General features: G+C 36.9%; 2 protein-coding genes across 4 annotated transcripts; one reads left to right on the top strand and one right to left on the bottom strand.

Annotated features, from left to right (window-relative positions):
• Positions 1-29284: 29284 nt before the first annotated feature.
• On the bottom strand, positions 29285-94678 carry LOC149835234 (uncharacterized). Of its 3 annotated transcripts, none has more exons than XM_090011765.1 (10): positions 94445-94678; positions 84856-85152; positions 73750-73834; positions 31119-31193; positions 30969-31005; positions 30520-30603; positions 30355-30415; positions 30140-30246; positions 29850-29915; positions 29285-29664 (listed from the first exon to the last, which is right to left on the bottom strand). In XM_090011765.1, exons 2-10 carry the CDS (start codon positions 84857-84859, stop codon positions 29569-29571), a joined length of 615 nt encoding a protein of 204 aa, XP_089867891.1. In that variant the 5' UTR covers positions 84860-85152; positions 94445-94678; the 3' UTR covers positions 29285-29568. The 3 variants fall into 3 exon arrangements, with proteins under 3 accessions (XP_089867891.1, XP_089867892.1, XP_089867890.1); XM_090011766.1 differs by having other exon boundaries at positions 84880-85152; XM_090011764.1 differs by lacking the exon at positions 84856-85152.
• A 13620-nt stretch (positions 94679-108298) lies between these two features.
• On the top strand, positions 108299-108799 carry LOC149835233 (uncharacterized). Its single transcript, XM_090009544.1, has one exon. The coding sequence runs from the start codon at positions 108299-108301 to the stop codon at positions 108797-108799; it is 501 nt and encodes a 166-aa protein (XP_089865670.1).
• The last annotated feature ends 18420 nt before the right edge of the window (positions 108800-127219 follow it).

The raw sequence follows: 127219 nt of genomic DNA, 5'->3' as shown, positions 1-127219 counted from the left end.
CACCGACATACTGCTAAACAGGCCGGGTATGGTTTCGGTTTTCGATCCTCGATGAGCGACTGGATATGGATACGATTGACGTAAGTACTAGACAACACGGGCTTGGATCTGATCCAATCGTATCCAGTTCCGTTCAGAGAGCACGCACGACCTCCTCAGTGCACCCCTCCTCTCTCCTTTCCACCATCCAAATGGGCTGGATCGGTAGAATCCTAACGGACCAGATTCAATCGATACTTACTAGGATATCATCTTCTAGGCACTGAAGAGATTGACTATCAAAACAAGAAAGCAAGGTGTCCACCAAACCAATAATAGGCACATAGTTTTAGAATAAAAAAGCACATTCAAATTGTAACAAGGTTCAAGCATGTCATGTACACTTTTAAACCAAAATTCATACAAGATCAACAAATCAAACATATGCATTGAATAGAATAAAAAACAAAAAAAAATGTTATTATTCTACAAAAGACTAAGGCATATAAAAATACTCTTCTTAGAAAAAAATTGCCTCCACATATGGTGCAAAAAGGTTTGGCGTTCTTTCCACAGGATACAGTAACCTCGACGATCTGAATCGATGCACTCCGATGATAGATCATCCTTCGAAGACAACCTCAACAAACGGCTGATGCAGAACTTTCCTTTCAGGGAAACACCCACAAGAAAAACAAAATGAGAGAGAAAGTAGGAAGAAAGAAAACAAAAATGTGAGAGTCACTTGCGTCTTCATTTGTGTAACCTCAGCCCTCTAACCACATTTTATAACCCCTGAATGGTTATAAAATGTGGAAGAGACCCGTTATAAATTATGAAGTAATGTAACCCGATAACGGAACGATCCATTATTCATTTCTCTTATCCCATTATTCAATCCAAATAAAAACAATAATGCTGGACAAAAATAACATTGAACTTACAATAGATATGGCCCTAAAGAGCCATTTACCCGAACCCAAACCCAAACACAAACTCGAACTCAAACTCAAACTCAAACCCAAACCCGGACCCGGCTCGGCACGGCACGGTGGGCGAGCGGGCGCACATGTGTGTAGTAGTTATCCCATCCTCTTGTTCTTTGAAATAAGTGTTAGAATCTTCATGTAGGTTATAAAGCCCACAACCTTTTTGAGATTCTTTAATATGAGACTATTTCACATCATCAAAGTCTAAAAGCACTCCATAAATGAGTAGTCCTCAATTGTTTTCTTTATTTGAATTACCTCATCATCTCTTCCTACATCAAACATTCTTCTACAAATTCAAAGAATGAAAATAGGAGGAAACAAAGATGCAAAAGGGAGTACTCTGCAGCAGGACATATCATTTTTTCAGTAATGGTACCTTTCGGTTTAAACCACTACCTTAGTTTACTAACTTTATCCCCACAAAAATGAAGTGAACTAAAGTCTTTAACTTGAACCATTTGTGTAGGAGTGTCCATTAGCAACAACACGATAAAGGTTTTAGTTGTAATCTTTAGAGGCGGTGCGTTAATATTCATGCGCCCAAATTTTGTTTAATGAGTGACTTCAGGGATAACCCAATTCCTTAAACTGCGGCCACACGGTCATACTCACATAGTTAAACTTCTCCAGAGATGCACTGCTAACATCTCGCTTGGAAGGCTTTGAACTCATTCAGTGTTTTAACTCTTCATTTACTTGCAGCTACAGCACCTTTCCAAAGTAATCAAGGGAAAAGACACAGATACATAGTATCATATTAAGAAGTTGCTATCCAGTTCACCCTACATCTTGTTATTACCTCATTGAACCTACTTTGTGAGATCTCCACTCAGATAGGTTAGGTTGCCACTATAGATAAACTACTAATGGGTTTCAGTCTCATCCCCTCTTTAGATTTTAGGACTAATGACTTATCTAGTCTTTTCGTTAATGGATCAGTTGTGTTCTTTTATTATCTAACATAGTCCACAACAACCACTAACTGAGACACCGGTCTTCTTACAGATTTTATTCAAACTTGGATGTGTCTTCTCTATTTTTTATTATATTTTATTATTTTGATCTTTATAATTGTGGCCATATTATCACAATACACATATATTACAGGAATTGGTTTGCTCATTAAAGGAAGTTCATCTAGAAGTCCTTTTAACCATTCAGCTTTCATTCTTGTGATATCTAAAGTATAGAGCTCAGTCTCAAAAGTAGACCATGACAAGATGGTCTATTTTACTGATCTCCAGGCGACTGTGCCGCCACCCAAGATAAATATATAACCTATTATGCCATAACTCTCAGAGTTTATGACAATCCAGCTCACATCATTATATCCCTCAAGAACGACAGATAATCTCTTGTAATGCAAACTCAAAGAAATAGTTTTTTTCAGGCACCTAAGTACTCGGTTCAATGTCTTCCAATGAGTGTGATTTGGACAACTTGTGTATCTACTTAATTTTGTCACCAAGAATGAAATATTCGGTCTCGTGCAATTTGCAAGATACATCAAACTTTCAATAATCTGAGAATACCTTAATTGAGACACATGAACACAAGTCGTATTCTTATAAAGAGGAGTAAAAGGATCATACAAAGTTGCTACAGATTTTCCTTGGTGATAGCCAAATTTCTCGAGTATTTTCTCAACAAAGTGAGATTGAAAAATAGCTATTCCATCAGTTGAACGAATCAACTTTAAGCCTAAGATCACATTAGCAATTCTTATATCCTTCATATCAAATTTACTATTAAGAAACGACTTTGTCTCCTTCACAATTCTCATATTGGAACCAAACAATAGAATATCATTCACATACAGGCATAAAATGATACATGCATCACTTTTAACTTTGCAATAAACACATTTATCAGATTCATTGACAACAAAGCCAAGTGATAAAATAACTTTATCAAACTTCTCATGCTATTGTTTAGTGATTTGTTTTAGTCCATATAATAACTTAACAAGTCTACAAACTTTATTTTCATTACCAAGAGCTACAAAACCCTCAGGTTGATCTATATAGATCTTTTCTTCAAGATCGCCATGTAAAAAGGTAGTCATCAAGTCCATTTGATGGACCCAGAGCTTATAAATGGAGGCTAGTGCAATAAGCACCCTAATTGTGGTCATTCGAGTAACCAGAGAATATGTGTCAAAATAATCTATTCTTTCATTTTGTTTGAACCCCTTGGCAACTAGTCTAGCCTTGTACTTATCAATGGATCCATCTAGTTTTAACTTATTCTTAAAGATCCATTTGCACCCAATAGTAGAGCTACCATGAGGGAGCTCAACCAATTCCCAACTGTCATTAAAGACAATGGAGTCCATTTTACTCTTTATGGTTTCTTTCCAATGCCTTGCTTCAGGTGAAGCTATTGCATCTCGGAAAGTGAGAGAATCATTCTTGATAAGATAAGTGATATAATCACTTCCCAAATCGTTGGAAATATGTGGTCTCTTGCTTCTTCTTGGTTCAACCACTTCCTCAGACTCAATTGGTTCAGAGTGGGAACAAGATGGCTCTGTTACGACAATGAAGTCGTACACGATACTTAAAGTACAAGGTTTTGATGATGAACAAGTGAATCAACTGCATTTCAGCTAAGGCAATGAAGAAAGATGACAAGAATTGAAGAATTCAATGAAGAATCTTTGAAGACTAGTGTGCAAATGTTAAATTCATTAAAAGTCTTAGATTCTTGTAAGAGCTTTACTTAGAGTGCATATTTCGGATGCATTTCACCTAAAAAGTCTTTAGAAAAACTTTTCTAAAAGAACCCTTCATGAAAATATTTTTAGAAAACTCTATTTAATTTTTCGTGTTTATTAGTCGATCAATAGACTCACCAGTTGACTAATCCTTTCGCGCCAAATTTTTTAAGCAAAATACCATTTTTGTCAAATTAGTCGACTGAAGGTTTTATCAGTCGACCGAACAAAATGTTTGTCTTCTGGAAATTTAGCAGTAGTGGACTAATGATTTTATTAGTCGACCGGACATAACATGTATTTTCAGAAAAATTTAGCAGCAGTTGACTGAAAGGTTTTTCAGTCTACTGATGATATTATCAGTCGACTAACTTTTTCTCTAGTCGACTAAGTTTCAAAACTTTAGATTTTCAAACAGCTTGATAAACACATTAGTCGACCGACGATAACTGTCAGTCTACTAGTAGTTAATTATCAGTCGACTAACTACTGTTCTAGTCGAGTAATTTTTCCATTTTCCCTGTAACTTTTAAAAGGGGTGTCTTTTCATTTTTCAAATGTTTTGATTGTTCAAAATGAACTGTTTTGACACCCTTTCATACCCTCAATGTATGAAATCTTTCAAGTATAAATATAAGTGCATTCTACATTCAAAAACATCGAATTGAATGCAATCAAATCGAATTACATTGAATTACTCTTTGTTTTTCACTCATATTCTTTTTCTCACTCACTTGATATTTTTCACTTCAGTTTTTCACTCAAATTCCTTTGAGAGACAGTGAATTTATGAGTTGAGTATTTCAACAACCTTAAAAGTCAATTGCATCTCATTAGCATTCATAAGAAGGACCCATAAGTTGTTACTTGTTTCATTTTTCTGTAAAAGGAAGGACTCCTTGGTTTAAAAAGAGTTGTTTGCTTTCAGTAGGTGTGTTACTGAAAGTGGGACCGGATTTGGTCTGTATGATCTTGTAGTTACACAAGGTTGATAGTGGAAATCTCAAGCGGGTTTTGCTTGGGGACTGGATGTAGGTTAGGAAAGACCGAACCAGGATAAATTTTTGTGTTCTTTGTGTGATTGCTTTGTGAATTTCAAAATCCGTCAAAATTCTAAAAAAACTATTTAAAAGCACTATCCCCCCCCCCTCTAGTGCTCGTTGCCTCGATCCTACTGCACTTTCATTTGGTATCTGAGCAGGTTACCTATATTTTGATTTTACCATAATCTAGCATGACAACAACATCATCTCAGCACAAAGAAGGATGTTCTTTTGTTCGTCATTCTCTCTTCGACGAAACAAACTATGGATACTGGAAAGTGAGAATGACAATATTCTTACAATTCATGAATCTCAAAATTTGGAGGGTTGTTTCAGAAAAATACCAAATTCCATGAACTGATTTAAGTCGATTGACCGATGAAGAAAAGAAGACTGCTTCACTTAATGCCAAAGCTATGGATGCATTGTATTGTATCGTTGACAAGGTAGAGTTCAATCGCATCTCTTAATGCTCTACAACAAATGAAATCTGACATACTCTTCTCGTGACTCACGAAGGTACGTCAAAGGTAAATGAATCTAAAATTGCTTCTTTAGTTCATAAATTTGAATTATTTAAAATGAACCAAAATGAATCTATATCGGACATGGTAACTAGAATGATCGATATTACTAACACTCTAAAATCCATTGGAAAAGAATATTCACAAGTGGATTTAGTCATAAATTTTTTAAGGTGTTTAACTCCTGAATTGGAGAGAAAACCACAGCTATTGAGGAAGCAAATGATTTAAACACTCTCACTCTTGAAGATTTGATTGGTAACCTAATGACATATGAAGTCCAAGTTCAAGACAGGCAAGAAGAAGAACCCAAGAAGAAATCTCTCGCTTTTAAGTCTACTTCTGACTCTGAAAATTCAAAAGAAGATGAAGATGAAGATATTGCCCTCATCACAAGGCAATTCAAAAGATTCATCAAAAAGAGAAGATTTCAAAGAAAGGTAAAGAAAGTGGATTCCTCCAATCCAAATGAAGTCAAGTGCTTTAACTGCAAAAAGGCATGACACATCAAGAAAGATTATCCTCTTCTCAAGACCAAGGATCAATTCAAGAAGAAAAAAATATTTCAAGTATGTTGGGATGATAGTGACTCATCTTCCAATGAAGAATCAAATGAAGAAGTGGCCAACATGTGTTTTGTAGCTCGAGAAGACTCGGTAAGTCAATTTGAGTATGATGATTTATTAGAAGCATTTAATAATTTATATGCTAAATGTAAGAGTCTAAGTTCTAAAACCAAAGAGTTAAAAACTGAAAATTCAACTCTTGGCTCTCAAAACAAATTGTTACTTCAAGAGATAGAAGATCTTAAGAAGGAAAATTGTTATCAAGCATTTGAGATAAAAGAAATTAGAATTAGAACCAATCTCTTACAAAAAGAAATAACTAGTCTAAAAGAAAAATCAAATGATCTTTTTTCTATAGTGACCAAATTCACAAATAGACAAGAGAATCTAGAAAGACTTCTTGGTTCTCAAAGATGCTCGGTTAATAAAACCGGATTAGGATATAGCTTCTTTGATACTCAAAATAGACCAAACTATGTGGTGAAGAATCAAAGACAGTATTCCTAACAATTTGTTCAAAGAACTAAATTTTCTAGTTATAATAGAAATGCATCTAATCATGAAACTTATAATGCTTATAAGCCTAGACATGATTTCTCTAAAAATGCTAAATCTTTTTATAGAAAGAATATTTATTATCAAAGGAAACCAAAATCCAAATGGATATGGGTTCCTAAGATTAACTCTCATGGACCCAAAAATAGAAAGGGGTCAAATGCTTTGTCTTCTAATTTTGTTGTAGGTACACAAAATAAGGAGCAAATGGATCTTGGACAATGATTGTTCCAAATATATGAGTGGAAGGCCGGAGTTATTTTCCACCCTCCAAAGTAAGGATGGAGGAACCATCACCTTTGGTGACAATAACAAGGGAAAAGTAATCAGTATCGGTAACATTGGTAATCCAAAATTTCCCTTGATAGAAAATATTCTTTTAGTAGATGGTTTAATGCATAATTTATTATCCATTAGTCAATTATGTGACAACGGTTTTTTTGTTTCTTTTGAACATGATTTATGCTTAATTTCTTATTTTCAATCTAAAAAGATCATTTTTAAAGGTAAACGAAGGAACAATGTGTATGAACTTTATCTAGATGAGTTACCCACTTTTAATGAAAAATGTCTTATTGTTTCAAATGAAATTCAATGGTTATGACACAAGAGACTTGGACATGTTAACTTTAAAATTATTTCCAATTTATCCAAGAATGATCTCGTTAGAGGCCTACCTAGAATACCATATAAGAAGGATCACTTATGTGATGCTTGTCAAATGGGTAAACAAATCAAGAGTTCTTTTAAAGCAAAAGATATAATTTCAACAAAACGTCCTCTTGAACTTTTACATTTAGATCTATTTGGACCATCTAGAATTCAAAGTTTGAATGGTAGCAAGTATGCTTTTGTTACAGTAGATGATTATTCTTGATTTACATGGGTGATTTTTCTAAAAAGCAAAAATAATGTTTTTTCTGAATTTTCCAAACTTTGTAAAAGAATTACAAATGAAAAATCTACATCTATTATTAAAATTTGTAGTGATCATGGTGGTGAATTTGAAAATGAATCTTTTCTAAAGTATTGTGATTTACATGGTATATCTCACAACTTTGCTTTTCCTAGAGCGGCTCCATAAAATGAAGTTGTTGAAAGAAAGAATAGAACTTTGCAAGAATATGCTAGAACCATGCTTCAAGATAAAGATTTACCAAAATACTTTTGGGCTGAAGCAATAAATACAACATGTTATGTTTTAAACCATGTTTTTATTCGACCAATCTTACATAAAACATTGAATTATATTATAATCGTATACCAAAGATCTCATATTTCAAATTTTTTGGTAGTAAATGCTTCTTGTTAAATACCAAAGATAATCTTGATATGTTTGATTCAAAATCAAATGAATTAATATTTCTTGGATATTCTTCTAGAAGTAAAGCTTATCGTATTTTTAATAAAAGAACATCTTGCATTGAAGAATCTTTACATGTTGCATTTGATGAGAATTGTGAGCAGGTTATACCTCTAAGCGAAGGAGAAGAAGTCATACTTCAAAAATAACCTTTGATAGAGAGTACTTATCAAGAAAATGTTTCTCTTCAACCGGTTTGGAAAGAAGTTCCCAATCATCCACATGAACAAGTTATTGGAGAAATAAAGAGTGATGTCCAAACTAGAAGACAATTGCAATATATTGCAAATATTGCTTTCATATCTAAAATAGAACCAAAGAATATCAATGAGGCTTGTGATGATGAATTTTGACTTTTGGACATGTATGAAGAACTTAACCAATTTACTAAGAATGATGTATGAGATCTAGTTGATAGACTAAAGGATCATCCAGTAATTGGAACAAGATGGGTCTTCCGAAATAAGTTGGACGAAAATGGCGAAGTCATTCGAAACAAAGCAAGACTAGTAGCACAAGACTATAATAAAAAAGAAGGCATAGATTTTGATGAAACCTATGCACCAGTGGCTCGATTGGAGTCAATTCAAATGATGTTTGTTTTTGCTAGTTCCATGAAATTTAAGTTATATCAAATTGATGTTAAGAGTGCATTCTTAAATGGACACATCAATGAAGAAGTTTATGTAGAGCAACCTCCAAGCTTTGAAAATGAGAAATATCCAGAAAAAATCTACAAGTTAAAAAGAGCTTTGTACGGACTTAAACAAGCACCAATAGCGTGATATGAAAGACTGTGAAATTTTCTAGAACAATCTGGTTTTTCCATTGGTCAGGTAGACTCCACTTTATTTATTAAAAATCTTAATTCAGATATTTTTATTGTGCAAATTTATGTTGATGACATAATATTTGGTTCTACTAATGACTCTCTTTATAAAGAATTTGCTAAAGCTATGCAGAAAGAGTTTAAAATGAGCTTGATGGGCGAATTAAACTACTTCCTTGGACTTCAAATAAAGCAAACTGAAGAAGGAATCTTCATCAACCAGGCTAAGTATACAAAAGAACTTCTCAAGAGGTTTGGGATGAGCTCATCGAAATCAAGATGAAATCCTATGAGTACAACTACTTCTCTTGATAAAGATGAAAATGGTAAAAACGTAGATACTAAGTTCTACAGAGGTATGATCGGATCTCTATTATACTTAACTGCTAGTCGACCTGATATAATGTTTAGTGTTTGTATGTGTGCTAGATTTTAAGCTAATCTAAAGGAATCTCATTTAACTGCAGTAAAACAAATTCTTCGTTACTTGAAAGATACTTCAGATTTTGGTTTGTTTTACCCAAAATAATCTTCCTTTGATTTAGTTTCATATAGTGATGTAGATTTTGCAGAAAGTAAATCTGATCGCAAGAGTACTAGCGAAACTTGTCATTTCTTAGTCTCTTTGTTTAGTAAAAAGCAAAATTCAGTGTCACTCTCAACAACTGAAGCAGAATATATAACGGCTAGTTTAGCGTGTTCACAAGTACTATGGGTGAAACAGACCTTAAAAGATTTTGGTTTGAATTACTCCACAACAACTATTTATTGTGATAACACTAGTGCTATAAATCTTTTGAAAAATCCTGTTCAACACTCAAGAACTAAGCATATTGAAGTTAGACATCATTTCTTAAGAGATCATGTGTTAAAAGGAGATATTTCGTTAAATTTTATATCCACTAATAAACAACATGCTGATATCTTCACTAAACCACTTTAAAATGAAGTTTTTATGAGAATTAGGAGAGAACTAGGCATTTGCTCATTTTTAGATTTATAAAATGCTATTTTTTTGAACAAAATCTCAAAATCGCACCTTATTAGTCGACCAATAAACTTCTAGTCGACTGATGATATAAAAATTTTTTACTGAAGGAATCACACCTTATTAGTTGACCGATAAAATTCTAGTCGACTGATGTTTTTTTTAAAATTTCAACTGAAGGCACCCGATACCCCTTGGATTTTTTTTGTTTTTTAACACCCATTTTTTTAATGCACCGTTTCATTTTTTTTATGCTCGTATATTTTCTCCCTTTTTATAAAAGAAATCCTCTCTCTCCTCTCTCTTCCAAAAATCCCTCGGAGTGCCAGACGAACTCCTCCTCGCCGGAATCCTCTTGTCGTGACAGGGTGCCTCTTCAGCCAACGCCGATTGTGGCAGCCTCTTCTCACCTGCCATCATCCACAACGTCATCTTCTGTTTTTGTAGCAGACGAACTCCTCCTCGCCTCTTCACTCTTGCCTAAAAAAAAACAATGGAAACTCGACATCCCTTTCGGTGGGTTGTTACTGCCGATTGTTTTGGCCACTATCAACGACCTTGATCGTAGAAGGCACATTGTATGCATCACACAAAGTGTTTATGTTGCATTGGTTCTCTGCCATGACGCCGGACAATATCTTCCTCCCGCCGGACGTCATTTTTAAAGCATTTGGAAGCCAACATCAGCAACATCTCCACTTGTTCCTCTCAACGACTGTGTTGATCAACCACTCTCTGCAACTGCGATTCTTCTTTGACAAGTGAATTTGTTTCGTTCCTTATCAGTCATGCCTCGTCAGAAGACTGCATCCGCACAAGGTTCTCCTCCAACTACACCACAAGCACGTCATGGATTTTCTCTCAGACTACTCAGAAATCCTCTTTTATATGATATTTTTGGATCGATTTATGCACTTCCTATTTTACCAGTCCGAAATGTCCTATTTCATCTATTTTCTCGTTACAAAATCAGAGAATTATTCTCAGGCATTTCCCACCTTTTTGATGCTGGTGCAGACCCCCTTCATTATTCTTTACTGATCCAGTTGTTTTATACAAATTTACAAATTGATCATGAAACTGGATTTCTTTCCTCTCTTGTTCGCGATGTTGAAATTGAGTTTGATTCTAAATTGCATGGACAAATCCTAGGTATTCCACCTTCAGAAACTCTTTTCAATACTATTGAACTTTGATACTTTATGGGTTGTAATATTTTGAACTTGAAATTGCATTTTTCTTATGCTATATCTGCACTTACTCTTTTTGCTTATGACAAAACAACAACAACAACAACTACGCCTTCATCCCAAAACAATTGGGGTCGGCGATATGAACCAACAAAGAAAATCATTCTGGGTCTTCCACATGAATCCTTCTCCTCCATTCATTTCTATCCAATGCCATGTCCTCGGTGAGGTTCAAAGCATTCATATCCTTTCCCATCACCTCCATCCATGTCTTCCTAGGCCTACCTCGACCTCTTTTAACTAATATATTTTCCCATTTCTCCATCCTTCTAACTGGAGCATCATTAGGCCTTCGTCGAATATGTCCAAACCACCGTAAACGATTCTCTCTCATCTTATTTTCAATGGGTGCAACGCCTACCTTCTTACGTATCTCCTGGTTCTGAATCTTATATTTTATTGTATTTCCACACATCCATCTCAGCATACGCATCTCAGCTACACTCATTTTTTGAATATGATGTCTCTTGGTAGCCCAACATTCCATACCATATAGTAAAGTGGGTCTAATAGTCGTCCTATAAAACTTTCGCTTCAACCGCAATGGCATTCTACGATCGGACAACACTCCAGTTGCACTCTTCCATTTCATCCACCCAACCTTTATCCTATGATTTACATCTCCATCAATTTCTCCATACTTTTGAATGATAGATCCCAAATATTTGAAAGAATCATTCACCGGTATTTCTTGCTCACCAAGCTTCACTACACTCCCATCTCTATTTTGTTGCTTACTAAATCGACATTCCATGTATTTTGTCTTACTCTTACTCAACTTAAAACCTCTTGCTTCCAATGTCTGTCTCCATAATTCTAACTTAGCATTAACCCCAGCTCTAGACTCATCAATCAAAACAATATCATCAGCAAACAACATACACCACGACACATTTTCTTGAATTGATCTCGTACGCTCATCCATCACTATAGCAAATAGGAAAGGGCTTAAAGCAGATCCTTGATGTAACCCAACCGTTATAGGAAAATTGGTTGTCACCCCTCCACAAGTGCGGACATTGGTTACTACTCCTTCATACATATCTTTAATTATACTAATGTACTTGAGAGAAACACCTTTCTTCATCATTGTCCACTAGAGAACGTCCCTAGGTACTCTATCGTAAGCCTTCTCCAAATAAATAAAAACCATATGCAAATCTTTGTTCCTCTCTCTATTTCTCTCAATAAGTTGTCTAAGAAGATGTATAGCTTCCATAGTAGATCTTCCAGGCATAAAACCAAATTGATTCTCCGATATCATGACAACCTTCTTCAACCTAGACTCAATCACCCTCTCCCAAAGTTTCATAGTATGACTTATGAGTTTTATACCACGATAGTTTGTGCAATCTTGTATATCACCCTTATTCTTATATAGAGGCACCAAAGTACTCTTCCTCCACTCATTAGGCATCTTATTTGTCCGCCAAATCTTGTTAAAAAGATTTGTCAACCATTCTAAACCTTTCTCTCCCAAGCATTTCCAAGCCTCGATAGGTATACCATCTGGGCCAACTGCCCTTCTTGCTTATGACAAAAGGGGGAGAAAAATATATAACTTGCATGAGACAAAGACACACGCATGAAAATTGGAGAAAAGGACAAACATGGAAATTGCATCATGTGAAAGCACTGAAAATTGCATTCATGAAAAAGTTTTAAAAATGCATGAAGTAATAATGGAAATGCAAACCAATCAATATGTGATTTATGTGCTTTGAATGTACTAAGTTTTAATGTTTTGCAGCATATTGATAGGGGGAGTAAAATCTCCATCTATGCATCTAAATGCTCCATCTTTGATTGGTTTGTCATCATAAAAAAGAGGGAGATTGTGACGACAATGAAACCATACACGATACTTAAAGTATAAGGTTTTGATGATGAATAAGTGAATCAACTGCATTTCAGCTAAGGCAATGAAGAAAAATGACAAGAATTGAAGAATTCAATGAAGAATCTTTGAAGGCTAGTGTGCAAATGTTAAATTCATTAAAAGTCTTAGATTCTTGTAAGAGCCTTACTTAGAGTGCATATTTCGGTTGCATTTCACCTAAAAAGTCTTTAGAAAAACTTTTCTAAAAGAACCCTTCATGAAAATCTTTTTAGAAAACTCTTTATTTAATTTTTCGTGTTTATTAGTCGACCAATAGACTCACCAGTCGACTAATCCTTTCGCGCCAAATTTTCTAAGCAAAATATCATTTTTGTCAAATTAGTCGACCGAAGGTTTTATCAGTCGACCAGACAGAATGTCTGTTTTATGGAAATTTAGCAGTAGTCGACTAATGATTTTATCAGTCGACCAGACAAAACATGTATTTTCAGAAAAATATAGCAGCAGTCGACTGAAAGGTTTTTTAGTCTACTGATGATATTATTAGTCGACTAACTTTTTCTCTAGTCGACTAAGTTTCAAAACCTCAGATTTTCAATCGGCTTGATAAACACATTAGTCGACCGACGATAACTGTCAGTCTACTAATAGTTAATTATCAGTTGACTAACTATTGTTCCAGTCGAGTAATTTTTCCATTTTCCCTGTAACTTTTAAAAGGGGTGTCTTTTCATTTTTCAAATGTTTTGATCATTCAAAATGAACTGTTTTGACACCCTTTCATACCCTCAATGTATGAAATCTTTCAAGTATAAATATGAGTGCATTCTACATTCAAAAACATCGAATTGAATGTAATCAAATCGAATTACATTGAATTACTCTTTGCTTTTCACTCATATTCTTTTTCTCACTCACTTGATATTTTTCACTTCAGTTTTTCACTCAAATTCCTTTGAGAGACAGTGAATTTATGAGTTGAGTATTTCAACAACCTCAAAAGCCAATTGCATCTCATTAGCATTCATAAGAAGGGTCCATAAGTTGTTTGTAAGTTGTTACTTGTTTCATTTTTATGTAAAAGGAAGGACCCCTTGGTTTAAAGGAGTTTTTTGCTTTCAGTAGGTGTGTTACTGAAAGTGGAACCGAATTTGGTCTGTATGATCTTGTAGTTACACAAGGTTGATAGTGAAAATCTCAAGCGGGTTTTGCTTGGGGACTGGATGTAGGTTGGGAAAGACCGAACCAAGATAAATTCTTGTGTTCTTTGTGTGATTGCTTTGTGAATTTCAAAATCTGTCAAAATTCCAAAGAAGCTATTTAAAAGCACTATTCACCCCCCCTCTAGTGCTCGTTGCCTCGATCCTACTGCACTTTTAGGCTCAACCCTGACATATTTCATCCTTTCCACATATTTGGGAGAAACTAAAAGTTGAAGGTACATCTAAAGAAAAAAGATTATGAGGTACACCAACTTTCATGAGAAATACATCCTCAAAGAATGTAGCTTCTCGAAGCTCAATAGTAGAGTTTACATTTATGCCAGATAGCTCAGACTTAATTAGTAAGAACTTATAGGCATAGTTATTCTCTATATAACCCAAAAAAATAACATCTACAACTTTATGACTAAACTTCTTTCTGTTGTGCTCTGGGACAAGTATCTTTGTAAGGGACTCTCACACTTTGAGGTATTTTAAGCTAGATTTCATATTTCTTCAGAGTTCAAATGGGCTATTATCTTTATGATTCTGGGGAACTCTATTCAAAATATGGCAAGTTGTATTCGGAGCATCCCCCACATATAGGTAGGTAATTCGGAACTCCCAAGTAGAGCATTTATCATGTCAGTTAGGGTTGTATTATTTCTTTCTACAATCTCATTATATTGAGGTGAATATGGAGTGGTAAACTCATAAACCATACCAACAAATTTGCAATATTCATCAAGTTTGTTAGGCATATATTCTCCCCCTCTATCAGACCTCAATCTTTTAAGTTTTCTACCAGTTTATGTTTCTGCTTCATTCTTAAAAATAAGAAACTTATCTAAAACTTCATCTTTTGATTTTAGCATATACACATAACAATATTTAGTGCCATTATCTATAAAAGTGATAAAGTACTTTTTATGATTTCTAGTTAACACTCTATTAAACTCACATATATCTGTGTGCACCAAGTTCAATATTTCAGACTCTCTAACAATCGTATGGAATGGTTTCCTACATTGTTTTGCTTGCACACAAATTTTACACTTTTTAGTTTTATCTATAGAATGTTTAAGAATCATCTTTAAGTTCATCATGCATTTTAAAGAATTAAATTTCACATGACCCAATCTATTATACCACAAATCAAATGATTCTATATTGTAAGCAATATTAAATAATAAATCAAAAGAAATATCATTCTCTAATTTATTAATACAAACATGTTCAACATGAAGTTTAAACAAACCACCATCTAAATACCCCTTGCCAATAAATATTACAGAATATAAAATAACAACTTTATTACATTTAAAATTAGATTCATAACCCTCTCTAACTATACATAAACCACTCAAAATATTCCTTCTAACTACAGGCACATGGTGCACTCTATCTAGAGATAGAACTCGTCTTAAAGAAAACTTCAGGTCCACACGTTCAATCCCTAACATTTTTGCAGCCGTTGAATTGTCCATAGTCATGGATCTATCTGCAGTAGCCTGGTAGGAGACAAAAATAGACTAATAAGTATAAACGTACATATTAGCCCCAGTGTCAACCATCCACTCAATTGGCTCATAAACAAGATAGATTTGCGGGTTAACAGAAACATACCCAGTAATGGTCCCAATGACCTTAGTCACCATATTGACTTGAGTCATTCCATCTGTGGTCCCATGAGCCTTGGCCTTCTTGGAAGGACATTCCTTAGCCCAGTGCCCAACCTGTCCACACTTTGTTCTTTGCCTTCTTCTGGATTTTGGCCTTAAATTTAAATTGGTTTTTCACTACATGTTTCACTTTTTGTCTCTTGCCTTTAAAAGATTTGGTCATCATATTCACTTTAAGTTGTTCAGTTGGCATCACAACCTGTTTCCGACTTTTATGCTCTTCCTCAATGGCTATGGATACCATAAGATCATCTTGAGAGATCTTTCCTTTACGGTGCTTGAGAGTCATGCCAAAGTCTACTCAAGACTTAGGAAATTTTTCCACGATGGTCATGACTTGAAACTTCTTAGAAAGTTTCATATCAGCCTTAGTCAAACTATATATGAAACAACAACAGAAACTCGTGTGCCTGTTCAGTGACTGACTTGCCCTCAACCATCTGATATTTTAGAAACTTAGCAACCGAGTACTTCTCAAGACCTTGGTCTTCGATATTGTACTTTTTGTCAAGTTGATCCCATAAGGCTTTAGCAGTAGTAGATGAGGAACAATATATATCGAACAAAAGTGTTGGACAAAGCCAACAGAATGCAACCATGACATATACCATCCTTCTCTTTCCACTCTACATCCACATTAATGGCAGCAGAATTAGGATCAATCTCAGAAATCGAAGGGCATTCGGGTGCTAGAACAGATAACAAGTCTATAGTCATGAACTAAATTTTCATGCGTTGTTGCCAGCGCTTGAAATTCTAACCGGAAATTTTTTGAGGCATACCGGACATGTCTACATTTGGTATAAAACCCGATGCAATCGTCATGATTAGAATCTTCTATAAGACTGTTAGCATAAAAAAAACAGTATCATATTGTAAATCAGATTTGCATATAACATGATATAAAAATAAAATATTTGATTCAAATTGTAACAGAGTTTAAGCATGTCATATACGGTTTTAAACCAAAATCCAAACAAGATCAACAGATCAAACATATGCATTTAACAAAATAAAAATAACAAAGAAAGCTTGTTATTATTTTGCAAAAGGCTAAGGCGTATAAAAATACTCCCCTTAGAGAAGATTTGCCCCCATATATGATGCAAAAAGGTCTGGTATCCTCCCCCCAGAATACACTAGACTCGACAATCTGAATCGGTGCACTCCGATGGTAGATTGTCCTTCGAAGACAACCTCAGCGAACGACTGATGCAAAACTTTTCTTTCAGGGAAACACTCACAGAAAAAATGAAATGAGCGAGAGAGAGAGAGCAGGGAGAGAGAAAACAAAAATGCGAGAGTCACTTGCATCTTCGTCTGTGTAACCCTAGCCCTCTAACCATGTTTTATAACCCTAAGCGGTTACAAAACGTGGAAGAGACCCGTTACAAATTATGAAATAACGTGACCCAATAACGAAATGATCTGTTATCCATTTTTCTTATCTCATTATTTAATCCAAATAAAAACAATAATGTGAGACAAAAAAAACATTGAACTTAGAATGGATATGGCCCTAAAGGGCCCGAACTCGAACCCGGCCCAATGCGGCACAATGCGACGCGGTAGGCTCGTGTGTGTGCGTGTGTGTGATGGCCATCCCATCTGCTTGTTCCTAGAACATGTGTTAGAATCTCCATGTAGGTTATAAAGCCCACAACCTTTTTGAGATTCTTCAATATGAGACTATTTCACTTCATCAAAGTTCAAAAGCACTCTGTAAAGAAGTAGTCCCCAATTATTTTCTTTATTTGAATTAACTCCTCATCTTTTCCTACAACACATAGAAACTGAGATATAGTTGATCTAACAAAAAATTAAGAAGTATCGATGGTCCATATCCAACTGATCTTAAATGGATGTGGATTTGCAGCAACCACCATGGGGTCAGATCATATCCAAAGGGTCTTCACCATAGTACTATTCATGCACGGTGGTACTATGTACGTAAAATGTTATGGTTGGTGCAGGGTCCATGTGCCCAACACTAGCTAATGATAGGCTCAACCCGGCCTGTTAAGTGGCTATCCGACCTGTCCAAGAATCGAGGAAGGTCCGTGCCCAAAACTAGTTAAAAATATTCCCGGGTCACATATTGAGCGAGTGAAAATCACTTTGAACCTTTAGTGAGTCCTTGGTTTGGATCTGGATTTAAGTTGAAATATCTAAACTAGGTGATTGTGGATCGTGTCATAGTGATCCAGTCCAAGGATAATAGAAGAACATGGGCTTCACTTCAGTGGCAGAGCCAGAAGTTTTTCGTTGGGTGGGCAGACTTCGGGTCTCGGGGACAATGCTATGGTCTGGAATGACGATCCATTTATTCGGACTAGTGGCGGAGCCAGAAATTTTTTGCCCACCCATCGTCAGAAGAAAATTTGGTTGTGCGTGATAGATCTGACATGCTCTTCTAGAAGCGGCCTCCCTGGCCGGAGAAGGCGATGGCCATCAAGTTGATGGTACCATCTGGTTTCATCATTCTGAGAGTCTTCATGGCATCGGCCTGCCCGTGGTCAGGCTACAACACACTTTCAATCCCTCTTTTCCTCCATTTGGTGAAGCAAGCATAGTGTTTTGCATGACACCCATAACCAGATTTAGGTTCCAGTCATCCATATTGCCATTATTGTGATTAGGACCTCAACGATGCAAGTTGTTTTCATCAAATTGGACCTTGTGTATGTGATCTACATCATCCATTTAGTGAAGATCGACATTTGAATAGACAAAATCCGACTTATGTGCAGGACTTTTTGTTGATTCAAAAATCAATAACCATTAATAAAAACATGTTTTTTTTTAAAACTGTCAAAATAAATTGAAAATTATATTTTTTTGTTGTTAAAGAACACTATCAAAAGATTGATTTCTATTAAATCAACCGTGCTAAACCCATCGATAGGGCCAGATTGATCAAAACAACTTAGTACCAATGAGATCCGAGAGGGAGTTATGACTACAGAGGATGATACAGGGATGAGTGGAGCCGAGTTCCCCATAAACGTAGGTTACATGGTTTCACAAAGAACAAATGACAAAAGAAGAAGCTGGGGAAAAACACACAGATCTTAGTTGAATATTCACAAGAGAAAACTCCAACTCACGAACTAATAACCCGTCTCTTCTGCAGTTTTTACACACTTCAATAAGGTAACAAAAATTAAAGGAAAAGATTAGCACTACCATCGTCAAAAGAAAACACACATGGATGCATATTCTTTCTTTAACATCGTCAGAAGATTTTTTTTTTTTTCGATTTCTAATTCTGGGGTGGGCGACCGCCCACCCATGCCCGCCCCTGGCTCCGCTAGTGCTTCACTTGGTAAATCTATGCACGGTACAAGTGTTGAACCTATTTAGGTTGTAAAAACAATACCTAAGAACTGTCTGCCGCCACCGATATTTTCTAAAATCTTGAGAAAATATTGACCTGTACAAAAGTATAAAAGCATAAAAAATTAAAAAAGTGTATATACAAAACCATTAACAAGCAGGAAAAAAAGTTTTTTCTCATGTTAATGTCACAACAAAATTGAAATATTTTATATGTAGGCATTAAGCAAGGATTTAAATCTTCTTAATCCTCTTGAGATGATTTCAGCATTTGAAAAAAAATCTCATATTTCGCGATATTTTTTAAAACACCACCGACAATTATTACATATCTCCAAAAATATTCCTTGATTTTGCATAGATGGTTACATAACATGATTTGAATATGATCTTTGGATTTATTTTTTCTTCTGATCTTGCATGGATAAACCGCTGATATAGTTTAGTTAGAAAGTGTCATGTTAACAGTAGACTAATCTGTGCCTGCAGTGTAAAACTCCATTGATTACTTCCCCTCCCCATGAAGAGTTTCTCACTGGGCTTGGGCAAAGGGCGTGGTGCACTTGGGTATTGAATTCTCAACCCCCTTCAATTTCAAAGACAGGCTTCGTTTGTTTTTGCCTAATTTACGTATGAAACCCTCCATTTTTGTAGGTAGGTGAAACAAACATGCAAACTCCATTTTCCTGTGAGGCCCACAATCAACAAAGGTTTCCTTTCACATTGACTATGCATTTCATACGTAAATCCATTCTCACCATACACACCCATTAATGAATTTACATATGGATTTTTTGTCACACGTGCCTGTCACCATGGGATGGCTTTCCTATGGAGTTTTTCTTATTGGTGGGAATTAAACAAACGAAGACGACTAACCCTTGCAGCCAGGTGTGGATAGACCTTGTGGGCAATTAGATCTTTAGATTTATTTTAGCTTGTGAACATAATCAATCACTAATTTCATTACTAAGATTTTCTTGCTAAGTTAAAATCTCGCAACAATATGATTTTTTTATTTCATTAAATCTCAATCTCGATATATATATATATATATATATATATATATATATATATATATATATATATATATATATATAGAGAGAGAGAGAGAGAGAGAGAGAGAGAGAGAGAGAGAGAGAGAGAGAGAGAGAGAGAGAGAGACCCAATCAACCGGCGGAGGAGTCCATCTGCCATCATTTCTCCACAATAGAACATAGGGTGAACAGAGTCTTTGCATATCCTAAAAATATGTTCTTTGATGGCCCTACCACAGCTATGCAGAATTTGATGAAGGAAATTGGACACGACACAGATATACGTGGTTCGGCAGTAATGCCTACGTCCACGGCAAGAACACTTTAATCACGTTCCGTTACTGAATCTCTCTCTAGCTTTCATCTTTTTCTTTTGCTCTATTGATGATAAGATCTTTGTTTACAAAGATATCCGATTTGTTTACAGTTGTGGCTAGATTTGGATAGACATGTATTCTATTTCTATTGGCAACAGAATCAGTTCTGTTTATCATTTTGGCAAGGTAATGTTGCCAGATGGACGATCCTCATTCATGCATTTGCTGGCAGGTTGGTAACCTTTAGCCACTGCGTGATTATCATTAGCTTTCTGATTATTGTCTGCTTCCGGATCACGTTCATGCATGGCATGGCTATCAATACCCCCGGTGGCGGCAAACAAAGTCCAAGCTTGGAACGTAAAGTGGTGAACGCACCCTTAGTTAAAGGCTTGGTTAAAATATCAGCAGTCTGATTATGTGAGGAGATGAACCAAGTCTCTAACTGGCCTTGAGCAACCTTTTCTCGGGCAAAATGATAGTCCACAGCGATATGCTTGGTGCGACTATGAAAAACTGGGTTGATTGTCATGTGCAGAGCAGACATATTGTCACAAAATAAGACAGGCGACTGACTGAGAAAAATGCCTAAGTCCCGGAGAACGAATGAGATCCATGTGAGCTCGGCGGTGGTGGAGGAAAGAGCCCAATATTCAGCTTCAGAGCTGGAGCGAGCAATAGTGAGCTGCTTTTTTAGCACCATGAAATGCAGTTGCCACCAAGATAGATACAGAATCCAGTAGTGGATCGTCGGGTGATGGGGGCATCCAGCACAGTCAGAGTCGGAGAGCCCATATAAAGAGAGGGGGTTGTGGGCAAGGAGCCGTATACCATACTGAATTGTGCCCTTAACATACCTGAGGATTCTCTTGACTAATTAGAAATGATACACGGTAGGGGCGTGCAGAAATTGACAAATGTAGTTAACACTGTATGAGAGATCGGGCCGAGTGAACGTGAGATATTGGAGGCTACCTGCCAGACTTTGATAATATTGAACATCATCAAAAAGTGGGTCAGTGTCCAATGCTTGAGGATGAGCAACCATGGGCATGGAAATCGGTTTGCACTCGATCATCCAGACCTTTTCCAAGATCTCGTAAGCATAGCGAGTTTGATTTAACATGAGGCCATCAAGGAATTCTTGAACCTGTATGCCTAAGAAATGATGTAGACGGCCAAGATCTTTCATAGCAAACTCGCGATGCAAGAGGTCCAAGATACATGTAAGTTGTGCAAGGTTGCTTCCAGTGAAAATGATGTCATCGACATACAGAAGTAAGTAGATGCTGCTTTCATGAGTTGACATATAAAAAGGGAGGAGTCAACCGCACTGCAATAGAAACCGAGTCCCAGAAGAAAATTACTAAATCTGTCGAACCAGGTGTGAGAGGATTGTTGGAGCCCATAAAGGGCTTTCTGCAATTTGCATACATGATTTGGTCGTTTAGGGTCTTCAAAGTCAGGGGGTTGATGCATGAATACTGGTTCATCTAGAAAGCCATGTAAAAAGACGTTTTTTATGTCCAATTGTTGAATGAGCCATCCATGATTCAATGTGATGGAAAGAACTATCCGAATAGTGGTCGGCTTGATTACGGGAGAAAAGGTCTCAATAAAGTCGATGCCTGGCATTTGTGTGAACCCTTTAGTAACTAGTCGCGCTTTGAGACGCTCGATTGAGCCATCAGACTTTACTTTAGTTTTAAAGACCCATTTGCAGCCGACAACATTCATGTGAGATTGTTTAGGAACAAGTTCTCAAGTATGAGTATCACGAAGTGCATCCATCTCATCTTGCATCGCCTTGAACCATTGAGGATCTTTAAGAGTCGATCGGACCATCTTTGGTTAAGTAGGGAAGGTGAGTTGGGCCAAAAAATACTTGGGATTAGGCTGAGTAATTCCATCCTTAGCACGAGTGGTCATGCTATGAGTATTTGACCGAGTAGGTGCGTCAGACACTTCTGGATTGACAGTATTAGAATGAATATGGTCGTTGTCTGGCACATTATTTGCATTTTGCCCATCGTGTTCAGACTGAGGCCGCTGAGCATTATATTCATTAGCTTCATGATATGGTTGATTATTGGACTCATAGCTGGGAGAAATGCTACTTAAGAATCTGGCATCTACTTGTTGTTTTGGAGGCAATTGACGCTCCTCTGAGCTGCTGAGATCCAAATTTGTAAGCCAATCACCAAAAATAGCAAGTTCTCCATTTTCATAGGCATTAGAATATAATTGTTTAAATGGAAGTCCTGCCTCATTGGCTAATGTAGACCCATCCTGTAGAAGGGTGTAGACATTGGTACCCCTTATAAGTATCACTATATCCGATGAATATGCACGGTAATGAGCGAGGTTCAAATTTATGCTTATGGTAGTCACGTAAGTGAGGAAAACATTGTACCCTGAAAGTTCTAAGGTAGCTATAATCAGGTAGTCTCAAAAATACTTTTTCACATGGTGTCTTCATACGAAGAGCTGAACTCGGCAATCGATTTAGCAACCATATGACAATGTGAAAAGCTTCTAACCAGAATTTTAGGGGAACACCATCATGAAACATCATGCTCAGTCTGAGTTCAACTATGCTTCTATGTTTTCGCTCCAAGCGTCCGTTCTGTTCTGGAGTTTTAGGACAATACATATTATGAATGATGCCATGATCCTTTAGGTAATTTTGCAATTCTGTTGAAATGAATTCCCTGCAGCCATCCGACTGAAAAATCTGCAAGGGCTTTTGAAAACGATTCCCAACCATCTTGTAAAATTCTTTAAATATAGCAAAGAACTCAGATTTGGCACGTAAGGCATAGATCCATGTGTAGCGTGCCAACAAATGCAATATAATATTTAAAACCTTGCTCAGAGGTGATAGGAGCAGGCCCCCACACGTCACAATGCACCTTTTCAAAAAGTTGGCTGCAAATAGATGAAGAGTTGTTGAAAGGCAAGCGACTAGACTTGACTACAACACAACTAGAGCATAGATGATTGCTCTTTTTATTTGAACAAGAAATCAAATTACGCCTAGAGAGAAGTTTGACTGTTTGCATGTTTGGATGCCCGAGACGCCTATGCCAGGTATCGATGTCAACAATTCTTTGTCGATTCGAAAAATAAACTTGCTTTCCTTCTGTTGGTTGAGTGTCCTACTCCAAAACGTACAAGTCTCCTGCTCTGTGACCCGACCCCTTCAGTCTCCAAGTTTTCCTGTCCTTGATTAGAAAATGATTGGCATAAAACGCAAACATTAAATTTTCATAGCAGCGAGTTGACTCATAGATATTGATTTTTTTTTTATGGAAGAAACAACTAAAACATTGTTTAAAGGAATATTTCCAACTGTTGTAGTTCTGATGTGAGAAATAGGCAGCCTGTTGCCATTGCCGACCATTATTTTATCATGCTCTCTATAAGGAGAAATGTGTTGTAAGTTTCCTGCATTATTTGTAATATGTGAGCTTGCACCTGTGTCAGGGAACCATGAAGAATCCTGATTATCAGATACGTTTAGTGTTTCCAAGGCTTGGGGAATGTCGGAAGCTTGATATGCGTGGTTAAATCGATGGTAGCATTTGACAACAGAGTGATTTGGCTTCGAACAGATTTGATAGACTATCTTTTCCTTCCCATCATTTGAAGATTTGGGATTCTGATTATTGTTTTGATTTCCCGAGTTCTGTCGTGAGCTTTGTTGCCCATATTGGCTAAATCCACGGCCTCGTGAGGAGAAATAAGTATTTCCTCCTCTTCCACGTCTATAACTGTGCCCTTGCTTTTGAGTATAGAAAATGGCATTTTGGTTTGAGCCGATTTGATTCTCTCCGGGATTGAGAGATTTTATGGTTTCATGGCCTTGAAGAAGGATGATCAGATAGGTGGCTTCAGCATCGTTGTGACAAATGATTCATACTCGTGGCCTAATCCATTCAGCAGGGAGAAGACCTTATGCTCATCACTCTGTGGCTTGCCAATGGCTGCAAGCTCGTCATATATTCCTTTGAAGAAAGGAAGATATTCAGCCATGGACATACTACCTTTCCGGAAAGTCTGCATCTTTTGGATAAGAAAGCACTCTCGTTCTTGAGAGTCTAAGGCAAAGTTGTCTTCAAGTGTTTTCCAAACTTGTGCGGATTCAATCCCGACAACAAATCTCAGGCCTTCTTCAGATAAAGTCCCAGTAATCCATCCTCTCAACAACCTGTCCAATTTTCGCCAGGCGACGTACTCGGGATTGTCAATATGGATGTCATTGCCACTGAGAATATATTGAGACGGCGAAGGATACTTTCCATCAATGAATCCCTGCAGGTCTTGGGATTCAATGAGTCCCAACATTTGAGCATGTCATAGCAAATAATTCGTGTGAGATAGTTTTATGGAGACAAAGTTGGCGACGTTCAGAGTGGAAGGATAAGGGAATTTGGAACTTGAAGGTTGGGCAACCATGGAGAAATACCGAATCTAGATGTCGGTTTTAAAGCTCTGATACCATGAACGAAATTGGACACGACACGGATATACGTGGTTCGGCAGTAATGCCTACGTCCACAGCAAGAACACTCTAATCACTAGGGGTGGCAATTTCTGACACGACCCGCCAACCCGCCTCTTAGGCGGGTTCGGGTTGGGCTTAAGCCAACCCGTTTAATAAACGGGTCGACCCGCATAACCCGTTTATTAAACAGGTCGGGTTTGGGTTGGGGGTATGCCAACCTGCCAACCCGGCTGACCCGTTTAATAAACGGGTTAGGCGGGTGGGTCAACCCGCCAACCCGACCCGCCAACCCGTCTGCCCGACCCGTCAACCCGCCAACCCGACCCGTCAACCCGACCCGCCAACCTGCCTACCTGCCAACCCGATCCGTCAACCTGAAAACCCGTTTACCCGACCCAACCCATTTATTAAATGGGTTGGCGGGTCGTGTCGGGTTAAGGTATGCTGACACGCCAACCCGACCCGCCAACCCGACCCGATTGCCACCCCTACTAATCACATTACGTAACCGAATCTCTCTCTTTACAATATATAGAGCTTTCATCTTTTTCTTTTGCTCTATTGAAGATAAGATCTTTGTTTACAAAGATATCCTATTTGTTTACAGTGATGAGTTGTGGAGCCATGGACATTCATTGTTTTTGCCCTTGTAGGAAGGGGTGTCCGGGGGCTCCCCCTGGCGCGGGTAGGGGTTGCAAAACCTGACACGACCCGCCAACCTGCCTCTTAGGCGGGTTCGGGTTGGGCTTAAGCCAACCCGTTTAATAAACGGGTCGACCCGCGTAACCCGTTTATTAAACGGGTCGGGTTCGGGTTGGGGGTATGCCAACCCGCCAACCCGGCTGACCCGTTTAATAAACGGGTTAGGCGGGCGGGTCAACCCGCCAACCCGTCAACCCGTCGACCCGTCAACCCGACCCGTGAACCTGAGAACCCGTTTACCCGACCCAACCCAACCCATTTATTAAATGGGTTGGCGGGTCGTGTCGGGTTCGGGTTGAGGTATGCTAACCTGCCAACTCGTCGGGTCGACCCGCCAACCCGACACGATTGCCACCCCTAGGTCCCGCTGCGCGGTCAGCTGGCGGGGGTACCGGGGGGCTGCCCCTAGCGGGGGGTTATAGGGGGGCAGCGCCCCCCCACCCTCATCCCCCACAGAAGATTTTTTTTTTTTGACTTATGTTTGAGACCCGATTTTCAGTGGATCATACCCGATTTGGTTAGGGTTAGGGTTGTCGCCCTTGCCTTGTTTATATTCTCGCTTTTTTTTTCCCATCTTGTAACTATTGAAAAAGAGTAATAAGATTTCTCTATGGGCGGCCATAGTTTTTTACTCTCTCTCGGATTTGAGGAGAGGTTTTTTCACGTATATTTGTGTTCTTCTTGTATTTTGTTTGATTGTTCTTGTTCTTTGTTTTCTTTTGGTTGTTTCTAGCTTGTGGTTTTCCTGACATACAATTGTGGCTAGATTTGGATAGACATGTATTCTATCTCTATTGGCAACAGAATCAGTTCTGTTTATCATTTTGGCAAGGTCAATGTTGCCAGATGGACGATCCTCATTCATGCATTTGCTGGCAGGTGGGTAACCTTTAGCCACTTCGTGATTATCGTTAGCTTTCTGATTATTGTCTGCATGGCTGTCAATATTTGATGCCTTTGCAGTGGAGAGTTTTCAAATAATACGACATTCCTCAGTTGCCAAAGTTTTCATATGGTGATCTGAAACGACACCACCCAAGCCTTCCACACCTGGGAAGCAACATGGCATGTTATAAGAAGCATTATGTTTTGGGGTTTCAATATGTTGCCGTTAGCCTAACACCTTTTCATAGAGAGTGTTGCCTACGAGCGAAGTGGACTACTAAAGCTGCAACTCTGAGCCTACCACTGGGGACTACGCGAGGGCAGTTTCATAGAGAGTGTTGCCTACGAGCGAAGTGGACTACGAAAGCTGCGACTCTGAGCCTACCACTGTGGACTACGCGAGGGCAGTTTCTTCTTTCTGCGACCTCACTCACAGACGGTCGAGAGTAGGCGGCGTGAGATACCTTGAAAAAAATGCACATATTGGCTAGTGAAACCCAAAGACGTTACAGGCGGTCTTGGGTGAGGAGGCGACCTTCCAAGGCAAGGCGTAAGGTTATAGCGGCTATAGGATGGTGGCCCTTACACCAGACTGATTTCATTAATGGGAGCATCAGGTGTTTGTCACGGGAGTGCTTCCAAGCAACAACAGCATTAAGGGAAGAAAGTTCCCATTAGAAAATTTTCATCATCCCTATTATTAACAATCAATTGGGAGCCTAGGTGAATACCATGGTTTGCCATGGTCTGTTGGATCATGGCAGGATGAATATCCACCACTGTAGACAAATAAGAGGAAAAGATATCGTCCATTGTAATTGGGTGGTTGAAGAACTGTATGAGTCTTCTGGAGATTGGCATTTCTAAAGACTTGATGAAGGATTGTGATCCTATCCATAGATCAAGCCAGAATTTGGTCCGCTGACCATTCCCAATGCGCCATGATAAATCTTTTAGTAGCCGAAGGATACATTGGGTTACACTGCACCATCCATGGGACCTTCTGCATAGAATTTGAGAGAACCAAATGGAAGAGATGCAAATATTTAGATTGCACTAAATTGACCCATGGAGTAGAAGCCACATTTAGAAGGAGCCCTCAAGCAAAATTATGCTATGATAATGTGTCTGCAAACCGATTCCCAGGAAAGAAGATGGAATGTTGGCAAATGCATCTCATGTTGCTAGCAAATTGGGCGTGCACAAGCACGTCGCTATGTAGTGTCACATCATAGTGACAAAAGTTTAAAATGGCAAAAAAATGGCAGTAAAAAACCAGTGACAATTTGATTTTTTTTTTAAATCTTGCATTTTTTTGCAAAATCCCGGCAATAAAAAATAAATTGAAATTCAAAATTATTTTTTAGTAAAGAAATATAAATAAAAAACATTTAAAAATAAAAAACCACATGGTTTTCACGATAAATGGCGGTTAAAAACATAAATATCGTGATATTTATGTTTTGACAAAAAATTGTGATATTTTGAATATACCGTGGGAAATTACCATTTAAAACGTTCAAGTAATTTCTTGCAAGATTAAAATAAATCTTGCGATATTTGTCACTATGATAGAGACAACACTGTCTCATCGGAACTGATTTGAGGATACAAGACTTCACATTATATGCAGCGTTGCTGCAGCGAATTGAATTATGTGCACGCTTTACATATATTTCCAACGCTTGGGCATTGAATTGAATTGCTTTTGAACACAGTGAGAGAGTAATGCTGATTATCTAAGTTATCTTGATGCCCTTTGAACACAATGGGGAGTAGTGCATCATGCCAAGTTATCCGCTTGAACACAATAGTATCAGGAAGCCTCAGGGGAACACCTGCAAAACCGTCAAAGTCCTGTCGACTCCACGAGGTACACTACGGGTCCGCTTGTGCAAAGGCATTCATGCTGTGGTTTAAAAAAAAAAAAAATCATGGACTCGAAACCACCCTAGGGATCAGAGACCTAGTCACGCTGGCTGAGCCTGTCAAGGTGACTGGCACCTTCCTGACAGTGGAAGCTGGTGGCGCACCTTTTGCCCCCGGGGGAGCCACCAGGCTTCTGCTGAGCAAGGGTCATACTTTGCCTTCATTAATGCAAGGGTTTGACACACATGGGAATGGAACCTTGACCACCCATCTAGTGGCAAAGGTCCCCTCCGCTGCACCATACCCCTTGCTGCTTGTGATTTGAATTAGACGTGGGGTATGCACTGGCCTTGTCTGCTACCACGCGAGTAGACCCTGCAGATCTGAATCCTTGAGACTTTCCCCTGACCATTGTGAAGTACACCCAGCTTCAATCTTGTGGCAAGGGACACCCTCTGTGGCGCTAATTCGGTTCTCGTCTGCTTGTTTCATTTGCTTTGATTTTTCTTGTTTTTTGGTAACAAGGAACAGATTTGGAGAATCAGTTGATGAAAAAATAAGCCAGCTTACTGTTGGAGGTGGTGGGAACAACTGTTTATTGTTGCTAGAGTGAGGATTTCAATGAAACTGGACGCAAGTATTCAGAAAAGAGTAGAAAAAAGAAGTCAGTTTCATTTGTTCTTACTATGGTTCCAACGGCCAAGATTTTTTAGTGGTTTTGATTCTTTGTCTGCCTGTATAGACCCGACTTCGAAACGATTCCTGTGCAGCATTTATGACTACTTGCTAGACCGTTAAGAACTTATGAGTTCACTGAGGCCTAAGCGGGGTCATGTGCCAAGCTGAAGGCCCAGGTTCGAATCCCTCTGTGACATGGGGCTTAAGAGATAATCTGGTAGGGGTCTGCCTAGCCCCAGCTTGCCTTTCAAAAAAGAAAAGAAAATGCTAGTTTCTTCTTCCACCTTTTGCTCTATGCAGATGTCCACAAGTGACGCCTACTCCCCTCAGCCTACTTACGATGGTAATGTAAGCGAGGGAAATGTGAGGAGTTTATGATTGTGGGTATAACAAATTTGTCAATAAAAACCTCTGGTGTAAGGCATTTCCTTCCGTATTTGTCAAGTTTTATTATTATTTTTCTAAACTAAAAAAACATGTATACATGACCAAGTAAATGGAATATCAAATAAAGAGCCTCGTCTTTTGTCAAATATGTGAAAAAAAAGAGAAGGCTTGGGATGCATCTCCACTGGTCTCTGTAAATTCCTGTTACTCGGTTACTGCACCAATAGATGATCACGAATCCATTTTTGCAAGAAAACTCTTGCTACCTTCAATGTTTGATCATTCACGTTTGAAAAAAAAATGCTAGACTGATCGAAGTCCCTAGCATGACTTTGCTTTCATCCATTCTACATAATTGTCCAGAAGCAGGGGCCACCCAAAATCTGGATTGTAATTATCAATGGTGGGAAAATTTATCTGTCGCAGGAGAAACAAATGCAGGCCACAAGTGAGAGGTGTTACAAGTCAAGAGTAACCTATCCAAGACAGAAACTACTAATATACTACATTCATGTAGAGTCCCAAATAAGGGCAAGAATCACAATTGCTCAAGAAAATGAAAATTAGCATTACTAGTAGCTCACTGGTTATCAAAAAATCACCTCATCACAAAATCGAAGAAAGGACCACCACTGATCCATGCTTATGACCTTGTATTCCGTTTGGTACTGCAACACCCACAGAAAGAATATGTGAAAAATGAGAACTAGAACAGTACTAAACGCAAAATTAGAATAGATTCAGTTCCAAACAGTCAGAAAGAGAATATCTGCATAAGCAAACATGAAAAAGAAATAAAAACTGAAGCACAGAGGCCTTCACCAAGGACCTCCAGGGCCATGTAGTAGACCAGAAACTGAGTGGAGCCATAAATTTTTTTAAGAATACATACCCTTAAATACTTGATAATGGAATCAACCTGGGGCATGTATCGTGAACCTAGAACAAGATCGAGGAGTATACAAATACTCTCGATATCTATGTGCTTCTGCCTTTCCTCTGTCAGGAAGAGACCACCAAAACACAAATGTGAAATGTGAAAGCGTTAGGATGTAGAAAATACTCCATTTTGACAAAAGGTCATTGACTGAAGATATACTATCATACCTGTTAGGCAGTACCGAAATGCGAAAGCATAAAAGTCTTTGAAATTCTCAGGCTTTGACACCTTAACGAACATACAAGAAAGATAGACAAACCAAGATCAGCACCTTCTACTTAAGTATGAAGAGCTCATGAACCTGTACATGTTCCAAAAGCATTTAAGGTTACTTCTTTCTCCAATTCTGGGAATGCCTTCTTCAATTTTCCAATAGTATCAGCTTTTAAAGCTCTAAGACCTCGTCGCCACTCTTCCTGTGTCAAAGGTAGATAGATGTCAAAAACCATGTTAAACTACACAGGAATAATGAATTGCTCTGATTTTTCACATAGAGCTTGTAAATAATTAACAAATGCAACAGAAAAGGTGGAACACCAAGGAAGCAGTGCAGTAATGAGTTTGCAGGTAACAAGCTATGCAGTAGTAGGATATCATGTAATTCATTCTCTGCAATGAAGGGATTATGCAAACTTGGTAGAATTTCAAGTTATTTAAAGACATCAGCATAATTTCAGTGGAATAGGCAGGTATTATAATTCACAACTTACACAGAAAATTAAATCAATTATGCCCAAAACCATTGTCCAAACACAACCTAGAGTAAATAAATGCTACGCACCAGTGTAAAATATCCTTGTTTTGCAGCCTGCATCTTCCTGATATGATCAGTTCATCAGTTGTAGAAAGCAGGTTGGCAAAAAATCTATAGAAGTTGAACGAATCAAACAAGTAACAAGAGCTCAGGAATAAAACCCGAGGAGAATATTACCAGGCAAGCATAAGAATCCTCACATCAGTGTGATCCACTTCCACATCTGAACAAAGACACTCGATTCCTCCGGGGCTGCAAAAAGAAAAAAAAATACAGTAATGTTTCCACTGAAGATTTCACACTCAAAGCTGAGAATACCATTCATATATTCAGAAAAAAGGATCCACACAGGATATTCTACAGATCATATGACATTTGGTGGATAGAGAGTAATGAACGATGGAACTAATTAGAAGTTCAAAAAGGTTCATTGCAATGCATGACGAGATAATTCCCTCTGGGTGTTGAGCACCCAGCTTCACAATGGGCTCGAAGGAGCTCATAGAAGCATCTACAACTGCAGTTGCATGAGTCTTTTGTCTAAGAAAATAGACTCACTACATATAATTATGAGAAGTCACATTATTGACACGTGATCAGATTTGGGTTCTGGATATCGGGTCCTTTGATGTTTGAGTCTATTGTGTATTTTATCATGTACATGTTTCCTTTATTGCCCCTACTTGTTGTGTATATGAGCTGTTTATTATCAGGGGTATATATTGTAATGAAACACTAGTGCAAAGAACAATGTCACAAAGCGACTATAACGAATGCACAAGCACATAAACAAAAAGCGACTAATGGGCAAAATACAATAAGGGCTAGGCACCAAACACACACAATGTGAGAGAGGAGAGAGCTTCAAACATAAAAGATCATATACTGAAATGCTATGAAAAAGCATTGTAGAGAAGAGGGGGCAAAAGTCCCTTTATACACTTTATGGGACCAAAGGGGCTTCCATAGAGTCGTTGGGAGCTCCCCAGTGGTCACATTTGTGACTGTTGGGGAGGATCCCAATGACTCTATGGGTTGGACCCTTTTGCCCCTTCACAAATGAAAAATAACAAAAGAAAGAAAAAAATAAAAAAGGCAAAAAAAAACCCAGTGGACATGTCTACTTACATAATAAGAAAAAGACTAAATTGCCCCTAATGGACATTACAAAAGATGATAGAGAATATATATATTCTAACACAACCCCTAAAACTGACGGTGAAATCACCAATTGCTTAGAAGAAAAACAAATATAGGAGATGGTAAAACTTTGATAAAGAAATCTGCAAGTTGGTATTTGAAAGTGACGTATGGAAGTTCAATGGTGACCCACAGAAACTCATCTCGAACATAATGACAGTCCATCTCAATGTGCTTTTTTCGTTCATAAAATGTATGATTGCTAGCAATGTAGATGGTACTTTTGATGTCGCAGCATAGCTTCGAAGAAATAGAGATGACAACTCCCATATCTTTAAGCAAATATCTTAACTAAAACAGTTCAGTTGTAATGGTAGTCATTGCCCTATACTTGGCTTCTGTAGAAGATAGGAAAACTTCTGTTGTTTCTTACATCTCCAAGAAATTAATAATTCTCCAAGAAAAACACAATAACCTGTGGTAGATATACGATCATTAGGGTTTTCACCCCAAGCCATGTGAATAGTAGTAGGAGCATTCTGCAACTAACTTGCATTGTATATAGCATGAATAATGTCTGTCCTGGTAATAGACAAATATGTTAGAGATCTGATTAATTAACGATAAGGAGTGAAATCTTCTAAACGAGGTTCATCATTGGCTTTCATTTTAGCATTGATTACTTTTGTAGTCTCCACTTTCTTCCAGTCAGTCAAGCCGGACTTAGCAATAATATCTTATGCAAATTTCATTTGAGAAAAAACATATCTCCAAGGAGAATATGCAACTTCAATCCTTAAAAAATATTTTAGAAATCCAAAGTCAGACATATCAAAATTGTTTTTAAGAATATTTTTAATAAACTCAATGCCCCTTTTATCATTCCCAGTGATGATCATATCATTAACATACATAAGTAAGATAGTTACGTGGTCTCTTGCATTCTTAACAAAAAGAGCACCTTCAGTATAACAAGTAAATCCACTATTAAGAACTATGTCACAGGGATTCGGCCAGACAGGTGCCGCACCCGCGCCGGGGGAAACCCCCGAACCCCCCTTATATATATATATATATATAAAACTCCGCCTGTGTATAACAGTTTAGTTATACACTACCGGTCCCAAGCCCGGATAAAGGAGGAGGGTTGCGGTAGGCCTGTGACAGCCAGCATAAAAACTTAGTATTTCGTTGGGGCGTTCCCTACTGAGCGACGCGCTGTACTCTATAGGCCCGGAGGCAGTGATAAATGGGCAAGGGTTGCTAGCTCGTCGCCTGGAAGCGACGCGTCACACCGGCGCCCGGGTGTGGTGTCAAATAGGCAAGGGTTCCCTCACTTTGTTGGACGGGTGGGGGTAAAGAAGTTAGTCCAAGACCAAAAAATTAGGTTAGCCACTTGAAACATAGGGTCTTTAACTGGTAAGTTGGTAGAGTTAGTAGATGTTATGTGTAGGAGAAAAATTGATATTTTATGTCTACAAGAGACCAAATGGGTAGGTGAGAAAGCAAAAGTGATAGAACCTTGGGGATATAAGATTTGGTATACAGGAATAAATAGGAATAGGAATGGAGTAGGGATTGTTATGAGTCGTGAGTTTATAGATAATGTAGTTGAGGTCCGTAGGAAGGGTGATAGGATTTTACTTATTAAATTAGTATTAGGTACGAATATTATTAATATTATTAGTGTTTATGCACCTCAAGTAGGTTTAGATGATTCCATTAAACGTCTATTTTGGGAAGATTTAGATGGAGTAGTACAAGGGATATCTTATGGTGAAAAGCTTTTCATCGGCGGTGACCTTAATGGACATGTAGGCATTAGTAGGGATGGATTTGAGAGTATCCATGGAGGCTATGGTATATGAGAAAGAAACGAAAGTAGAGAAAGAATTTTAGATTTTGGTTTGTCCTATGATATGATCTTAGCAAACACTTGGTTTAGGAAAGGGAGTGTCACCTAGTAACATTTAAAAGTGGGGTTAATACGAGTCAGATAGATTTTTTCCTACTTAGAAAGAGAGATAGGGGTTGTTGCATCGATTTTAAGGTTATATCGGGAGAAAGTATAGCTACGCAACATAGAATCTTAATTTTAGATCTTAGAATTAGACAATGCCACAAAAGGGATAGACATAAGATAGATCCTAGAATTAAGTGGTGGGCACTGAAAGGAGCTAAACAAGGAATGTTTGTAGAGCGGGTAGTTAAGGAAGTTGATTGGTGTCTCGAGGAGGATTCAAAATCTATGTGGAATAAGATAGCGGGTAGCATGAGAAAGGTGGCTAAGGAGGTATTGGGTGAGTCTAAAGGCGGTGCACCGCTAGGTAAGGATACATCGTGGTGGAACGAGGATGTTAAATTAGCTATTAAGGTTAAAAGAGAGTTATAGAAATCTAAGTAAAAGTCGTGATAATGAGAATTTGGAGAAGTATATGATAGCAAAGAAGGAAGCTAAAAAAGTAGTTAGGAACGCGAGGGATAAGGTATAAAGGAGGTTTATGACAAGTTGGATACTAAAGAGGGTGAGAAGGATATTTATAGGATTGCAAAAATGAGAGATAGGAAATCGAGGGATCTGGGTATGGTTAGATGTATTAAAGATGAAACGCAAAGGGTTTTAGTCAAAGATGAGGAGATTAAGGAGAGATGGAAAGATTATTTTGATATGCTATTTAATGAAAGTCATGCTCAGGATCTTGGAGACTTTTCCATTTCTTTTCGTGAGATGAATCGTGACTTCATGAGCAAGATTCAAAAGAAAGAAATTGCAGAGGGTTTGAAGAAAATGAAATCAAGAAGGGCAGTTGGCCCAGATGGTATACCTATCGAGGCTTGGAAATGCTTGGGAGAGAAAGGTTTAGAATGGTTGACAAATTTTTTTAACAAGATTTGGCGGACAAATAAGATGCCTAATGAGTGGAGGAAGAGTACTTTGGTGACTCTATATAAGAATAAGGGTGATATACAAGATTGCACAAACTATCGTGGTATAAAACTCATGAGTCATACTATGAAACTTTGGGAGAAGGTGATTGAGTCTAGGTTGAGGAAGGTTGTCATGATATCGGAGAATCAGTTTGGTTTTATTCCTGGAAGATCAGCTATGGAAGTTATACATCTTCTTAGACAACTTATTGAGAGGAATAGAGAGAGGAACAAAGATTTGCATATGGTTTTTATTGATTTAGAGAATGCATACGATAGAGTACCTAGGGACGTTCTCTGGTGGACAATGATGAAGAAAGGTGTTTCTCTCAAGTACATTAGTATAATTAAAGATATGTATAAAGGAGTAGTAACCAATGTCCGCACTTGTGGAGGGGTGACAACCAATTTTCCTATAACGGTTGGGTTACATCTAGGATCTGCTTTAAGCCCTTTTCTATTTGCTATAGTGATGGATGAGCTTACGAGATCAATTCAAGAAAATGTGCCGTGGTGTATGTTGTTTGCTGATGATATTGTTTTGATTGATGAGTCTAGAGCTGAGGTTAATGCTAAGTTAGAATTATGGAGACAGACATTGGAAGCAAGAGGTTTTAAGTTGAGTAAGAGTAAGACAAAATACATGGAATGTCGATTTCCATGTCGATTTAGTAAGCAACGAAATAGAGATGGGAGTGTAGTGAAGCTTGGTGAGCAAGAAATACCGGTGGATGATTGTTTCAAATATTTGGGATCTATCATTCAAAAGTATGGAGAAATTGATGGAGATGTAAATCATAGGATAAAGGTTGGGTGGATGAAATGGAAGAGTGCAACTGGAGTGTTGTGCGATCGTAGAATGCCATTGCGGTTGAAGGGAAAGATTTATAGGACGACTATTAGGCCCGCTTTACTATATGGTACGGAATGTTGGGCTGCCAAGAGACATCATATTCAAAAAATAAGTGTAGCTGAGATGCGTATGCTTAGATGGATGTGTGGAAATACAATAAAAGATAAGATTCAGAATGAGGAGATACGTAAGAAGGTAGGCGTTGCACCCATTGAAAATAAGATGAGAGAGAATCGTTTACGGTGGTTTGGACATATTCGACGAAGGCCTAATGATGCTCCAGTTAGAAGGATGGAGAAATGGGAAAATATATTAGTTAAAAGAGGTCGGGGTAGGCCTAGGAAGACATGGATGGAGGTGATAGGAAAGGATATGAATGCTTTGAACCTCACCGAGGACATGGCATTTGATAGAAATGAATGGAGGAGAAGGATTCATGTGGAAGACCCAGAATGATTTTCTTTGTTGGTTCATATCGCCGACCCCAATTGTTTTGGGATGAAGGCGTAGTTGTTGTTGTTGTATATATATATATATATATATATATATATATATATATATATATATATATATATATATATATATATTGCCGCACCCCCGCACCCAAGGTTTTTGAAAGTGCTGCGCCCCGGCACCCGCACCCGCACCCGCACCCACACCCATGTAACATAGATTAAGAACAACTTTACTGAAGCAGTTATACCAAGCTTTTGGAGCTTGCTTAAGACCATAAAAAACTTTATTAAGCTTAAGTGTTTTTCCGTTTTTAATTTCAAGACCCAATTGAGGATCCATACAGATTTCTTCACAAAGATCCTCATTTGAAAAAGCATTCTTGACATCTAGTTGGTAGATAGGCCATTGTTTGATTGATGTTAAGGCTATTAGAGTTCTAACTCTCGTCATCGTTGCAACTGGAGCAAATGTTTCTTCATAATCAATTTAATATTCCTGTGTATATCCCTTAGCAACTAACCTAGCTTTATATCTTTCTAATAACCCATCACTTTTAGTCTTTACTTTATAAACCCACCTACAACCAATAACCTTTTCACCTAAAGGGATAATTACAATTTTCCAAGTGTCGGCCTTGTTGAGTGCTTCTAATTCTAGGTGCATAACATCTATCCAATGGGGGTATTGCCTAGCTTCTTTAAAGTTGGAAGGCTTGTGATAGGAACGAATCATCATTAGACAAGATCTATAATTTGAGGAAAATGAGTCATATGATACAATTTTTTATGACGTCTAATGCTCCTAAAGGGTCATCGAGGTAATGATTCATCAACTTGATTATTTTTTGGGAGATTTTGTGAATATGTCAAAAGCATTTTGATGATCATTTCCTTCGTGCCGAGTATATACATGAATATTGTTAGGATTCCCACTAGGAGAATCATCTCTTTGATGAGAATGGTTATCACAAGCATTCTCATTATCACAAACAATCTTACTATCCCAAATTGTATCATTAGATTTTTTAGAGTCATCTTTAGGAAGTAAGTCAAATAAAAAGGAATAATCAATATCTTCCTTGGGGTTTTGATGTTCAAATCAATTTTGATCGTCAAGAAAAGTCATATTTCTTGAAACATAAAGTTTGTTATTTTTTAACATCATAACACCTATATCTTTTTTTATTTTCACTATAACCAATAAAAGCACATTCAAGAGCCTTTGGTGAGAGTTTATCTGGTCCTTGAAAAAGAACAAAAATTTACAACCAAAGATTCTTAATCTTTGGAAATCCGAAGATATTTTAAACATTTTTTCAAAGGGAGACATTTTTTAAAGACGAGGATGGCATCCTATTTGTAAGATATGTTGTGGAAAGAGTGACTTCGGCCCAAAATTTTTTTGGAACATTTTTAGAGATGAGAAGAGTTCTTGTAGTTGCAATAGGATGCCGATGTTTTCTTTCGGCAAGGACATTTTGTTGTACAGTTTTGGGACAAGACCTTTGATGAATAATGCCATTTTGTTTAAGATAATTTTAAAATTCTTTTGACATGTATTCCCCTCTGGAGTCGGATCTAAAGATAACTATATTATGTTGAAACTGATTTTGAAGAAGAATAAAAAATTCTTTGAAAGTAGAAAAAACATTGAATTTGTTTTCGAGAAAGGAGACCCAAGTATATCTAGTGAAAGCATCAACAAAGACAACATAATATGAATGTCTTCTTTTAGACATGATGGGTGCCGGTCCCCATACGTCCGAATGCACTAACTCAAAGGGTCTTTTCGAAATGAAGTTGCTATATGGAAAAGGAAGAGAATGCATTTTTCCTAAGATACAATCATTGCATATAAATTGCTTTTCATTACAAAATTTCTCAAAAAGAGGAAAAAATATACATCTTAGAGATACTAGGATGACTTTTGTGCCAAGTGGCAACATCTTTTGTTTGAAAATGATTGCAAAAAGACTTAGATGATAATGACAAAAAATCCATATAATATAGGTCTCCTCTTCTATGGCCCTGCCCAATCCGCTTCCCGGATTAGAGATCATGCACATAGCAATTTGAAGATGAAAAAGAGACACTACAACCATCAGATATTTGAGAAACCAAAAAAATGTTTAAGTTGTTTTGGAATAATTTAATTTTCAGAACAAAGAATTTTTTGTCATTGCTTGAAGTGGTTTTAAGAGTTTCCATTCCCTTAATATCCAAAGATGTACCATCGGTCGTAGAAACAAAAGATTTGAAAGAATTAGTGCTTGGTTTGGATAAAAGCGATGCATTTGGAGTCATATGAAATGAAGCACCCAAATTAAGAATTCAAGAAAACATACCGAGAGTTGATGAAAGCATGATACTAGAAGTAGAAGGTATGGAAGACTTGTTCATCACAAATTGTTGAAATGCTTCCGTAAGTTGTGCACTAGAGTCCTTGATATCTCCATCTCTTTTTTTATTTTCATTTGAGTTGCTTGAGTTCTCTCCAATAGAAGCCACTTTTCTCTTAGGACAATCGGGTCTAAGATGCCCCGATTCATTACAATGATAACACACAAATTTTCTTCCACCACCATTGTTGTTATAGTTATCTTTTCAAAAGTGAGGCTTATATGTCCTCACATTATTACCCGGTTCAAATACCACATGTACTTCATCAATATCCTTTTTTAGAGCCTAGTGTGTTTCTTCTTGGCATAGATAGGCAAGAATTTCACTAAGGAGAGTTGAAGCCCTATGAAGTAGGAATCATCGTAGTTATTCAAATTCAGGCCTAAGCCTATGAATAAATTGAAAGAATCTCTCTCTCCATTTGTTCTTGCCTTATAGCAATAAGGCTTCCTTCCCATTGGGGTTCAAGGAGAGCAAGTTCATCCCATAGAGGAGATAAAGTGATATAGTAATCTTTAATATTCATATCTCCTTGTTTGGTTGCTCTCACTTTTTCTTGCAAAAAGAAATGTCTAGTAAGATCTCTTTGAGTGTACATACCTTTTATGAATAACCATTCTTTATTTGCCTTCTTGAATTTGGCTAGATTAGCGCAAATTTTGAGCTTCACATTGTTCATGAACCATGTCAATATTTTGGCATGATTACTTTCCTAATCTTCAACTTTGGATTGGTATTCATCAATGGCCTTGGCTTTTTCTTCTTTATTCAAGTTTTTTTCCTCATTTCCTTCCTTTTTGGTGAGCTTTAGTTGAAGTTCTGGAATCGTACCACATACAAATCCCCAAAGTTTCTTTCCTTTGAAGTTGTTTTCCATAGCGGCCACCCACGTTCTATAGTTAGTCCCATTCAATTTGAATGAAAAATCAATCTTTGCATCCTTGTCGGCCATTATGGAAGAGAAGAAGAAAAGATGATAACAAGTGTGCAAAATACAAACACACAAAAAATAAAATAAAAGAGAATCCCAAGAGTGCTTAATCACCTAAGGGCTCTGATACCATGTAATGAAACACTAGTGCAAAGAACAATGTCACAAAATAACTATAACGAATACACAAGCACATAAAAAAGAAGCCGCTAATAAGCAAAATACAATAAGCCACAAAGGGCTAGACATCAAACACACACAATGTGTGTGTGTGAGAGAGAGAGGGCTTGAAATATAAAAAATCATATATTGAAATGCTATGAAAAATCATTGTAGAGAAGAGGGGGCAAAAGCCCCTTTTATACACTTTATGGGACCAAGGGGGGCTCCCATAGCGTCGTTGGGAGCTCCCCAATGGTCACAATTTGTGACGGTTAGGGAAGGTTAAACGACTCTATGGGTTGGACACTCTTGCCCCTTCACAAATGAAAAATAACAAAAGAAAGAAAACAATAAAAAAGGCAAACAATATCCCTAGTGGACATATCTATTTACATAATAAAAAAAGACTAAATTGCCCCTACTAGGCATTACAAAAGATGATAGAAATATATATATGATATACATATATTTTAATATATATGTCATGTAAAATTAAAATTGATTTGTATTTAATATGTAAGTGAATGAAATAAGGGACACACCCACATTAGGAAACATGCTATGTTACAACCCCTATTCCACTCTCTCTTGCTGAATTGAAATCTCACATGGTATCAAAGCAGGGAGACCTAGGGATTGAAAATCATCGATTTGAATGAACATCGAGATCCAAGTGTATCGGCCTCTTCTTCAAGGAATTCTCTAATCTAATCTTTCTTCTAATCTCTCTTCTTTTTCTTCTATTGTTTTTTAATCTTCTTTATGCTCTTCTTTATCTCATTCTCATCGCTGGTTCTTGTTATCTTACAAGTTTAGCTTCCCAATCGTTACTTTATCTTCCATCTTGAAATTGCTTTCTCTAAAATCGTCCCTCATATTTTCAATTCTTTGTTTTGGGTTTCCTCTAAATATTTTCTTAAACCCTGCTTTTCTTTCCTCGTTATTATATTAATCTCCTGTCACACGGATTCAATAGTTTCATGTCTCACAGGTACACATCCAGACAGGTGCCGCACCCGCGCCGGGGGAAACCCCTGAACCCCCCTTATATATATATATATATATATATATATATATATATATATATATATATATATATATAAAAACTCCGCCTGTGTATAACTGTTTAGTTATACACTACCGGTCCCAAGCCCGGATAAAGGAGGAGGGTTGCGGTAGGCCTGTGACAGCCAGCATAAAAACTTAGTCATACCCTATGAATATGAACCAATATGAGAATTTCGTTGGGGCGTTCCCTACTGAGCGACGCGCTGTACTCTATAGGCCCGGAGGCAGTGATAAATGGGCAAGGGTTGCTAGCTCGTCGCCTGGAAGCGACGCGTCACACCGGCGCCCGGGTGTGGTGTCAAATAGGCAAGGGTTCCCTCACTTTGTTGGACGGGTGGGGGTAAAGAAGTTAGTCCAAGACCAAAAAATTAGGTTAGCCACTTGAAACATAGGGTCTTTAACTGGTAAGTTGGTAGAGTTAGTAGATGTTATGTGTAGGAGAAAAATTGATATTTTATGTCTACAAGAGACCAAATGGGTAGGTGAGAAAGCAAAAGTGATAGAACCTTGGGGATATAAGATTTGGTATACAGGAATAAATAGGAATAGGAATGGAGTAGGGATTGTTATGAGTCGTGAGTTTATAGATAATGTAGTTGAGGTCCGTAGGAAGGGTGATAGGATTTTACTTATTAAATTAGTATTAGGTACGAATATTATTAATATTATTAGTGTTTATGCACCTCAAGTAGGTTTAGATGATTCCATTAAACGTCTATTTTGGGAAGATTTAGATGGAGTAGTACAAGGGATATCTTATGGTGAAAAGCTTTTCATCGGCGGTGACCTTAATGGACATGTAGGCATTAGTAGGGATGGATTTGAGAGTATCCATGGAGGCTATGGTATATGAGAAAGAAACGAAAGTAGAGAAAGAATTTTAGATTTTGGTTTGTCCTATGATATGATCTTAGCAAACACTTGGTTTAGGAAAGGGAGTGTCACCTAGTAACATTTAAAAGTGGGGTTAATACGAGTCAGATAGATTTTTTCCTACTTAGAAAGAGAGATAGGGGTTGTTGCATCGATTTTAAGGTTATATCGGGAGAAAGTATAGCTACGCAACATAGAATCTTAATTTTAGATCTTAGAATTAGACAATGCCACAAAAGGGATAGACATAAGATAGATCCTAGAATTAAGTGGTGGGCACTGAAAGGAGCTAAACAAGGAATGTTTGTAGAGCGGGTAGTTAAGGAAGTTGATTGGTGTCTCGAGGAGGATTCAAAATCTATGTGGAATAAGATAGCGGGTAGCATGAGAAAGGTGGCTAAGGAGGTATTGGGTGAGTCTAAAGGCGGTGCACCGCTAGGTAAGGATACATCGTGGTGGAACGAGGATGTTAAATTAGCTATTAAGGTTAAAAGAGAGTTATAGAAATCTAAGTAAAAGTCGTGATAATGAGAATTTGGAGAAGTATATGATAGCAAAGAAGGAAGCTAAAAAAGTAGTTCGGAACGCGAGGGATAAGGTATAAAGGAGGTTTATGACAAGTTGGATACTAAAGAGGGTGAGAAGGATATTTATAGGATTGCAAAAATGAGAGATAGGAAATCGAGGGATCTGGGTATGGTTAGATGTATTAAAGATGAAACGCAAAGGGTTTTAGTCAAAGATGAGGAGATTAAGGAGAGATGGAAAGATTATTTTGATATGCTATTTAATGAAAGTCATGCTCAGGATCTTGGAGACTTTTCCATTTCTTTTCGTGAGATGAATCGTGACTTCATGAGCAAGATTCAAAAGAAAGAAATTGCAGAGGGTTTGAAGAAAATGAAATCAAGAAGGGCAGTTGGCCCAGATGGTATACCTATCGAGGCTTGGAAATGCTTGGGAGAGAAAGGTTTAGAATGGTTGACAAATTTTTTTAACAAGATTTGGCGGACAAATAAGATGCCTAATGAGTGGAGGAAGAGTACTTTGGTGACTCTATATAAGAATAAGGGTGATATACAAGATTGCACAAACTATCGTGGTATAAAACTCATGAGTCATACTATGAAACTTTGGGAGAAGGTGATTGAGTCTAGGTTGAGGAAGGTTGTCATGATATCGGAGAATCAGTTTGGTTTTATTCCTGGAAGATCAGCTATGGAAGTTATACATCTTCTTAGACAACTTATTGAGAGGAATAGAGAGAGAAACAAAGATTTGCATATGGTTTTTATTGATTTAGAGAATGCATACGATAGAGTACCTAGGGACGTTCTCTGGTGGACAATGATGAAGAAAGGTGTTTCTCTCAAGTACATTAGTATAATTAAGGATATGTATGAAGGAGTAGTAACCAATGTCCGCACTTGTGGAGGGGTGACAACCAATTTTCCTATAACGGTTGGGTTACATCTAGGATCGGCTTTAAGCCCTTTTCTATTTGCTATAGTGATGGATGAGCTTACGAGAACAATTCAAGAAAATGTGTTGTGGTGTATGTTGTTTGCTTGTGATGTTTTAATTGATGAGTCTAGAGCTGGGGTTAATGATAAGTTAAAATTATAGAGACAGACATTGGAAGCAAGAGGTTTTAAGTTGAGTAAGAGTAATATAGAATATATGGAATGTCGGTTTAGTAAGCAACGTAGTAGTGATGGGAGTGTAGTGAAGCTTGGTGAGCAAGAAATACCGGTGGATGATTGTTTCAAATATTTGGGATCTATCATTCAAAAGTATGGAGAAATTGATGGAGATGTAAATCATAGGATAAAGGTTGGGTGGATGAAATGAAAAGTGCAACTGGAGTGTTGTGCGATCGTAGAATGCCATTGCGGTTGAAGGGAAAGATTTATAGGACGACTATTAGGCCCGCTTTACTATATGGTACGGAATGTTGGGCTGCCAAGAGACATCATATTCAAAAAATAAGTGTAGCTGAGATGCGTATGCTTAGATGGATGTGTGGAAATACAATAAAAGATAAGATTCAGAATGAGGAGATACGTAAGAAGGTAGGCGTTGCACCCATTGAAAATAAGATGAGAGAGAATCGTTTACGGTGGTTTGGACATATTCGGCGAAGGCCTAATGATGCTCCAGTTAGAAGGATGGAGAAATGGGAAAATATATTAGTTAAAAGAGGGCGGGGTAGGCCTAGGAAGACTTGGACGGAGATGATAGGAAAGGATATGAAGGCTTTGAACCTCACCGAGGACATGGCATTGGATAGAAATGATTGAAGGAGAAGGATTCATGTGGAAGACCCAGAATGATTTTCTTTTTTGGTTCATATCGCCGACCCCAATTGATTTGGGATGAAGGCATAGTTGTTGTTGTTGTTGTTGTACTCTTAACCCCGTTAGAATCACTTCCAGTGATGAGTATGTCATCCACATATAATAATAAGATCACAATTCCTGTATTGGATTTTCTAACAAATAGAGCGGTGTCAGTAAAACAAGAAGAAAAACCATTTTCAATCATTACAGAATTAAACCTATCATACCAAGCCTTGGGGGGCTTGTTTTAAGACTATAAAGTGTTTTTTGAAGACGAAACACTTTTCCCTTGGGAAACTTCATTCCAAGTGGAGCATCCATATAAACTTCTTCATTTAAATCGCCATTTAAAAAGGCATTTTTAACATCCATTTGATAGATGTTCAACTTGTTAATACCATTTTACAAGACATCGGACAGTGACCATACGAGCTACAGGAGCAAAAGTTTCTTCATAGTCAATACCATACTCTTGACTATATCCTTTTACAACTAAACGAACTTTATATCTCTCAAGAGATCCATCACTTTTAGTCTTTACTTTAAAAACCCATCTACACCCTATTGTTTTCTTACCTTTAGGAAGATTTTGAAACTCTCAAGTTTTGGCTTTTCTTAGAGCTTCAAGTTCATTATCCATTGCAGTAATCCATACAGGGCACTTTCGTGCTTCTTCAAAATTTCTAGGTTCTCTATATAAGAATAAATGACACTAAGACAGACTCTATATTTAGGTGAAAAAGAGTCATAGGAAATGAACCTAGAAAGAGCTTTTCTACTTCTTTCGGTTCTACGGGGGATCACTTCACTCTGAGGAGCTCCTGGACTAGCATTATCATATCTTTCAAGAGCATTTCTAAAGATGTTTGGGTCTCTATGACTATAGGTGATAGGATCTCTTGATAATCTTTCATCAATAGGTTGATGAGATGAAGAGAGCAAGGGAATGTTTTCCTCAGTTTCAACATCACTCAAGTCATTTTGATCTGACTCATCAGCACTAGTATCATCGTTTTTATTTAGTAGATCAAATAGAAAAGAATAATCTATATTCTCATCATGAGATTCACAATTTTCGAAGCCACTAAGATTTTCCAAAAAACTCACATTTCTGGAAACGTTCAGTTTATCACTTTTCACATCATAACAACGAAAACCCTTTTGGGTTTCAGAATAACCAAGAAAAGCATAATGAATGGCCTTTGTGGAAAGTTTGTCATTTTTATCAGTAAGAACAAAACATTTACACCCAAAAGACCCTTAACCAGATATAATCAGGTTCCTTTTTGTATAATTTTTCAAAGGGGAAAATTTTGCTTAAATTTTTTGATGGAAGTCTGTTTATGAGATAGACAGAGGCAAGGATTGCCTCAGCCCAGAGATTCTTTGGAATGCTTTGTGAAATGAGCAACGTTCTAGTTGTTTCAATGATATGTCTATACTTTCGTTCGGCTAACCCATTTTGTTGAGGGGTTTTCGGACAAGATTTTTGGTGAAGAATACCAAAACTTTCAAGATAACTTTTGAATTCATTTGAGAGGTATTCTCCTCCAGAGTCCGACCTAAGGATTTTTAGGCTTCCATTGAATTGATTCAAAATCATCGTATGAAAATTTTTAAAACTTGAAAAAACTTCATGTTTATGTTTAAGGAAATAAATCCAACAAAACCTAGTGTAGTCATCCACAAAAATCACACAGTATGAAAATCCTCCCTTAGATATCATAGGAGCCGGACCCCATACATCGGAATGGACAAGTTCAAAGGGTTTTGTCGTAAACATGGATCTTTGAGGAAAAGGCAAACACTTCATCTTCCCAAGAATACATTCATTACACAAAGAATCACTTTTACAAAGATGTTTAATAAAAGGCAAATAGGAGATTTTAACAATATTGTGATGACCCAATCTCTTATGCCATACATGAATATCTTTGTTTTGAACAACATTACAAAATTGACTCTTGGGAACTTGAAGAAAATCAACGTAGTAGAGGTCTCCTCTCCTAGAGCCTTCCCAAATCAATCACCCAGACTGACAATCCTGTATCCAACATTTATTAGAAGAGAATTTTATATCGCAATCATGGTTCGAGAATTGGGAGACGGAAAGAAGATTTAAATTTAGTTTTGGGATAAGACGAATTTTTGGAACAAAGAAATCTTGTTTTTCAAAATCGCCTATTCCTTTGATTTCAAGAGGTGTTCCATCCGCGGTTGAGACAAAGGATGGAAGAGAATTTTTAGAAAAATTCGAAAGAAAGCAAGTACTTGGGGTCATGTGAAAAGATGCCCCGAAATCTAAAAGCAAAGATGTCTTACCGGGGGAGGAAGATGACATAGCGGCTCCGGAAATGCCTCCCTTGAGAAGAGGTTGTAATGCTTCTACGATTTGTTGAAGAGAAAGAGACCCACTTGATGATAAAGGTCGTTCCTCCAATTGGGATGCCATAGCCGTTGCAATTAATTTCTTCCATTTAGGACACATGGGTTTGATATGCCCTGGTTCTTTACAAAAATGGCAATTCAATTTGCTATAGTCACTTTTGCCATACCGATCATTTCCTCTTTAACCTTGATTCTTGAAATGAGGAGGTCTATAGGTCTTCACATTATTCTCCGGTCTTAGACACGGCATTAACCACTTCACAATCTTCTTGAGTAGAAGAGGTAACAAGAATGCTAGGATTATTCTTGCTAATCCCCATACGGGTTTCTTCACCACTTAGTGATTATATCTTTAAGTGAGGGAGATGTGAAGGCGGAGAGAAGAGAAGACCGAACTTGTTCAAATTCGGGTCTAAGACCATTTAGAAAGTTGAAGAACCGGTCTTCCTCAAGTTATTTGTGCCTTAATTCGATAGCTTCTCCACTCTATTTTGGTTCAAGGATGGCAAGCTCGTCCCAAATAAAGGATAATTCGGCAAAGTACTCCCGAATGGTCATCTCATTTTGTTGGAGGGTCAAAGCCCTCTTTTGGAGATAGTACTTGCGTGATAAGTCTCTTAAAGTGTACATTTTCTCAAAGATACAACCAAGCTTCAGAAGCTTTTTTAAACTTGATGATATTGGCGTTTATCTTTGTCTCAACGGATGAAAAAATCCAAGATAAGATCTTGAAGTTCTTCATTTCCCATTCATCATGCTTTTTAGAATATTCTTCAAGAGCCCTTTGTCTTTCTTCCCCTTCAAGGATCTTAATATCCCCTTTTTCAATGATGGTGATTTTGGGTTCCGGTTCCGGTATTGAGCCATGAACGTAACCCTAAAGCCCCTTTCCTTTAATATGGGCTTCCATATTACCGGCTCAAACATGATAGTTTGAGCCATTAAGTTTAAATCCAAGAGAGAAGTGAGAGTCTTTTTCGCCCATTAGAGAGGAAAGAAGACAAGCAATAATACGTATCTCAAATATTTTTCGCGTCTTTCTTGATAAAAGAGACTTCTAAAATATTGCCCGAAGAAGGTGATCCACTTCAAACTTAAAAAATTCGAAGGCACATTTTTTGAGGCACTCAAACGGAGGAGACTTGCAATTCTTCTTCTTCAACGAGGCACTGATACCATTGAAAGTATCTCTAACAAGATACTACAACCAATAGAACAATATTCTTGAAAATAAATATGTGCACATATGCACAACAAGAATGCACAAAAAGCACAAAACACGAACTCACAAATATGCAAATGCACTCATAAGATTCATAAACAACAAAAGGTTGGGCAATAGTCCCAAAACCCTTGAGAGAATACAAGAAATAGTGCCCATATTTAAAGGGCATTTGGGAGGCCTTGGAAGGGGCCCAACCCACTAGTCGTTGGAGCGGTCCAACGACTAGTGGGTTGGGCCCCTCCCAAGGCAAGTACAACACTTTATTAAAAAGAAAAAAGAAATTAAGAAAATGAAAATAAAAGTACAAACATATTCACGAAAAAGAATGTCTAAAATGTCTAAACTACCCCTAAGACTAAAGATAGGAATATATATATTTTATATATATAATAGGTAGATACATATACATATATATAATATATGTATATGTATTACCTTATATATAAAAAATATATATACAAAATTACAAATTGGATTTACATAATTTAACAATATGGTACATCGATTCCTAATGAGTGGAGGAAGAGTACGTTGGTGCCTGTATATAAGAATAAGGGTGATATACAAGATTGCACAAACTATCGTGGTATAAAACTCATAAGTCATACTATGAAACTTTGAGAGAGGGTGATTGAGTCTAGGTTGAGGAAGGTTGTCATGATATCGGAGAATCAATTTGGTTTTATGCCCGGAAGATCAACTATGGAAGCTATACATCTTCTTAGACAACTTATTGAGAGAAATAGAGAGAGGAACAAAGATTTGCATATGGTTTTTATTGATTTGGAGAAGACATACAATAGAGTACCTAGGGACGTTCTCTAGTGGACAATGATGAAGAAAGGTGTTTCTCTCAAGTACATTAGTATAATTAAGGATATGTATGAAGGAGCAGTAACCAATGTCCGCACTTGTGGAGGGGTGACAACCAATTTTCCTATAACGGTTGGGTTACATCAAGGATCTGCTTTAAGCCCTTTCCTATTTGCTATAGTGATGGATGAGCTTACGAGATCAATTCAAGAAAATGTGTCATGGTGTATGTTGTTTGCTGATGATATTGTTTTGATTGATGAGTCTAGAGCTGGGGTTAATGCTAAGTTAGAATTATGGAGACAGACATTGGAAGCAAGAGGTTTTAAGTTGAGTAAGAGTAAGACATAATATATGGAATGTCGGTTTAGTAAGCAACAAAGTAGTGATGGGAGTGTAGTGAAGCTTGGTGAGCAAGAAATATCGGTGGATGATTGTTTCAAATATTTGGGATCTATCAATCAGAAGTATAGAGAAATTGATGGAGATGTAAATCATAGGATAAAGGTTGGGTAGATGAAATGGAAAAGTGCAACTGGAGTGTTGTGCGATCGTAGAATGCCATTGCAGTTGAAGGGAAAGTTTTATAGGACGACTATTAGGCCCACTTTACTATATGGTACAGAATGTTGGGCTGCCAAGAGACATCATATTCAAAAAATGAGTGTAGCTGAGATGCATATGCAACAAAGTAGTGATGAGAGTGTAGTGAAGCTTGGTGAGCAAGAAATACCGGTGGATGATTGTTTCAAATATTTGGGATCTATCATTCAGAAGTATGGAGAAATTGATGGAGATGTAAATCATAGGATAAAGGTTGGTTGGATGAAATGGAAAAGTGCAACTGGAGTGTTGTGCGATCGTAGAATGCCATTGCAGTTGAAGGGAAAGTTTTATAGGACGACTATTAGGCCCACTTTACTATATGGTACGGAATGTTGGGCTGCCAAGAGATATCATATTCAAAAAATGAGTGTAGTTGAGATGCGTATGCTTAGATGGATGTGTGGAAATACAATAAAAGATAAGATTCGGAACGAGGAGATACGTAAGAAGGTAGGCGTTGCACCCATTGAAAATAAGATGAGAGAGAATCGTTTACGGTGGTTTGGACATATTCGACGAAGGTCTAATGATGCTCCAGTTAGAAGGATGGAGAAATGGAAAAATATATTAGTTAAAAGAGGTCGGGGTAGGCCTAGGAAGACTTGGATTGAGATGATAGGAAAGGATATGAATGCTTTGAACCTCACCGAGGACATAGCATTGGATAGAAATGATTGGAGGAGAAGGATTCATGTGGAAGACCCAGAATGATTTTCTTTGTTGGTTCATATCGCCGACCCCAATTGTTTTGGGATGAAGGCGTAGTTGTTGTTGTACATCGATTCAGGTGCAGCAAGTCATGTCACTGGTGATGTGGGTAGGTTCTCTAAAGTGATTCTTTATTTTAGTAGAAGCAATATTATTACTGAAGATGGTGTTAAAATAGGTTATATATATATATATATGTATTTCTAGACTTGTAATTTGTATTTCCTTCAAGGGCATTTTGATCTTTTCACACAGTTTTTTTCTTTTTTTCTTTTAGTTTAAGGCTTTTATCATAAAAGGCATGGGTTCTATGGTCAAAAGACCATAGAGTCATTGGGGAACAGTTTTTTCTTTTCTTATTTTATTTTATTCATTTTAGTTTAAGGCTTTTATCATAAAAGGCTTGGGTTCTATGGTCAAAAGACCACAGAGTCGTTGGGAGCTACACAACAGTCACATTTTGTGACCGTTGGGAGCCACCCAACAACTTTATTGGGAGCTCCCCAATAGAGCCCCATGCCTCCCTTGTTGTATAAATAGGGGTTGAGCCCCTCTCTTGTAATTCATGTTTTGCTTAAGCATTCCTATTCAACAAAGATTATATTTTTTATATTTGTGTTTATATTCTAGACTCTTTTGAAGTATTTGTATGGACTTTTGTGGTTGTATTGTGCCTTAGTGCCTTTGTATTGTCCTTTCTTGGACTTGTATGTGCTTATGCACTTTGTTTTGTAATTTTGCATACTTCATTACAAATGGTACACATCACCCCATAACTCACTCTGGAAGTGTGTCTATTTCTTTGTCTAAGTGAAATTTCATTCAGTTGTCTAATATTTTCTGTGCTCCTAATATGAAAAAGAATATAGTGTTTGTGTCTAAACTTGTTGACGATATCAATTCTTACATTGAATTCACTCTCTCTTTTGTGTATATCAAGGACATTTGAACGAAGAAGATGTTCGCTGAAGGAGAAAGTTATATCTTCAAGGAAGATCCCCTAGTTGCTCGTGCTCGGTCGAAATCAAATTCAAAGAACATCTCGCATTCTTCTACATGTGTTTTCAATTTGTCTAAGTCAAATAAGCCAAATGTTTGACATAGTCGTCTAGGTCATTGTAGTTGTGTCTTTGTTTAGAGATTGATCTCTAGTGATTTGTTACCTAAGTATAGTTTGAGTCAATAAATTGATAATCATATTTGTCTAAGTTGTCAAGTATGCAAGAGTCGTGTTCTTCCTTTCAATTCATATAATAAAAGAGCTTTGAAACCTTTTGAGATTATTCATTATGATGTATGGAGTCCTGCTCCAAGTAGTTCGTATTCTGGTAGTCGATATTATGTTATTTTTGTTTATCATTTTCATTATACTTGGATCTTCTTTATGAAGCACAAATCAGAGGTGTTTGATTTGTTTCGAAAATTTCATGCTTATGTTCAAAATCAATTCTCTTGTAGTATCATTAATTTCCAGTGTGATGGGGGTGGTGAATACTCATCGAAGGAGTTTATTGATTTTCTTCAAAGTAATGGGATCAATCGTAGAGTTCATATACTTTAACAAAATGATGCTGAAAGAAAACATCACCATATTGTTGAGAGTGCTTTGTCCATGATACATACTAGTAATGTTCTCATCAAACTTTGCATAGAGGCATTTTATACAATGGTTCATGTTATAAACAAATTGCCTATCAAAGTTCTCCAAAATAAGTCCCCCTTCTTTGTTTTGTTTGGATATCTCCCAAATTATGATGATTTGTGGTCTTTTGGCTACATATGTTATGTGCATGCGGATAGTTCACAGAAAAATAAATTTCAGAACAAGGCATGTGTTTGCAAATTTGTTGATTATGCTGATAACTATAAAGGTTTCAGTAATGATCTTAAAACAGGAAGGATCAAGATCTCAAGGAACATTGTCTTTGATGAGGTTAGATTTTCATATGATATATGCAGTCTTTTAGTGCAGGACAATAGAACAATTGAAGTATATCAGCCCTGGTTGAGTGCAAACCTGTTTTCATGCACATATAACAATGCAGATAAAGAAGGAGAATCTTTATTATTGCAGCCCGTTCAAGAAGAGGTAATTCAGGAGGTGTCACATGATGGTTTTGGGGAGCAAGATGGCACAAACGATGTTGCATTCAACGCTGGCAGGTTCAAAGAAAGTTGTGTTTACTCAAGAAGCAAAGAAAATGTAGATCATGGGCATACAGAAGTGGGTCAAGACAATCAGCAAACTTCCTTGAGAAGATCAGCTAGGGTGTGGCACCCTATTGAGAGGTGGGTGAGGTATGAAAATTTAAGCTTGGATTTTTAAACATTCTTGACTCAAATTGAGAAGCAGGAAGAGCTCAAAACATTCCATCAAGCAGTGAAATTCAACAGATGGGTTGAGGCAAATTAGGAGATGGAAGCCTTACATAAGTGTCAAATCTGAGTTGTAAAAAGGACACCTGATAAGAACGTGGTTGGATCAAAATGAGTTTATAAAATAAAATATAAACCAAGGCAAGTTGCGAAGGGGGTTTACACAGGAATATGAACATGATTATGAAAAGACATTCAGTCCATTGGTGAAGATGAAGACAAAACATATTATTTTGTCTTTGGTTGTGGATTATGGATGAAAATTAAGTTGGATGTATAGAATACATTTTTACATGAAGATCTGAAGGAGGAGGTGTACATGGAGCAACCACCCGGTAATAATGAGAATAATCTGAGAACACGTGTGCAGATTAAAGAGAGCAATCTATGGTCTAAAGCAAGCTTCACGTTCTTGGTTTGAAAGTTTTTCTTTGGAGATTCAGAGGTATGGTTTTTATCGCTCTCTATTGGATCATTCATTGTTTATTTATAAAGAAGACTCTCTTATCACCCTAGTCCTGATCTATGTGGACAATATAATTATCACTAGTAGCCTTGATGAGCATATAGCCGAAGTGAAAGAGTTGTTGATCAAAAAATTTTAAATGAAAGCTCTCGGTGTGTTGAGATATTTTATTGGTGTAAAAGTACTCAGGAAGCATGACAGTCTTATGCTTACTCAACATAAATACACAGTTGATCTACTCGCCAAAATGAGAATGAAGGATTGCAAACAAGTGTTAACCGTAATAAAGTATGCGGAACTACAAGCTTAAGATGCAAACACATCAACCAAGTCCAAGAATGGACAAATACAAATGCACGATAAGCACACAACCAAGTCCACAAAGGGACAATATAAAAAGCCTCAAAGGGCAAAGCAAATAAGTAAAGAATGAATATTATTGAAGAGGACTTGTGCGAATACAATACAAGAACAAAGGGGGACTTGTTAAAATATATATATTCTTCTTTATGTATTTATATCAAAATACCTGATAGGGGTATTTTGGTAATTTCACTGCACCATTTATTTTTTCTTAAGTTGTTTTTCTTTTTCATTTTCTGTATTCTTTTTCTTTTCTTTTTTTCTTTTTTTTTTTATATAATTGGGACCGTTGGGGGCCCCAACGGTCATTAATATGACCGTTGGGGATCCCCAACGACTATATTGGGAGCCCTAATGGCCCTCTCTTAGTTGCTTTTTCCTCTATAAATTGAGGGGCGAGACCCCTCTTGTATGTGTACTTGTTCTCATTTTTTTACCTCTCAATAATATTTCATTTGCCTTTTTGGCATTCCCTCTTATTGGGTTTGTGTATTGTGCACATTATGTGATTGTAATTCTTGGCTCTTTGTTAAACTCTTTTAAAGAGTTATCTTGTTATTTGTATTTCTGCATTGTTCATTACATGCTATCAGAGCCAATTGGGTTATTTGTGATCTTGAAAGTATTTTTCTAAGTTCTTTCTCATCTCTACCTCTTTTTGCCATCATGGAGCACGACACAAGAGTTGAACTTTTCTTCAAGCTCAACGGGTCAAATTATTTGATGTGGGCATCAACTATGGAGAATCACCTTCGTGGAAAAAAGGTATGGGGCTTCGTGATAGGGACTACTCCTGAACCAACATTAAAGCTCATAAAAAATGAATGTGGCGTCGAGAAGGCCCTTGATGGTCAAGATCGCATTAAAGCAATCAATGGGTATCAAACTAAGATAGAAGATTGAGAAAGTAACCACACCAAAATTTTGGCATGGTTCATGAACAATGATGACATAAAATTTTGTAGCATGGCTAAGTTTAGAAGAGTCAATGAAGCTTGGTTCTTTCTTAAGGGTATGTATACCAAAAAATATTTAGCTAGACAATTTTTTTGTCAAGAAAAAATTCAATTTACTAAATAAGGGGACATGAGTGTTCGAAATTACTTTAGTGCTTTGTCTCTCCTTTGGGATGAACTTGCTTTTCTTGAGCCCAAATGAGTGGCTCCGAAAGATGTTGAATTAAGAAGAGAACAAGTTGAGAAAGAAGACTAGAATTTGAACAAGGGCATCCCTTCTTCATAGAAGTAAGGCCTTACCTATTGAAGATGCCCTTGCCGAAGTGTGCCAAGAGGAAACTCGTCTTGGCATGACTCATAAAAGTGATGAGATTTTTGCCGAGATCCAATGTTAAGCCTTATAGGCCTCCCCACTTTGCCAAAAATAATGGCTTTAGAAAGGGTGTCATTTGCCACTATTATAATGAACCGGGTCATATCAAACCGATTTGTCCTAAGCTCAAAGAAAAAGTGGCCGCGGTTGGTGAAAATGTCCAAAATAAAGAAGATGTGAGCAACAATGGATGAGACATTAAAGACACTCTAAATCAAAATTCGGAGGCACTTCAACATCTTTTTAAGTGTTCCACTACTTCGGATGCCGCTATAGCAACATCTTCATCTCTTCCAGGTATGTGGATTTTGGACTCCGGTGCTTCTTTTCACATGATACCTCAAAAACACACCCTTTCTAATGTTCATGCCATTCCTATAACATTGTATGTTTCAACGGCCGTTGGGACTTCTTCGAAAATTGAAAACATTGGAAGACTTGATTTAAAACATTCTCAAAATTTCTTTGTTCCAAAAGTAAGGGTGGTTCTAAAAATTAATTTAAACTTATTTTTTGTTTTTCAAATCACCGATCAAGGATGCCAAGTCTCTTTCTTACCTAAGGATTGCACCGTGCAAGATCTCCAGTCAGGGAAGCTGATTGGACAAGGCCATAGAAGGGACGATCTGTATTTCATGGATTTTTTTACACTACCATCCAAGTCATTTTGCAATTTTGTAAATGTCAAAAGTATTTCATGGATTTTTTGACACTACCATCCAAGTCATTTTGCAATTTTGTAAATGTCAAAAGTATAGATGTTTGGCACAAGAGACTTGGTCATCCGAATTTTTCAAAGATGTCTCTCTTCTCCTTTTGGGAAACTCTTGTAATGAAAAAGTTATGACTTGTAAAGATTGTATCTTTGGTAAATCAAAAGCCACTCATTTTCTTCAAAGAAGCTGTCTCTACACGACCGTTTGAATTAGTTCATTCCGATGTTTGAGGTTCTTCTCCTATCATGTCTAAGGGAGGTTTTCTCATACTATGTAATCTTTGTGGACGATTTCACTAAATACACATGGATTTTCTTTCTAAGTAGAAAATCCGAAGTGTTTTCCACTTTTAAAGATCTTTATGCAATGATCAAAAATCAATTTCTAAGTAATTTGTCTATTCTAAGATCCGATTCCGGAGGAGAATATATGTCAAATGAATTTCAAACTTATTTATGACAAAACGGAATTTGTCATCAAAGATCTTGTCCTAATACACCACAACAAAATGGTCTTAGGGAAAGAAAACATAGGCACATTATGGAAACAACTAGAATCATTCTAATTTCTAAAAATATTCCAAAATCTTTTTGGGCCGAAGTTGCTTTAACTTCAACATATCTTATTAATAGAACTCCTTCGTCATCTTTAAAAAATGTTTCTCTTTTTGAAAAACTTTATAATGTCTCCGAATTTCAAAAGGTTAAGAATTTTTTGTTGTAAATGTTACGTACTTACTCACAAAAATGATAAGCTTTCTCCAAAGACTATTGAATGCGTTTTCTTAGGATATGGTGAAAAACAAAAGGGATACTGATGCTTTGATATATCAAATAATAAACTTTATATCTCAAAAGATGTTACTTTCCTTGAAGAAGAAGATGGTTTTGCAAATAATAAGCCAAAAGAAAATAATGATTACTCTTTCTTATTTGATTTACTACCCCAACAAGATGAATCAAATTCAATTGAGAATATTGAACCTCTCAATGAAGTTGAAAATCAAAATAATCAAATTTTTGACAATAAAAGAAATGAATCTCATGAAAATATAGATGAGCATATAACAAATAATACTCAAGTTTATACTAGAAGAAGTGAAAATACTCATCCATGTGCTTTTGATAAATTTTCTCAAAATATGTCTTTAAAAGAATCATCTCAAAGAAGGTCAAACCGTATTTCTAAAGCACCAAATAGATTTGTGCCTTATGAGTCTTTTTCACCATATTTTCAAACTTGTCTATTAGTCATTCACTCCTTTTATGAATCATCTCATTACAATGATGCTAAATAATATGTACATTGGAATGAAGCCATGAAACATAAACTTAATGCTCTTAAGAAGGCCCAAACTTGGGAAATTATGGATCCTCCTCAAGGAAAGAAACCCATAGGATGTAGATGTGTTTTGTGATGGATCTTTAAAAAAATATGAAGCTAGATTGGTAGCTAAAGGATATGCACAAGAGTATGGGATAGATTATGATGAGACGTTTGCTCTGGTTGCTTGAATGACAAGTGTTCGAGCTCTTATTGCAATTGCTTCTATCAAAAAATGGCATATTTATCAACTTGATGTTAAAAATGTTTTTTTAAATGGAGATCTTAGTGAAGAGGTTTATATGGATCCTCCTCCTTGTATGAGTTTAAATGAAAAAGTTTTGAAACTTAAAATAGTATTGTATGGTCTTAAACAAGCTCCCAAGGCTTGGTATGACAAGTTTAGTAATGTACTAATTAACTTGGGTTTTGTTTCTTGTTATACTGACACTGCTCTCTTTGTTAAAAAAGAGGTGATTCTATTGTAATTCTGCTCCTTTATGTTGATGATATGATCATCACAAGAAGTGACAAAGAGGGAGTAAATGACATTAAATTTATGTTAAAGAAAATTTTTGATATATTTGACTTGGGTTTTCTGAGATACTTTCTAGGTATTGAGGTGGCCTATTCGCAGCGAGGATATATTCTATCCCAAATGAAGCTAGCAGCAGACATTTGTGCTAAGTCGGAAATTTTTGATAAGAAAGTAGAAACTCCTGAAGTTATAAATGTCAAATTAAGACTTGAAGATGGTGTTCTACTTGATGATCCTACTCCTTATCGACAATTAATTGGATCACTTACTTACTTATCTATTACCCGGTCGGATATTGCTCTTGATATTCATTCTGTAAGCCAGTTTCAGCATGCCCCTGTGATAGTTCATATGGCCGCTGTCATGAGAATTATACGATATATCAAGAATACTATCTCAAAAGGACTTTTCTTATCCTCCTCTAACTCTTTTGATTTGATTACTTATACTGACGCAGATTGGGAAGATAATTCAAATGATTGAATCTCAACTACTAGTTTTTGTATTTTCTTAGAGGACTCGCTTATTTCTTGAAGGTGCAAGAAGCAGCAAAAAGTATCTTTGTCGTCAACTGAAGTTGAATATCGTGCCATGGCAACTACAACCATAGAGATTGTATGGCTTAAAAGTCTTCTTGGTGATATGGGGGTTATCATCTCAACTTCTTCTAGGATGTACTGTGACAACAAGAGTGCGATCTACACTGCAAGCAATCATACTTTTCATGAGCGCACCAAGCATATTAAAATGGATTGTTGCTATGTTCGAGATGAATACCTCAAGAAAACTATTACATTACCATTTGTTACATCAGAACATCAATTGGTTGACTTCTTCACCAAGGCGCTTCTGACTCCTCGCTTCTTGTTTCTTCTTAGCAAACTTTCGGTTTTCCCCGTAAAGTTTGAGGAGGGGTGTTAAATATATATATATATATTCCTATATATATATTCTTTATGTATTTATATCAAAATACCTGATAGGGGTATTTTGGTAATTTCACTGCATCATTTTATTTTTTCTTAGTTTTTTTTTTATTTTTCATTTTCTGTATTCTTTTTTTTCCTTTATGTAATTGGGACCATTGGGGGGGCACCAATATAGTCGTTGGGGCCCCCCAACGACTATATTGGGAGCCCCAATGGCCTCCTCTTAGTTGTTTTTTCCTCCTCTATAAATTGAGGGGCGAGACCCCTCTTGTATGTGTACTTGTTCTCATTTTTTTACCTCTCGATAATATTTCATTTGCCTTTTTGGCATTCCCTCTTAGTGGGTTTGTGTATTGTGCACATTATGTGCTTGTAATTCTTGGCTCTTTGTTAAACTCTTTTAAAGAGTTATCTTGTTATTTGTATTTTTGCATTGTTCATTGCAGGACTCCCCTTATTTATACACAAAAATGAAAGAGGAGGAGACCATTGGGAGCTCTCTCAATGGTCATATTTATGACCGTTGGAGCCCCAACGACTCTATAAGTGAGGCCCCAAATGCAAAAAAACAAAAAAGGAAAAAATACATAAAAAGAAAAACAAAAAATAAATAAGAAAATAGTTGTTTCTAGAAAACAACTGAGTAAATGTGAAAAGACCAAAATTCCCCTATCAGGCAAACTAGAATTGTTTATATATATATATATATATATATATATATATATATATATATATATATATATATATATATATATATATATATATATATATATATATTAACACTCCCCTTCAAACTTATGGAGAAATAACCGAAAGTTTGTTAAGGAAAAAGATAAAGCGAGAAGCAGGAAGAACTTTTTTGAAGAAATCCGTCAGCTGGTACTCTGATGTGACATACGACAATGCAATAGTTCATCTAAGATATTCATTCAGTACATAATGACAATCCATCTCGATATGTTTGATTCGCTCATGAAAGGTATGGTTGCTTGCAATGTAAATTGCACTCTTATTGTGGCAACACATCTTCTAAGGAGTGGAGATGATTATACTCATATCTTTAAGAAGACTTCGAAACTACACAAGCTCCATATTTGTAGTAGCCATTGCACAATATTCAGCTTCAGTTCAGGATAATGATACTTTATGCTGCTTCTTGCATCTCCATGAAATCATAGTCACCTAAAAATATAAAAAAACTGATAGTTGAGACTCTGTCATTGAGATTTCTACCCCAATCAGCATCAGTATAAACATGTAAATCAAATAAAGAAGATGAGCATAAAAACCCCCCTTGGTTATAGTATTCTTGATGTATTTGACAATTCTTAAGACAACACTTATGTGCACAGTGTTAGGAGCATGCTTAAACTGACCGACAGATTAAACTGCATGAGCTATGTCTGGTCGAGTGATGGATAAGTATGTGAGTGATCCAACAAGTTGGCGGTAAGCAGTAGGATCTTCGAGTAGGGTCCCATCTTTTAATCTTAATTTTGCATTAATTACTTCTAGAGTTTCTATCTTCTGATCATCTGAAATACCAAACTTAGTGCAAATGTTAGCAACAAGTTTCATTTGAGAAAGAATGTACCCACTGGAAGAGTACACAACTTCAATTCTTAAGAAGTATCTTAAGAAACCTAAATCAGACATATCAAAGTTTTCTTTTAAAATATTTTTAATATCACTGATTCCTTGATGGTCACTACCAGTGGTAATCATATCATCTACATAAAGTACAAGAATAACAACAATAGAACCTATACTTTTAACAAAAAGAACACTATCATTATAATATGAATGAAAACCCATATGAGTCATTACATTACTAAATTTATCATGCCAAGCTTTTAGAGCTCGTTTTAGACCATATAATGCCTTTTTAAGCTTAAGGATTTTACCCTTTTCAATACAAAATCCTGGTGGAGGATCCATGCAAACCTCTTCATTTAATTCATCATTGAGAAAAGCATTTTTCACATCTAGTTGGTAGATGAGCCATTTTTCAATAGATGCAACGGCTATAAGGGTCCTAACACTAGTCATTCTAGCAATAGGGTAAATGTTTCTTCATAATCAATGTCATACTCTTGAGAATATCATTTGGCTACTAACCTAGCTTTTTATCGTTCGAGAGACCCATCACTCTTTGTTGTAACCTTAAAAACTCATCTACATCCTATAAAATTCTTTTCTAAGAGTAATGAAGTTATTTCCTATGTTTTAGCTTTTTCAATAGCATTAAGCTCTATATTCATAGCTTCAACCCATTGAGGAAGATTTTTGGCCTCATTATAATGTGATGGTTCATGATAGGAATACAATGCAATTAGACATGATCTATATTTTGGTGTTAATGTATCATAAGATACAAACCTATTTGGTGGGTTGGAGATACGATTTGATCTCCTAAGGGAGGTTTCCTCTAATGAAGAATTTTGAGAATATTTTTGTAAAGCATTTTAAAGGTTCCTTTGTTCTCGTCGGGTATAAGTTTGCATAGGTTTATCAATAGCATCATTATTTATCGGTGACTCTTCATGCACATTAGCATCACCATTTTCATTGATATTTAAGGGATTATCCCTTATGTCGTTCAAAGAATCATCACAAGAATTCAATTCTTCTTATAGCAAGAGATCAAATAAAAATTTATAATCAATTTTATTGTTTTCTTTAGTCTTCTCAAAACCATTTTCATTTTCCAAAAAGTTTACATCATTAGAAACAAATAGTTGCTCTTAAAATCAAAACATCTATATCCCTTTTTGTTCTCTCCATAACCCATGAATACACATTCAACGGCTCTTGGAGACAATTTATCTCTTTTGTAAAAAAACACAAAACACTTACAATCAAAGACCCGCAACCGATTGAAGTTAGGTGTTCTTTCAAATAATTTCATAAGGGGAAATGTTTTGTAAGGATGATGAGACTATTCTATTTATCAAATAAGTTGATGTTAGAGCAGCCTCGGCCTAAAAACTTTTTAGAATGTCTTCAGAAATAAGTAGTGTCCTAGTAGTTTATAAAATATGTCTATGTTTTCTTTCGGCTTATTCCATTTTGTTGGAGAGTTCTAGGACATGCTTTTTGGTGACAAATTTCATTTAGTTCCAAATAATTTTGAAATTTATTTGATAAGTACTCACCACCCGAATTGGATCTAAGAATAGATATGTTGCTTTGAAATTGATTTTTGACAATCATATAGAATTTTTTAAAGAAGGAGAAGACATCGGATTTAAAATTAAGAAAATATATCAATACAAATCTAGTGAATTCATCAATAAAGGTAACATAATATGAATATCCTTCTTTTGATATGATGGGAGAAGGTCTCCAAACATCCGAATGCACTAATTCAAAAGGTCAGTTGGAAACAAAAGTTCTATTTGGAAAAACAGTGAATTTCATCTTTCCAAAAATACAATCTTTGCAAACTAAATTTTTTTCATTGCAAAATTTTTCCCAAAAGGGAAGAAGATACATCTTAGAGAAGCTTGGATGCCCAAGTCGTTTATGCCAAGTTTCAATATCTTTATCTTTGACATAATTACAAAAAGGGTTTAGAGGAAGATTTAGATAGTTCATGTAGTAGAGACCTCCCTTTCTATGGCCTTGCCCAATCAACTTCACGATCCGGAGATCCTGCACAGAGTAACCCTTAGATGAGAAGGAGATTTTGCATCCATGATCGGAAATTTATGAAACGGAAAGAAGCTTCAAATTTAGTTGTGGAACAACTCTTACTTTTGACACAAAAAGTTTTTAAAGGAATTTAAAGTTCCAACACTTTTAATTTGCAAAGATGTTTCATCGGCACTTGAAACATAGGAGGTTTTTGAATTAGTGCGTAAGTCAGATAAATCATTCTCAAAAGGTGTCATATGGAAGGAGGCCCCCGAATCAAGGATCCAAAAAGACATACCTGGAGGAGAAGATGAGGCAATTGCGGCACCCGATGTTGATGAAGATTTGAGTAGCATTTGAAGTGCCTCAGATAATTTGGCAAGAGAAAAGGAATCTTTTCCTTTAATCGATTCTTTCTTCATTGGTGTAGTTTTTTTTAACAAAAGCAACTTTGTTCTTCGGGTTTTCGTATAACTTGGAGCAATTAGGCCTTTTATGACCCGGTTCATGGCAATGATGGTAAATAGCCTTCTTGTAACCTGCATTATAGTTATTTTGCCTTCCAAAGTGCGGAGGTTTATATGTTTTGACATGATTGTCGAGCTTGGACACGTCTAACACTTCATCTACTCTTTTTATCATACCAAGGAGAGTCTCATCTTGACATATTTCGGCAACATCTTCCAAATAAAGAGGCTTAGATCTATAAAGGAGAGACAATCTAACTTGTTCATATTCGGGCCTAAGCCCATGTAAAAATTGAAAAAAATGTTTTTTTTCCATTTGCTCTCTTCTTAGTTCAACAACTTCACTAGCAACCCACTTGGGTTCAAGAAGAGAGAATTCATCCCATAAGAGACTAAGAGTGCTAAAATAATGGCAGACACTCATGTCCCCTTGTTTAATGGTACATATTTTTTTTGGAGAAAGAATTGCCTTGTAAGGTCTTTTTGTGTATACATACCTTTTATAAAGAACCATGTCTCATTTGCCTTGCGAAAATTGGCTATGTTGGCACAAATCTTGAGCTCAACAGTGTTCATGAACCATGCGAGGATCTTAGCATGTTTATTTTCCCAATCTTCTATCTTGGATTGATGATCCTAATAGCTTTTATGCGATTATTTCTTTATAGAGCTTTTTCTTGACCTCCTCCCATCTTGGTGAGCTTGAGTTGAGGTTCCGGAATAGAGCCCATCACATATCCCCAAAGCTTCTTGCTTTTGAGGTTATTCTCCATGGTGGATGCCCACATCATATAGTTGGTACTATTTAACTTTAAGGATAGATTAATCTTATGCTCATTCTCCATAGTGACTTAGAGAGAAGGACAAAGAGTATGTAAGAGATCCTCCACTTAAATTGCGGCAAGGACTTGATTCCTGAATTACGATCTTTCAATGGTCACCTTTAAAGAAACCAAGAGCACAACCTTGCTTTGATATCATGTAATAAAGTATGTGAAACTACAAGCTTAAGATGCAAAAGCATCAACCAAGTCCAAGAATGGACAAATACAAATGCATGATAAAGAAACCAAGAGCACAACCTTGCTTTGATATCATGTAATAAAGTATGTGAAACTACAAGCTTAAGATGCAAAAGCATCAACCAAGTCCAAGAATGGACAAATACAAATGCACGATAAGCACATAAGCAAGAAGTCCACGAAGGGACAATATAAAAAGCCTCAAAGGGCAAAGCAAATAAGTAAAGAATGAATATTATTGAAGAGGACTTGTGAGAATACAATACAAGAACAAAGGGGGAATCCCCCAATTTATACACAAAAACTGAAAGAGGGAACCATTAGGAGCTCCCCTCATAGAGTTGTTCGGGAGCTCCCAATGGTCATATTTATGATTGTTGGGGCCCCAATGTCTATGAGTGTCACCCTAAATGCAAAAAAACAAAAAAATAAAAATAAAAGGAAAAAATACATAAAAACAAATAAGAAAATAGTTTTTTCTAGAAAACTATGAGTATATGTGGAAAGACTAAAATGCCCCTATCAGGCAAACTAGAACTTATATATATATATATATATATATATATATATATATATATATTAACATTAACTCCTACCCCAATTCATCAGAGGCTTAGCGCAAAAGATGGGGAAATATATGAAGATCCAATACAATTTAAAAGTATAGTTGATATGCTGCAATATCTCACTTTCAATCGATTTTTGCAGTCAATCAAGTGGCATAGTTCATGCATGAGCCCAAGACCACACATATGGAAGCAGTAAAAAAGATCTTGAGGCATTTAAAGGGGACTATAGGAGATGGTTTACCTTATAAAAAGAGATCAAGTGGAGAAGATGTTTTGACTATTTTGGCCTATTTAGATGAAGATCGGGCAGAAGACCCTGATGAGAGAAGATTAGTTTTAGGATATTGCGTCTTTATTGGTGAAATTTTAGTATCTTGGAGTAGTAAAAAACAAAAGGCAATGGCCAGATCAAGTATTGAAGCTTAATATTGTTCCATGGTAGCGGTAACAACTGAAATTATGTGGATTAGGCATCTCTTGAATGATTTAGGAGAAGTTATTCCCAAATTTGTTATTCTTTGACAATAAATGGGCGATCAAAATATTGCTCAATCCTATTCATCATGGGAAGACAAAACATATAGAGATTGATCAACACTTTATTCAAAGAAAAATTAAAGATCAAGAGTTGAAAGCCAAATTTGTTGGGACAGAAAATCAAGTCGCAGATTTGTTCATCAAAGGAATGACAAGGCAAAGATTTTGGTTTTTGAAGTCCAAGTTGTCCATGGTGAAGGACCATGTACAACTTGAGGGAGGCTATTGAGAGGTGATCGGATTTGGGTTTGGGATATCAGGTCCTTTGATGTTTGAGTCTATTGTGTATTTTATCATGTACACACTCCTTTATTGCCCCTACTTGTTGTGTATAGCAGCTGTTTATTATTATCAGGGGTATATTTTACCCATGACTTAAAAAAAAAACTTTTGTTGGATCAGGGTCGGATCTGGATTCGAGTCGGGTACCCGATACCCCCCCCCCCCCCCACGCCCACGCTCTGTCTTCGTTTCTTTCTCTGACCTCCGTCCATTGCATCTCGCCGGAGTCCCCACCGGCGACCCTACCCTACACACGATCGAGCCTCCCCTCTGTTGTCCCCCTCTCCTCGCGATCTCTCCCTCTATTACCCTTTCCCTTCGCCCCTAGCTCGTCGCAGCCACCTCGACAGCGGTGGCCTCCGCCCGACAGCCTCCAACCGCTGCCTTCCCCCACGTCATACCCGAGCTCCCCGTGCCCTTTTCCTCCTTCCTTTCGCTTTATGGCGGGCAAGGACGTAGCCCTGCCCTATTGGGGGTCTCAACCTCCTTTTCACTTTTTTTATTTTATTTTAAGAATGATTCTCACGCTTTTACTTACGCAGCTTGCACAACGGAGCTCGCCCGCACCCCGCGACCCGAGACGTACATTACTTACGCTCGAAGATGTACACAGCACCATGACCCCCCTGTAATGAAATAAGCGGAAGAAACCAAGAATGCTAAAGCATTCACTATGTCCCACACGGACAAGTGCAACAAGCACAAGAGAGAAAATCCACTAAGGGATATACAAAGGGCCTTATAAAAAGGCTACACACATGAAAAATAATAACACTATTATTGAAGAGGAGCTCTCAAGAGCAATACACCATACATGGGGGGTTCCCCCTATTTATAAGAAAAGGAGACCAAAGGGGCTCCCAATAGAGTCGTTGGGAGCCCCCAACGGTCACATATGTGACCGTTGGGGGCCCCAACGACTCCATTGTGGGGCCCCTTTTCGGTATCCAAAAAATACAAAAATAAAAATAAAAAGAAAAATAAAAAATGGTGAAATAAAAGAAACAAAATAAGTACCCCTATGGGGTACTTTGTGAAATGACCATAATACCCCTATCGGGTATTATGGTATTATTACATATGTTTTAACACCCCCCCTCAAACTTTACGGGGGAATGACCGAAAGTTTGCCAAGGAGGAACAAGAAGCGTGGAGCAGGCAGGGCTTTGGTGAAGAAATCGGCAAGTTGATATTCTGAAGTGACATATGGCAGTGTTACGGTCCCACGAAGATATTCATCACGTACATAATGACAGTCCATTTCAATATGTTTCGTCCTCTCATGGAAAGTGTGGTTGCTGGCAATGTAGATGGCACTTTTGTTATCGCAACAAAGCTTCGAAGCCCCGGTAATTTCGACTCCCATATCTTGAAGAAGACTTCGAAGCCACATCAGCTCCATTGTAGTAGTTGTCATAGCCCTGTATTCTGCTTCAGTAGAAGACAATGGGACTTTCTGTTGTTTCTTGCACCTACAAGCAATTAGCGAATCTCCTAGGAACACACAAAAACCAGTAGTTGAGATTCGATCATTTGGGTTTCCTCCCCAGTCAGCATCAGTATAAGCTAGTAAATCTAAGGAAGAGAGTGAGGATAGGAATAGCCCTTTAGTCAAAGTATTTTTAATATATCGAATGATCCGGAGCACAGCACTCATATGCACAGATGTAGGAGCATGCTGAAATTGGCTTGCAGAGTGCACAGCATGAGCAATATCGGGCCTGGTGATAGTCAGATAGGTGAGGGAGCCTATGAGTTGCCTGTAGGGCGTAGGATCATCCAGCAGAACTCCATCCTCCAGTCGTAGTTTAGCATTGATAACCTCGGGAGTTTTCACCTTTTTATCATCTGAAATCCCAGATTTGGAACATATGTCTGCAGCAAGCTTCATCTGTGACAATATATACCCTCGAGGAGAGTATGCAACTTCTATACCAAGAAAGTACCTGAGAAAACCCAGATCAGACATATCAAAATTATGTTTTAACATATTTTTAACTTTAAGAATACCGCTTTCATCATTGCCAGTGATGATCATATCATCAACATAAAGCAGAAGGATGATGATACTATTACCTGCATGTTTAACAAAAAGAGCAGTGTCAGTATAACAGGAGCGAAATCCCAATTGTAACATGATAGCACTAAATCTATCATACCAAGCCTTAGGGGCTTGTTTAAGACCATATAAGGCTTTTAATAACCGAAGGGTTTGACCTTGGTTAACACTGATTCCCGGCGGAGGGTCCATATATACTTCTTCATTCAACCGACCATTAAGAAAGGCATTTTTAACATCTAATTGGAATATAGGCCATTTCTTAGATGATGCTACCGCAATTAAAGTTCTAACGCTTGTCATGCGAGCCACGGGAGCAAAAGTTTCCTCATAATCGATGCCATATTCTTTTGAGTATCCCTTAGCAACTAATCTAGCTTTATAACGCTCTAGGGAACCATCACTTTTTGTTTTGACTTTGTAGACCCATCGACATCCTATAGCTTTCTTATTTGGAGGAAGGTGAACTATTTCCCAAGTTTTAGCTTTATTTAAAGCATCTAGTTCAACTTTCATTGCTTCAACCCAATGAGGTATACTTTTTGCTTGATTATAATGGGAGGGTTCATAGTAAGAATGCAAGGCTATTAGACAAGCTCTATATTTAGGTGAAAGAGTTTCATATGAGACAAACCTATTAGGTGGAATTGATTCTCTAGAAGAACGCCTAAGGGAGGTTTCTTCTAGGGGTTCATTAAGCCGCAAGAATTTTTCTAAAGTACTAATAGGTTGGGCTTCCTCACGCCGAGTGTATACTTGGAGATTGTCACCATTAGTTGGTGATACATCATTATCATGAGAATCATGAGTATTTTCTAAAATTTCCGGATGATTCAAAGAGTCATCATTTGAATCTTCTAAAAGATCATTGATAAACATATAATCAATTTCATTTGATTTTTCCAATATGTCAAATCCATTTTCATCTTCTAAAAAGGTTACATCTTTGGAGACAAATAACTTATTGTTTTTATGATCAAAGCATCTATAGCCTTTTTTATTTTCACCATATCCTAAAAATACACATTCTATTGCTTTAGGTGACAATTTATCTCTTTTATGTAAAAGAACAAAGCATTTACACCCAAAAATCCGAAGACGATTGTAGTCGGGTGTCATATTAAAAAGTTTTTCATAAGGAGAGATATTATTCAATTTTGAAGATGGCATCCTATTGATTAAATAGGTGGAGGTTAACACGGCTTCGGCCCAAAAATTTTTAGGAATATTTTTAGAAATGAGTAAGGATCTAGTGGTTTCCAAAATATGCCTATGTTTTCTTTCCACTAGACCGTTTTGTTGAGGAGTTCTTGGACAAGATTTTTTATGACAAATGCCATGTTGTTTTAGATATGATTGAAAATCATTTGATAAGTACTCTCCACCCGAATCGGATCTAAGAATGGATATTTGACTTTGAAATTGATTTTGAATTTTTGCATGGAATTCTTTAAAGAAGTTAAAAACTTCCGATTTAAAGTTAAGAAAATAAATCCATACATATCTAGTATAATCATCAATAAAAGTAACATAATATGAATAACCACCTTTAGATAGAACCGGAGATGGCCCCCAAACATCGGAATGCACCAATTCAAAAGGTCTTGTTGTCACAAAGGATCTAATAGGAAAAGGAGTAGACTTCATTTTGCCAAAAATGCAATCTTTGCAATTGATATCTTTTTTTTTACAAAACTTGTGTCCAAAAGGAAAAAGATACATTTTAGAGTAACTTGGATGTCCAAGCCTTTTATGCCAAGTTTCAATATTTTTGTCTTGGACATAAGTACAAAATGAGGTATTTGGAAGCATTAAATTATCCATAAAATAAAGGTCTCCCTTCCTATGGCCTTGCCCAATCCGCTTCCCGAACCGGAGATCCTGCACAAAGCACCCTTGGGATGAGAAAGATATTTCACATCCATGGTCGGCTATTTGAGAAACGGAAAAGAGGTTAAGATTTAATTTTGGAACTATTCTAACTTTTGGAACAAGGAAATTTTGAACATTTTTAGAATCAAGAGTTCCAACACCATTTATTTTGAGAAAAGTTCCATCGGCCGTAGAGACACAAGACATTTTTGAATTGGTGTGCACATTGGTTAATGCATTTTCATGAGGGGTCATGTGAAAAGAAGCTCCGGAATCTAAAATCCAAGAGTACGTACCGGGAGGTGATGATGAGGCAATGGCGGCACCAGAGGTGGAAGAAGTGACCTTTAAAATTTGTTGAAGAGCCAAGGAGATTTGTCCAAGAGTATCTTTGAGATCCCCGTTCTTGCCGTCATCTTCTTTGGTGGTGGATTCTTCAACGGAAGCCACCTTTGGCTTGAATGCTCCATTTAGCTTTGGGCAAACGGGTTTAATATGTCCCGGCTCATAACAATGGTGACATATAATCATTTTTCTTTCACCACTCCCTTGCTTACCAAAATGAGGTGGTTTGTATGTTTTAACATGATTGCCGGGTTTAGATACGGCAAGAACTTCCTCTATGCTTTTACCCATGCTATGCCTAGTCTCTTCTTGAGTAATCTCGGCAATAGCTTCTTCTAAGGGAGGAAACGTGGATCTATGGAGAAGTGAGGATCTCACTTGTTCAAATTCGGGACGAAGCCCAAATAAAAATTGAAACAATCTATCTTGTTCCATTTGTTTTTGTCTTAGAACCACATCCTCCATAGATACCCATTTAGGCTCTAAAAGAGCCAATTCATCCCACAAAGGATTTAGAGCACTATAGTAATCTTGTATGCTCATGTCTCCTTGTTTTGTGGTTCTTACTTTTTCTTGCAAGAAATAAGCTCTTGCAAGATCCTTTTGGGTAAACATACCTTTCATAAAAAACCAAGCTTCATTTGCCCGGCGGAATTTTGCAATATTTGCACATACCTTAAGTTCGACATTATTCATAAACCATGCTAGGATTTTTGCATGGTTGCTCTCCCAATCTTCCATTTGATGATTATAATCTTCAATGGTCTTGAGACGAGCATCGCCTTCAAGTGCTTTCTCTTGATCTCCTTCCATCTTTGTGAGCTTAAGTTGGGGTTCCGGAACGGTTCCCATTACATAACCCCAAAGCTTCTTGCCTTTGAGATTATTCTCCATTGCGGATGCCCACATCATGTAATTTTTTCCATTGAGTTTGAATGATAGATCGATCTTGACTTCCATAGCTACACAATGAAGATGTGAGAAAGAAAAGAAGTAGAGAGAGACAAGATTTTACCTTTAGTAGATCTTATGGCTTTGATACCATGTAATGAAATAAGCGGAAGAAACCAAGAATGCTAAAGCATTCACTATGTCCCACACGGACAAGTGCAACAAGCACAAGAGAGAAAATCCACTAAGGGATATACAAAGGGCCTTATAAAAAGGCTACACACATGAAAAATAATAACACTATTATTGAAGAGGAGCTCTCAAGAGCAATACACCATACATGGGGGGTTCCCCCTATTTATAAGAAAAGGAGACCAAAGGGGCTCCCAATAGAGTCGTTGGGAGCCCCCAACGGTCACATATGTGACCGTTGGGGGCCCCAACGACTCCATTGTGGGGCCCCTTTTCGGTATCCAAAAAATACAAAAATAAAAATAAAAAGAAAAATAAAAAATGGTGAAATAAAAAAAACAAAATAAGTACCCCTATGGGGTACTTTGTGAAATGACCATAATACCCCTATCGGGTATTATGGTATTATTACATATGTTTTAACAACCCCAAGGTAAGAGAATGTTGCGCAAAGGACAATGAACGAATTAAAATTTAAAGCAATTAAAATTAAAGATTAAAAATGAAAAAGAAAAGACCAAGGACAATATATATGTATACGTATATGCATATACGTACGCCTTTAACTCAAGGACGCGGTTTCGCAATCCTTGTCCGTTTTACTTTCTTATCTTTACTGCTTTCCATTGTCGCCACGCTTGATGTGCCCAGGCTTTTCTTTCGCATTTACTTTCCTGTCTTTACTGCTTTCCGTTGTCGTCGCGCTTGATGTGCTCAGGCTTTTCTTTTCGCATTTACTTTTTTGTCTTTACTACTTTCTGTTGCCGCTGTACTTGAATTTTAATTGCTCGGGAAAATGACTCGGTGTCCCCAATCATAGAAATTAGAGGACGGGACTACTAGAAATTATCCTAGGATGGATGGTACAAAAACTCTGATGGATAGGTTATTAACAACCACTCCTCGGGAAAATGACTCGGTGTCCCCAATCATAGAAGTTAGAGGACGGGACTACTAGAAATTATCCTAGGTGGTAGATCTTGTGGACTTCTACAGAAGTAGGATGCATCTGTGGCCACGAATGCCTTTGAGGAATCCTCTCTTGGTCACTGACCATCCCTTTAGGAGCAGACTCAACTAGCAATTTGAGGTATCATAAAATACATAGCATAATAAACTCCTAGATCAGTCACGGTTGTTTCTATATTTCGCGTCTTTGCGTACCCACAGGCCAGCTAATATCGAAACAAAAAATATCTTGTTCATAATATCTGCTTGAATGTGCATTTTTGAGATAGATGAACTGCTTATTACATATGCTTATATCATGTGTTAGTTAATTGTTTTAGTTAACTGTTCTCCGCTTATGGAATCAATTATTCATGCTAGAAATAGATTATTTCCTGCATAGATAACTGCCCATGTTAGTGTAGCTTAATTACTGAATTAAACTGCTTATCATACTAGCGTAATATGCTTTGCTTTAATTTTGTTTCATATTATTTTATTTGCGTATTTACCAGTTTTTCGTGAAACTGACTCATTTTATAGGCACAGGTGACAAATAGGTTTACCAAACAGCTGATGGCGTGATCAGCGAGATGGCTCGAGATCCCACTCTTCTGCTTACAGTTTTGTATTTGGGATACCTGTTTTGGGTTTTGAGTTTTGTACAAGGGGAAACCCTAAATTTTGTATAACTGAAGGTTATACATACTTGGCTCACTAATTGTCTTGCTAAAAATGTTTTTGATACTGATGATTTCGATGATGGTTTTTTACGGTAACGTGCCCAAAGTTGTCAACTTGTTTTGTTTTTTAAAAAAATCGTTTCCGCTAATAAAAACTCTGAAAAATGAAAGGTTTTCTACGTTTTTTCAAAAGTTAAGAAGTTTGAAATTTTGGGGTGTTACACTATATATGTCATGTAAAATTGATTTGCATTCAATATATAAGTGAATGAAATAGGGCACTCCCCACATTGGGAAATGCACTATGTTACAACCCCTATTCCTCACGCCCCACATTGGGAAATGTGCTAGATTACAACCCCTCTTCCTCTATCGTGTCCCTCTCTCTCTCTCTCTTGCTGAATATTTTATGTAACATCTTGAAATCTCACATATCTTCAAGGCACTTGCAAACAGATATCTCATGAAACAGAAAAGAAGAAATTGAATAAGCAAGCTTAGCATACAGCAAAATAAGGTGCATAACATGAATGAAATCATTAAGATGATACTACAGAGGCACCAGTCTTTGGAGAGAAAATACACACACATGGAACTCTTATTATATAGAGGTTTGTTATGCTAACTTGCTAAGGTATCAACCATTCCAGGGTTTGATGCTTAGCTGTGGCTTATGCAAAAAAATCACATCCAAATCTCATTTTAGTTGACTCGTGCAAAATTGTCCTGCGTTTTGTCACCTAAAAGAAGGGATTGATCTACTAAATCATACATCAGAAGTTAAATTTTCATTTACACATCAAAAAATGTGTGTAATATCAATTAATTGACATGGATGATTTCAACTAAGTTGTTTAAGTATCAATACTAAGTTAGATAAAATTTCAAATATGTCGCCTAATACCAATTAATTTACAAGGATGATTTCGGCCAAGTTCTTTAAGTATCAATACTAAGTTATATGTACACTCTTGTATTTAGATTAGGAACGGTGGTGTTGTTCTACCTCTCAAAACATACTACATCTGGTGATGTTAACATTTTCTCATACAAAACATTGTCACCTGCAAAGGTTCCACTGTGGGACTATCAATTTCCATATTTAGCATGTGTTGTGATATGGTGTATGCAGTCCATCTATAAGAAGAATGATACTCTTTCTTCTCTATGCATGTGTTTGTGATTTGCAAGTTTAGGAATGGTTTAAGCCTCGCTAGGGGCAGTTTACCCCTTGCAATTCTATGAGTGCTTAGTCAGTTTCTCAAAGATTCTCTATCGCTAATGCACATAGGTTGTTTCCACTCTCAATTTATGTATGAAGAGGTTTACCGTTACCAAATCCTCACTTCACATCATGAAATTGTATAACTAGTGCCAGATGCTTATTGTTTACTAACAAGCCCTTGATAAGTTTTCTTAAAGCTTGCAGGAATGACAATATGGTTAGCAATTATATATAAGTAGGTTGTTTATTTCCAACAATGCCATTGTGTGTGTGAAGGAATGTTACATAAGAATATTTATTTTCAACCACAACATTCTTTTTATGCATTGTAGAAATTCTTGTAGACTTTCAAGTTTCAACTATATTAATCAGGTTGACACCACAGCACAGTTGTAAATTATGTTATCCTCAAGTCCTAAGACTTGATGAAAGGCTTTTCTACTTTTAGCATATGCAGACCAAAGGGCTGACCTAACTGTTAAATTTAGTAGTTTAATTATTTTCATTTTCTCCTCAGACATTTTTTTTTCCTTTTTAACTTCCCCTTTTTTCCCTAAGTTGCACAACTTCTCAGCAGAGCATCAGTGCACAAATTTCCTATTGTTTAACACTCATATAAGAAATCAGCCTTAAAGCATAAAGGCACCAACAGCTAAACAAAGTTCAATAAGAAACATCAAACATCTTGAGTTTGATCCATGATAGCAAAGTTTACGGCTGTCTATTCAGATTGAACAAACAATAGAAGCCAGCTTTCCATTGTCAATATATCAATAGAAAAAAAGAAAAAAATGTTCTTTCTTAATACACAAAAGAAGAAAACCTGAAGCTACTTTTTTTCTTAATGTTGTAAATACACCCTTTCCCTACAGCAAAGGATAACAACACATGAGCACAGCTAAATGTCTGAAAGCTGCCATGGAACAGAGAACAGGACAAATACAAGAGCTACAACAATTTAATTCTTGTGGCTAATATCAAGACTTAAATAATATTTAATTTCATTTCACGACTGATAAAAAGGTGAATTAGAAAGTAAAATCACCTTTTTTGCAGTACTTCCAAATAAGCAATAGATTAAAGAGGAAAACAGCTGCAAATAAACCAGAATAGATGAAAAGGATGAATCACATATGAAGTACAATACATACTCGATCATTCCACAGGACTTGTCAACATATGAGTTGAATAAGTGATCAATCCTTTCCAACTCCTTTGCTGAGGCTTTACTGGATGCTGAAAGAAGAAATATGAGACACTGAATTAGTAGAATTATAAAAATGAATAAACAGCCACAAAGAGATGAAAGAAAACAACAAACTGCAGAAAAAAAAATGATGACAGTAAACTAGGGTGAGAGCCTTAAGAAAATGCCGCCAATGCAAAGATTAAGAAAGAATGAGATTTCATAACAACCAGGAGGCACTTTATGTTATGGCAATGATGACGACTAAATATCAGTGATTCAAAATGTGCATAACCTCATGGCCGCAGCATCATCAGGCCAACTAATTAGACACAGTTTGCTTTATGAGTCCAATTTCTCCATTCATTCCTAAAAACGCATCCCTACAACACCTATCTTACTCTGAAAAAGCATGCTAATCAGGCCAACTAATTAGACACAGTTTGCTTTATGAGTCCAATTTCTCTATTCATTCCTAAAAACACATCTCTACAACACCTATCTTACTCTGAAAAAGCATGGCCTTGTAGATTTTATATCTGAAATATACAGCTAAAGAAAATGCAGTAAAAGAATATGCACAGAAAACATATGGTGTCTTTACAACTTTAAAGGTCAAGAATGCTCAAATGCATTTTCTGGTAACTAAAAATCAATGCTGTGACCCAAAAAAAAAACATGATAACATGCACTGAGAGGGTATAAGATACAGGATTATTGAAACTGCATCATGTCATAATATAAGATACAAAAAAAGAGTAAATTATTCTAAAACATTAAGGATTGCTACTCTTTTACATACTTAAAAGTCAAAACCATAAGATATTTATAAGAATTAACAAAAAAATGTAAATATTACAAATTACAAATCTATTAATAAAAAGCACATGTAAGCCACAGAATATCAACAGCAAAGAAAGGACTTCATACCAGTGAATACATGAAGGACTATGTATGGCAGTCTACATATTGCATTCAATGGATAAAGGCTACGTACATATATGGCAAACAGACACAAGGGCATCTTATTCTTATGCAGTTTTAATTCTATAAACTAGACCTATAGCTATAAATACCTATAGAAATATAAGAGGACAAATGTTCATTGTTTCAGAGAAATGTCTCAAATATCGAAGCCTTCTCACTTTGGCTTTTATACCCCCTCATAGGTACCCTCCCCATTTATCTAATTATGTTCTCATATATGTGGACAAAATCTTGATCACAGGAAATTCACCTTGACATCTTCAGGATCTTGTGCATTATTTGTTTCATGAGTTTGCTCTCAAAGACCTAGAACCTTTACATCATTTTTGGGCATCAATGATGTTACCTCCTAATTTGGACTGCTTTTCGCCCAATGCATCAATATGTTACTGTGACATGATCAGATCACACATTTGCGGTCAACAAGGTATGTTAGTTTATGCATTGACCAACCAACTATCACCAGAGCCTTGTTAAATTAATCCTTTGCTACTTAAAGTAAACTATCATCTACTCTCTTTTCATTCACCACTCTCAATCCGCTCAACTTATAGCTTATCATGCAGATTGGACACTTTGTCCATATGGATCAAAATCAATTAGGGCTAAGCCATTTACATGGGTCAAAACTTTTTCTCCTGGACCTCGGACAAACAATAGTCAGCTGCCCCGCTCTAGTATGGAGGCTAAATACCAGGATATGCTATCGTAACTGCTGAGTTTACTTCAATATTTCTTTTGGGAATGTAGAATTCCTCAGCCTCGTTCTACTATCCTACGGTGTAACAATATCGGGAAGCATACCTAACTGCAAATCCAGTATTTCACAATGGTAGTAATCACACTGAAATTGACTAACATTTTTTCCATAAGTCTTTCAAATTGATTGTTGAGATTAAGAAGTTTTATGGTTAAGTTTTCCTAAACTAGAGGCTATTTGAATTTTTATTTTAATGAGGGACTTATGTGTAATTTCTCTTTTTGGCCTCTCTCTATTTAACATAGAGATTAGCCCTAATCTAGTATAACGTGTTCTCTTATTGTGCAGCCGTCTCTCTCTCTCTCTCTCTCTCTCTCTCTCTCTCTCTCTCTCTCTCTCTCTCTCTCTCTTTCTCTCTCTCTCTCTCCCTAAGGTTCGGTACATTTCATCGATTCTTCAACATGGTATCAGATCCATCGGCCTTGGGAGCATGACTTTGGGGTTTGCGTCAAAGCGTGTGTGAAGGGTACCAGATCGCGTGAAAGGGACTCAACCTAAGGTGTGTTCGGTATTTGTTTTTAGATCCAAGTGGCGTAGATCTGATAACAGATCTGGAGTCTGACAAAAGTCATGACTCATATCTGTAATCAGATCTAAAAGTCGAGGTGAAATATGGGTTTCAATCGATCAAATATGAAGTTCAGGTTGCTGCAGTAATGCTGTCGTGAAGTGGGTAACAACCAGATTTGTCGTGGGTTGCTGTGAAGCTTTTATCATAATTTTTTTTGGTCTGCCTATGGTCTTTATTTTAGGTCCTGACTGATTTAGATCTTCTTATATCACTATTCCTTTAATGATCTGGTTGTCGAGAAAAAAAACTATAGGGATTCTTATATAAGTTGTGGACCTGCATATTCCTTCAGATCTGATAGTCTCTATCGAAGTCAGATTTCTCAAAATCAGATCGTATTCAGATCTGATACTCCTTCTGTTGTAGTTGAAGTTGTCTGCTACCAGATCTGGAAATTGTTTGAAGACCCAACAAGGAGATAGCGGGAAGGTTGAAGTCGCGTGAAGGTGGAGAGAAAAATCCAATGATCGTGGAACCAGATCAGGTGGAGATCTGGATTACTGAAAGTTTTTTTTTTACATTGATCTGGAATTAGGTTTGACGTCAAGTCTGGAAGAAAGTTGTGCAGAAGCTTCAAGGTATTTCGGTGAAGTCCATTAGCTGTCGTTGATCTGCGGAGTGTGGAGCAGATTTTTAGTGCTATCTCTGGTGGTGTCGAGGTATGCTGCCTGTCGTGGTTGTGATATGCTGCCTATAGCAGTTCCTGTTAAGGTGGATGTGATATATTGGGTCTGAAAAGTCATCGTATTACAGTCGGTGGTCATGAATCTCAGGGTTTATCTGTGAAATTAAAACTAGATATAGTCGGTTGTATAGCTGGTTGTGGATCAGATCTGGATTTTTAGCAAACTGTGTGCGCGTGGTTGTACTTTTTTTTAATCAAGCTCATCATTTTATCTTATGGCTCAAGGGGCTAAACCAGGTGAAAATTATTCCAATGACTCTGTAATTCTTAGCAGGGCTGAATATGATGAGCTCCTTGCCTTATGCTCATCCACTTCGAAGCCTCCTGGTGCAGAGGTTGCAGGCTCGACAAGAGATGGTCTTCTTGGCCAAGGTGGTAGGTGGATCATTGATTCAGGAGCATCCAGTCACTTGTGTGGGAATTCGTGTAACTTTTTAAATTTAAAACCTGTCTCAGATCAAAAAAGGGTAGTCCTTGCTGATGGCAGTTCTTCCCCAATTGTAGGGCAGGGAAACATGTCTATTTCCCCTACCCTTCAATTGTCAAATGTTCTTCATGCTCCTTTTTCACAGAATCTATTATTTGTCAGTTGAATGACAAAAGAGCTGAATTGTAGGGTAATTTTTTATCCTATGGGTTGCACTTTTCAGGACTTACTTACGAGGAAGAGTATCGGTGGCGGCTATGAGGAAGGTGGTGTGTATTATCTACATCAACCAATGGGTTCTGTCTACTCTGTTGTTACGTCTTCCTCGAGTCCTTTATTGTGGCATCATCGTCTGGGTCATCTTCCAGTGCCTAAACTTCGTCGAGTCATTCCTCATATACCTCCCTCAGTTTCTTTTCAATGCGAAACATGTCAATTGGGAAAACATTGCCGAAGCTCTTTTCCCTCTAGTCAAAGTCCATCGAGTCAAAGATTGTTTGACCTCCTTCATGTCGATGTATGGGGTCCGAGTAGGATTCCTAGTAGGTCTCAGTGTCGTCATTATTTGGTCATTGTTGATGACTTCTCAAGGTTATTGTGGGTGTTCTTGTTAAAATATCGGTCTCAAGGTCCTGGCATTCTTAAATCTTTGATTGTTGAAATAAAAACTCAATTTGACGTGTGTGTTAGAATTGTTCGCACTGATAATGCTCTTGAGTTCAAATCCAAAGACTTGCTTCAATTCTATTCTGATAAAGGGATTCAACCTCAATTTACATGTCCTCATACATCCCAACAAAATGGTGTGGCTGAGAGGAAACATAAACAAATTCTCAATGTCGCTCGGTGCCTAATGATTCAATCCAATATGTCTGCGTCATACTGGGGAGTGCAGTTTTGACTGCTGGTTTTCTTATAAACCGCATGCCTTCAAGTTCTGTAGAAGAACAGATCCCAATCCAAATTCTCCATCCTGAGGTTCCTCTTTTTCCTATCCCCCCTAAAGCTTTTGGATGTGTGTGCTTTGTGCATAAGCTGGGTCCTGAACGAGATAAACTTGCTTCACAGTCTATTAAATGTGTTTTCCTTGGGTATCCTAAGAATCAAAAAGGATATCGTTGCTATGACCCTATATCCCATAAAGAGTATGTCAGTGCGGATGTTACCTTCTTTGAGTCTACTCCATATTTCTCAAGTACTACTCCAAGGTTACAGGAGAGTCAGAGTGATGTCTTTCCTCTGCCAATTCCTCATTTTCCTTTAGAGTCGTTCACTCCACAGCCTGTGGCTCCATCCTCTGGGGAGTCTCGATACAGAAACCCTCCTATAGTGTATACTCACAGGTTACCACCTACCTCCATGACCCCATTATCTCATTCTCCTGAGGTAAGTATCTCTGAGCATACTGAAGTTTTTGTTCTTGATGAGGATCTTCCTATTGCTCAGCGAAAAGGGAAAAGACAGTGCACCCTTCATCCCATTTCTCAGTTTGTTTCTGAAGTTAATCTTGGGGCATCTATGAAGAATTTTATCTCGGCTTTGTCTGCCTCCTCTGTTCCGCTTCATCACTTGGTTGATCCTCCAACTGATGCAGATATTGTTGGCTGCAAATGGGTATATACCATTAAATATAACTCGGATGGGTCAATTGAATTGTACAAAGCCCGGTTGGTTGCAAAAGGCTATACTCAGACTTATGGTGTTGACTTTTTGAAACTTTTTCCCCAGTCGCTCGTCTTGGCACTATTCGTCTCGTTCTCTCTGTTGCAGTGCACTATGGATGACCCTTGTCTCAGTTGGATGTCAAGAATGTCTTTTTGTATGGAGATTTACATGAAACAGTCTATATGCAACAACCCTCAGGCTTTGAGGTTCAGGGGGAGTGTCAGAAAGTGTGCAAGTTGAAGAAGGCTATTTATGGCCTGAAGCAGAGTCCTCGAGCATGGTTTCAAAAATTATTTGAGGTAATGTCGGATTTTGGATTTGTCAGGTCAACCTAAGACAACTCCTTGTTTATCAAGAAAACTAGTTCTGGAATTGTGATTATGGTGGTATATGTCGATGACATCATATTAACAGGAAGCAGTGCCCAAGATATTTTTGCAACAAAGGATCATCTTCAGAAACATTTTGTTACTAAAGATCTTGGTTCCCTTCGATATTTTTTGGGTATTGAGGCTACAAGAAACAAAGAGGGCTTAGTTTTGTCACAAAGAAAGTATGTGATGGACTTAATAAAAGAGACTGGAATGCTAGGAGCAAAGCCAGCTAACATTCCTATGGATCCCAAAGCTCATATGTTCGATGAGAAATCTGAATATGTGGATAGTATCAGTTTTAGATCCTTGGTGGGTAAGTTGTTATATGTGACCGTTACTAGACCTGACATTTCATTAGCCGTGAGTAAAATTAGTCAATTCATGGATAAACCTACCAAAGCTCACTGGGATGCAGCTATGATGGTTCTCAGGTACTTAAAGTCATCTCCTGGAAAAGGACTGTTGTTTAAACAAAATCCTTCCTTGGACGTTGTTGCTTACACTGACGCAAATTATGCGGGGTATATCGAAGATAGAAAGTCAACAACTGGATTCTGTGTTTTTGTGGGAGGAAATCTTGTTACCTGGAGAAGTAAGAAACAAATTGTTGTAGCCAGGTCGAGTGCCGAATCAGAATACCGAGCTATGGCTCAGACCGCAACTGAGATCATGTGGGTAAAGTCAGTTTTGACCGAATTTCGGGTAAAAGTATCCCTACCTATGGTGATGGTGTGTGACAATAGAGCTGCTACATATATTGCCAACAACCCAGTGTTTCATGAAAGGACTAAACATATTGAAGTTGACTGTCACTATGTACGTGACTTGATTCAGGCTGGTTATATTTGCACAGATAATGTATCTTCCGAAGATCAAGTTGTTGATGTCTTTACCAATGCCCTTGCGAGGCCTAGTTTCTCCCATTGTTGTGACAAGCTGAGCATGATCGATATCTATGCTCCAGCTTGAGGGGGAGTGTTGAGATTAAGAAGTTTTATGGTTAAGTTTTCCTAAACTAGAGGCTATTTGAATTTTTATTTTAATGAGGGACTTATGTGTAATTTCTCTTTTTGGCCTCTCTCTATTTAACATAGAGATTAGCCCTAATCTAGTATAATGTGTTCTCTTATTGTGCAGCCGTCTCTCTCTCTCTCTACCTAAGGTTCGGTACATCTCATCGATTCTTCAACATTGATCCTCGATATTCACTCTCTCTCCACCAAGGAATAGATTCTGGATCGCATGACTAAGCAAGCCCCTACCTATACGCAGGGTTCAGCCTATTGCAGTCCAAACTCAATATTGTGGACTTGATGTAGAGTTTGTGGGGATATAGAATGAAACGGAACCTTGAAGGTAAATACTATAATACAGTGGCTCCAAAAGCAAAATCTCAAAAAAAATTCAAAGAACAAGATGCTCAAGCATCAATTTGCCATTGAGTCAAGCCAAATGATGGCCTTGTATTACACATTCTTAATGGTATTTCCCATGTGTGGCGCTTTTCGCACATCAATGCTCACACATATAGAGTCCTAGGTCCCCTATTAGGGAGCACACCCAGTTTCGGCCTCGTGGCAAGGGTTTTCAAACTCGTGATGTCCCTTAAGCTCAGTGACATCTCATGGGCTGAGTTGCATGAATTGTTACCCAATCAAGAAACACAAGTCATGACCAACCCTCGACAAAAAGGCTGTTTTGAAAATCGTGGCACAGGGTTCCAAGGCCCAACCCACAATGAAACTGTGGTCATGGTTGAGGCCAATGTTGATACCATTCTACACTTCAAAATCCAAACTAGCAACCTATTGTACCAGACACTTCGTCCCCTTATCAAATGACAAACCAGGCATGTCACCAAAAAGTCACCCAGTCCCATAATATCATTATAGTTCACTCCAAAATCAAAGCCACAAGCATAGCATGTTGCCCCTCATCCATATTGTTGCACTGCATTCCTCCACCGCTGACAACTGGTATTCAAACATTCAAGTGCAACTCAACACATCACCTCGGTTCTGAACTTATCTTTGCACTTTGAACATCACTGTCAAGATTTAGTTATAGTTAGAAATGGATAAGCTTGAATATTGTTCACGGTTCCTCCACTATATCAAGATTCAACTCTAAGCTAACTATTAATTACATATTGCATGTCCCTAAAATCACAAGGAATTTTCTTTAGTTCATAAATTTTCCAGTTTTTTTTTAGTTCCACCCTTAATGTTGTTATTGTTATGTAAAGGACCAAGTCACAAGGAAAATCGTGATGCAGGGACCAAGTAAGGACAAGGAGGGACCCTATCAGCAGAAACTGAATAAAAGTGAACCATATAAAGAAGCATTGGTAGGAGAGATCACTTCTCCTGATTGTCAATGCCAACACTTTGGACATCCAACTCTTTGATTTTTATGCATGTTTCCTCTCTCCATTCTACAAACTTGGATTTTTATGATTTGTTATAAATATGAAGTTTTTGATGTTTTTAACTCATTTAAACCATTTGTAGAGAATAAAACAAAACTAAGTTTCTACACACAAATTGGGATGGAGAGTATAGAATAGTTTTCTTGTAGTAGAATGTAGCATTGGCATCAATTATCGTGCTCTTATATGCATGAACAAAGTGACTCCGTTAGTAGAGAAAGCATACGCATGTGAAAACCAGCCTACCGCCTAGTCCTTTTAGGGGCTCACCACCTAGCGCTTTTGACAACTAAGGACTTGGCTTCAATATCTCCTCTGGGAACCTAGAATTCCTCAACCTCATTCTCCTATCTTTTGGTGTGACAACATCGAGGTCACATACCAAACAAAATCCAGTATTTACAATTTTAGTAAGCACATCGAAATTGAGTATAACTAGGTTCCTGATAAAGAATCCAAATAGATCTTAATTTTTGGTACCTCTTCACGAAAGAATAGAGTGTTGATCTCATGACTAAGCCCTTATATGTGGGTAGGTTCAACCTATTGCAGTCCAAACCCAACATTGTGGACAAAAGCCGATATTGAGTTTGTGGTGATGTAATGAAGACATAAAAGGAAATACCAACAAAACCTTATTGGTAAACACAGTAATATGGTGACATAAAAAGCAAATGGAATCCTAACGTCTAGCCATAGATAATAAAGAGTTACTGCTATACATGTTACCCATTGCCCATCTTATCCTTGTCATTTCCTATTTTTGGATTTGCCTTTCTCATATGTCGTTTGTCACACACACACAGATATAATATATATATAGTATCAAATGATAAACTAATAGACAATGAGAAGTTCATACACATTAAACTAACCTTGTTTTCACCTGCACTTCCCTTACCACAATGCTGCTTGCACCTTGATGAAAATATCGAATTGAATAACACATCATGGAAAGGGCAAACTAACCCACCATAATGTGCATGACAGTGACCTCTTGATGGTCTTACTAACATTTTCATCCTAGATAAGCAATAAACTGAACCATGTGATGTGTTAGATTTAGGTTTTCTGAGGTTCCCGCAGAGAGAAAGAAGACAAGAGAAAGGTTTTAGCTGAACTCTCATGATTCTCAATGTGGAAAAATCGTGTGCCTCGTTGTGACTATTTATATTCACTTTACACTAAAATACATCTTTACTAAAACACTCTTATTAACACAAAATACAAGAAAACTAATAAAGGGTATTTTAGGAACACAATATATAATAAAATACAATAGGGAACTAGGAGGAAAGGTTTGGGCTGAACTCTCACGATTCTCAATATGAGAAAATCGTGTGCCTCATTGTGACTATTTATATTCACTTTAAACTAAAATATATCTTTACTAAAACACTCTTATTAACACAAAATACAAGAAGACTAATAAAGGTATTTTAGGAACACAATATATAATAAAATACAATAGAGAACTAGGGAACGTGAACAATGACGCGAACAGTGACATCGTGAATAGTGACATGAGTGATATAAATCTGGATCAAGATCCAGATCCGACCACCTCAAACATCACACTCTAATAGCCTCCCTCAAGTTGTACATGGTTAACAACTATGGACAACTTGCTTCTTAAATACCAAAAAATGTTCTTTGTGAGGCCTTTGGTGATCAAGTTAGCCACTTGGTCTTCAGTCTGGACATAACTGGTCTCAATCTCCTGATCCTCCACTTTCTAACGAATAAAATGTTGATCAATTTCGATATATTTTGTCTTTCCATGTTGAATGGGATTTACTGAAATCTTGATAACTCCTTGATTATCACACAACAAGCGTGACTTGGGGATGACTTCTCCCAAATCATATAGCATGTGTTTAATCCATGTCATCTCAGCTACAATTGCAGCCTTTGTATTGAAACTCACTTTGTTTCTTACTACATGAGACTAAATTTATTCTAAAGAAAACACAGTATCCAAAAATGGACCTTCTCTCATCAGGATCTCCTGCCCAGTCGACATCTGAATAAGTAGTAATCATTAAGATATCTTCATGTGGTGACCTATTTCTGTAGAGCAAGCCATCTCCAACAATGCCCTTTAAATATCTCAAAATTCTTTTCACACCCTCTATATGTGATGTTCTAGGTTGATGCAAAAATTTTGACACCTGATTAACAATAAAAATAATATTTGGACGAGTGAAAGTGAGATATTGCAACATTTCAACTATACTTATGAACTGTATTGGGTCATGAAACAATTTTCCATCATTTGCGCCCAATCTCTGATAAATGGGAACTGGGGTTGCAGCAGGTTTACAATCTTTTATGTTCGTTTTATTTAAGAGATTCATTGTGTATTTGTGTTGAGTTAAAATAAGGGAATTAGCTTGCCGATTTACCTCTATCTCAAGAAAATATTGTACTGTAACAGACTAAGATCTTTCATCTTAAAATTTTTGTGCGAGAACCTCTTCGCTTCTTCAATATGTTCATCACAGCTGCCAATAACAATTATATCATCATCATAAATTAGTAACACAGTGATAAAATTGTCACCCTTGTAAATAAAAAGTGAATGATCTAATGGGGACCAAGTAAAACCATAGCCTTGAATTGCAACCGAAAAACTCTCAAACCAAGACCTTAAAGCTTGTTTCAGTCCATAAATAGCTCTTTTTAACCTGCAAACATGAGCTTTTAAATCCTTTTCACTATACCTTGGTGGTTGCTCCATATAAACTTCCTCCTTAAGATGTCCATGTAAGAACACATTCTTTACATCAAACTGACTTAGTTGCCACCCATGATCAACTTTTAGAGAAAGGATGATCCATATGGTGCCTATTTTAACAACCAAATTGAAGGCCTCATCATAATCATGTCCATACTCCTAAGTGAGTCATTTTGCTACTAGGCGAGCTTTATATCTCTTGATAGTTCTATCAGGTTTAAATTTTATTTCATACACCTATTTTGAACCAACTACATTTTTATCGGGTGGTCTTTTCACTATCTCTCATGTCTGGCATTTATGCAAAGTCTACATTTCTTCATTCATAGCTTCTATCTACCTATTTGATTGCACTGCATGCTGAAATGTTTTGGGTTCTAGCTGTTGTCCGATTTGAATAAGCACTGAAAATCTATACGGAAATTTTCATAACTCACCCATCTTTCAATCGGATATCTCACCCTGCTTGATCTTCTTATTGATTGAAGTTGTGTCTCTTGATTTGACGATTGTTGTTGTTCTTGCAGAACCGGTTGGCTTTGATTACGCCTTGTATAATGTATAAACACATTCCTCTTTGAATCTTCCTGATGTGCTTTCTACATTGCCTGAATCTTCTAAGACATCTTGGCTTTGATCAGGAAAAGGATCTGGCTATTGTACCCTATCATTCTCATGGCTGAAAATAGGCCTTTATCCAACCAAGGCTGATATACTTTAATATTATTCTTGTCCTGCAAAACATAATGGTTGCACTGATCATTAGAAAAATTGCACTCATCAAACACAACATTTCTACATATTTTAATTCTGCCTGACTTAGAATCATAGCACATGTAACCTTTGTAATTATCAACATATCCAACAAAACGACAAACATGGGCTTTATCTGAAAATTTGTTTATCAGCTGTCTGCCCACATAAACATAACACACATCCAAATGCCCTTAACTCATTATAATTTGGGTGCTTCCCGTATAGCATAAAATAGGAAGAATTGTTCTGCAAAAGTTTAATGGGTAATCTATTTATGACATATACAGTTGTATGAAATGCCTCAGTCCATAACTTTATGGAAACTTTACTCTCATGAATCATGGACATCACACTCTCTACAATATGGTGGTGCTTTCTTTCAGCAATGTCATTTTGTTGAGGTGTCCGCAGGCATGAAACTCTTCGATGAATTTTCATTATTCTGTAAAGATTCAACAAATTCCTTTAACGAGTATTCACCACCAACATCACATTGGAGATTTAGAATATTTGATGAAAATTGAGTATGAACATAAGCCCAAAAGGTTTTAAACATACCAAAACATTAGACTTATGCTTTAAGAAAAATATCCAAGACTAACGATAATAGTCATCAATAAATGATACATAATATTTGCTACCAAAAGAGTAAGGAAGTGAAAATGGTCCCTAAACATCAGAATGAATAATATCAAAACGTCTCGAGGTTCTTTTATTATATAAATGAAATGGCAAAACATGACTCTTATAAAATTGACAACTAAGACATAGACTATCACAAAACTCTTCACCCAAGAGAGATTTGGGTAACAATTTATTTGAAACTAGTCTGTTAAGAAAAAACTCCACTACAATGACCTAACCTACTATGCCAAACATTTGATTGGCTGGACATTGAAATACTGAAAACACACGCAGAGGACTCAGGCTTCGAGTGACTATCTAATGTAGCTCGAGCAGTCAAGGGATCTTCTTTGAAGACGTACATGTTGCCACATCTTTCTCCCTCAGCTAATGTCTTCCTTATTTGAAGATCCGGATTGAGTAAATTCAACATACGAATTGGTATCATCAACCATCTTAAAAATAAAGACTAATTTTTTTTATATTAGGGAAACACAATACATCAGACAACTGGACATAATGTGATTTAGACAAAGGAAAAACAATATCTCCGGAGTGTGTAATGGGGTGGCGTCTACCATCTCCAGTAACAATGTTATTTTTATTAGAATAAGGAACCAATTTGAAGAATTTACCCGTGTCACCTGTGACATGGTTGGCAGCTCCCGAATCAACGTACCAAACACCCTGATCATTTTGCTTGAAATTGAGTCCGAAAAGGGCAGCCAACAAAAGCTCCTTGTCAGGGCCAGTTTACCCTTTGTTTTTCCCTTGATCCTTAGGTAAATATTTGACTTTAGCTTCAGGATTGTACCTCGGATCATCTTTGAACAAACACTTTGCTTTTACATGTTCTTTCTTCTTGCAAATGTAGCATGTAAGAGTGTTATTATTGAATGCACCTTTTCCTCCTGGAGGGATGTTGGGAGTAGAAAGAATTTCTCAGTCTCCCTGATTGTAACCTCTGCATCTATCACGTCCTCCACGTCCATTACCTGAAAAGGATCCCGTAAACAACACATCATGGGAATTTGCTTCAGTTTTTTATGTATTTGAAATCCCTTCAACAACATCTCATAACTGAGGAGTTTGGCTTTCAGGTCATCAAAAGTACAAACGGTCCAGTATACTGTAAAGTAGTGGACAACACATGGAATTCAGGTTCCAAGCCAACTAGAGCTTGCTAAATTTTGTCATTCTCTAACACTTGACATCCAATTAATGCTAGTTGATCTGTAATGGATTTCATTTTGTTGAAATATTTTATGATAGACATGGATGTCTCCTTCAACATCTAAAATTCTCTTTTGGGATAAATGATCTTGACCTCTGAAATTTGTAAGTAGATCTGGTGTAATGTATTTCATAACGTCATCGCAGTGCAATCATTTGAAATTTCTACCAATACCTCCTGAGATAGGGTCAAAGTGATGTAGGCTATTAAGGCTTGATCCTTCTTCATCCAGTTGACAAAATCTAGATTACATCATCACAACATAATCATCTGGAATTTCCACCAATACCTCCTAAGATAGGGTCGAAGTGATGTAGGCCACTAAGGCTTGAACATTTTTTATCCAGTTGACAAAATTTGGATTCTTAATGGTCCTTGTTGCAGTTACAACCCCTTTGTCATCTTTATCTTCCTACATAAAAAACTCAGATGGAGCAACAACTGCTCCATCAAGGTGACCAGCAAGATCCTAACTCCTAATAAAATGAATAGTCTGTCTTTTTTAAGTAAGGTAGTTGGAGTTATTTAGTTTTTCATAAATTAATTGACCAAGAAAGTTAGCAGAGATGGATCCTAAAAGGAACTTGAATCCATGACAGGTGAATAAAGAATCAATGCAAAAAAAATAAAACAGGGCAACAAATAATTAAAGAAGAAAATGAGATAATCAATAACCAAGATGCAAAAAATTAGCAACAGTAACTGGCAGCAACAACAATCATGTCCTTTTTTTTGTAGAAAAGAATGTGAACAATAAATCAGATATGTCGCTGCCAATAGAATATCTTAATGAAATCAGATGTCAAGGTCAACTTGGAATCCCTTTTTTTATTGAATGGCACAAAACAGGAATCGTTGGCCTTAGGTGACGTCAATCTATTTTTCAAATCTGATATATTTTTTAGATATGATAAATCTGGTTTGGCCAGAAAGATGAGACCCAAAACACAAACGAGCCAAAATTTTTATAAAAGAGATTTCAAATCCAAGATCTTAGGGAGAAAAGAAAGAGTCAAGAAATACGCAGATCTGATTTGAAGGGTAAGAAATAACAAGAAAACAAAGACAAAGAGAGATTAAAAAAATCAATAAATATGCATATATGAATTAAGGATCAAGAACCAAAAGAAGAGACGCAGATTTGAGAGAAAAGAGAAGAAGATAGAAAAGAATAGAAGACTCAATTGTTACCCTGAGAAAAAAAGATTGAATCTTGAAGGTCACTAAGATTTTCTAGCCCTACCTTGGATCATGGCTTTGATACCATGTTAGATTTAGGTTTTTTGAGGTTCTCGCAGAGAGAAAGAAGACAAGAGAAAAGTTTGGGCTGAACTCTCACAATTCCCAATATGAGAAAATCATGTGCCTCATTGTGGCTATTTATATTCACTTTACACTAACAAACAATTTTACTAAAACACCTTTATTAACATAAAATGCAAGAAGACTAATAAAAGGTATTTTAGGAACACAATATATAATAAAATACAATAGAGAACTAGGGGACGTGAACAGTAATGTCATGAACACGTGAGTGATATGGATGTTAGAAAGTGACTTGGAATACGTTGGGTTCAATAATGAACCCATACTTATGCACGTGGAGTGCAAATATACCTATTAAAGGGAAACAACATAAGCACATAATGTGCTAACACATAAAACCCATAAAAAGGGAAAAATATGACATAAAGTCATAAGTTGCATATCATTGAAGAATAATGGAGAAGGGGTAAAAACCCCATTACAATGGAGCATAAGCTCCCTCAAGAATATGGAAAAACAAAGGGGGAGACCCCTATTTAAACACAAGAAAGGAGCCACTTAGGGGGCTCCCAAAGGAGTCGTTGGGAGCCCCCAACGGTCACATTTGTGACCGTTGGGGGCTCCCCAATGACTCTTTGGGGAGCCACCCTAGGTTGCGCAAACCACGAAAAAGGAAAAAATAAAAAATAAAATAAAAGATAAAATTACAAACATATTCCAAATGGAATATGTGTAAAACTGGAAATGTCTAAACTACCCCTATGCCTATAAATAGAGAAATATATATTTTATATATATAATTAGGATAATACATATGCATATATACCATATATGAATATGTATTATACTTTATATATATAAAATATATATACTATTACAAATGTTGAATGATACATTTTAACACCCCCCCTCAAGCTTTGCGTGGGGGAACGAAAAGGTTGAAGACGGCAAAAAGAAGAATCTCAAAGCTTCAAGAGCCTTCAGAACGAATGTCATTGTAAATATCTTCCTCCAATGTCTTTATCGATGAGCACCTTCTATCCAAGGGACTTCCTTTTCTCTTATCTTCAAGATCCTGAGAAAAGAAAACAACAAAGAACAAGTAAAAAATACCTTTGCACTTTACTCAAAAAGGAACATTCCTAACAAGGTGCAAAATTTATGTATAATATGATAGTTACTTTAGCATGACACGAAAAATTTAGAAAACCAAAGTTTTTAAATCATACATTATGTTAAAACAAAAATGAGCGGAAGCACATTATGCAAAAATAAATTGCAAGAATGCATAATGCATTCATAAGGTCCAACATTGGACAAATATAACCCCATAATGAGGAATAACAAAATGATCCATGAAGGGATACCACAAGAAGCCTACGAAGAGGCATAAAATACATATGCTTTATTGAATGAGAACCCAAGAAAGACCATAAAGAGCATATGCATATACTTATCATTAAATGAATTAATACTCAAAGAACTCATTAATGATCATGCTTCAAACATGTAATGAAGTGCCAAACAAGAGAAACAAAGTCTCCAAGCATACTTTAGGTAAAATAAACCCAAGAGTTCACAAGGTTTTTAAAATCATTTATGAAAGTCACACTTAATTGACAAAAAAAAACATATTTTACATATAAGGGTGGCAAAAACCATAAGCACTTAATATATAGATTAAATGCTAAGAAATCAACTTGATATGCATATCAAAAAGATGATTCACTTGAAAAACACAAGTCATGAATGGAATTTTGCAAATTTCAATAATAGTTCATCCATTACAAACAACTTCCTCATTAGTTCTCCAAAATCCCATAAATCAAGTGTATAAGCTACTAGATCAAGAATATAAAGCCATTAAAGGCCAAAGACACACACAAAGGTGTGTAAAAGAACCTCTTGTCTACATATAATAATACTTGACATAAGTGCATCTACGACAAGAACAAGAGCATACATGCCAACATGGACTAAAAAGTATCTCTTGTCTACGTAAAAATACCCTTAAAACCAAGTATGTTCAGCTACTAGAACAAGAGTAATAAGCCAACCATGGGCTAACACATAATACATCTCTTGTCTACATATGATGGCACTTGAAATGAGTGAAATAAGCCAACCATGGGCATACATCTAAGCGACTAGAACAAGGACACAAACGCCAACATAGGCTAAAAATCACACACCATGGTGTGAATCAACGTGTCTTGTCTACATATAAAAACACTCAAGACAAGTGTGTTCAGCTACTAGACCAAGAGAGCAAAAAGCCAACAAAGGGCTAAAAACACACGAAGGTGTAATAAAATTCTTGTCTACATATGATGACACTTAGATAATGGGCATAAAAGGAAAAGACTTTTGAGGCAATAAACTTGTAATGAAAATAAACCTCGAATAAAACAATACTCCTTTTAAAATGAATTCTCATAACAATAACATGCATGTAAAAAATATCTTCAACAAGATACTATAATCGATAAAATAAAATTCTTGAGAACAAATGTGTGAACATACACACACCAAGAACACTTAGAATACTTGTGCAAAATCACAAGAACACATGTGCACAACATACGGAATCACAAATGTGCAAATGCACTCATAAGATTCATAAACAAATAAAAGGTTGGGCTATAATCCCAAAACATCTTGATTTTAAATGTACCTTAAAATATTTAAGGTTTTCAAATACCATATGTCCATCACATTTACTTAGAAGCATCCATAATATCAATGGCACAAGAACAAACTAGTGACACACTCATATATCAAATCATTCTAGAGTCCCAAGGTGCCCATAACTCACCTCAACCGCCATCTATAATATGGTAAGTGGACAATCTAAAAAGACATAACAACGAGTGTCACACTCATAATTAGAGATCATATACCAAATCATTATAGAGTCCCAAGGTGCCCATAACTCACCTCAACCACCATCTATAATATGGCAATTTGGACAATCTAAAATGATATAACACGAGGTGCCCATAACTCACCTCAACAAACATCTCTAATAAAACAATAATAAGGCCAAAACAATGATGCATTAAATAACATGTGATGGACAAACATAAATGCCACAAAAGGGCAATAAACACATAAGGAATCATTTTCCAAATAAAAAATTTTTACAAAGAGGACCGATTAACAAATTGAATCAAAGGTCCAATATAATCCATCAAAACAATTTTGCATAACCACGAATTATGCTTAATCTTCAAAAGAAGTCTTGTACACCAAAAAAGGCTTACTATGCAACATAACATGAAATATTAAGCAACATCATGTGTATGAACCGATTTGGAACAAATAAGCCTTAACTATGAAAGACATAAGGTGCAATTAAACAGTGAAGTTGGTGAAGTTCAAAAATAACAAACTTAGGCCAATATAGGCATTCATAAAGATGGTGAATTTCGAAAAACTTATGAAATCTACTATTTCAACTTAAAAATGATAAACAATCATGAAATCTTCATAAAAGAGTATATACTCACAAGAAGATTATAAGGACCGAAAGGCTCCTTAAGGAGAGTTTGAACAAACAAACATATACAACTCCCAAAGAAGGAGAAAACTCCATTAAAGTGGAAGAAATCCCAACAAAATAGATTCATTAACAAAACCTTATGATAAATAAGATTGTACTATGGCTTAAATAAAAAGTAAACATTTATTGAGGAAAAATTTAACACTCTTAAGTTTTATCAAAAAACATGACTTAATAGATTATTACCTACTCCTAATGAAATAAGTACACAATAAACATTAGTGAAGACCATAACTTTTGTAATGAAATATGCGGAAAAGCAAAAGAGTGCATTAAGCACTTACAACATTCACTAATGAACAAACAAAAGGGCAAACACCAAAACCCACAAGAGACAATCACAACATAAAAATATAAATGTCTCTTATTAAAAAGAGAGAGAACTCTCTAAATGTTGAAAACATCCTTAAGAGTGTAAAGATGGAAAGAAAATCACCATATTCCATAAGACCATTTTAAAACTTAATTCAACCGGTATTAAAAAAAAAAACTTTCTTAATTAAATGTTGCTCATATAAAACGGACACATAATATGGAATTTTTCATATATGCCAAACATTTTTCAAAAAACTATATTTCACAAGCATTTTAATCTTAACATACCTTTCTTTAAAGACTAAACATTCATATAAAGGTATTTTCATAAACAAGGTTAGGTTTAAAATGTAAATTCAAAGTTCCAACGGTCATAAATTTTTACCGACCCATTAAAGCAAGTTTTGAGCAATCATATATCTAATTTTTCGCCAAACAAGTTATCATTTAAAGTTTTTCAAAGAAAAACATACGAAAACGATTCAATGGAGTAGCAAGAAACTCAAAAAAGACATAATGACAAAAATCACACATAAAGAAAAGAACATATTCCATTCTTCATACAATACCCAAAGAAATAGAATGCATACCGAATAACTATAAGAAAGACAATAGAGAGAAATGAATACTTCACCATTTTTCTTTAACAAATTCTTGAATACCACGCTTCCCGATGCACCAAAGAGCAACTCGATCTCAACCTTGCTCTGATACCATGTTAGAAAGTGACTTGGAATATGTTGGGTTCAATAATGAACCCATACTTATGCACGTGGAGTGCAAATATACCCATTAAAGGGAAACAACATAAGCACATAATGTGCTAACACATAAAACCCATAAAAAGGGAAAAATATGACATAAAGTCATAAGTTGCATATCATTGAAGAATAATGGAGAAGGGGTAAAAACCCCATTACAATGGAGCATAAGCTCCCTCAAGAATATGGAAAAACAAAGGGGGAGACCCCTATTTATAACACAAGAAAGGAGCCACTTAGGGGGCTCCCAAAGGAGTCGTTGGGAGCCCCCAACGGTCACATTTGTGACCGTTGGGGGCTCCCCAACGACTCTTTGGGGAGCCACCCTAGGTTGCGCAAACCACGAAAAAGGAAAAAATAAAAAATAAAATAAAAGATAAAATTACAAACATATTCCAAATGGAATATGCATAAACTGGAAATGTCTAAACTACCCCTATGCCTATAAATAGAGAAATATATATTTTATATATATAATTAGGATAATACATATGCATATATACCATATATGAATATGTATTATACTTTATATATATAAAATATATATAATATTACAAATGTTGAATGATACATTTTAACAATGGATCGGGATCAAGATTCAGATCCAACCACCTCAAACCACACGCTCTAATAGTGATGAACATTGATGAGTTGGGACGCTTCAGTTCCAGTCTGGGTTTGCATAGACCAATGCAATCCTAGACCTAAGTTGCACTCTTCGACCCACTTAGACATTGTAAAACATTTACAATAGCTACATACACGTGTACATACATTTAAGGGTTTCTCAGCCTACGGGAAACATAAATAGCACTATGTTTTAGGGTTTCTCTAAACTTGAATATATTTATAGCAAGACATAGTGTGTTACGTGCTAACACATGTTTTGCACTAAACAAGGAATAGATTCATCATGATCATAAATTTGTCTTGTTCAACTATACCAGACGATTCCTTCAAAAGCAGTAGCATCCCTATTCGGAAGGTTCATATATGAACTTTTATCTGTGCGTTGCTTAGAAAGTAGAAAGGAAAATTTTGATTCGTAAAGACTGTCCAATAACCATCAATAGCAACTCGATCTTCCAGCATTTTTCACCATTGCTCAATGCGCATCTCTCTACCTCCCATGAATTTCACAAAATTATCACATAAGAAGCATCCTTCGTTCTTTCAAAGCAACAGAATCCGTGCATATAATGGCATGATCAATGATAAAGAAAAAGGCTACAAAAAAGGAAAAAGAATAAAAGAACCTAATATTCTCTGCCCTGAAGAAATTCACCACAAAATTCCAATCCATATCCACCCGACCCTTCAAGAACGACGACGGTTACGTCGCAACTTACAATTCAGAAGCGAGAGACATCAAATTGATAAAACAAGCACCAAAAAGGGAGAAAACAAGAGCCCAAACCGGTTGTTTGCAATTGAAAACAGAAAACAGAGGGAAAAGAGGAGATAAGAAACAATCTAGCCGAACGGAATCGGGTGAAACAAGGGCAAACCGGAGCGGAAAAGATCGGCGGCGGAATTCAGCGAAGAAGCGGGCGTAGGCGCGCCTGTCTTTCTGGTGGAAGAGCGCCTCATCGTCTCCGACGCAGGGAGGGATCCGAGCGGGAGGAAGGCGGAGGGCGAGGGGGAAAGCAACCCTCCTGGAACCCGATCCCGGAACCGAACCCAAACGCGAGCTTCGCTTCTTCTTCACCTTTGGTGCGGACGAGTTTGGAGCCGTTGGACGGAGACGCGAAGAAGCAAATAGGCGAGCTCGTATTTATAGGCAACGTTTGAGGATGAAAGTACCATTTTGCCCGCAAATTTCGATGAACTTTGCCCGTGAACCATTCGCCGACTTGGGCCACTTGGGCTTGCCTTGTCTACCTCTTTTTCAGTCTTGGTTGACTTTTCTAATCTGGGCATTAGCCGGTCGGATCGGGACAAAATTCGGGTCCCAGAGAAATCGGTTCCGACTGTAAAACGAGTCCGTTATTCAATGAAACGATGTGATCCGATAGAATGGGGGTCCAGCTTCATCAATTTGAGATTCAGAGAGATGGATTCAGATCCAAAAAATTGTTAAGGTCTGGATCCAAAATAAATTTGTTTATTGCTTAGATTCGTTTTGTGCAGTTTGGTTCCTGCATGACGTGATCAGATCTGAAAATAGATCCATAATCGGTCAAGGGAGCCTTTACAAAATACAGATGCAGTTAGGGGTGGCAAAATCTGACCTGACCTGCCAACCCGGTTCTTAGCTGGGTTAGGGTTTGGCTTAAACGGGTTTGTGTCGTAAATGGGTCGACCCGCCTAACCCATTTATTAAACGGGTCATGTTCGTGTTAGGGGTATGCCAACCCGCCAACCCGTTTGGCCTGTTTAATAAACGGGTTAGGCGGGCGGCTCAATCCGTTTACCCGAACCCATCAACCTGCAACCCGTTTATATATATGACTTTATGTTGAAGTTTTATGTTAATGTTGGTAGTACAATTCCATATTGAGATTTGCAGAAAAAAAAATATATTATGTATTTTTTTTTTGTTTCTAATTGTGTTATTCGGGTTAGACAGGTTATTCGGGTTACTCGGGTCGGTTATCGGGTTAACCCGTTTAATAAACGGGTCACCGTGTTGTGTCGACCAGACTCGTTTATTAAACGGGTTAACCGTGTCGTGTTGGGTTAAACGGGTTAACCGTGTCGTGTTGGGTTACCCGTTTAATAAACGGTCATGTTCGTGTTGAGGTATTCTGACCTGCCAACCCGTTAACCCGACCCACCCGACCCGATTGCCACCCCTAGATGCAGTGGGCTCTTGCTAAGGCTGGTAAACGAGAAGAACGAACCAAATTGATGTAACGAGCGCTGGTATGGCTCGTGCAAGCCAAGCCGAGTTCAGCTCGTATAGCCCGAGCCAAGCTCGATTTGGCTGATTGGCTCGCCTAAAAAATAATAATAATTTTCTTGAAAGGACTAAAAGTGAAAATGTAACATGCTTGTTTCAACATTTATAGTGCAATAAATTTTACATAAGATATCTCAACGAGCCTATATGAACCTAGACGAGCACCCCTTCCCTTGTTCGTGCTCGACTCGGCTATGTATAACGAACAAGCTCGTGTTCGGCTCGCCATCCAAACGAACCTAACACGAACGGGTTTGGTACGCGCCCCCTAGCCCTTGCCCTAATGGATTCGGGTTCTAATACAAATTGAAAATTCCTACCCAGATTTTCATTCTCGGGAAGTAATATATTAAATATGCTCCAGATTTGGAACAAGTATGGTTCGGTCTCTTCCAATCCAAGTTAGGAACGAATACAAAAAGGAGAATCTGGTCAGTCTTGGCCAAAATTGGACCTGACATGATCCGTTTTGGCTTTTCTGCCTGAAAATCAATGATCTTTTTGTTTCCAGCAGATCCAGTAACACAGAAATTCAAATTCTAACAAGCTCTGGATCCTTACAATAAGATTCCAGTCAGATACAGATCTAGAATCAGATCCACATTTCAAAATCGGATCTAATGTCGAGTCAAGCATGGCCCGAGCTATGTCAAACCCGTTTCCCTCCCTAATTGTCAAACATGGATAAGGATCAAACTGGGGTGAGAATTCCGTACTACAATGTGCATAGGTTTGTATCCAATCTTGTAGATTTAAACAAGCTAAGGGAGGCCTCCGGTCCGACACAATCATGAGATCAGGTCAGATCCACTTCAGGTGCCGGCTGTAGCCTAATTGGATTTAGATCCAGCTACAGAAAGCTTTCAATGGATCCACAAATGGTTGGTTTGAGATTAGGGGCTGCAAATGGGTCAGATATGGGTCGGTTCATGCTTGGCCCGACACCATATCTGTTTCTAATGAATCGGGTTCAATTTTTTATCCAGTTCCATATCTCATAATAGATTGCAGATCTTTATCTGTTATGAACTCATATGATCCTAGATTGGACGAAAATGATAAACTATGTTACCTTATGCGGATAAAAAGTAATAGGTTCCATTTGGAGATGATCTGGAGCCATATTTAATGATATATGCCCAACTAGTTTCAAGTTCGAATCTGACAACAGCCAACACATGTGTTCCGGATCCTACCTAGATCCCAATATAGACTGCCAATATTTGATAGTATGGGTTCGGATCTAGGTCTTGAACCCGAGTATTTTACAATCATAGATTCAAATGTCAAAAGCCAGAGCAAAATCTGATCCATTTATTCTTTCAAAAAAAAAAACCCGACCCATTTAGCTAATTGGATGTTGAAGGGCTTACCTGATTAACCTAGTCCTCCCCTAACAGTCAATCGAACCAAACTCAGATCCGAGTGAACAAATTGTCAACGGACCTAGCCTGAGTTCAGTCCTACAATGCACGTGTGTGAGCTTGCATCATCTACTGTACATCACAATGACACAGCAAAAAGGACACACGATACTTTATTTTTAGGATTTTTTTTTGTTAAGAATAGTATATAAGAGGACACGACACGAGAGTAAATTGGAGAATTCAGGTGATACAACTTGCGTCTTAAGTTATGTTGGGTTAAGAAAATAACAGCCCAAACCCGACCCATATAGTTAAAGAATAATTATTTAGTTCAAATTACACGTTCATGTGATCGGACAGATATTTTGGTACTTCCCACTAAGCCAAACCTCTTGTTTGGTAGGAGCTGTTAGTGCAATTCACCTTGTGTCGGGACGTTGCAAGTTCAAATCCCAATGGTATGCTGTATAACTGGTGGGGGTCTGCCTAACCCCAGCTTGCCTATAAAAAAACAAGTACTTTACAAATGTGCAATTCTATGCCTCCTCAATTTCCACTATGGGCTCTACTTAGTCATATGCATACCTGAAAAGACAACTCTCTAATTGGGTACCACTACAGGATTTGTGAATAGCATTTTTGTATAACCTTTGCTACTAATGAACTGGCTGGGTCCTATGGGTTTGCCTAACCTGACTTGCTTAAAGAAAAAGATAAAAAAAAAAATAAGGCATATCAGAAACTGCATCTAACGAGCAAGGACGCAAATGAACAGTGTTTCATTGGACCTCCAATTTGAATTCAACATATTATTTTAAGATACGAACTTCAAAGTAAGATTCAGATTTGCACAATAAAACTACTTATTGGACTGGTATCTTTTGTTGGATCTATGTTTAAATCCAGGTCAAATCTGATCCATTTAAATTTGCTTCCAATACATCTAAAACCATTTTTTTCAACCATTTTTTTCGTTTATTACACGGAGAAACCGCATCTGGGATCAGAGACTTGGTCGGCTAGTCTTAACCTGTCATACTTACCATCATTGTCCCAATGATGTAAAACTCATGGGTGACCCAGAGGAGCCAGGATCAGTGTCATCACATGGCACACTTTGAGTGTGCCTCTGCACCTGACTGCCCTTTATTTTTGGCCGACAGTCTTTCATTATGGGGCTCAAAATCTGTTGGAGCCATGTCATGGCACCTGACCCTTGGCTCCCCGAGAGAGCCTCCCTCTTGGCTTTGCAGAAGTAGGTGCACACATGGAGACTTGAGCTTGGACAGGGGAAAGCTCTCTATCTATAAGCCCAAGGGCATGGGTGCAACTCCTTTGGGTCTACCAGACTACCATTAGTTTTTTTTTTTAAATGCAAGCTGGGGGTTAGGCAGACCTCCACCAGTTACTATTCAACGTACCACTGGGGTTTGAACCTACAACGTCTCGTCACAAGGAGACGTGCACTGACAGCTCCTACCAGCCACATGGAGTTCCTCAAAGTTAATAAGAGTTCTAGGTATGAGTTTATATGGTTCCAATGAACTAAAATTAAATTTTGAAACATTAGTGGCATTAAAAATAATATTTTATTTTAGCTTTCTTATTGATTATGCTGTCAAATTACCAATCATACCTTTACATAGAAGCATCCAGATCCCCATTGATCTACCAGAAACTGCCATGTGGCTTGTGTTGTCAACCCCTTTTAAGGAATTGAATATTAAGAGTGAAAATTAGGATCTGGATACAACACTACCACATTGAATATAGTATAGATATGGAGAGTTGGATACAAGATTATTGCTGATTTTCACTTTGGGATTATTATCCAACCTGTTTGCACCCATACTAGTCCTTTTTGTTTGGATTGTGCATTCTTCTAGCTAGCCAAGATCCTGACCCGACCTAAAGGATCTTAGTGCAGCAAGGATCAGTAATGCGCAATCAGATTATATATCCGGAATCTCTTAGCAGGGGAAAATCTCATGATAAATTTTAAAATCATTTAAAAAAATGTTTTCTATGATGATAAAAAATATCAGCATACATTAAATTTAAAAAAATACAAGGACATATAAGAGAGCAGACAAATATAAAATTTGAAAATTAATAAGTGCAAGTATTGAAAAAGTATCACATTATTTCCACCCACCATGGGCTCTTTCAAATGGTTAAGGTGACAGGTGATTGTCCATTCTCCTATACATCCCATGATTGATCCCTTTATGTGCAAGCAGTGTCTTTCGTGTTCAATAGGAAGCCCGTACACGCGACATGTATATATATATATACATTATATAAATCAGAGAAATATGAAAACTGGTATCCATAGAGTTTTTCAGTTTTATTTATTTATTTTTAAATTTCACCCTACAAATATGATCTAGATCCTTGGTTTCATAGAAACAGACTCTTAGATAATCAGATTAAGATAAGGTTATTTTAGGACTTGAAAATGAAGGGCTCAAAATTTTCATAAATATTCAAGCATACAAAATCACATTTTGTGATCCTAATCCAATAGTCAATTCCAAGCCAATGGACCATGCTCAGGGTTAGATTTGCAAAAAACCCAATGAGAATCTGGGTTCATCTGAGTTTCAATATTTTGCTTGTTTACATGTTCCGGATATATTTAGAGTCATTAGAATATGAGAACCAAAACATGAGAACGAGAACTAGAAATATGGGCAGCACTTTTTTTGCAAATCCAACCATGTGGATGTGCTTGGCATGGTGAACTTGCCAGGAATCAACCATTGGATCGTGTATTTTGGACGAAAACATGATTTTTGAATGCTTAATATTTATGAAGATTATGAGCCATTGATTTTAAAGTCTTAAAAAAACTAGTTTATGCATCAAAATCGGATGATTCAAGATCGGGTTCTTATAAAAACAAGCATGTAGATCATATTTGTACGGTTAGATTCAAGAGAAAAGAACAAATTAAACATCCATGAAAATTACGGTTAACACATTGGTTCTCATATTCTAGTGATTTTATATATATATATATATATAAAATCACTAGAATATGAGAACTAGAAATATGGGCACTTCCAACACTTTTTTTTTAAATCTAACCATGTGAATGTGCTTGGCATGGTGAATTTGCTAGGAATCAACCATTGGATTGTGTATTTTTAATGAAAAAATGTGATTTTTGAATGCTTGAATATTTATGAAGATCTTAAAAATCTTGTTTATGCATCAAAATTGGATTATTCAAAAGTGGGTTCTTATATAGCTAAGCATGTCGATCACATCCGTATGGTTAGATTCAAGAGAAAAAAATAAAATCCATGAAAATCATAGTTCATAGATTAGTTTTCATATTCTAGTGACTCATATATATATATATATATATATATATATATATATATATATATATATATATATATATATATATATATATATATATATATATATAGAGAGAGAGAGAGAGAGAGGGCTGCCTACCACCCAACTGGCTAGACAATAGTGGATGTGAACCCAATGGACGCTCAACACACATGCTTTCGTTAAAGGAGCCTCTAAAGGTTAAAAGACCTTTAGCGTGTGTGCAGGTTCAATTTGGTCATGCACATAAAGCGGTAGGCACCTGCCACTTTATGCATGTATATATATGGGCTAATATTTGGTGCCTTTGAAGGCACCAAATTATATAGAACTATTGCGTTGAAAATCTTACGGTCTAGTTTTTTGTAAATTAAATCTTATGGACATGATTTGCAATGTTTGTTTAGTAGAGAATGAGTTTTGAATCATATGACTGTGGCACATAAGCATGTTTTTTAGGGCTTCAAAAATGAACGGTATACAATGCACTAAAATTATATAACTCAACAAATCATATTTTGGGATAGAAATAACAAGATCCAAAGTTTGACGCTCATGAAGACATCTGGCAAACTGAGTTGATAAAGCTTTAACCTATGTTTTTTAGCTCAATAGTTTCATATAATTTGGTGCCTTCAAAGGCACCAAATATTATATATATATATATATATATATATATATATATATATATATATATATATATATATATATATATATATATATATATATATATAAGAACTAAAAATATGAGAACTAACGTATGAATCATGATTTTTTATAGATTTTTTGTTCTTTTCTCTTGAATCTAACCATAAGGATGTGCTCAACTTTACAAGAAGATGCTCTTAAATCATTCAATTTTAATGCATAAATGAGATTTTTTAAGGCTTTAAAATTAATGGCTTATAATCTTCATAAATATTCAAGCATTCAAAAATTGCATTTTTTTATCCAAAATACACGATCCAATGGTTGATTCCTAGCAAATTCACCCTGCTAAGCACATCCACATGGTTGGATTTGCAAAAAAAAATGTTGAAAATGCCCATATTTCTAGTTCTCATATTTGAGTTCTCATGTTCTAGTGACTATATATATATATATATAGAATATGGTAGCTTGCTATTCACTTTCTGGATAGATAATAGTGGACATGCGCCCACCATCCATTGCGTGAACACATCTCATGCGCATTAAAAGTCAAAAAACTTTTATCACCGCTTTAAAAGCATTGCTAAAAGTCATTTGGCGTTTATCAGTGCTTTTAAAGCTCCACGAAAGGGTCTTTTACGTGTTGAGCATCCATTGCAGTGCACATCCACTAACATCTATATATATATATATATATATATATATATATATAGAGAGAGAGAGAGAGAGACGAACTATAACCATCAACATTACGAAACAGGTTCAACCAACATTGAACCTGCCGAAAAGCCAAAAATGACCCAAGACATGCCAAGTAGCTCAAAAAAAAAAAACAAGATACAGATACACTTAGTCAACGAGCATCACCCTGGATCATGAGGGGGCCATGGAGGCAGATTGCACTGAAGATCAGGGATGCTGATGCGCATAATGACATACATGTCTGCCAGAATAATGTTCACCAGTTTATTGAACACTGCCGAAATATGCAAGAAAATAGCATTGTTGCGGGTCATCCATACGGCCCACCAGGACGAGAGAAGCCAAGTTCGCCAAATAATCTGTCATTTGTTGCGAACGATTCCTGGTGCACGCTGACCCCCGGCATATTCAAGGTCACCTTAAAGATGTTTTGAAAAGAGAGAGAGAGAGAGTTGTTGCCTATACCGATTCATGCCTATGGGGCTTTTTGAAAGGATCTTTTCCATGTTTTTCTTGAATTTGACCGTACAAATGTGTTCTACGTGTTTGATTTTATAGGAATAAACTCTTGCATCATTCGATTCCGATACGCAGGTAGCTTTTTATAAGGTTTGAAAATTGATGGTGTAAAAATTTTAGATGTATCATAAATATTCAAGGTCATAAAAAAACATATTTTTTTATTAAAAGAACATGATCCAAGTATCATTTCCTAGAAAACCAACCATGTCGAACGCATCTACATGGTTAGATTTGAAAAAATAATTCAAAAACCCCTCCTTTGCTCACAGTAGGATGTTATAGGCACCTATTCCCTTCTCTCTCTTGTAGCTGCTAACCACTTTTCTAGCTAACCAATGTGATAACTGGGTTTTGGAAGGGGTTTTCCATGTTTTTCTTAAATCTAAACGTACAAATACATTCTACAGGCTTGCTTTTATAGGAATTGACTCTTTGATCATCCAATTGTGATATGCAGGTAGGTTTTTATAAGGTTTAAAAAATTGGCAGCTTATGATTTTTTTAAATATTCAAGGCTTAAAAAATCATCTTTTCATAAAAAAAAAATATGATCCAAAGTATCATTTTCTAGAAAATTGATTGTGTCGAACATATATGTATGGTCATATTTCAGTAATACATGGGAAAAATCCTTCGAAAGCCCAGCTAGCAGCTAGTACATTCTCTCTCTCTCTCTCTCATATATATATATAGCTGCCTACCACTTTTCTAGCCTACTAGCAGCCTACAAGTCTTTTGAAGGTTTTGTTTTATTTTTTATAAATTTTGTCCATACAGATGTGATATATATGCTTGATTTTATAAGAATCTACTATTTTATGGGATTCCAACATGCATGTAGGTTTTTATAATGTTTAAAAATCAATGATATACAATTTTCATAAATATTCAATGCTTAAAAGATCATATTTTTGTATCAACAAAACATAATCCAAGTGTTGTTTCCTAGCAAATCGACTATGCCGAACACATCTACAGGGTCAGATTGCGAAAACAACCTTGAAACACTGATGGTAGGCTAAAAAAGTGATTGGTGGTAGCTGCCTATCACTTTTCTAGCATACCTCCAGCCTACCAGTATTTTGGAGTTTTTTTTCTATTTTTTATAAAATCCGACCATAAGATGTGATCTAATGTTTGATTTTATAAGAATCGACTGTTGCATCTTCCAACTCTGACATGCAGTTAGCTTTTTATAAGGTTTTAAAAAATCGATGGTCTACAATTTTTATAAATACTCAATGCTTAAAAGATCATATTTTTTTATCGAAAAAAATTATCCAAGTGTGGTTTCCTAGCAAATCCACCATAAAGAACACGTATGCAGGGTCATAAACACCCTGGACAAGGATCCGCTGAGGCCCTATGATTGTTAGACCTAACCTAGAACCATTTGATCCGGTTGCAGTCTGACCTAGTCGCAACACCAACTAGAGTGGGGCACGCGGTGACAATTCTTGAAGCTTCCTATGGAAAAGAAAATTGGAAGTATTTGATTTGGTTGTCTATTAAATGGGACAACTCAAGTTTATGGATTTGTCCAAGGCCATAAACAGCCAAAAAGGATTAAGATAGCCACGAGTGTTTGAGTCACCAATAAGGCCCTGTGTGCCTTGCATGCTTTCAACCGTACATGTGATGCAATATTAGAGTTCTTTGCTTCTAATCTATTTATTAATCTTTTTTGTGTTAGTCCTTTGTCAGGTATCCTCTGCTCTGCTTCAAGAAAACACTTTAGCAAAGGTCACATATATCAGCGAAGTGGTCCAGTCGATCAAAATTGGAAAATGATGTCTTTTACAGCTATGGGAGATGAATAATGAATAGTTGGATGTATTCCTTCACAAGTTCTGGCTCTTTTATATATATATATATATATATATATATATATATATATATATATATATATATATATATAGAGAGAGAGAGAGAGAGAGAGAGAGAGAGATGTCTACCACTTTTCTAGTTTACCAGGCTTTTGAAGGGTATTATTATGTTTTCCTGAAATCTGACATACATGTGTTTTACATGTATGATTTTACTAGACTCTTGGATTGTCCAATTCCTATCAACGTGTAAGATTTTCATAAATATTTAAGGCTTAAACAATGATGTTTTTTTATCAAAAAAACATAATCCAAGTACAGTTTCTAGAAGATCAACCATGTCAAACACATCTCCAGGGTTAGATTTGTGAAAAATACCTTGTGGTAGGCCAAAAAAACGGTAGACAGCTACCACATTATATATATAGTAGGTGGTAGCTTCCTACCATTTTTTGACTGAATACATGTTCATTTAAAAAAAAAAAACTAAAAACACCCATTTGCTTGCTGTAATTCAGAAAAATGGTAGGCAGCTACCACTTTCTCTCTCTAAATCTCTCTTTCTCTATATGTATATAGTATGTAGGATCTAGTTGGAAAATTAAAGGTGCAAGTTGTGTCCGCTCAAACTGACTTTTTTTTGCTAGGAAACACATTGACTTGTATTTTTTGATGTAAAAATTTGAAATTTGATTCTAGAAATTTTAGCACATCATGGGCCATTGATTTTTGAAGCCCTTAAAAAACTTGCTAAAATGTTGCAAATACGTTATCTGAAACCTATTCTGTATCTGTAAGGTTAGATTCACACAAAAAAATGCAAACAAGTTTTAAAAAGTGAGGTTTTCTACTATATTGTATCTGTATTGCAATATATACACAAACGTGTATTATGCAGGTACGCTACCATTTTTTGGCACAACTGGCATTGTGTTATGAGGAAACTGATGGAGCAACATAGGCCTCCTATCGATTTGTCAATGTGACATGATAATGGTACTAGTCCAAAGGATGTGGTTTTTTTGGTTAAAGTGGGTTTAAAATTTTTTAACCAAATAAAGGTTTTACCAACGGGAGGCTAGCTTTCCCTTTGACTATCCAAGAAAAAAAAGTGCCTATGAAGAGAGAGAGAGAAAGGAGAGAGAACCCAAAGAAATACAACAAAAAGTTGAACCATGAACTCAACAAGATCAAAAGTCAAAACAAATAAAAGAAAGCAGAAGCGAAAAAGATCGGACAGACAAAACGGGCTCACTCAGGAGCCACTGGCAAAAGAGGGAAGAGTGTCAGTAGGAGGGAGCAAAAGATCACTGTATAAGATGCATACGCAGGATCGCATAAACATCCACCAAGATTTTATGCACAAACATCCAGCAAGAGAGAGAGAGAGGAGAGAGAGATCTTATCACCATTTTGGGTCTTGGAAAGGTTGGATACTGATAGGACATATCACCTTTCTACCAACCCCAACGATTTTCAACATCACAGAAACATGCTAACCTGTATTTGAAATGTGATACGTACCACACCCAACCTTATGTCGATGTGATAAATATTTGCCACCGCATATGAATTGATATGTATACCACATGATGGCCTTACCCAGAGTCCATGAAAGGGAATGGATAACTATTTTATATATGAACATTTTTATCTCAAAACAAAGCTGAGTTTTTACTACACATTTAACTCACTAAAATAGTTTTACTAACAGTAATGTTCAGTTCTGTGGGACTTGCTCTGATCTTCTCTTAACGGGTGAGCCAAGAATATTAGTAGGCCATTTCTGCAAGGGGTAACGGTTCACAGAAGAGGGGGAAGTTTCTTATATATTGAAAAGGTAAAAATCATGGCGATGCGTGAGAGAAAATACAAAAGAAAGTTCTTGAGAAAAAGAAAAACACAGGAGAAAAGTTAAGAGAGAAAACCCCTGTGGGGAATCCCTTATTGATTCCCAGCCTAACGACAAACTGCACACCGATCTTTGGCCGGCTCAGTTGATCTCTTCCGCTACGCAAATTGTTGGTATGTGGCCATGATCCATATCCTTCATGTATCTCATAATCATGGGTGAGCTCGCTCACGGTTATGAGTTTTGCGAACCTTTTCAAAAAGATAATTCAAAAATCAAATTTATGTTTTATAAAACTGTTTTAATGAAGATCATGTGCCGCTTTTTTCTCTCAATGGCTTAACTACCAAGTCTGGGCAGTATAGAGAATCCAAGATTGTATATATATGCCAAGCACATATACAAAATGTGTAGATATACAAAAAAAATATTGAGTGTACTCTTGAAGCAAACCTACAAAAGTATATACCTTAATATCTCTCTTCTACACTTTATCGTCTACCACTGCTGAGGTGAATCCTTGTTACCGCTCGCTCTCTACTGCGCCATCAGTGATATCCGAGCAAGGTTGGTGCAAGAGACTTTTTCAATCGGTGGTACTCTTCTCGACGGCTGGTGATCAGGCTCCAAACGCTTGTCTCGATTGTATATCATAGTTACCAGTTTCAACAAGTCACCAACAACTAGATTAAGCATATACAAGTAAGCCAGGGCTTAATAATGAAGCCCCTTATCTGGCAGTCTGTGCACATTTTTTTTTTCTTTTTGTTCTTTGCCTCTACAAACTGAGGCTTAATAAAGTCTTTAACTTTATCAGTTAAAAAAAACAATAATAATTGTTAGCATAGTTAAATACCTTAACGGATTCTGCTGTGTAGCTATTCAGTTCCTTTTTTTTTTGGCCAAGAGATTCCCTGAGTCTTACTATTCCTAAAAAAAAAACAAGGGAGGAGACCGTCGAAACAGAGTCATTAGACTCTTTCGTCTCAGATCCCAAAAGAGGCACAACAACCAGGGTCTTCTTTGAAGACTGGGCTTTCGGCCAATTTCTGCCTCTTCTTCAGACGTTAAAACCACGTCAACCTTTAAAAAAAAAGGGAGGGGGTGGGTGGGGAAAGGAGGAACTTCAATTTTTTTTGCATTCAACCACGTCGGATGACTCCCTCCTGGCATCAAGTCCTTCGGACGTCATCTTCCCGACGTTGTAGATCGCATCTGGCAAAGAAAGCCGAGAATCTTCCATAGGAAGTCTCTAGAGAAGAGTAAAAAAAAGGAAAGGGGCTTGAGGCAGATTTGGCCATTTTTTTCTTCTTTTTTATTTTTTTTAGCAGAAATCAGAAAACATCATCTGCTCCTCGGTGGTCTTCTGTGACTGCTGGATGTGACTGATGGTTTTAGCTTTACGACAGAGATTCATCGCACCTGAAAATAGTGGTGTACTGGAACACCCTCTGCAGACGTTGCCACTCGCTAACTAGCCATTTTTTTCTTTCTTTTCGATGATATTTTGGTCGTTCGAACACCGATCGGTGTTTTCGGTATTGCCGCTCGACCACCGAACACTCTGTCAGTTGATCTTCTTAAGCCACGGTTCCTTTTTTGCAAAAACCTATAAAAAAATACAGAGAAAATGCAGAGGAAACGCAGAGAAGCTTCATGAAGAAGCCTTGAGAAACACAGAGAAGCTTTGTGAAGAAGCCTCTGGAGAGAGAGAGAGAGAGAGAGAGAGAGAGAGAGAGAGAGAGAGAGAGAGAGATGCGGAAAATACGCATAAGAAAATGAAAATAGTCAAGTTTTATACCCGCTTTTAGAAATTTTCAATTTGCCCCAGAAATTGTTCATTTTTTTAAAAGGGGGTTCAATTGTGTTTTTATTTAAGTCGTCACCTTTTATGTTTTCAGTTTTTGCAAAAAGAGGTTTACGTCAGAATTTTTTTATAAAAACTGAAACTTATAGAGAAATTCCATTTCAATACCTCTGAATTTCAAAATTTAGCAGAAAACATTTTATTTTATCTTTTTAGCCGTGGACCATTCTTCCAAATTAAAGCTTATTAATAATTTATTTATTTTTACTCTTCAAGAATTAATTTGCTTCATTAAGTATCAACCATTTTGGTTTCTTCAAGTAAAACTAATATATTTTTTTTTGTTCTATTAAACTTGCTATAATAATAAAAAATCAATATTTAGAAAATGGCGAGTAGGGTATGTGTGCCAGAGCTTGCTAAGACTGATAAGCTAAATGGGACCAACTTTACCATTTGGAAGCGTAGGATTCCCTTGGCCTTGACTCTAGAAGGCCTGAAGTATGTTCTCCAGAAAACTATGATTCAACATGGAGAGACTATCACTACAGAGGAGAAAGACAAATATGATAAATTTAAAAAGGATGACATTATGGCTAGGACCATCATGTTAACTTATATGGATGATGACTTGATTAGAGTCTTTGAGAATTACAAGACTGCAAAGGAAATGATGGATGCCATAGCTGCAAAGTATGATACATCATCTGAAGTTCATATCCAATTGTTCCTTGAACAGTACAACTCATATAGAATGAAAGATTTCGATAATATAGTTGATCATGTCAACCGGATGTTGGTAATGGCTAAAGACCTAGCCATAGCAGGTAATGTTATACCAGATAGGATGCAAGTATCCACTATTTTGAATAGTTTTCCAGCTTTCTGAAAGATGGTAACCATTGCTCTTAGGCTAAACTCCAAAAGCCTTAACCTGACCGAACTACCCCTTTAGTTGGCCATTGAACAAGAACATATGGCTAAAGATAAGAAATCTGAGCTAATGGTAGCCCAAGACAAGCCCTCCAATAATCGAGTACCCTTTAAAGCCAACAAGTTTAAAAGAAATGGTAATAAAAATAGCAAGTTCAACAGAGGTCAAAATGCAGGTTTTTGAAGGCCTCAAGGGAACAACGGATCTCAAGTGAAGTGTTACAAATGCGAAAAGCAGGGACATATCCATAAAAACTATAGGACAAACTTCACCAACAATGGGAACCATGGAAACTATAGGTACAATAAGAGAAACAACAACAACAACAGGAGGAGAAGAAATGACAACAAAGAAGTCATCTGTGTAGTGTTTGAATGCTTATTTGCAAATGAAGAGTTGTCTGGATGGTGGGCAGATTCTGGAGCTACTCGACATATATCCAAGACCATAGAAGGAGCAGTCACTACAAGAAAACCGTGTATTAGCGACGGGCAATATCCATTGCTAATCCATCGCTAAACTGTTTACCAACGGATTAGTGATGGATAGCGTCCATCATAAATTTCTGGTTGCTAATTAGCGACAAAACTTATCTGTCGCTACTTTCATCGCTAATTTGCAACAGATTAGCAATGAACATGATCCGTCGCTAGTCCGTTGTTAAATAAGCACATATTTAGTTTTGCGACGGACATTATTCATTGCTAAATTTTAAAAAAAAAAAAAAAAAATTGCTCTCTGTCAGGCGGTATTTTGGCAGCAATAGGCCGAACTTGTATCGCTCCCCACAGGCGTTGCACAGAGTCTTAGACCCGAGCAGCCCGACCCGCCACTGCGGGGTCTTCTGCACAAAACCGACGTGCTCTTCAGCATGCTCTCCAGCACGCTCTCTGGTACCCTCCGACATGCTCTCCAGCACGCTCTCTGGTGCCCTCCTGACCTGGTTCCCCGCTTGTCCGACCCACCACTGCAGGGTCTATCGCACAACGTAGGAGAGTGCACCTCCGAACCAATGCACTCTTTTGCGTTCCTCCGCCACCGTGTTAAAGGAAAGCTCAGCAGCCCCAAATTGAAGGCATACCTTTGCCTTTGAGATGATCTTCACAACGACGAGTTGGCCTTTGATTTCGCCCTTCTGATCCCTAGCAAAGCAGGTGTGACCAAAATGTCCCCTCCCAACCTCCTTTTCAAGCTCGTACTTCATCATGAAACTTTTATCTAGTGGTCGATCTGCCTCGTCGCCGTCCTCCGGTATCAGCCCTTTCGCTTCTGATTCGCTTTCCCCTGCCACTTGGCTAGGGATGCCTTGATATGCTTCGCCGACGATGGTCGAGGAAATGGCCGTTAGAAGAACCTCTGCAACATCAATGACCTCGTCGGCGATGGCGTCAGCCCGACCACAGCGAACTCCTTTGCACCCTCCACGAAGAAGTCATTCAAACTTTGTTGCCCTCCACGAAGAAGTCAATTTAAATCGAATGACAAAGAGGTCGGTTTAAATTTCGCACGGGGAGAGAGAGAAAATTTTGTGCCCTAGATGGGTCGGTTTAAATAAAAAATTAGCAATGGATTAGCGACAAAACAATTCCCTCGCTAATTTTGTCGCTAATTTGCAATAGAATTTATCCATCGTAAATTTTCAGCGTTAATTAATATTTTTCTTGTATTGAGAATTAGCAACGAAAAACTATCATCGCTAATTAGCAACGAATTTGCGATGGAAACCTCTCTGTCGCTAAGTTGCGACGGAGTTTAAGACATAATTTTTCCATCATGAAGCTATCGCTATGTTGCGACAGATTTGTGATGAAAGTTTTTTTATCGTTAATCCGTCGCTAATTAGTGACAGATTCATTACATAATTTTTTCCGTCGCTAATTCCACAAATCATTCAAATGTTGGTGACAGATAGTTTTCTCTACCTAATCTGTCACAACTTTACGACGAAAAAAATTTGTCACAATTTTCTGTCGCTAATTAACAATTTTTTTGTAGTGAGTGGATATGAAAGAGCTTGGTCCTGGTGAACATGAAGTGTATATGGGAAATCATTTCTACTGTGATGTAATGGGTATTGGGTCTTATAGACTCAATGTGGAAGGCACTAGTGTTTTATTAAATGAGGTTTTGTATGTACCCTCCATGAGGAGGAACCTAGTGTCTGTATCAGCTTTGACTGATAAAGGTTTTGAAGTCAGGTTTGTCCTTGGTAAGGTCACAATAGAAAAGTATGGCAGGGTCCTTTTCAAAGAAAAAATTGTAAAAGAATATAGTATGTTCAAGTTATGTGACAATAAAAGATCTGTTTCTGCTTATATTGTCTGTGTATTTAATGTTGAGGCCTGGCATAAAAGGCTAGGACATATAAGTATAAAGAAAATGAAGAAATTAGCACAACAAGGAATAATACCTGCCTTTAATGAAACTCACTTAAAAAAATGTGAGTCCGGTATTTATGGTAAGATGGTAAGAAAACATTTTCCATCCAATGTGATACGTGCTACTGATTTATTAGAAATTATCCATACAGATATTTGTGGACCGTTCAGAGTCCAAACCCATAGTGGCATGTTATATTTTATAACGTTTATTGATGAGTTTTCAAGATATGAATATTTGTATCTAATCAGACAAAAGTCTCAGGCTTTTGAAAAATTCAAGGAATATAAAAGTGAAGTCGAAAGACAACTCGAAAGATATATTAAAGTAATAAGGTCTGATAGAGGAGGTAAATACACCTCAAATGAATTTTATGAATATTGTAAGGATTTTGGGATAAATAGACAAAGAATAATGCCTAGAATACCACAACAAAATGGTGTTGCTGAGAGGTGTAATTAAACCCTCTTGAACATGGTGAGATCCATGTTAGCAGGAGCACAATTACCCAAGGTATTTTGGGGTGAAGCTGTAAACACGACTATGTATACATTGAACAGAGTGCCCTGCAAAGCAGCCCCAACTACCCCTTATGAAGGATGGACTGGTTTGAAACTAGATTTGTGCCATCTCAGGAGATGGGGATCTATAGCACATGTAAAGATCTTAGATCCAAAGATGGATAAATTGGATTATAGATCTGTAAGATGCATATTTATTGGATACCCAAAAGGATCCAAAGGCTACAGATTATACCATCAGCATATGAGATTGATTGAGAGTAGAGATGTAGAGTTCCTAGAAGAATTCAATAATAAATCCACTGATCCAATGGAAGATCAATTTGATTTACTGAATAATCTAAATGAACAGTTAGGCAATGAACCAACTGTAAAACAGTTAGGTAATGAACCAACTGTAGAACAGTTAGGCAATGGACCAACTGATTTCAGTGCCTCTACTTCTTAAAATCGGGGTGGTCATAAAAGGTCTAGGGCTCCCCCATCATATTTGGATGATCACTATGTTTATTTGACTGAGGACCTTTGTTATTCTGTAAACCTGGATGAAATGACTGATAATTTGACATATAATGATGCAATAAATTCACATGAATCGTCAGATTGAAAGGAAACCATGGATGAAAAAATTGAATTCATTGAAAAGAATCAAGTTTGGGAATTAACAGACCTTCCTGAAGAAAGAAAACCAGTTGGCTGTAAATGGGTTCTAAAGAAAAAGTATAAAGCTGATAGATCAATTGATAAATTCAAAGCAAGACTTGTAGCAAAAGGTTTCTCACAAAAAGAAGGTATTGACTATACAAAAACCTATTCACCAGCAACTGAGTTTGCCTCCATTAGGATAATTTTTTCCATAGCGGTTTTCTATGTATGGCAGATGGATGTAAAAACTGTGTTCCTCAATGGTGACTTAAAGGAAATAATATATATAAAACAACCTGAGGGATATATTATTGATAAAGACAAAGTGTACAAGTTGAAAAAAAACTTTTACGGGCTAAAACAATCACCAAGACAGTGGTATTTGGGTTTTCACAAAGCTATCACAAAGTTTGGATATGTAGCCAATCAATTAGACCACTGTGTATATGTTTGAAAAAGTGGGAGTCATTTTTGCATTCTGTCTCTATATGTTGATGACATATTATTGATAGGAAATGACGATGACATGATAACTAAGACTAAGCATTGGTTGAACACTAATTTTGAAATGAAAGATATGGGTGAAGCATCCTATATTTTAGGAATTAAAATCACCCGTGACAGAAAGTCTAAGATCCTTAGTCTTAGTCAAGAAAAATATATTGATTATATTTTGAAGAAATTTTGGATGCATGACTCCAAACCGATTGGAACTCCTGTAGCTAAAGGAGTTAATCTCAATAAGAGTGATTGTCCAGGTGAGGGACAACATAAGCTAAATGTACCTTATGCTCAAGCTGTTGGCAGCTTGATGTACGTGATGCTGTGTACAAGACCTGATATAAGTTTTGCAGTAGGTCTTGTCAGTCGATATCAGGAAAATCTTGGGTGGCCTCACTGGCAAGCTACTAAAAGAATATTCTGATATTTAAAAGGATCGAAAGGACTTCAATTATGTTTTCAGATTGATGAGTTGGAATTGGTCGGATATTCTTATGCTGACTTTGCTGGATGCAAAGATGATAGCAAGTCTACCTCTAGCTATATTTTTTTGTTTGAAGGTGGAGCTATTGCTTGGTCATGTAAGAAACAAGGATGTGTTGCTCAACACACCCAAGAGGTTGAGTATATCGCTTCTAATGTAGCCACCACCTTTGTTGTCTGGATTAACAAGTTTCTAAAAGAACTAAAGTTAGAAATCGTGAAAAAACATGTTCAATTATATTGTGATAATCAAGCAACAATCTCATTAATGAAATGTGGAGTTAATAGCTCGAAAAGTAAACACATAATGGTGAAATATCATTATGTACATGAAATGATTGAGAAAGGTGAGATAAATGTTGACTATTTGCCTACGTTAGATATGGTGGTTGACCCTTTGACTAAAGGGATCTCAGAAAACTTGTTTACCAAGCATGTAGCCCATATGGGGCTAAGATATTTGTAAATAAATTACGATGAAAACCATGATAAGGAAAATCCGTAATCTTTGTTGGGAAGCCCATGAAAGTGGGAGCAAACCAGCAGTCTCATGGCCAAGTCGGAGATGTTGGTATGTGGCCATGATCCATATCTCATAATCGTGGGTGGCCCGCTCACGATTATGAGTTTTGCGAACCTTTTCAAAAAGACAAATTCAAAAATTAAATTTCTATTTTATAAAACTGTTTTAATGAAGATCACGTGCCTCTTTTTTCTCTCAATGACTTAACTGCCAAGCCTGGGAAGTAGGGAATCCAAGAGTGTATATATATGCCCAGCACGTATACAAAATGTGTAGATATACAAAAAAATCATTGAGTGCACTCTTGAAGCAAACCTACAAAAGTATATACCTTAATATCTCTCTTCTACTCTTTATCGTCTGCTGAGGTGAATCCTTGTTACTGCTCGCTCTCAAATGCGCCATCACAAATTCCTTCAAAATCTAGAAATTATAGATCCTACAACATCTAATTGGACTTTACTTTCATGTGTCTGCATGTGTTAATAAACCTTATCTCCTTGGTCAAGGATATCAACCATAATACACATTCAATTATTAACCAGGCCAAGGCCATTCTCACCATAATTTGTTTTTCATTCATTATGCGGGAAAGAGCGCGCTGGGTTAAAAGAGATGCTGCACTGAAAAGTCCAGCCAACATAGTTTTTCCAGTTATACAACCATACCATTGCGATTTGAACTTGCATAATTCCAACGCAAGGTGACGTGCACTAACTGCTCCTGCCAGACAAGTGAAGCCCCCTGTTCGGAGTCCGGATAGGGTGCAATCACATGACACAAAAATTGTGTATTAAGTACCTGATCCCCCTCCATCAGGCCTTGGCCCCACACCCGACAGACCCTGTCCCCAAGATGGAAGGTGATCAGGTGCTTAATGCACAAATATTTGTGCAATCATATTGCACCTGATCTTTTCACCCATGGTGCCCTTTTTACGCACCAAGGAGCCGGTTGCTTTAGTTTTGTGCCAGCAAAGGACACGCAACCCTAATATCTAAACCGTGGCATCCTTCAACTTGAATGTCTTAAGCCGACCCATCTATCCAAGTGTACAGAGCCCTTGTGGGCCATTGCCAACATAGCATGAAGCCAAGCAAACGTTATTGTGCTCCATGATGAATAACATGCATACCGGCTAGCTGGCTTGTGCAATGAGTTTTTACCATAACATGATACACAAGTAACCCAAGATGAATACAACCAAATTAAAAAACAAACCTACGTTAATGAATGGCAACCCTAGAGTTGGGTTGTTTTTGAGATGGGAGGGGACCTTGGTCACATGGGCGCCGCGGGGATTCCGGTGGGAGAGGGATGTCATTCCCACGTCTACATGAGATGCATTGCTTCTAACGAAGGCAGCTAGGCCCACACACATTGGATGGCTTGTCCATTTCTTTGAGAAGGTTGACAATTGAGTCTTAATAATTGCAACTTATATTGATATTATATGGTCTATAATACTCTTGTTTATAGCTGCAGTCTATCATGTTATGAATGTAGATCTAGATGAGAGGGGCTCAGCTGTGGTGGTACCCAATTCATAATAGCTTATGATGGCAGGAAAACTAGCTTTTGGAATTTGTATTACGTTTGAGGTGTTCTATTATTTATTTCTATAAGATATGGTCGACACCAACATGATTTTTTTTTAAACCATGATTATCTTCATAAACTGTAAGTTGTTGACTATTCAACACTTTGAAAATCAAACAATATATTGGCGATGCTGCCCACCACAAAGGCTCCCCACACCTGGCTAGGTGGGTCAACTTAAAGCATTCAAAAGTTGAAGGAATTTGCGAGTTCAACACTTGGATAGTCCCTTTCAGCAAGGTCGAAGCTAATGGGAAACTATTTTTGGTGGCAGGACACAGAGCACTCAGAGTTTTACACTGTACACCAACATAGACTCGTGATTGTTAGATTTTGCAAGTTCAGCACTCATTTGGAACAAATGTCAGAATGACTAATTTTTTCTTTGTTGTTTATCTTCATTCCTATAATTGTTTTAGTCCATGGACTGCTTATCAAAACTATTTGTTTGTTACAAGAAGCAGAAAGATGACATGATCTGATTGTTACATAATATCCCTTTGTCGGGCAAACTTCTTCAGACTTGCCTACAAAAAGTTTACCAAATTATATTAGTTCAATTACCAAACCCAGTTCAGAAAAAAGAAAAGAAAAGAAGAATTGTCATTCAAGCACTCAATAGCACAGCTTTCCGGAGAACTTCATCAACAGTAGAAGCTCTTTCATGTAACCGCCTATTGACAATTGGCCTTAAAGAATTCCTCATAAGCTACAAGAGGAGACATTTATCAATTCACCAAGTCCACAAATCCATCGATGATCCATACCAACAAATAGGGGTGCACACGAGCAAGGTTCGAGTTGAGCTTTGGCTCCAGGAGCCCAGCTTGACTTGTTTTTTGAATGCTCAGACTCAGCTTGACCCCAGGCCAGCCATTTCCTGGCCGGTGGCTGGCCGGCCATTCCCTGTTATTTTTTTTCATATTTAGTGGCTGGCCGGAAAATGGCATGCCTTTTCTTTTCTTTTCTTTTTTGTAACCGAAAACCTGAAAACAGGTTTTTTGGTTACCCATACAGCCCCCCTATGGGGTTGGTTTTTGGCAAACCAGGTTTTGGCCCCTGCCATCCAAAGAGGGCCCTAAAACTTTTGCAATTAAAGCTTGATCATTGCATTGTTACACATTTTCTACTTTTTCACGGAATGAAACTGTGAAACATTTGGAATTCTTGATCCTTTACTTCAACATACAAATGAATCCAAAAACTTACTTTGTACCAACAATACATCAGATAAGAATGTCCAACATCAGTGGCTTGAACAACCACTCCAGAAGCTCCAGATGCACTTGAATTCTAAATGGATAATAAAATATTCGGGTAGTTTCTCTAGTTAACCACTGCCAACCAGTACATAACCATGATAACTCAAAGGATAATGTAGGAGACAATTATTGATTGTTAATTTTCTAATTGCTGAGCAATTCTATTATGTACTAATTATCATTTAACATCATTAAGCATAACCTTTTTTTATATATATTTACGCGGAGAAACTGCCCCCAAGATCAGAGACCTAGCTGTGCTGGCTCTGCGTGTCGTACTTAAGATCACTGTCATGGCAGCGTAAAACTCTGTGGGCTTATCCCTTGCCCTTAGGGAGTCTCCATTAAGCATAACCAAGGTTGTTAAATGTGATGAGGCGAAGCGAGGCGTTGAGCCTGCGCTTCGCCTCTGAGGCGTACGCCTCAGGTACTGAGGCGTACGCCTCTCACAACGACCTTGCTCTCAAGTATCCGTGGTAAACGAGCCTTGGAAAGCTGAAACCCCGATAATACCATTAATACGTATTCGACTGCATCAGAACGACCTTTGTTTAATGATCAGATTTGGAAAGCTGAAACCCCATCTGCAAATAATCAGATTTTTTTTTATATTTACCTTAGGCGCATCACTGCAACGCCTCAGTACCTTCAGCGTGCGCTTCGCCTCTGAAGCGTATGCTTCAGGTACTAAGGCGTACGCCTCTCACAACACTGAGCATAACCCTTTAAAAACACACTACCTTCATTTTCCTCTGTCTGCAGCCTCATTTGAACATTTTGTTAAACAAGTACAATGTATATCACTCTGTTTACTGTATTCGCCAACCAAATGGGTTGAGATTAATTTCAAAACTTTATTTGAGCATTACCTGTGAGTGTCTATGGGTAAAACACCAACCCTAAAACTGCGCAAACGACAATTTTTTATTCTCCTTCTTGTAGAGCAAATAGAATGAAAAAGGAAAGAAGGGAAAATAACATCACCACCATCACAAAACCACAAAAAATTGGCATAAAATGTGCAGATGAAATAATAAATAAGAACTATATTTTCTCTCCATTTCTGGATTCTTAAAAATAATCACAACAGGCTACTGAATTCCTAGTTACTCTAAAAATCAGGACAATACCAATAAACATAAACAACCATTAAAATGAAAACTACATAACGGAGTTCTTGGTTCCTCTCCTGTGAAATATATCTTAAACCCATTCTTCTCTTTCCATCATGATCTTCCCATCCTTTTCACAAAGCTAACCTATGCCATGCTTTAGCTGTTCCAAATGTGGCTCAAATGCTGCTAATCATTATGTATCAGCCCAAAAATAAAAATTTAAAACTAATAGAATAGGTGCAGCTAGTGCGGTGTCGTCTAACCATAGATTTGAACAGGATTGTGGAAGTAGTTTTTTCTTAACCTTTGTGAGGAATTGTGCTATTGCATTTTAACATAGATAACAACTTTTTTATCAATATAATTAGCAAGGTAACTACTTAGAGGATTTAAAAAATAATTGGTTTTCTTAAGAAGATGAAGGGAAAGATACTAAAAAAAATTCTTAAAAGAAATAACTAATAGTTCTGAAAAAAAAAATGAAAACAGCAAAACTTGTGAATGAAAACATAACAGAAGAGCCAAAAAGGGCTGCCAGACAGCCCCTGACAGGGTTGATTGGACGGCTGTTCTTGGTTCTGAACAGTTCTTATATTTGCCAGTAACAGATATAGTGTAAGAGAGTCACTAAAATATGAGAAGTAGAAATATGGGCATTCCAACATTTTTTTTTCAAATCCAACCATGTGGATGTGGTTGACATGGTGAATTTGTTAGGAATCAACCATTGGACCTTATATTTTTGATGAAAAAAGTGATTTTTTGAATGCTTGAATATTTATGAAGATTGTGAGTCATTGATTTTAAAGCCTTGAAAATAACCTCTTTTATGCAACAAAATTGGATGATTCAATAGCGGGTTTCTTATAAAACCAAGCATGTAGATCATATCAGTACAGTTAGATTAAAGAGAAAAGAACAAAAAAAACCATGAAAATCACAGTTCAGACATTAGTTCTCATATTTCCAATTATAATCTAGTGATATATGATATGGTTTTCAATCGAGTTGAAACCATATGAATACACAGGATATTAATAAAGTATAGCTTCATTTTCCATTTGGTCTTATTAGGCCATAATTGCATGCTGATGCTTGGTGTGGTTAAGATATGACGACCAATATATATGCTCATGTTTTCAGGCCACTCCGAGTAATGAATTGGTGTGGCTGCTGCTGCGTGCAAGGTTATGCCTTGCCTTGTACCAGTTTTCAGGCTTTCTGCTGTTAAAACGGGGGTCATTCTTGTCTTTTTTGATGAGTAACCCTAGTATATAATTGTATATAGTGAAGAGTTATTTGGGCTTTTGTGTTTGGAGAACCTACATCCTGAGCCTGCAATGTTTGCAACTGTGACTTTGACCAAAAGTTTCTGAGGTGCTTAGACCTCCAATTTTCGCAACTGTGACTTTGACCAAAAGTTTCTGAGGTGCTTAGAGGGTGTGCAGCCCACAAGTTTTGGCTATGGTGCCGAGACCCTCAAAAAGAGAGTTGAAGTTGTAATTAATTTTCTTGTTTTTTTTTTTGTAATATGACCTCACGGATGTGATCTACATGGTTGGATTGTTCTGTAGGAATCAACTTTTGTATAACCCGAATTTAACATCGATCATAAATTCATATTTTTTATCGAAAAAACAGGATCCAACAATCTATTCTTAGCAAATAAGCATAGCTTAGAACATTGAGAATCATCACTGTCGATAACACGGAGACGGTAGGAGGAACCAATATATATAGGAGAATGAAATCCTACCAAATAGAAAAACCTCTCAAACCTACACAATAAGTAATATTTATCGGATTTTTGATATTTTTTCAAAACTCTGACCTTACATATGTGATCTAGGAGCTTTTTTTATAGAAATCAGTTCTTGGAGAATTTGATTCGGATGCATGGATACGTTTTTATAAGGTTTCAAAAATCAACAGCTTACAATTTCATAAACTTTTGAGGTTCCAAATATCATTTTTTCATCGAAAATGCATGATCCAAGTGTCGATTTCTAGTAAATCAATCATGTTGAACTCATCTGTAAGGTCAGAATTTCAAAAAGACACTGAAAATCTGATAAATATTTTTTATTCTATAGGTTTGGAAGGTTTTCATTTTCATATATATATATATATATATATATATATATATATATATATATATATATATATATATATATATATATATATATATAAACCACTGTTAAGGTTTGAACGTTCCATACTGATTCCAAGAAATGCCTCGACCATGGATCTGCCAACCGAAAATAGTTATTCATTTGGCTTAAACCAGGGGCCCAAAAGAAATAAATGGTACAAAGAGAAACATCTTTGTATGATGACTTTTGTTTCTTTAATTTGGAAACATTTGAAGGTTTGGATTGTTATTTTATCAATTCTGCCTGCTATCCTCACCTTGGAATCTCCTTATCTTCTTGTCGATCGCCTACCAAAGAAAGCAAATAAATAATCCTACCTCATCTAAAATAAAAGTTTAGATGACATATGATAGCAACCACATACACGCTACTTCTCTGTTTTTTTTCTTTTGTTTTCATTTAAATCAAATTGTCAACGTCCATAAATAAATATATCATACCTGCAACCATGCACATCGCTTAGCTGGGTCAAGGACAACTCCCAATTTTCGGATAATGATTAATTTTAGAGCTGGTCAAAATCAAAATAATTGCTCATGAAGGCTCTGCTGTTCTCGTTATAGAGCACCAATCATGGTTTCTCACAAGGGCGTAGCTAGGGGGGGTTGTAGCCCAGTCCTGCCTCCCGAAACAGTTAAATTTTTTTTTTAAAAGCCCAGTCCTAGCCCAGCTCTGATTCCATATGAAATAGATTTTTATCCATTTTTGTAGCCCAGTCCAGACTTTAGCAAATAGTTTGATTTGTCCATATGAAATAGATTTTTATTAATAATTATAGCCATTTTTTATTTTATCTCAAAAAAAAAATTCGTGCCCCCGAACCCCCGACTATCGCACAAATAAAATTTTTTTTGCTACACCCCTGGTTTCTCACCTGTCATGGAAAGACCACGTTTCGAAACCCAGGAGAGCTTCCCTTGCTGTAAGATTGATCTGGTGGGCAGGAGGGACCTCAAGTAGATTCCACTCATCATGTCATCTCCATTGATGAAAACTGCTAATTTGATCAAATTTAACTATGTAGATAGATCCAAAATGGTCAACTTAACAGGAATCAACCCATGGATTGCATTTCTTTGACAAAAAAATATGAAATTTCATATCAATAAATTTTTATATTTTTATACTTATTGATTTTTGAATCACCAAAAAACGTTACACATAAGTCCGATTCTCACTACAAGAAATTACCTATTTACTGGCGCACCTCATATGTGTGTCAGTGATGAAGCACTTGTACCAGAACGGGCAACTTTAGCGCACTTACTGACGCTTCTCTAGTAAAGGTGGACTTTTTTGTAGTTTGATACCTGAAATGTTGATATTCACTAAATGGACCATGTAAATCACATCTATGAAATCAAAACAACTTGCATCAATGAGATCCCAACATGGCGCATGACGATAGGGATGACATAGGGGATGAGTGAAACCGAATCGCGCTAATATGCGGTCGTTATCGTTAATGAGTTTTTTTCTTTCTTTTGTGGTAGTGTAATGTGTTGGATGTAAGAAGAGATGAATAAATAATTCAAAGAAGAAAGCAATTTGGGGACCACTCCCTTTATGGAGTACTTTTTGGACTTCGGTGATGTGGAATAGTTCCATATTGATGAATCACAAAATGGTGGTGAAGTTTATATCCTACTTGGTGATTCAATCACTTATTCCAAAGAACAAGGGGATGGAATGCTAACCACACACACGCACGCGCCCGCTCGCCGTGTCGTGTCGTGTCGTGTCGTGCCGAGCCGGGCCAAGTTCAGGTTCGAGTTTGGGTAATTGGCCCTTTAGGGCCATATCCATTAATCTAAATCCAATGTTCTTTTTGTCCCACATTAATTGTTTTATTTGGATTAAATAAAGGGAAAAGAGAAAAGAGAAAAGAGAAATGGATAATCCATGCTTTTAGTATCCATTCAGGAATTATAAAATGTGGTTAGAGGGTTGCGGTTATAAATACGCTAGTGACTCTCAAGATTTTTTGTTTTCTCTCTCCCTGCTCTCTTTTGCCTCTTTGAAAAGCGTTTCCTGAAAAAGAGATTTTTACAACATTTGTTCATAGAGGTTGTTTTTGAAGGGTGATCTACCATCGAAGTGCACCGATGCAGATCGCTGAGGCTATTGTATCCTGAGGGAAGGACGCTGGACCCTTTTTGCACCGTATGTAGAGGTGAATCTTCTCTAAGGAGAGTATTTTTATACGTCTTAGCCTATTGTAGAATATTATCATGTTTTCATTGTTGTTCTTATTTTGTTTTATGTATCTGCTTGATTTATTATCTTCATCTGGATTTTGGTTTAAAATGGAACCCTATTACGGTTTAAATAAATGATTTAACATGCATATCATGTTGATTTATTATCTCATTTGCTTTATGATATTGTGTTTAATTCTAACAGTGTTAGAGAAGATTCTAAGCATAGCGATTTCATCTAGATATCGAAAGTAGACATGTTCGGTATGCCTGAAAAGTTTGTCGGTCAGAATTTCAAGCATTGGCAACAACGTATCAAAATCTGGTTCATGATTATAGGCTTGTTTTCTGTTTTGGAGTTCGAATGCCCTACGATTTCTGATACTGATCTTGATCCCGCCACTGTTACTGCGGTTGTAGAGTGGAAAGAGAAGGGTGGTATATGTCATGGTTGCATCCTGTTGGCTCTGTCCAACATATTGTTCGACATATACAGTTCCTTTTCTACCACTGCGAAAGCCCTATGTGATCAACTTGACAAAAAGTACAATACCAAAGACCAAGGTCTTGAGAAGTACTCGGTTGCCAAGTTTTCGAAGTATCAAATAGTTGAGGACAGGTCAATTACTGAACAGGCACATGAGTTTCTGTTATTGCTTCAAAGTTTGGCTGAGGCAGATATGAAACTTTCAGAGAAGTTTCAAGTCATGACCATCATGGAAAATTTTCTTAAGTCTTGGGTAGACTTTGGCATGTCTTTCAATCACCGTAGAGGAAAGATTTTTCTGGATGATTTTATGGTAGTCATAGCCATTGAGGAAAAACATAGGAGTCAGAAATAAGTTGTGATGCCAACTGAACAACCTAAAGTTAATGTGATGACCAGATCTTTTAAAAGCAAGGGCCAAAAAGCTAAACCTGCAATGAAAAACCAATTCAAGCCCAAGGCCAAAATCCAAAAAAAGACAAAGAACAAACCTTACCAAAACTGTGGATAGGTTGGGCAGTGCCTTTTTGCATGGCGATCTTGAAGAAGAGATCTATATGGATCAACCTTAGAGTTTTGTGGCTCTTGGTAATGAAAATAAAGTTTGTAGACTTGTTAAGTCATTACATGGACTAAAACAAGCCCCTAAACAATGGCATGAGAAATTTGATAAAGTTATTTTATCATTTAGCTTTGTTGTCAATGAATCTGATAGATGTGTTTATTGCAAAGTTAAAAGTGATGTATGTATCATTTTATGTCTGTATGTAGATGGCATTCTATTGTTTGGTTCCAATATGAGAATTGTGAATAAGACAGTCGTTTCTTAGTAGTAAATTTGATATAAAGGATATGGGTATTGTGAATGTGATCTTAGGCGTAAAGCTGACTCGTTCAGCTGATAGAATAGCTATTTCTCAATCTCATTATGTTGAAAAAGCATTTAAAAAATTTGGCTATAACAAAGAAAGATCTGCAGCAACTCCGTATGACCCTTCTACTCCTCTTTATAAGAATATGACTGGTGTTTCTGTGTCTCAATTAAGGTATTACCAGATTATTGAAAGTTTGATGTATCTTATGAATTGCACGAGACTGAATATTACGTTCTCTGTGACAAAATTAAGTAGATACACAAGTTGTCCAAATCGCACTCATTGGAAAACATTGGGCAAGGTACTTAGGTACATGAAAGAAACTATTTCCTTGAGTTTGCATTACAAGAGATTCTCTGTCGTACTTGAGGGATATAATGATGCAAGCTGGATAACCATGAACTCTGGGAGTTATGGCATAACAGGGCATGTATTTACCTTGGGTGGCAGCACAGTCGTCTGAAGGTCAATAAAGTAGACCATCTTGTCACAGTCTACTTTTGAAGCTGAGCTATGTGCTTTAGATATCAGAGGAATGGAAGCTGAATGGTTAAAGGGACTTCTAGAGGAGCTTCCTTTAATGAGAAAACTAATTCTTGCGATATCTATGCATTGTAACAATATGACCACAATTGCAAAGATTAAAATCATAAAATATAATAAAAAATAAAGAACACACATCCAAGTCAGAATAAAATCTGTAAGAGAACTGATGTCTCAGTTAGTGGTTGTTGTGGACTATATTAGATTCAAGAAGAACACAACTGATCCATTAATAAAATGACTAGATAAGTTATTAGTCCTGAAATTCAGAGAGGGGATGGGACTGAAATCCATCAATAGTTCATCTACAGTGACAACCCAACCTATTTGAGTAGAGATCCCACAAAGTAGGTTTAATGAAGTAATAACAAGCTGTAGGGTGAACTAGATAGCACATTCTTAATATGATACTATGTATCTGTATCTTTTTCTTGATTACTTTGGAAAGGTGTTGTAGCTGCAAGTAAAAGAAGAGTGAAAACTCTGAATGTGTTCAAAGCCTTCTAGACGAGATGTTAGCAGTGCATCTCTAAAGAAGTCCACCTATGTGAGTGTGAATGTGCGGCCGCAGTTTAAGGAATTGGGTTATTCCTAAAGTCACTCATGAAACATGACTCGAACGCAAGGCCTTTAACGCGCTGCTCCTAAAGATTATAACCACAACCTGTTTCATGTTGTTGTTAATGGATACTCCTACACCAAAGGTTCAAGTTCAAGACTTTAGTTCACTTCGTTCCTATGGGGGTAAAGTTAGCCAACTAAGGTAGTGGTTCAAATCGAAAGGTACCATTACTGAAAGTGTGATATGTCCTGCTTCAGATTACTCCATCTCGCATATTTGTTTCCTTCTGTTTTCATTCTTTGAATTTGTGGGGAAATGTTGGATGTAAGAAGAGATGAATAAATAATTCAAAAAAGAAAGCAATTTGGAGACCACTTCCTTTATGGAGTACTTTTCGGACTTTGATGATGTGGAATAGTCCCATATTGATGAATCACAAAATAGTTGTGGAGTTTATATCCTACTTGGTGATTCAATCACTTGTTCTTAAGAACAAAGGGATGAAATACTAACCACACACGCACACGCACGCCCGCTGCGGCGTGCCAATTTCGAGTAATTGGCTCTTTATTCTAAATCAAATATTCTTTTTGTCCCACATTAATTGTTTTATTTTGATTAAATAAAGAAAAAAGAGAAATGGATAACGGATCGTTTCGTTGATGGGTTACGTCACTTCGTAATAGGTAACAAATCTCTTCCACATTTTTAGTATCCGTTTAGGGATTATAAAACATGGTTAGAGGATTGCGGTTATGAATACGCTAGTGACTCTCAAGATTTTTTGTTTTCTCTCTCCCTGCTCTCTCTTGCCTCTCTGAAGGGTGTTTCCTGGAAAGAGGATTTTTGCAGCATTTGTTCATAGAGGTTGTTTTCGAAGGGTGATCTACCATCGGAGTGCACTGATCGATATCATCGAGGCTATTGTATCCTGGGGGAAGGACATTGGACCCTTTTTGCACCATATGTGGGGGCAAATCATATCTAAGGGAAGTATTTTTTATGTGTCTTAGCTTATTGCAGAATATTAACATGTTTTCATTGTTATTCTGATTTTGTTTTATGCATCTATTTGATTTGTTGTCTTCATCTGAAATTTGGTTTAAAACGGAACATGACATGATTGAACCCTGTTGCAGTTTGAATCAATGGTTTAACATGCATATCATGTTGATTTATTAACTGATTTGCTTCATGATACTGTGTTTGATTCTAACATAATGTATATAATACTGATAATGACTTATTTTTAGTACTATAATCTAATCACATGGTTATTTATAGAGTGGAACACAAATAGCACATACTGTTGTTTGAGTCCAAGCGGTAAATGCTTATGTATCGCCCTCTACAAGGAAAATATTCAGTACAAACTTCACAGTCTTTTTTTAAGGAGGGACAAGATCCACTAATCGAAACAAGCACCTCTCAAAAGTGTGCCATCTACGTCACTTTTGGGGAAAAAAAAAACTAGAGTTCCATGCAGTAACACATTTAACTAAACTCAAATGCTATTCCTTGCTTGTTTCCTTATACTTGTAGCCATAGTGATGAAGATTTATGAAAAATCTCGCGAAAATATAATGAGAAATTACCCAAAAATTAAAAATAGTAATTTCTCATCAAAAACAAAAATATCGTGTTTTAAACATGATATTTATATTTTTATCAGCTATTTATCATGAAAAATCATGTGGTTTTTATTTTTAAATAATTTTTTTGCTTCTATTTCCTTGTACAAATTATTTTCTATATTTTTAATTTATTTTTATTGCCAAGATTTTGAGGAAAAAGTACATGATTTAAAAAAATTCAAATTATTGTGAGTTTTTAAGCCGCAGATATTTTGCCATTTTAACTTTTGTCACTATGCTTGTAGCAAAGCCTTATATAAAAGAGGGCGTGTTTGGTAGGAGCTGTTAAGTGCACGTCACCTTGTGTTGGGAAGTTGCAAGTTCAAAACCCAATGATACCTTGTGTAACTCGTGGGGATCTGCTCCTATAAAAAAAAAAAAAAAAGACAAGGAGTGTTCTCAGCCTTTGGACGGTTGGATCACATAAGGTAGGATGGTCGTAGACCTTGCAGGGAGTTTATCTGTTAAGGGAGGCGAGGCCTTTTTCTTTTTAAAGGCAAGCTAGGGTTAGGCAGGCCCCCACCAGTTATTATTCAACTATTATTCAACCTACACCACTGGTTTGAACCTACAACATCCCACCAACAGGAGCCGTGCACTACGCGACGCCCTCCCCCATTAAGTATCCCTGGGTGCACACCACGAATTTGACACCTATGAGTACAATCTTGCTTAGTCAGTTTTACTTAAATATTTTCAAATAGACAAACTTATCGCGGTTTAATTATCATAGAACATGATTTAGATTAATCAATTTAAATTTAAAGATATATTCAAAAAATTAAAACAAAAATATTAAGAGAACGGTTCTTCACATCCGAATTGCTAGTTGTGAAGGGTGATAAAAAACCATGATAAACCAAGCTGTATGTAATATGGCTTAATATATTTAAAA

This window comes from Nuphar pumila, chromosome 6 (assembly GCF_984573655.1).
Source record: "Nuphar pumila chromosome 6, dmNupPumi1.hap1.1, whole genome shotgun sequence".
In the NCBI taxonomy this organism is placed as follows: Eukaryota; Viridiplantae; Streptophyta; class Magnoliopsida; order Nymphaeales; family Nymphaeaceae; genus Nuphar; species Nuphar pumila.
This window is presented reverse-complemented; position numbering and strand designations above follow the sequence as displayed.

Coding starts and splice junctions, on each gene's coding strand:
- LOC149835234 (XM_090011764.1), bottom strand. CDS start 94,526: ATGAGGCGCTCTTCCACCAGAAAGACAGGCGCGCCTACGCCCGCTTCT. Junction 73,835..94,444: donor CGCCGATCTTTTCCGCTCCG/GTTTGCCCTTGT, acceptor TTCTTCTTTCAG/CATCCAGTAAAGCCTCAGCA. Junction 31,194..73,749: donor AAGTCCTGTGGAATGATCGA/GTATGTATTGTA, acceptor TTCTTTTTGCAG/CCCCGGAGGAATCGAGTGTC.
- LOC149835233 (XM_090009544.1), top strand. CDS start 108,299: ATGGCGAGTAGGGTATGTGTGCCAGAGCTTGCTAAGACTGATAAGCTA.